Consider the following 144179-nt stretch of genomic DNA (forward strand, 5'->3'; position numbering starts at 1 on the left):
TTTTGAAAATAAAGAGAAAAGAATAAAGAAAAAGAGAAGAATAAACAGAGCTTCAGAACCTGCGAAGTGCTATTATGTATACCAACATACATATAAGGAATACCCCAGAAAGAGAAGACAAATGAAAGGACAAAAAGAATATTTGAAGAAATAATGGCTGACAATGTTCCAAATTCAATAAAAACATTAATCTACCTACTCAAGAAGCTCAGTGAACTCCAAGTAGGAGAAACAAAGAAATCTATCTTTAGACACATTGTAGGTTGTTAAAAGTGAAAGATTGAGAATCTTAAGAGCAGTGAAAGAAACATGATTCATAGTATACAAGGCTATTTACTTGATTAACTGTTAAATCCTTGGTAGCTACCATAGAGACCAGAAGGTAGTGGGAGGATATATTTAAAGTGCTATAAAAAAATGACTGCCAACCAATTATTTTATATCGAAAAAAGCTATCCATTAAATATGAAAATTATAGTTAGACATTACTAGATTAAAAAAAAACAGAGAATTCATCCTTAGAAGACATATCCTATAATAAATACCAAAGGCTAAAATGAAATGACAATAGATAATTAAAAAGTACACAGAAAGAAATAAAGAGTACTTGTAAAATAGCTTAATAGGTAAGTATAAAACCAACTTTTTGTAATCCTTTTTTGTTTGTAAACCTTTTTTTTGTTCTATATGATTTACAAGACAGCTTCATAAAGCAATAATTAAAAATATGTATTGCTGGGCATACAATGTATAAAGATTTAATTTGTATGACAATAACACAAAGGAGTGGGGAGAAAATGGATATACAAGAGCAAAGTTGTTGTATATTATTATAAGCAATTGGTTTTAATTGGAATTATACTTTTATAAATTATGATGTTACTTGCAATGACTAGGGCAACCACTAAAAAAATGCATAAAAATAAAGTAAAAAATGACAATAGAATTGAAAGTCTTAACAATTGTAAACGTATCTACACACCTAACAAAAGAGCCCCAAACTTCATGAGGCAAACACTGCTAGAATTGAAGGGAGAACTAGACAGTGTAACAAAAATTCTTAGGAAAGTCAATACTCCACTTTTAATAATGGATACAACAATTAGGCAAATGATCATCAAGGAGACAGAACACTCACATAACACTATAAACAAACTATATGTAACAGACATCTCTATAACACTCCACCCAATAACAGTAGAATACAAATTCTTCATAGGTTTCCATGGAATTTTGTCTATCATAGACCATATATGAGGCCTTAAAATAGCTTGAATACATTTTAACAAATTAAAATTATGTCAAGTATTTTCTCCAACCACAATGAAATTAAATTTGAAATCAATGACAATGAAATTTTAAAAATTCATAAGTATATAAAATTTAGACAACACACTTCTAAATAACTATGGGGTTGAAAAGATCCATGAGAAAAATTAGAAGACACTTTGAGACAAATTAAAATGAAAACATAATAGACCAAAACTTATGGGTCACAGCTAAAGAGGTACTTATAGAATTACAAAAATAGTGGTAAATGACTATTTTAAAAGATAAAAAGATTTCAAATCAGTAACCTAAACGTTTGACCAAGAAACATGAAAAAGAAGAGAAAACTGAACTCCAAGTAAAAAGGAAGACAGAAATAATAAAGATTAAGGTATAAATAAATGAAAAAAGCGATAGAAAAACAATAGAGAAAACTTTTGGAAAAGTTGGTTCTTGGAAAAGATCAACAAAATCGAGAAACATTTAGCTAGAGTGATCTGATAAGGCAAAAAGAGAGGACTTAAATTACTAAAATCAAGAATGATAGGGCATTACTACTGCTTTTACAAAAAATAAAAAGGATTAGAAGGAAATACTCTGAACAATTTTATGCAAAAAGTTAATATATATGAAATGGAAATATTTCTAGAATGACATAGACTCTTGAAACTGACTCAAGAAGAAACAGATCATCTGAATAGACTTACAAATAAGGAGGTTATATTAGTGATTAAAAAACTTTACACATACACACAAATACTGTCCCAGATGGCTTCACTAGTAAATTATACCAAACATTCAAAAAGAATTATCATCAATCTTTCACAAATGCTTACAAAAGAAAGAAGAGGTGAGAGCATTTATCTACTAATTCTATAAGGTCAGAATTATTCAGATACTAAAACTATAAAAAGATTTCACTTGAAAATAAAAGACCAGTATAGACCAATATCCCTTTTAAATACAGATACATAAATCCTCACAATACTAGGCAACCAAATCCAGCAACATATGTTAATAAAAAGGATTACCTACAATAATTCAGTGGGATTTATCCAAGAAATAAAATGTTGGATAACACCCAAACACCAATCATTATGATACATCCTATTATTAGAATAAAAGATAAACATGACATGACCATCCAAGTAGATGTAGAAAAATCATTTTACAAAAGCCAACACCCTTTTATGATAAAACACTTACCACACTGCAAATAGAAGAGAGTATCCTCCCTTGTGGGCAATAATCAAGATTCCAGGTCCTTCCTGTGTCTGTATGATGGCCAAGATGCCTCTTCCCCATCAGACATAGCAGAACTTCACTTTAGTAATTAAGGACATTATTTAATGCAGAATTGAATAAAAGCAGGTTCCACCTTCTCTCTCCCTTTGCCATTCCAATGGCTTTTATGGACCTCAGTTTCCTTATGTGCTTTTTGAAAGGGTCGAAGGAAGGACAGAAGAATCTGATAACATCTGAGGTAGCTTCCACATATGTCTTACTCTAAGACACCTTGCTCTTTAGACTACCAGGTCATAAACAAGGCATTACCATGTGGCTGGAGGAAGCAGTCACACGCAAATAGGGAGCTGCTTAGGTGTTGGCCAACCTATGAAAGGACAGAAAGAAGCAGGAACCCTTTCAGTCCCATCTCTTGTCTGAGGCTGAAACCTGGGCTGATGCTGTCTAACTCTGCACCTTTGCTATGACCCATGCCACCCCTTCTTGTCACACTCTGAAGCTTTTCCCAGGGGCTTCTCACCCCACCTGCCATATTCCTCCCAGCTCCCCAACATAATGCAGCCAAGATCTCAGCCCATCCCTCAGTGCTGTTTTGTGAGGCCTGAATGTTCACCATGGCTCCCAGCCACAGCTCACTTTCATGTCTCGGCTCTGCAGTCCAGGGGAGCCAAGGCAGAGCTGGGCCTCCTGAGCCAATACTGGCAAGAACTAGGAGATGCCAGTTTTGTCCCTCAGTTTCCCAACCTTTAGCATTATGTGCTGTTTTTTGAGGACCCACAAGTTCTACCATCCTCAGACTCCCCATTGCCTCTGTCTACACTGCTCTTCCTTTTCCCTCCTACTTCATCACCCTCCTGCATCACCCTCCTGCTTCAGTGGTCCATCAGGCCCATGCTCTGTCCTTGTCAAGGCAGTAACTACCTAAAGGATGAACTCTATGTCCATGCCAGGCAAGGATCAACTGACCTCAATTCCAGAGGGACCATGGGATAACCCTGACTTACCTTCCCCTTTCCCTACTTCATCCCATATTTCTCTTTCTTTCATTCTCCCCACCTCCTGGGGCTTCCAGTTCCTTCTTACCCCATCCCCATATCCAAAATACAGAACACCCTCAACCTGATAAAAAAAAAAAAGTATCTACAAAAACATGCAGTTAAAATCATACTTAACGTGAAAAAATGAATGCTTCCTGCTAAGATGCGCACCAGACAAGGATGTCTCCTCTTACCACTTCTATTCAGCATTATACTGGAGGTCCTAGCTAGAGCAATTAGGAAAGAAAAAGAAAAGGCATGTTGATTGGAAAATGTTTTAGTTTATTCTCACATTGCTATAAGGAAATATCTAAGACTGGGTAATTTATAAAGAAAATAGGTTTAATTGGCTCACAGTTCCATAGGCTGTCCAGGAAGCATGATGCTGGCTGGCAACCTGGGGAGGCCTCAGGAAACTTTTACTCATGGTTAAAGACAAAGCAGAAGCAATTGTCTTCACGTGGCTGGAGCAGGAGGAAGGTGGGGGAAGTGCCACACACTTTTAATCAACTAGATCTCGTGAGAACTCTGTCAGGAGAAGAGCACCAAGGGGGGAAATCTGCCATCATGATCTAATCATCTCCCACGAGGCCCCAGCTCCAACATTGGGGATTACAATTTGACATGAGATTTGGACAGGAACACAAGTGCAAACCATGTCAGAAAAGAGGTAAAATTATTTCTCCTTGCCAATGATATATTTTGTGAATAGAAAATCCTATGGAATCCAAAATAAATTATTAGAGCTTATTAATGATTCAGGAAGTTTTCTGGATAAAAACTAATATATAACAATCAGTATATATTTATACAATAGAAATGAACAATCTAAAAATAAAATTATAGAAATAATTCAATTTACAGTAACACCAAAAAATAAGAAATAAAAGAAGTGTAAGACTCATATACAAAATTCTACAAAATATTGGAGAAAGAAAAAAGAATAATTGAATAAAAGAATTCCTAATTAATGGATTGGAAGACTTAATGTTTGTAAAGATAGCAATACTCCTCAACTTGGTAAACAAATTTAATGCAATCTGTTTCAAAATCATATCTGCTGTATGTACCAAAATTGGGAAGCTGAATCTAAATTAAACTCAAGATGGACTAAAGACCTAAACCTAGGACCTGAAACCAAAAAAAAATTCTAGAAGAAAACATTGGAAAAAACCTTCTAGACATTGGCTTAGGCAAGGATTTCATGACCAAGAACCCAAAAGCAAATGCAATTAAAAACAAAAATAAATTTGTTTAAGCTTATCTTTGTTTTTATTGCATTTGGTTTGGGTTCCTGGTCATAAATCCTTGCCTAAGCCAATGTCTAGAAGAGTTTTTCCAACGTTAAACAACCCCATTAAAAAGTGGGTGAAGGATATGAGCAGACACTTCTCAAAAGAAGACATTTATATGGCCAACAAACATGAAAAAATGCTCATCATCACTGGTCATTAGAAAAATGCAAATCAAAACCATAATGAGTTACCATCTCACATCAGTTAGAATGGCGATAATTGAAAAATCTGGAAACAACAGATGCTGGTGAGGATGCGGAGAAATAGGAATACTTTTACGTTGTTGTGAGTGTAAATTAGTTCAACCATTGTGGAAGACAGTGTGGTGACTCCTCAAGGATCTAGAACCAGAAATACCATTTGACTCAGCAATCCCATTACTGGGTATATATCCAAAGGATTATAAATCATTCTACTATAAAGACACATGCACACGTATGTTTATTGCAGCACTATTAACAATAGCAAAGACTTGGAATGAACCCAAACACATGTCAATGATAGACTGTATAAAGAAAATGTGGCACATATACACCATGGAATACTATGCAGCCATAAAAAAGAATGAGTTCATGTCCTTTGCAGGGACATGGATGAAGCTGGAAACCGTCATCCTCAGCAAACTAACACAGGAACAATAAACCAAACATCACATGTTCTCACTCATAACTGGGAGTTGAACAATGAGCACGCATAGACACATTGAGGGGAACATCACACACCAGGGCCTGTTGCGGGGGTGGGAGGAAACAGAAGGGAGAGCATTAGGACAAATACCTAATGCATGAGGAGCTTAAAACCTAGATACGGGGTTGATAGGTGCAGCAAACCACCATGGCACATGTATTACTATGTAACAAACTTGCATGTTCAGCACATGTATTCCAAAACTTAAAAAGAAAAACAAAGATAAATGCTGGGACCTAATGAAACTAAAGTGCTTTTCCATGGCAAAAGTAACAGTCAGCAGAGTAAACAGTCAAACCACAGAGTGGGAGAAAATCTTCACAATCTATACATCTGACAAAGGACTAATATCCAGAATCTACAATGTACTCAAATCAGGAAGATAAAAACAAACAATCCCATCAAAAAGTGGGCTAAAGACATAAATAGACAATTCTTAAAATAAGATATACAAATGGACAGTAAACATATGAAAAAAATGCTCAACATCACTAATGATCAGGGAAATGCAAATCAAAACCACCATGCAATACCAACTTACTCCTGCAAGAATGGCCATAATCAAAAAAAAAAAAAAAAGTAGATGTTGGCATGGATGCAGCAAACAGGCAACACTTCTACACTGCTGATGGGAATGTAAACTAGTACAGCCACTATAGAAAACAGTGTGGAGATTCCTTAAAGAACTAAAGGTAGAACTACGATTTGATCCAGCAATCCCACTACTGGATATCCACCCAGAAGAAAAGTAGTCATTGTTTGAAGAAGATACTTGCATGTGCATGTTTATAGCAGCACAATTTGCAATTGCAAAATTGTGGAACTGACCCAAATGCCCATCAATCAACAAGTGGATAAACTATGGTATATATGTATGATGGAATACTACGCAGCCATAGAAAGGAATGAATTAACAGCATTTGCAGTGACCTGGATAAGGTTGGAGACTATTATTCTAAGTGAAGTAACTCAGGAATGGAAAACCAAGCATCATATGTTCTCACTGATATGTGGGAGCTAAGCTATGAGGACAGAGAAGCATATGAATGATACAATGGACTGTAGGTACTTGGGGGAAAGAGCGGGAGGGGTAAGGGATAAAAGACTACAGATATGGTGCAGTGTATACTGCTTAGATTATGGGTGCATCAAAATCTCCCAAATCACCACTAAAGAACTTACTCATGTAACCAAATACCGCCTGTACCCCAATAACTTATGGAAAAAAATTAAAATAATAAAACAAAATAAATAGGGAAATGTGGCTGTGCATAGTGGCTCACACCTGTAATCCCAACATTTTAGGAGGCCAAGGTGGGTGGATCACCTGAGGTCAGGAGTTCAAGACCAGCCTGGCCAACATGGTGAAACCCCATGTCTACTAAAATTACAAAAATTAGCTGAGTGTGATGGTGTGTGTCTGTATTCCCAGCTACTCAGGAGGCAGAGGCAGGAGAATCTCTTGAAACCAGGAGGCGGAGTTGCAGTGAGCCGAGATTGTACCACGGTACTCCAGCCTGGGTGATAGAGCATAACCTTGCCTCAAAAAAATTAATTAAAAAATTAATAGGGGAAAGGGAAGGGACCAGAATAGCCTAAGCAATCCTGAAAGAGACCAATGTTAGAAGACTTATACTTCCAGATTTCAAAACTTTCTATAACCATGGTACTATACCATATACTATAACCATGATAATACTGGCCTAAGAATGAACACTTTTCAATGGCTAAGAATTGAGAATCGAAACAAAAACCCTACACTTTTGGTCAAGGATACCAAGGCAATTCAGTGCGTGCAAGAATAGTGTTTTTGCTATCGTGAATAATGCTGCAATAAGCATACATGTGCATGTGTCTTTATAGCAGCATGATTTATAGTCCTTTGGGTATATACCCAGTAATGGGATAGCTGGGTCAAATGGTATTTCTAGTTCTAGATCCCTGAGGAATCACCACACTGACTTCCGCAATGGTTGAACTAGTTTACAGTCCCACCAACAGTGTAAAAGTGTTCCCATTTCTCCACATCCTCTCCAGCACGTGTTGTTTCCTGACTTTTTAATGATAGCCGTTCTAACTGGTGTGAGATGGTATCTCATTGTGGTTTTACCCAAATGTCCAACAATGATAGACTGGATTAAGAAAGTGTGGCACATATACACCATGGAATACTATGCAGCCATAAAAAATGATGAGTTTGTGTCCTTTGTAGGGACATGGATGAAATTGGAAATCATCATTCTCAGTAACCTATCGCAAGAACAAAAAACCAAACACCGCATATTCTCACTCATAGGTGGGAATTGAACAATGAGATCACATGGACACAGGAAGGGGAATATTACACTCTGGGGCCTGTTGTGGGGTGGGGGGAGGGGGGAGGGATAGCATTGGGAGATATACCTAATGCTAGATGACGAGTCAGTGGGTGCAGCGCACCAGCATGGCACATGTATACATATGTAACTAACCTGCACAATGTGCACATGTACCCTAAAACTTAAAAGTATAATAATAAAAAAAAAGAATAGTGTTTTTGACCAATGGTGATTGGACAGCTGAATACCTATACTACAAAGAATGAAGCCGAACACCCACCTCATACTATATAAAAAGTAACTAAAAATGGGGCATAGACCTACATGTAAGAGTTAAAACTATAAAAATCTTATAAGAAATTAGAGGAGTAAATCTTTATGATTTTAGTTTAGGCAATAGTTTCTTAGTTATGAACCACAATTGCCAGTGACACAAAATAAATAAATTGAACTTCATTACAATTATGATTATTATTTTTGCTTTAAAGGGCAACATTAAGAAAAGTTAAAAGGCAATTCAAAGAATGGGAGAAAATGTATGCAATTCTCATAATACTGCAAACAATATTCTCTTGTATTCAGAATGTATCAAGAAATTTTATAACTTCACAATAAGAAGACGAATAATTCACTTAAAAAATGAGTCAAGAATTTGAATAGACATTTTCCAAAGAAGATATACAAATGGAAAACAAGCCTACAGAATGATGTGAACATCATTAGTTAGTAGAAAAATGCAAATCAAAATCACAGTGAGATACTGTTTTGTGCCCATTAGTATGGCTACAATTTTTAAAAGACAATAGCGAAGTATTGGCAAGGATGTGGCGTAACTGGAACCCTCAGACATTGCTGTTGCCAATGTAAAATGATGTATGTTGCCACTTTGGAAAACAGTTTTTCAGGTTCTCTAAATATAAAATGTAGAATAATATTATAATGTAGTTATTCAAATTCTAGGTACATACCAAAGTGAAATGAAACAAATATAAAGAGCTCCTCTCCCCAAAATTGAAGAAATCCAAATGTCCATCAACTGCTAAATGAACAAAGTGTGGTTTATCTATGCAATTGAATATTATTCTGCAATAAAGTAAATGAATGAAGGATACATGCTGCACCATAGAGGAACCTTGAAAACACTGATCTCAGTGAAAGAATCCAGTCACAAAAGACCACATGTTGTATTACTCTACTTATATTAAAGGTCCAGAATAAATAAATCCATCAGACAGAAAGTAGACTTGGATTGTTAGGGGTTGAATGGAGCGTAACTGCTAATGGGGTGATAAAAATAGGAAAATTAGAGTGGTGATGGTTGCACAATTCTGGGAACATTCTAATAACCACTTAATTGTATATTTTTAAATTGTGAGTTTTATGATAGGTAAATTATATCTCATTGCTGTTATTAAAATATTCTAAAATTATCAAATATCTTTTGCCTACATTCTGCAAATTTACCCCATATTTTCCCAATGTGCTTCTTTCTCACATAGATAGATATATAGATACATTCATTACAGGTAATGCCAACTTTGATTACTTGAGGGCAAATTTCCCTACTTTATTATTATTTTTCCCCTTTATGCTTAATAAATATCTTAATAAATATATTTTGGATAGTGTTAATGTCCCATTTTTTGGCATAACAACTTTACTTAGTTTTAGCTTGGGAGTGTGTGTGTGTGTGTGTGTGTGTGTGTGTGTGTGTACCTGTGTGTTAGTAGAAAGGATTGGAGAGTAGTTGTCAAAATATAGGGGATAAAAAAACTAAATGTCCAAACCTATTTTTTTATTCTGATTAAGCCCTTACTAAACTGAATTTCATATGACTTTCAAATCTGGGAAAATGAATTATAGTAACTCTGGATAGTGGTTTTAGCAGTAAAAATGCTAAGAGAAATATAAAATTGAATAATTGATACCATGGAATTAAAAAGCTAAGGCAATATCTTATTTAACAGAGTTCTGCAGCTTTCTTTTTATTAAATTCCATGTTTATGCTTCTTAAATATTGTGTGTTGCTTCTTAGATATCTACACACACTGAGTACTTGGCAAAGATTATATCATGTGACATTTAATTTATGTCCACATGTATTTGCTGAAAGTTTAAAATTTAGTCGCTTCAAAATGTACAGAGATACATTAGTCTGCTTGTTTGATCTTTTAAATGATTGATAAATTAAATATACAGCAAGCCATTGTACCAAATCTGGACCTTAAGATACCTCAATGTTTCCATAGCATTTGAAACATGAGATGAAGAGAGACCAGAAGATGCAGGAAAACTGTTAAATGTACTTTCGTTCTCATATTTCTGATTTGCTCCTCCAGAAGAGACTCTAGTTTCATGTGGACCCAATTTTTAAGGAATTCCAGGAAAAAGAATGTCCTGGTTTTCTGTAATCTGTGAACCAAGTAGGCTAAAATTATGCTATATTTCATAGAAGTTTCTCTATTTTTGAGTGAGGTTCATCCAGGAGAAAGAATTACACAGTTCACTCAAAACTTAATTCAAAAAGCAGAAAACTCCTCAAAGTAAATCCTTAAAAGTGTTTTCTTCAACCTGAGCTTTCTATACACACTCAAAAGAATCAAATGAACAGCTCTTTTTAAAGTGATGTTCTTACCTTGTAGATAATTGCTTTATGTTCAAACTCAGTGTTTCTATGTACACATTTTAATTTTAAGTTCCATTCCTAACAACCTTGCTCTCACATATGTTCATTTTATGATAATGAGAATGTCCGCTTTATATTTACCTGGGTTTACATCTGAACTTGTAGCACATTGTGTATGTCCACCTATATGTCCTTATCCATATTTCACCCTATTTTCCCTACTTTAGAAATTAGGGAACTGTAACTTAATAAAAATATTTCTAATTATGCTTGAAGAGAAATTCAGGTCTTGTGAATTTGATTTACATACTCCTTCTGTTAAATCATACTTTTGTTCAACACTGAATGAATGTGATGATTTTGAACACCCAGGAATATGTGTTGGAGTATTTTCTATGAAAAAAAGTATTTTCTTTTGTAAGCAGTTATAGTGTATGAACCCTCATTTACACAACTCTGAAATCTTCAATCATGTAAATCAAAATTCATAGACATGTTTACTACATTTTAATATATGTTGTCTTTTATATAAAAATGTACTGGAGCTGGCAAGAGAGCCTTATAAAGCAAATGGTTCTTATAAACCACAAATCCAGAGAACTGAACACTAGATAAATGGAGTTGTAAAATATATATCAGTGGCTAGAATTTGTGTGTGATTAGGTTAACATAAATAGGCTAAACCTTGGTGCTATCCTTTGGATTTGTTCTTAATATTTAGCAATTCATGTGTATAAACAGTTAAAACAATAAGACCCAAATTGTCTGCACATTAAACAGCGTAACAGATTTTAAACAAATTGCCATCATCCTGCTTTATTTTGCTTATCTTATTGATGTATTTGTCCCTTTGATGTTTGATTTATGCATTTTATTCAGTCCACCTTTTGTTTTGAGCTAATAGTAAAGCTAGCTTTACTATTTTTAATGTGGACATGTAGAAAAGTTCACATAATTTTTTAGTAGTTGAAATGGCACCTTTGAACTTGAAAAGCATAAGACCAATGGGGATTTGCTTTGGTTTTAAAATTTATGCCCTACAAAATGGAAGACATGACATGCTGAGACTCCAACTCATTTGGTTTTGTTGAATATAATTCTTATACCATTTTTTGTGGATTAATTAAAACTCTACTTTTCATTTGAAAGTATATAAAATATTTTGCCTTCAACATCAAAAATAGAACAATATTCTGGCTGTCTTGTGTGGAAGCTCACGAAGACAAGAGCAATGGACCTATGAATCTCTCATTTATCCACAGGGCCTGATATACAAGAAGTAGTCAGTACTTGATTTCTTAAATGAACAAATGTTTGAGTGAATACAATCTTTCTGGTTTGACACAGACCAAATTTGGGAATGGAGAGTGGAGACTGCACATAGTGGGAATGTGGCTTACTAAATAAGTCATTTTGATGAATTCAATGGAATCCCATGTAACTAGCCAAGTTTGAAGATTTTACTTGATTTTTGCCATTTAATTATTTCTAAACTTCTGCCTGTAATGTACAAATGGCACACATTAATTTCTCACTGTCACATGATTTCGCAGGTTGGTTCCTAGCTCTACTAGTCAATTTTCTATAATACTCTCTAGAGTATCACATTGTCTTTTGACAGACTGGTAATTAACCTAGGTCTTCATTAGAAAGGGAGGACAATGTATTGGTTTTAAGCATTCTTAGTAATGAGATGATTTATTCCTAACCAAATTGAAATGTAATACATTAGTAATGAGTATCACAAAGCTTACTAATTTCATTTACATTCATTCATCCAACAAACATTACTCACAATTTCAGGCATCTTATTATGTGCTAAGTAATGTTTACTAAGTTATTCCATTGACCTTTTAATACATTATTATTTCTAGACCTACTGGAAATAAGGTTGAATTTAGCTGGACATAAATGTATTTACACTTCCTGTTAGCGTAAGTGCAGGCATTTAGAATTTTCCAACATCTATGTTTGTTAGACCATAAGTAATTAATAAATAACTTTTAATTGATACATTGATAGATCCTTTCTATCCGAGGTAGTTAATTGCGTTAGAAAAGATGGACTATGTTATGATGAAGAAACAAACAGTAGGTTATATAGATTATATTAGTATTTCCAATTATTTGCTCTCCTTCAGCTCAGATCATCCTTCCCCATTGGTTTCTGTGTGACTTGTAGTGCCTCCTTGTAGAATAATGTATATTCCTACCCCATTGCCATGGGGCAAAACTCTTTGTTTTGCTTTTGCCAAGGGAACATGAATGGGCATGACGAATATCACATTAAAACAGACACTTTAATGGTCATTGCATGGTTTCACCCTCTTTTCTCGTTAGCATTAGGGCAAAACAGGGGCTGCTTCCTAAGTCTACATCCTTGGATGGAGAGTACTTCTAAAGTAGAGATTCAAAGTTGGGGCTGACCCAAACCATCATGTAACATGAGAGAAAAATAAGCGGTTGTTATTGTAGACCACTAAAAATTTGGGGTTCTTTGTTCTTGCACCCTTATTTAACAAAAGCTGATCAATATAAATAGCAAAGTTATTTCTCACTCATTCTACCTGTCTGTTCTATGTGGTCTATGCTCTGTTCCTCATTGTCCTCCCTCAAGGACCACATTTCATAGAGCTTTTACCACATTGGCAGGTAATGTGGCAGAGGGAAAGTAACATGGCAAACCCTGCTCCAGCAGTTGACGTTTCCTTCAGAAAACGACACACCTCAAGTTTCAAAGACCAACACAAGTCACATAATTTAATTAAAGGGAGTGAAAGGAAGAAAACTGACAAACAGTGAAAGATTACCACAAAAATGAACACTCCACAGTTTACAGTCTTTTTCAGAACTGATTGAGTATATCAATCTTCTTTTGCAAAGAAGGATTCAGGTTTGGCTTTGAACATTCTCACAGAAAAGACCTTTATCCAGTACTAATAAAGAATAAAACAGGACTGAAGACAGCAGAGAAAAAATTCTACGTTTTCATTTGAATGAGTCCCTCATTTATAATTTGGTATTTAAGAACAAAAGCTCAAACAATCCGGTTCATTAATTTGCAATACATTTTCCTGAAGATAGAGTGTTCTATATCTGTGCTGTCCGATATGGTAGCCACTTTCAACAGGGGGCTGCTGAGCCCTCGAAAGGTGGCTAGTGTAAATGTGGATAGCCAAAAGTGTATCCTATCAGAGTTCAGGTTTAGAAGCAAATCTGTTTTCAGAGAAAACAGTTTTCATCTGTTCTCAGCTTTGTCCTAGGAAAGCATCCAACTTGTACTTTTTCCCATTTTAGGTTTTCCTTTCTTGTGGGCAGATTTCCTAAAGATTGGGACTATCTGCCACCATTTTTGGAATAATCAGAAACACACTGAGGTTGTATCTTAAGAGCAATTACTGCCATAGGCTATACTCTGGAGAAACATACTTTAAGGATCCCCATAGATTTCATGATCAAGAGAATGGATATGAGTATCTTCAGAAAATTTCCAGTAATTTCAAATTATAAGGTAGACAATAGGCTTCATCTGTAGACCAAAGATCATTTGCTTTGCTATTTTTCCTAAACTTCTATTGTGCATATACAAGTGTCCATTTCACTTCTTTGTGTTGGATGATTAATAGGCATCTTAAACTTAAGGTATTCTACAATTGAAATCTTTATTTTCTTCCCCAAATTTTAGCTGCCCCCAGCACAATCCATCTCAAAATAATTTTACTCTATTTTAAATGCAAAAAATGGAAGTCATTTCTAATTCCATTGTCTCTCTCATAACCTCATCCCATCCATCATTAGCCCATTCCACTCCTCAAAATATATACAAATCCAAGTCATCATCATTGCCTCCACTGCTACTTCCCTAAGTTACATGACCATCACCTTTGTCCAAAACTGTTGTGTGCTAGCTAATGGACCTCTTACTTCCTAATTGGCTTCCTGTCTCCTTACTGTATTTTGTCCCAGTAAAAACTTAATTTTGTGAAAACATAAGACAAATTTCAACACCCCCCTGCACAAAACCCTTTAAAGGTTTACAAGGCCCTTATTATTTGGTTTCTGGCTACCCACTTACCTTAGCTAAATAAGCTTCTTTCCTCTTCCTTGAACACATCAAACAACTTCCTACCTCAGGCCCTTCGCACTTGCCATTCCTTCTTCCCTAAATGCTTTTTCTCCAGAGATCTGTAGGGCATGCTTTCTCTTTTTATTCAAGATTCTACTAAAAAGCATCTCTTCAGAGAGGCCTTTTCTAACTCCATTATCTAAAATACCATACCCTTATTTTGTATCTTCTCACTTGTTTTTTTTCCACTAATTTCCACCTGAATTTATCTTGTTCATTATTTGTTTAGATTTTTTGTTTTAATCAGTTGGTTTTTTTTCCACAGGAATGTAAGCACCATAAGGTCAGGCATGTTAATTTACTGCTCTATTCATATTTCCTAAAATAAGGTTGGGAACAGAGTAAAGTGCAAATAAACATTTGTTGAATGAACAAATGAGTCTCTAAATAGTTATGCAAACATTAATTATGCTCTTTTGTAAAAGGACTTTGCAATTTGGAACTAGCTTGCCTTAGACGAAGTCCATTAAGAAATCATTAGTTCCCTGCTTGTCTGGTAATTCCAAAGGCAATTAATTATAAATTGAAAACAAATGCATTTTATGTATAATGTATTTTTGAATAATAATTCACTAACACTTCAGAAAAATGAACACAAGCAGTTATGGTTTTGTGACTAAGTCAATTTCCATCAGATTTTTGTGCCATGGGTTTGGTTGTAAAGTGGTCAAGCAATTATATAGCAGTTCATATTTTGTCTGAAAAGTTTGCTTTTAAAAGACATTTACTGATTTTAAGAAATGGCCAATAGTTTGTGGCCAACTAACAAGAAAATTTTCAATTACTTAAATTATTATTTTCTGATCCCAGAATGCTTTACAAGCTTTATCTAATAAAGCTTCAGTAACTGATTTCTAAGGAAAGCATTGGTAACATTCCATACTTTCATTGCTCTTTAGGGCATTTTGTTATTTAAAAAGGGAGAATGATTTCAGAGGCTCATAAAGCCTTTTAAAGACTGCACGGCCTGAGTGCTCACCTGGACTTTTCAAATGATCCAAGGCAGGTGTCCTCCATGTACTTAAATAAACTGGATTCCCCAACATCTTGGTCCATTGACCTACCTCCTTTTCCTTCATCTTGTTTTTCCATTTTCTCATCCTTGACGCCTGTTTCTGAGCCATGACTCTGAGGCTGGTCTTGCCAGATACATACCTCTTTTGTTCAGGTTTCCTCTTCTAACTATCTGAGGGTCTCATGTAAAAATTATATTTCCAGTCTCTCTTCTGACTGCAACTGTTACATATTCTTTTCTCTAAAATTGACCTTCACAATTCATGAGCTTCAGTTTTGTAATGCTCAAATTATACTTTTTACAAAGAAAATTACCTAGTTGTGTCTCTTTATTTTATTAGATTTGCTAGCTGTTGAATCACATAAAAGAAGCTCTATTCTTACCAAGACAAATCTGCAGAGGATATTAATAGAAAACCTTAATTAATCCCCTGAAATTCTAGTATTTCCCATTTCTCAGAAGACAAAAGTGAGGCTCAAAGAAATTAAATGATTTTTCTCCAGTTTTGCTAAGGTAATAACTAATGAATTTGGGGTTCAAAACAAGTCATACATTATTGTAAATTCCCTGCTATTTCTGCTATATTATTGATGCAAAACATATATTTTAAAAAGCAAATTTTAACATGCAATAAATGGTAAAAAGAAAAAAGACTCCACAAACTTAAAAGCCTTGTATCAGACTTTGAAACTTGTTCTAAAGCCTTAAAATTAAATTACACTTTCAATGATCCTGGAAGGAGCCTTTGGCATTACTTCATTATTCTTTCAAAATTTAACTAATTTAAAGGTGACATGAATAAAATATTCATTAAAACTACAGCAGCCATTTATCTATGACCTTTAACAAAGCTGCTATTAACTTTCAATTGACTCACAGTTGTAGATTGAACCTTACCTAATAAAGTATCCATTCCTTTCTAAACCTTCCTGGTAGAGTTTTGATTTACATCCAAAAACTGTCTATAAATATTATACCTTAGCCAGCTCCATGCTTCCTACTTCTTATTTCTTAAATCACTGTAATGCTTCAAGCCAATATTATTCCTAGTATTTTAGTAAAGAACGTCTCCATTAAATACATCTGAAGCTCTCTATTTTAATTACTGGTTTCTTTAATCTAGTTTTCCTTATAGGGAATTGCAATGCCATGTGATTTTTTAAAGATTCAAAAATGTTCCCAGGTGAACTAATTATGCCATTTTATTTCCATAACTATTGGAGTAGAACCTTCTGAGGGATCTTTCTGATGGATCTGTGTCCCTTGACTGTCCCCAAAACCTCATTCCTGATATTTTATATGCACAAGATACAAATGTGTACTTACTGTAGAATTAAATACTCATCATCTATCTGAATGAAATCTGCCTAAATATCCAAAGCCTAATTGATTTGAAATTATATTTTAGTACATAATAATTAAACATGCAGAAGGAGGTAAAGGAGGTAAAGATATGATAGCACACAGAAATTCCAGGTCTTTTTGCTCCAGATAGCTGCCACTCTCCACCTTTCTCTACCTTGCTTTGCTCCTTTCCCAGAGAGATTAACCTGGTATCCACCCAAACAGTGGTTTCCCACATTCTCTGATCTCTGGTTAGGTTTGGTTAATGGGGGCTTAGAAAGAAGAAAGGGGATTCATGTCAGGGTATTCTGGGTATTTATTTTGCTAGCTCTTTCCCTACAGGATTTTCTTGGATTCAGTTGTGATCCTCCAACTAATACTATTGTTCCTTCCAAAGTGATTTTCTGTGTATACCTCTTTTCTTCTAATTCTGGTAATGTTTCCTTTCTCTCTTTGTCTCTTTAGTTCTAAAGAGTTACAGCAGCCTCACAGCTACTCATGTCAGATTACTGCACTATTCCTTTTGGTTCTCCTTTACTCACACAGAGTGTCTTTGTAAATAACTCATTCTTGGTTTACTATAATTTAAGTGTACCGTTTCTTTCCTTTTGGGATCCTGACTGTTACATACACTTTTGAAGCCTAGAATTTTTTTCTTAATTGTATGAGTTATATTCGCCTGAAAGTCAAGAGCCATGACTTGGTCACTAAGCATGATACTAAATTTGTTCCACATTTAATTAACATCAAGTGACTTCTTTTTTGCGTAATAATATACTTCCAAATTTATATTTCTTATGTCACTGTGATGCTTCAAGTCAGTCTTATTCCTTACATACTTGTATATGTCAGAAAAAAGATATCTTTATTAAGTACATTTAAAACTCTCCATTTAATTAAACATTTAAAAAAGTTGTTTTAAATGTTTCTAAAAAATTTTCTAAAACTCAATGAGCAAACATGGTATTTTATTAATTTTATTTTTTCACAAATTTTATATGATCTTTAAGAAATGATAGACATACATTAGTTATGATACAATACAAGGAATTAGAAGTAGTGTGGAAGCCCAGATTGTATCCTCTCTGAGTTGCTGGCTTAGTGTGTATTTCCTGACAATCAAAATATTATACTTAAGTTCCTTAAGGGGCCCATTTTTAAAGTAAGTGAATGGTTACTTTGGAGACTTCCACTTAGGGGCACCCATGCTTGTGGCAGACAATGCTTCTGCCGCAAGTAGCTAGGAAAGATGGATGAAATATGATAACCATCTACTTGGAGATGGTGGAGAGCTATTCAGGTTAAGATCCTAGAGAGGAAAGAATCACAGAGGAAAGATTAGAAACCAGTAAACAATGAAATGACACCTTTAAAGTGCTGAAATAAAGTAATTGTTAATCTATACACATACTATGCCATTCTATACTCAGTGAAAATATGCTTTAAAAGTGATGGTGTAATGAAGACATGTTCACATAAAGAAAAACTGATAGAGATTTTTCATTGGCAAACTCATACTCAAAGAAATAGTAAAGGGAGCTTTTCAGGCTGAGAGTAGGGAATTTAACCCAAAAGTAGGTGAAAGGAAAATAAAGGAACTGATCAGGTGGGAAAAAGAGAAAGCAAATATTAAGATGATGGGATATTAAACTAAATATGTCATTAATTGCATTATAAATAAATGGAGAATAAACCCCAATTAAAAAATTGTCAGGATAGATGAAAAGGTAAAACACAACATATGCTACACATAAAATATAAATATAGAAATGATAAAGAAAAAACAGAAAAAGGTAACAGTTGCTATATAAGAAAGGTAGTATAATTACATTTTTATATAGTAATGCATATTTTAATATTTTTATATGGTTATAGATAAACATATTCAAAATGATAATGGTAGACTTTAACATAACTGTATTAACTGACAGGGCACGTATTTTTCATGTGTATATAAAATATTTACCAATACTCACCAATTTACCGATATGCTGGGTCATAAAACAGGTCCCTAAAATTTCAAAGCAATGAAATAATTTGAAGTATGTTTTTTAAAAAATCTGAAAAGTTAACTAGAAAATTAAAAAATGTTTAGAAATTTAAAATGACATTTCTGCAGTAACACGAAGGTCTAAGACTACATTATAAATTGATAAATATTTAGAGCTGAACAATAGTGAAAAGCAAGCAGATCGAACTTGTAGAATGTAACTAACACTGGGCTTAGGGAGAAATTTATTACTTTAAGCTCATATATTGGAGAGGAAAGGTTAAAATTTATCCAATTATCTCAAGAAAATGGAGACACACAATATTCAAAACTGAGGAAATTAGAATAAAGGAAATCATAAAAATAAGAACAGAAAATAATGAAACACATATCAAACATATAGCAGAGGAAAGCACAAATCCAAAAGCTAGTTCATTAAAAATATTAATAAAATTAATCATCTTCTAATCAATCTGTTCAAGGAAAAAAGAGAAAAGGTACAATTTACCAAAGTAAGAAATGAAAAAGGCTAACCACAATAGATTATACAAACATAAAAATATAATAAGAAAACATTACAAATTTGTAGCAATGAATTTAAAAATGCAGAGCAGTAGACAATTTCCTGAAGGTAGAACACATATTAACAAAACTGACAAAAGAAGAAATAGAAAATTGGAATAGTTGTATCTATAAAAATATTTAATACATTATTAAAAGCCTTCCAATAAAGAAAATGTCAAGCTAAATGTTTTCACTAATGAATTCTTCCAACCGCTTAAAAAAGAAATAGCTCCAATATTGAACAAATGCTTTCAGGATACAAATAAAAGAGAGGCAAAAGTTGTCAATGTTTTAAAAGACCATCATAACCTTTATACCATAACCTGAGTTAAATCAAATCCAGTGATGTAAAGGAAAGATAAAATATTCAAAAGAGATTTTATTCTAGGAATTAAAGACTGAATTAACATTTGAAAATCAATAAATGTAAACCCTACCTTGACGGCATAGAAAGAGATATATCTTAAGATAAACCCAATAAATACTATAAAACTTTTGATAAAATTCAACACCCATGCATTGTAAAAAATGCTAAACAAATTATTAATAGAAGTGAACTTCTTTAATATCATAAGAATATTTGCCAAAACAAACAAATATGCAAGCCCATAAAAACATCTGCCTATTCGTGAGTTGTCAACAAATTTTCCTTGGAGATGTGGAATGAGACAAAGATGCCTATGCTACCAATTCTATTCAATATGGCGGTACAGGTTCTAGTCATTGCAATAAAGCAAGTAAAAGAAAAGCATAAGAATTAGAAAAGGAAGAATTTAACTATCTGGAGATAATATGATTATGCCCATAGAAATATAAAAGTATTTAGAGACAAGCTATTAGAAATAATGTTAAGATCATTAGATAATATATATACACACATACATACATATATATACAAAAATAAATTTTATTTTTATATACCAGCCATAAATAATTGTAAATGAAATAAAATGATACAATTTACTGAAGTATAAAATTTCATATACTAACCTTGACTTATATTTCATACCGTAAAGACATATGATTTCCAACTGGATCAGTGATCTGTGAAAGAGAAACCAATCAACCTTCTATAAAAAAACACAACAGAGTATCATCATGACTTTGAGGTATACAAGGTTTTTTTTAAACAGGACACAAAAATACTAGCTGTAAAGAGGAAAAAAGATTAATTGTGCTACATTTAATATTAAGACTTTCTGTTTATTGAACAACACCATTAAAATAGTGAACGTTTAACTCACAGAGATAGGATAAAGGACTCATGTTTTTAAAATGATGAAAAACTTAAATCAATAAAAAAAGAAAGATCACCCAATAGAAAAATTGTTAAACAACTTAAAATGTCACCTTATACAGGAAGATATCTACATAGCCAATAAATATAGGAAAAATAACTTATTCTTATTTGTCATCAGGGAGATAAAACTTTAAATTGCAAATAAATAACCATTATATATACATCAGAATAGCATTGCAATTAAAGGACTTACAGTACCAAATATCATAAGAATTTGGCACACTGGGATTTTTTTACACCGCAGTGGAGCCCAAATGGCAAAACACTATTGAAATCACTCTTGTAACCAGCTTTAACCTTAGCAATATATACTAAAGTTTATCATGTGTACATTTTGACACACCAGTTCCACTCCTGGATATATGTCCAAAGGAAATATACGTAGTAGTTCATCAAAAAATCTTTAAAAGAATGTTCACAGCTGTATTATTCATAAGAGGTAAATACAGGAAGTAACTTAACAGGATAATTAAATAACTTATTTAAATACAGTATGGAATATTTTTACAGTATATTATTATAAAACAATAAGAATAAAAGATGTTATATTGCTGCACGCGACAACATGATTTTGAACGTTATAAGTTAAGGCAGTGATTACTTTTGGAGGGGTTAGTGACAGAGTGGAAAGTGAGACTTTCTGAGATGCTGCTAATATATGTTTTTTAATTTGAAGCTACTTAGAATGGGTGAATAATTATTGAGCTGGTATGTATGTTATACTTTAGATAAAATGATTACTTAAAAATATATTTTTTCAGAAAAATATTAGCACCTGTTATAATATAAAAACAAAACAAAAAATAGCAAAACATTACATATTCTAAGTTACTCGTTATCACAAGTAGGCTTAGTGTATTTAGCTAGGTGATATAAACAGGGTCCAATAGCTAATAGACTGCTACATTAAACAGACAATCTTTTAATCAAACACCATTTATGCTTGAGGTAGTAGTGCAGGAGGAAGAATTTCTTTGGTTCTTTGGATGGCTTCAATTCTCAGAGGCTTTTTTTGGAAGAAGTTATTTTTCCATAATCATCTCCTTTACACCTTTTTTTCCTCTTTACCTGAAGGAGCAGTTCAGGGAGAAGAACATGAGAATCTTGAAGGCAATTTCAGAAACTAGTCTCCCTCCTTGTTTCCCCCTCTCTTCTAGTCTCCATTTTCAGAAAGTATGAGTGTTTCTTTTTTGAGTTTGGGGACAAAATTTAGCATTGGAGTATATTAACATTTCATCAAGAGCAAACATACATTTAAAGCAATTATTTTGTGACCCAAAGCTTAGCAGTGAGCTAATGTCTCATAGCAATTAACAAATTGACTGTACCAATACCTTAAAATAAGACGTATGAGTTTTCTTAGTCATCTTCGGCCGTAGATTTTTTGGATTCATGCCATTACTATCAGATGCCTACTTTCAGACAACTCTGACCGAAGTCATATAAATCTGCTAAAAGATTCTTCATTTATGAATAACCAGAAGACTGGGAGATTCTGGCTCCACAGAGCTGGGGAATTTTTTAGTGACAACTACAAAAAGCTTTCTAAAGGGATTCTATGTTTCCACTCTTGCTCCCTTCCTGCCTCCCGCCCCCCCCCCCCCCCCGCCACTGTCCTCATGGTCTGCTCTTAATGAAGTAGTCAGAAAAGATATTTTTATTGCCATGCACACAACTGTCTTAATAGTTTCCCATCGAATTTGTAATCTATGTTACTATGCCTATTGATATGGTTTGGCTCTGTGTCCCCACCCAGATCTCACCGTGAATTATAATAATCCCCACATGTTGTGGGAAGGAGCCAGTGGGAGGTAACTGAATAATGAGGGCAGGTTTTTCCCATGCCGTTCTCGTGATAGTCAGTAAGTTTCATGAGATCTGATGGTTTTATAAAGAGGAGTTCCCCTGCACATGCCCTCTTCCTTGCTGTCATGTAAGACGTGTCTTTGCTCTTCCTTTACCTTCCACCATGATTGTGAGGTCTCACCAGCCATGTGGAACTGTGAATCCATTAAACCTCTTTCCTTTATGAATTACTCAGTCTCAGGTATGTCTTTACAAGCAGTGTGAGAACGAACTAATATACCTGTGAAACCCTAGTGCTTTGGGTAGTGATGTGTTGGTAAATGTTTAACAACCCGCTCTCTGGGGGTAGAAGAGTCCTGATTTGTAGCATTTACTGATTTCCATGGTGTAAATGCTCCTACCATGGCTAACTTTAAGATACAAAAGTTCAAAAAGGGGTTCACAAAATTCCTGAAAATTTAACAGTAAGGCTGTGTAACCCTATTCGAACTTGCTCCAGCACACCCCTTGATCTCAGCTACCCCTCTGCCGTAATTTCATTGTGTCTCCCACCTTAATTATCCCATTTCAAACTTTTTGTTTCTCTCCTCTTACTCTTTAGTCTAATTTTTCTTACAATTCTCTACTTTTTTATATTAGAATATAAACTGTGTGGAGGCAGGGATTATATCCCAAAATCTGGAAGGATATCCAGAGTTGTGAGCCAAAGATGTGTCTCCACATACGCTTAGCAAGGATAGAACACTGTTATGCATCAGTTTTTGTAGTCACACATGTCACTCAGAAAATTCCAATACAGTATTAGTGAATAGGGGAGATTAATTTTCCCAAACTTTTTTTTTTTTTTACAGAATAGGTCCTCTATCATTATTCTAAAGAATGAATACCTTTGAAATGTTTCCAACTTCTAACTGAGCTTAATTTGTTACAAATGAATGAGAGAGATAAATGAAAAGAAGGCATACCTGCTGATTAATCAAAATAAAGGAGAAGCATATATTTTAACTTTGTCTTAAGGTAGCTTATCATCTTAGCAAGCAGATTAATAGCTTTTCATGCCATTAGTTATTTTGGCTATGGTGGCTCTAAAATATTGATAAAAGAAAAAGACTGACCTCACAGCCATGAATTGCCCATATAAGTATATATGTGCAGTTAGAGAATGTCCTTCAGCAATGTATTTGTTTTAAACTTATAAAAATATATTTAAGTCACTAGGGAGTAAGGGCACATGTACTGCCTGTCAGAGAGCATGGACAAAAGAGATAAAGACAGAAAGCAGATGAAAGAGAAATAATTTCATCTTACTGCCTTTGGAAGCAGTTTTTACATAGACAAACTTCTATTTATGGATTACGAGTTTAACCCTTTAGAAATAATGTAATTTCTTTAAGAGATACAGGTATTACCCATTTTTAGATTCAACTGAATATGAAATGCTCAGTGGTTTATGACTAAAACACATCATCTCATCTTTTCTTATCTTGGAATGTAAGAACCACTGGTAATTAGTTCCAGAAATGATGCAAAGCAGATATTAGGATAATCAATACATTCAAACATTTCTGTCTTTCCTTGTACATGCTGGTTGCTTTGTGATCCATACAGATTGCCCAACAAGATACCTAGGCTGAAAAGTGGAGTCTTCACCATATCCTCAGTGCTGAGCCTTGAAAATGAGGGATGTATTTTCATGTGCAAAATGAGAGTTTCTAATTTCATTGCCTACTGTTTACAAAAAGCTAAAATGGAAAAACTTATTTGTAGATGTTTATCTGAATATATATATTCAGATATATTCTTTTCTCTCTCTCTTTTTTTTTTTTTTTTTTTTTGAGACGGAGTCTTACTCTGTTGCCCGGGCTAGAGCTAGAGTGCAGTGGTGCAATCTCAGCTTCTCAGCTCACTGCAATCTCTGCCTCCCGGGTTCAAGCAATTCTCCCTCCTCAGCCTTCCAAGTAGCTGGGACTACAGGCATGCGCCATCAAACCCAGCTAATTTTTGTATTTTTAGTAGAGACGGGATTTCACCATGTTGGCCAGGCTGTTCTCGAACTCCTGACCTCAAGTGCTCCTCCTGCCTCGGCCTCTCAAAATGCTGGGATTACAGGCATGAGCCACCATGCCTGGCCATATTCTTCTCTATATTGTATATTTCAAAATAGCTAAAAGAGATTTTAAATGTTCTAACCACAATAAATGATAAATATTTGAGGTGATGGATATGCTAATTATTCTGATTTGATCGTTCCACAATGTACACATGTATCAAAATATTACTCTATACTCCACAAATATATAAAATTATTGTCAATTTAAAATAAAATAAATCTTACCAAAAGCTGTATCTGCCTTTTGATTTATCTGCTTTCTGTTGACGTTCTGGGAGGGTATACAAGGTATAGGTAAATGGCTACTATTCATGCCATCCTACCAATAAAACAAAGGGACAATATCTTATGTGTCCCCAGCCTAGAGAAAACTATTATTTTCCCTCCTTTCTTCTTTTGCTCTCTTATCCTCTATTTTCCTTATAGTCTAAACTGTCTGGTGTCCTGCTAAGAGTGTACTCAAAGTGAATGTTTCTCTTTCCTCTCTTCGCTTTGTGCATTATAAGCAAAAGAGTTGGGGATTAGCTTCCAAGTTGTGTACAACTTGAAAGCAGGTTTTTCACTCTCAGACACACTGATGTTTATAATTTCTATGTCACAATGTCCTATGTAGCTTCTTATGGCAGCCACCTGGGAGTTTATTACCAGGTGAACTTGGCTACATCCAAACTGATTAAACCCTGAAGCAGGGGGCCCACATTGCATCTGATTTCCATCTGATACTGAACAAACAGCTTAGGAGAGAATTATAGATAGAAAGAGGCTCCATAGCCTAGAAGTGGTCCTTTGACTCTTCTGAATATTCACATAATCTCTTCCCCGAGATGCCAGTTTTGTAGAAGGCCTACTATTGGTCTGGTTGGAACCACTAGCACCAGAATGATCAATACTGCCTTGGCTCTTCCAGTGGCCCCTGTGGGACATTTCTTGGTCTTCTATCACTCCCCTAGAAACGGAAAATATGTCTTACCTGTTTCCCATAGTTTATTTTTCTAGCTTCCCCTGATTTCAGAGTCACTTAGTTTACCTTGCCTCTTTGTTCCCCGTGATAACTGGTTTCTAAAAATAAAGGCACCTGGTGGAATGCATGTTCTTTTTGATCTAACTGATTTAAATCAGTCAGCAATTTGCCTAGCTATTTGTTATATTAGCATCTCAGCTCATATTTTAGTCATTTGGGTTGCTATAACAAGCAACAGAAATGTATTACACACAGTTCTCGAGTCTGGGAAGTCCAAGATCAAAGAGTCAGCAGATTCAGTATCTAGAGAGGGCTCTCTCTCTGCATCAAAAATGATGCCATTACCTGAGTCCTCACCGAGTGAAAGGGACAAAAGTTCCGTGTTGATATTGCACTATATCTCATTTATCAGTAAACCATTTTTCCCTATCTCAGTCTATTTTTGAGACCCCTACTAAATATCTATATTCTCTCAGAAAGATAAGAAACTCAAATTTATATAATACAAAAGTAATAGATATGCCTTAACCCTTAACTGGTTACTGACCAATTCCTGGCTCAAATGATCAGTTTTACTGACTTCTTCAGATTTGCTCCAATGACTCCTAACTCCCATGTAAAAATGTGAGGGCAGAAACTATTATAAAGTATCTTAAATAAATCCCTATACATAATATTTTAAATGTTAAAAGAGTAAAATATCATTAAAATATAATACTCTGTGCTGGCAATGTATAATGAAACAGATAAATCTATACCTGGATGCTGCCAGTGAAAATTAATACAAATCCTTATAAAGAGATTTAACAATGTATATCTTAATTTGTAAACATTTAATTTTTCCACCTAACAAGGTAATAGGACTTGCTTGCCTAGTTTATTTACAAGTACTGTTGACAGTTTTGTTTAAATAGCAAAAACTGGAAACAAGTAACAGGTTAGATGCAAAAGCTGTAATACTTTAGCACAATGATATTATATAGCCAATTAAAACAAAATGTTGCTAAAATGTTAATGATGAGGGAGATATGTTTTATGAACATAAGATATGACTCAGTATAAATACATAATCTGTATTCATATGGGTCACCCTGACCCTCAGAAACCCAGTTGAACTTAACCTAAACCTTGTGTCTACGGTCCTATGGGACTCCAGAAGCCAGATAGCATGTTTGCTGTCTTTGAGACTGCACCTTACTTCTTCGTACTTGTTTTCAACCTTTTGCTTTGCATCACCTTGACTCAAATCTCAATGCCTTCACTGGTTTCTACAAGAAACCCATTCACAGAAAATAGTTGTGTTTTCTAAAAGTCTATGTTGAAGACTTAGGTGGGCAGGGGTAGAGGCAATGGCTGTATTACTGGATGTGAAAAATTATAGAGAAGGTTACAAATTGTAATATGATGTTCTGCTATCTCCTGGCTCCACTGTCACCTTCTCTTCCTTCTTCCTTTCTTTTCTGTCCCTCACCCCTCACTTTAAAAAAAAGAAAAGGCAGGTCGCGGTGGCTCACGCCTGTAATCCCAGCACTTTGGGAGGCTGAGGTGGGGGGATCACGAGGTCAGGAGATCGGGACCATCCTGGGTAACACGGTGAAACCCCGTCTCTACTAAAAAAATACAAAAAATTAGCCAGCCGTGGTGGCAGGTGCCTATAGTTCCAGCTACTCGGGAGGCTGAGGCAGGAGAATGGCGTGAACCCAGGAGGCAGAGCTTGCAGTGAGCTGAGATTGCGCCACTGCACTCCAGCCTGGGCGACAGAGTGAGACTCCGTCTCAAAAAAACAAACAAACAAAAAAATAGAAAATCCTTTCTTGGTGTCATGCAGGGTTAATTTAGCCATAGTCAAGCCTTTTTATCCCAATCAGATTGGATAAGGGACTTTCTTCTCAATAAGTATGGTCTGTTCATGACCCCTTTTCAGATTTAAACATTTTCTCCATTAAATTGCTTATCGTTCAATCCCTATTTAGTCCAAACAACAGATATGTTCCTCTATATTTACCTCTTTAGCTGCCTGTCCCTCGTTTCAAGAAACATCTCCTGCTCTTATTTGTTAGCATATTTGTAGCTGATCTTACCTGCTGGGCAAGATCTCACTGTTTCATTTTGTATTCACTCCCTCTAGAAGGATGTTGTCTGTAAAGAATAAAACTGTTCTTTGATTAAGGATATAGAGGTTGTTGTAAACCCATGTGAGCATCTCCAGAATATTTTACAATTCCTTTTGTCAGAGCAAAATAAGCTATCTGTATATAAATAAAATACCATAAGGAAACACATTCAAATTAGTAACAGTGGCTATTGGTGATTGATATAATCATTAATGGTTTTTATGTTTTATTATATGCTCCATATTACATGTATATACACAAACATATATTATCTATTTACTTTCAGTTACAAAGAATACAACTCAACTAACTACATAAGATATAGCATATTTTATTACAGGGTCATACACATACTGTTAAGTTATATTCTGATGGTTATTTAGAGTAATCGTGTATGTTTTTCTAAATTCAGAAGTATGCTTACCCAGAAGTAAGTATTTATTCTCTTGAAATGTAAGAACTTTCAATAAGCATAAGGAATAAAAAACTTAAGCTACAAACACCTTGGCATATTCCAAGATAGAATGCAAATAGCAAATGTTCCAAGGTAATTTTCACATTCTCAAGTAAATGTATTATTTTTCTTGATCTTTCTCTTATGAAATCTTTCTGTAGCTGAATATCTTATGGACTTATGCTAAGCTTTCAGCTGCTCTGCTCCAATGCCATAATATTTGCAAGTCTCTTCCAAGCCAAACCATCTATATTATGCTGTATCACCGCACATTAAGTGTCATTAAATATCTATTTCATTTACTACAAAATTTGACATGTCTGTCTTAAATCGAATACCTGGTTTAAAATTGCTCAATACGGGGCTGTTACTTAGTATTAGACCAAGGAAAAGGCTAAATGCTAGCATGCAAATACCTTAGAAAATAATTTTCATCTGTTGCTGAAAAAGCAAAAGTTGGCTTTCATGTTGTGAATTTTAATGGAAAAAATTATGTGGACTTTGCTTCACAAAGATATTTATGGAACTGGAGAATTCATTTCTACTTTTTCCTACATGCTGTCATTTGTTAACTCTCCATATCAATCTAAAAAGAATTTTGTAAGGTATAGAAATGCTAAAAAAAAAAAAAAAAAACAAGCCTGAATACGTTAGTTTAACTTTTTACTTGCAATAGAAAAAAGGTTGTGTCGTAGGAGAATATAATTAGATGTATCTTGTTTAAATTTTGCACTTGCAACATTGTTTTGTGACAGTGGTTAGAAATGATTAAAAAGATTTGTCTGAATTTTTCTATAGGCATTTTGGCCATCAGGTTGATAACTAGAGGAATGCTATTAACAACTGAAAAGTTTCTTTCTCTTTGATTATCCAATATTAATTTCTATCAGTTATTCTCCATTCACAAAGCCAAAAGGAAAAAACAAATGACATTTGTTCATTATGACCACTACACATTAAGCTAGGAGTTCCCACTGCTTGAAACATTCCCGTCACTGAACTTTATTTAAGAAAACCTCCTTATCTTTCAAGACCTAACTAAAATCCGTTAGTTTCAGGATATCTGCTCCACCTGCAGGTGATGTCCTGAATTATATCCATTACTTTTTTCAAGCCCATTTCATGTGTGTGTGTGTGTAAATGTGTTTTCATTTAAAAAAATTTTAAAGTTTTCAAAGATAGGAAATTATGCCTTATGTTTATTTGGAACTCCTGCAATACACTTTAAAATGGGAATGAGTATTTAAAATCCTTAATCATTGATTCAACATGGGTTCAGGACCATCGAAATGAATGGTGGCTGCCAACAACCAGTATATCCTTACTATGTGCACAAGTTAAATAGCTCTGCTATAAGGTACTTATACATATGTAATTTTTGGTGTAAGAAAATAATAATTAAACAGGGAACAAAGTAGTAAATAATTTCACTAGTATGTGTCATTAGACTATAATTTAATAAAACTTTATGCCTAATAAAATTAGAAAGACATAAAGCAAATCACCATTGTTTCTATTTTCTACAACAAAAGAAGTTATTGTTAAGTTCCATATTATTAGAAGACAGACCATATCCCTACGATATTTTGAAAACTGAGCTGGTATTCCTGTTATTAGCATAAATCAGAGGCAGTCAATATGTATGTATTTGATTGTTAACAACAGACAAGAACTATTAATTGTATGTCCAATTTGTGCCAGGGGCAGTGAGTGCTAAGGGTTAGGAGGGATATGTGATGTGGAATCTATGATTACAAATCTCCACAAGTCCTTTCATACCATTTGAAGCAAGGCAGCCCAAAAGAAAAGCTAGAACCAAGAGGTATTACACTCGAGTAATGAATAACCCTACGAGCCACTTTATTAGCAAACCAAATGATAGTACTATTTGTTTTTGGTATCTTTTGCTTTTCATTATTTTTCATGTAAAAGCTGAACTTGTGCTGTTGGTTTTTTTTTTTTTCCTCTCTCTCTCTCTTTTACTTTGCAGCAGTGACAATTTATGGATTCAATAATTTCTCATATTCTACTTGAAAAATGTTTCTTTATCCAAAGGTTAACTCCTTTAGGAGTACAAACCTCTAAATTTTCTCTTTCGCTGTATTAGTCGGTACAACTAGATTCACTAGACTCATAAATCTATCAATTTTCTAGTCTATAACTGTGTAATCCCTGAAATCTCATAGATATAAATGGAATTGCTAATTTTCAATAAATCTACAGAAACAGGTAATAGTGTCATGGACCCCCAGTTCCAATCATTTTAGCTATAATAAATGATACCACAGGGGACTCACTTTGGGTCATAAAATTTACTGATCAGGATACAGATTTTAACCCCCAAAATATTTTATAACTTTCCCTTCTTTGCTACTTTAAAGTATGGATTCTAAGAATGATTTCTCACTTAAAACTGGTTATAGATAGGAAAGAGAGAAAAATAAATTTACAGTTTTCCAAGTTAGTATTCACTATTGTAAAAAGACAACACCTAAGTAACATTCTTGAAGTTATTTCAAATATAATATGTGTATAGGTAACTTAAAAGTTACACATATTGAAAAATATGAGATTGCTATTTATATTCTTATATTTTTAGATACAAAAATGCACAACAGAAGTGTACTTTTCTAATGGATGATAAGCTTATCCTTTTAAAACCAGTTCTTTAAACATACAATTAAAGATTTTAATTTATTTGAATATGTAAATATTTTAATTTCTTTAAATAATTACAAAATGTTTTCCTACTGTTCTTTAAAAGTGGAGTAATAAACTTTTCACTTGATGTTTTTATACTTTCGTTGTAAGACTTTTACCAATATGTCTAAAACATAATAACTCCGTAATAACTTAGATATAGTTTACCAATATGTTATTAGACAGTTATATTGGTAAAGTATGTCTAAACATGTCCATTTTACCAATATGTCTAAAACTCCATAATAACTATCACAATAACTCCATAATAACTTAAAAATGAATGAAAGATTTTTTTAGATGTATCTCCAAGTATTTTTTCAGCTCTGCAATTGTATGTGGAATGACCTCTAAACAATATTACTAAGAAATCACGTTTCAAACAGACACAAGGAATTGGTAAAAAATAAAATTTTCAATGGTACTCTAAAAGTAACATTTCAACAAAAAATAATTGTGAAAGGTAAAAGTTGAAATTCATCCTAAATGAATGTTTTTCCTCTGTAGTATTGAAACCTTTAAAGTCTTTGAGTTCCAAAGGACAAACTTTGGGATTTCCCTGGTTAAACTCAAAGTGACTGTGTGACAGAAGGGGTGGCTTAGCTATATTCTTTGCTGTATTTTTATAACTAAAGCTAGAATGATTAGGGAAGTTGCAGTGTCAAATCAGTATTCTCTCATTTGTCTACCAGAAAGCAGTCTTACTAGAAATGCACATACATAAGATTTTTGATTTGGTTCCAGTTAACACTTGATGTGTCAAGTACCAGGCAGTAAAATGCAGATCCAGTAACATTTCTTCTTCTTTTGTGGCTAGCTCATGGTAACATTCAGACAGCTTCTCTAGCTTTTTAAATGCAAATTTCCCTCTTTTCTATGGGACAAGTTGAGTTGCTAGTAGATACTAACTAAATAAGTCATATAAAAGAAGTGCAATATATAATTACTTCAAAATAGGTCTTAAATGTGTGTTTCTAATATAAATAAGCAATAAGGGAAACTTAGGATTATCTGAAACAATTGGAAGTATCAAAGAGAACTCTTTTTAAAAGCAACCATGTATTTATTTATCTTCCTAAAAATTTCTGGTAATCTTGACAAAAAGATTGATTTTACTGGCTAGGTCAGCACCCTTATTAAAATTAAACATTCTGTCATACAACAGAAACTATGCTGAGATACAAGATAGATCACAACATCTTGAGAAATATGTGAATATACTTTTATGCCCCCATAAATATTTATTAACAGCACACATGTTTGATAAATATATTCTGAAGAATAACTCAAATATGTCATATTTAAAGCATTTCAGAGAGGTATATGACTTCTTCTGATTAACTCATTGAAAGTAGGATTGAAATTTCTAGGGTCAAAATCATTACTGCTGTTCCTGACTTTGCCACTAATGACTGGGCTCTAGCTATTATAATTTGGCAGACTAAGTAATATCCTATTGACCTTTGGAAAAATAAAACATTATTCACTAGTTCTGGTACTGATACTATTTTTAGATACAGAACTGTCTTTTTCATTTAGCAGTGCCATATGTGTGAATATCACTGCCTAAATCTTTCATGTGCATGAATTAGCCATTTGTTTATTGTTAACCAGTCACTTATCTATTTATGTATTCCTATAACTTTGTTCCACAAGTCATTTCAACAGCATATAGGGAATATGGTTTGAATTCTTTCTTGGAACTTGGTAAAATAATTCCACCAAGCTTTTGGGACGGTCCTGCCATAAGATGCAGTGGAGAAGAGAACAATTTTAGCCATGCACATGTTTTGTTGCAGTGATGCCAAATGCCCACTGGCAAGCTAGACATCTGGATATTTGAATTAACACTTCCTTTCTCCGCAGATTTTTGTTACATGGGCAGACATTGTTTCAATGAAAAGCTTTTGCCTGTTTGTTTGATGTCCTGAAATATATGAATACATATATGTGAGGCCAAATTGATAGACATCTGCTTTAAACCAGTATTCTTGAACTGACCCCTTTTAAAAATGACAAAAAAAAAACTTTCCTCCAAAATCATAAAGAAAATACATTCAACTGGGTGAACCAATATAAAAAGAATTCATTCTAAAGGACCTAATTCTCAGGTTTCTCTTTTTCAGACAGGTTATTTTCTTTGAAATATCATTTTAATTCATGGATTAGTGACAAAAAGAATGTATTACATGAAAAGACAGTCTGGTAATTATAGGTTTCCCAGCAGACTGAAACAGTGTATCACATTGAACACATAAAAACAGGAAAATGCTTGAGATATTTTCATTTTATATTGAGAAACAGTTTAATTATTTAGAGTGTGGTTTTATTTTTTCATATTCAGCCAATCATATTCTATTATTAAAAACTGTTGCCATGGTTTCTGGCTTGGAAAATTATATTTATTGTGTTATGGCAACATATTGGAGATTTTGCTTTCACATTAAAAAAAGATTGAATAAAATTAGTTTTTCCAATAAATTAAATTGTGCTACACAAATGTATTTATAATTAGGACTCATTAAAAATATCCGGTATTGGTCCACTTTGCATTTTGAAAATTCTCAAGTTAGAACAAGAATCGGCCTCTTTTTCTTCGTATTTCTTCAAATTAGCTCCACTTTGTCTTTCTTTTTGAAGTGTTTAGGGTTAATCCAAAAACATCTTGCAGGTGGGATTGCAATGTCCGAAGGGACAGAGGGGGCCTGGCCATGCTTCTGCTCAGAATAAAGGAAGAAAAGTCTAAAAGAGAGAAGTGGATTCTGGGAAGCTTGATCTGTTTAATAAGTCAGAGAACTTTAAATTTCTTCAACATTTGTTTTCTGTGGATGATTAGGCCTTATTGCTTTCGCGTGCACCATCTCTTTGCCTCTTCTTTCAAACAAATTTATAATTATATATTATTTCATTTTACCTGTTACTTAGTGCACATTTGATCCTCAGAACAACCTTGTAAAGCACATTTTATGTACCCATTTCAGAACCTGGGAAAGAACCTCTAAGAATGGCTGAAGCAGTTCGCCTGCCCATCAGTGGCTGGCAGAACCAGTGGAGCTATGTGAATCTTGGTACTGCAGAGCTAGAGTTAGACTATAGGATTGATTTAGAGAGGAGAAAAGAACTTACCTTTTTTGAGTACTTACTACATGCTAGGCACTATGCCAAATGTTTAACAATATATTGGCTCATTCGGTCTACAAAATAATATATAAGTTGGCAGTATGATCTTCATTTTACTGAATAAAAAAAGAGTCTCAAAGACGTTAATGTTATTTTTGGAAATTAATGACAGATAAAACTTTATAAGCATTGACTGCATGCCATATATCATGGTAATATGGATTGATTCATTTACTCTTTCTAATGACTTTAAAAATGAATAAGTATTCATTTTTTCTACTTTTTAGATAAAAAAGCCAAGATTTAAAATTGTTAAGTAATTTTCCCAAACTCAAATAGAAGAAATTGATTATGTCAAATCAACACTATTGTCTTTTACTAAAAACGTCAAAAATAGAAAAGTCAGTATGAAATCATTTACCTTCACAGGGAATGTGAGGGAAGAAGAGACTGGCTGCTAGGTATAACTATGACTCCCACAGAATGGAGCTATCTAGGCCTCTCATTGCACTTTCTTCTCTTTCCAGTGATACAGCTAGCCTTGAGTAATTTGATTCCCCATGATGCCTTGCCAGATACAAAGTGTTTCCTACTTCACTTTCTGAATTATGTCTGTGTTGTTCTAAGAGTTGTGCTAAAATCCTGAAGACATTTCCCAGCCTGATGGTTGTTAGTCAGGCATATGTCTTAGCAATATTTGTATTCTCTGCTATTGCTTTTCAGTGTCTCAAATGAAGAGTAAGTAGAGATATTGAAAGACTCAGATCAGGCAATGTACTATTAAAAATGCATTTTAGAAGAATATTTGCTGGAAAGGAAGTAATACTTCTGAATTACCTATAATTTTGAATTGCCTTTGGAAATTTTACTCATAAATTATTAGTGTATTCAGATTTTCCCTGTACCTTAACGTCTCAACAAATCAAGAGTAAGTTGAAAATTTTTGTTTCAATTTTATTTAGGTCTGCTCTGATCTTGGTTATTTATTTTCTTCTGCAGAGTTTGGGTTTGGTTTGTTCCTGTTTCTCTAGTTCCTTGAGGTGTGACTTCATATTATCTATTTGTGCTCTTTCAGACTTTTTGATGTAGGCATGTAAAGCTATGAACTTTCTTCTTAGCACTGACTTTGCTGTATCCCAGAGGTTTTGATAGGTTGTATCACTATTATCGTTCAGTTCAAATAATTTTTAAATTTTCATCTTGATGTCATTGTTGACCCAATGATCATTCAAGAGTAGGTTTTTAATTTCCATGTACTTGATTGGTTTGAAGGCTCCTTTTGGAGTTGATTTCCAATTTTATTCCACTGTGGTCTGAGAGAGTACTTGATATAATTTCAATTTTCTTAAATTTATTGAGACTTGTTTTGTGGCCTATCGTATGGTCTATCTTGGAGAAAGTTGCATCTGCTGATGAAGAGAAGTGTATATTCTGCAGTTGTTGCATAGAATGTTCTGGAAATACCTGTTAAGTTCATTTGTTCTAGATTATAGTTTAAATCCATTGTTTCTTTGTTGACTTTCTGTCTTGATGACCTGTTTAGTGCTGTCAGTGGAGTATTGAAGTCCCCTACTATTATTGTGTTGTTGTCTATCTCATTTCTAAGGTCTAGTAGTAATTGTTTTATAAATTTGGGAACTCCAGTGTTAGGTGCATATATGTTTATAGTATTATGATATTTTCCTGTTGGACAAGACCTTTGATAATTATATAGTGTCCCTCTTTGTCTTTTTAAACTGCTGTGGCTTTAAAGTTTGTTTTGTCTGATATAAGAATAGCTAGATTTCTCTTTAAATATCAATGTGTTTGAATATGTATAATTAATGTACACAATTTAAAAGATATGTATATTTCCTAGCACACAAATATACTAATTGACAAGCAAGTCATGGATTTTTACAAATAATAAAGTATAATACTTGAAATGCAAATGTATTATGTTGAAGTTATGAATAAAAGGACAACCTTGACTGTTATTCACTGAATAACTGAATGAACTACATTAAATATTAAAACATAAAAGCATACAATAAAAAGAAAATAGATACAACAAAACTCATTAATCCAGCAACATTTTAAAAAATTCATTTTCATTACTAGGAAAGAGAAATAATACAATATAGTCTTTACAACTTACTGTGCTCTCTACAGAAGTATGTTTTCTAGCTATACCAACTCTGTTTGCTTGATGAGTTCAAGAGAGTAAAAGACAATTAGAGCCTGAAATCTGTGTAAACAGGATAAGAGAAGATGAAAATAGTCGTATATTTTCAACAATGTGTTTTAATGAGAGCACCAAAAACCACAACGATGCTGTTGAGCTCAACTGTGAAAATATGCGTTTCTGTCACACCTGTGGTTCCTCAATTTAAAAAAAAAAGTATTTTTCCTTCAGTGATGTCTTCGGGGTATCCAGTGGGTTACATTTTGCAATGTTTTATCTTGATTTGGCTTATTTCAGAAGCCAGTCATTCATGGCTCAGCTGCACTGGGCTCCCATGTTAGAATCCAAGTGCTGTCTCAAAAAGTGGTGTGAAATATAGCCTTAAAGAGTGACTCTGAAATTAAGACTGTCTTCTCGTTTAAAAAAATCCCTGATTCCCATATTCTGAACAGCCAAGAAGTATGATTTATAAAGTGGTTAGAAACATGTGGTGTCTCAAATCCTACTATTTGCAAAGTTTATTTACATAGACCTTGGTTGATTTGAGTTGTGGATTTTCTTTGTTAAATTCATAATTTTGTGTCAATGGGAAAAAAGGTCAAAGAGTTTCGTAACCAAAAAGAAAGTCCTAGATCTCAGAAAATAATTTAAATTCCTTTGAGTCACATGAGGTTTAAATTTCAAGATAAAGTATTCAAGTTTAATGTTAAAAATATAATTTTTAGTGCCTATCTTTTATCCTTCAGAAGGAAATTATTTAAGCATGGATATGGGAAGACATTGTTGTTAAGCAAATGCACGGAGGATTTCAGTGCTGAAATACAGATACAGCTGTTCAAATTGTCAAAGAAAAATGCTCTTTTCAATTGTGCACCTTCACTGTATTCTACTTCCATGTTTGATAATATTTTACACATTGAGTTTCAGTTTTTCAACAGTTGTTATATTTCCTTGATCCTTTTCTCAGTATGATGCCTGACTCAATCTCAAATATAATATCTTTCAGATAGAAATATTTCTCTCACTGATTTCAAATAAATTCCCAATGTGAAAGTGATACCCCAAATTTTAGATAAAGAAGGAAGAACCTGTACTACATAGCATATACAAAAAGAATTGGCACTGGTGTATGACTTTATAAAAAAGAAAAGTCAGTGAATGAGATGTCTCCTTTGGTACATCTGCAAGCAAGACTTTATTTTCATTGGAGCAAGCATGTTAAAAATTGGGGAGAAGAAAACATGCCTTTGCCACTTGTGAATTTTAGCTGCTATTTTTTTCTGCAAGCACCTTGTAGGGAAAGAGTGACCTCAAAGCTCTCTAGAGAGATGAGGTATGAGCAAATTGCACATTGAGATAAATTTGAATAGAGAAATTTTACAAAAATAAAGTGAATTGAAAACCTTAAAAAAAAACTCAATATAATGCTTAATGGTACATGTGAGAAAAAGACAGCTTGAAAATGTGGCATGAAATAAACAGATCACCACTTAGAAACATAACATTCACTAATCCTAGAGACACAATTGAAGTTCATACCAAGTACAGGGCCTGGGAGTTTGGCCAAGAAAATTATCTCACGGGGCCTAGAGCTTGATTTGTATTTCACATAATATGAAGTGGCATTCATTACCTTGTAATTGACATGCAGATAAGAAGAAATTATTTATGGCATAATTAACTGGGAGGGAAAGAGTACCATATATGTACATATGGGAGAACTGAGGGTTTCTGACAGGACCATAAACCATAAAGAGACTTTTGACAATGATCAGACCTATGAGGTAAACTGCTGCCTTGAAAATTCATTCAGCTTTATGTACCTAATATATTTGTAATCATCTTTTAGTGTCATGCTTGAGGTGTGAAGCGGGTATTTATGAAATTTTTCTCCCTGACAAAAAATGGCTAAAGTTGTTCTGATGTTTTGAAACATTAGTATTTCCAAAAGGATCTTAGAACATAATTTTGTTTGGGAGACGCTGGGTTGAAGAAAGAAAATAGGACTCCTCAGAGCTTTTAATATCTAATATATATTGTGACTTTCCAAGAGGAAGTAAATTATATAATACTTCCTAACTTATTTAACTGTAAAACTCTACTCTTTGGAATGCCTTTTTGGAAAACAACTTACAAAAAAAAAAAAAAAAAAAAAGAAAGAAAGAAAAGAAAAAGAAGAAAAAGTAAGCTGAAATAACTGTTATTTAGAACTTCCACTAACAACTTGCATGTGCCTGACTTTTACATAATTAAAACAGGTGATTTTCATGCAAAGCCTTCCCTACTTTATTTCATCTTGATTAGACCATCTCTGAATAAGGTTCTCCAACCTCATCCAGAAACTTTTCAGGTATGGGTGCTCCAGTTTGGTAAGGTAGCCTTTTTAAGAGCTTCCTCCCAGTCAGTCAGTGGTGCTGGCACTGCCCAGACTTGCACACTTCTCGCTAAGAAGCCCAGTTATCCAGTAAACACCAGATCACCAAGGTCGGCCCCGGGGTTGCCAGCCCTCCCAGGGCTGGTTTCACCTGCATACCCAGTAATGGGGAAATCAGGGCTTTATGTTCTGGATCATGAACTGGAAACACAAATAAGTCATAGAAACACTTCCAGCTTGGATGATTGCTACAAAAGACTATTAACATCTCATTAACTCTTGACCTACTCATCTTGAATGTGCCTTTACTCATGTGGTTTTCCACACCTGGAAGGCTCACTCTCTCCACTTTTGCTTTCCAAATACTTTCTTTTTGATAGCATTAACAGAAATGCATGAAAGCTATGAAGTGTTTTTTTGTGTGTGTGTGTTCCCATAAAACTTTATTTATTTATTTATTTTTTCTTTTATTATTATACTTTAAGTTTTAGGGTACATGTGCACATTGTGCAGGTTAGTTACATATGTATACATGTGCCACGCTGGTGCGCTGCACCCACTAACTCGTCATCTAGCATTAGGTATATCTCCCAATGCTATCCCTCCCCCCTCCCCCCACCCCACAACAGGCCCCAGAGTGTGATGTTCCCCTTCCTGTGTCCATGTGATCTCATTGTTCAATTCCCACCTATGAGTGAGAATATGCGGTGTTTGGTTTTCTGTTCTTGCGATAGTTTACTGAGAATGATGATTTCCAATTTCATCCATGTCCCTACAAAGGACATGAACTCATCATTTTCTATGGCTGCATAGTATTCCATGGTGTATATGTGCCACATTTTCTTAATCCAGTCTATCATTGTTGGACATTTGGGTTGGTTCCAAGTCTTTGCTATTGTGAATAGTGCCGCAATAAACATACATGTGCATGTGTCTTTATAGCAGCATGATTTATAGTCCTTTGGGTATATACCCAGTAATGGGATGGCTGGGTCAAATGGTATTTCTATTTCTAGATCCCTGAGGAATCGCCACACTGACTTCCTCAATGGTTGAACTAGTTTACAGTCCCACCAACAGTGTAAAAGTGTTCCTATTTCTCCACATCCTCTCCAGCACCTGTTTTTTCCTGACTTTTTAATGATTGCCATTCTAACTGGTGTGAGATGGTATCTCATTGTGGTTTTGATTTGCATTTCTCTGATGGCCAGTGATGGTGAGCATTTTTTCATGTGTTTTTTGGCTGCATAAATGTCTTCTTTTGAGAAGTGTCTGTTCATGTCCTTTGCCCACTTTTTGATGGGGTTTTTTGTTGTTTTCTTGTCAATTTGTTTGAGTTCATTGTAGATTCTGGATATTAGCCCTTTGACAGATGAGTAGGTTGCAAAAATTTTCTCCCATTTTGTAGGTTGCCTGTTCACTCTGATGGTAGTTTCTTTTGCTGTGCAGAAGCTCTTTAGTTTAATTAGATCCCATTTGTCAATTTTGTCTTTTGTTGCCATTGCTTTTGGTGTTTTAGACATGAAGTCCTTGCCCATGCCTATGTCCTGAATGGTATTGCCTAGGTTTTCTTCTGGGTTTTTATGGTTTTAGGTCTAATGTTTAAGTCTTTAATCCATCTTGAATTGATTTTTGTATAAGGTGTAAGGAAGGGATCCAGTTTCAGCTTTCTACATATGGCTAGCCAGTTTTCCCAGCACCATTTATTAAATAGGGAATCCTTTCCCCATTGCTTGTTTTTCTCAGGTTTGTCAAAGATCAGATAGTTGTAGATATGCGGTGTTATTTCTGAGGGCTCTGTTCTGTTCCATTGATCTATATCTCTGTTTTGGTACCAGTACCATGCTGTTTTAGTTACTGTAGCCTTGTAGTATAGTTTGAAGTCAGGTAGTGTGATGCCTCCAGCTTTGTTCTTTTGGCTTTGGATTGACTTGGTGATGCGGGCTCTTTTTTGGTTCCATATGAACTTTAAAGTAGTTTTTTCCAATTCTGTGAAGAAAGGCATTGGTATCTTGATGGGGATGGCATTGAAACTGTAAATTACCTTGGGCAGTATGGCCATTTTCACGATATTGATTCTTCCTACCCATGAGCATGGAATGTTCTTCCATTTGTTTGTATCCTCTTTTATTTCATTGAGCAGTGGTTTGTATTCTCCTTGTAGAGGTCCTTCACGTCCCTTGTAAGTTGGATTCCTAGGTATTTTATTGTCTTTGAAGCAATTGTGAATGGGAGTTCACTCATGATTTGGCTCTCTGTCTGTTGTTGGTGTATAAGAATGCTTCTGATTTTTGTACATTGATTTTGTATCCTGAGATTTTGCTGAAGTTGCTTATCAGCTTAAGGAGATTTTGGGCTGAGACAATGGGGTTTTCTAGATATACAATCATGTCGTCTGCAAACAGGGACAATTTGACTTCCTCTTTTCCTAATTGAATACCCTTTATTTCCTTCTCCTGCCTAATTGCCCTGGCCAGAACTTCCAACACTATGTTGAATAGGAGTGGTGAGAGAGGGCATCCCTGTCTTGTGCCAGTTTTCAAAGGGAATGCTTCCAGTTTTTGCCCATTCAGTATGATATTGGCTGTGGATTTGTCATAGATAGCTCTTATTATTTTGAAATATGTCCCATCAATACCTAATTTATTGAGAGTTTTTAGCAGGAAGGGTTGTTGAATTTTGTCAAAGGCCTTTTCTGCATCTATTGAGATAATCATGTGGTTTTTGTCTTTGGCTCTGTTTATATGCTGGATTACATTTATTGATTTGTGTATATTGAACCAGCCTTGCATCCCAGGGATGAAGCCCACTTGATCATGGTGGATAAGCTTTTTGATGTGCTGTTGGATTCGGTTTGCCAGTATTTTATTGAGGATTTTTGCATCAATGTTCATCAAGGATATTGGTCTAAAATTCTCTTTTTTTGTTGTGTCTCTGCCCGGCTTTGGTATCAGAATGATGCTGGCCTCATAAAATGAGTTAGGGAGGATTCCCTCTTTTTCTATTGATTGGAATAGTTTCAGAAGGAATGGTACCAGTTCCTCCTTGTACCTCTGGTAGAATTCGGCTGTGAATCCATCTGGTCCTGGACTCTTTTTGGTTGGTAAGCTATTGATTATTGCCACAATTTCAGATCCTGTTATTGGTCTATTCAGAGATTCAACTTCTTCCTGGTTTAGTCTTGGGAGAGTGTATGTGTCGAGGAATTTATCCATTTCTTCTAGATTTTCTAGTTTATTTGCGTAGAGGTGTTTGTAGTATTTTCTGATGGTAGTTTGTATTTCTGTGGGATCGGTGGTGATATCCCCTTTATCATTTTTTATTGCGTCTATTTGATTCTTCTCTCTTTTTTTCTTTATTAGTCTTGTTAGTGGTCTATCTATTTTTTTGATCCTTTCAAAAAACCAGCTCCTGGATTCATTAATTTTTTGAAGGGTTTTTCGTGTCTCTATTTCCTTCAGTTCTGCTCTGATTTTAGTTATTTCTTGTCTTCTGCTAGCTTTTGAATGTGTTTGCTCTTGCTTTTCTAGTTCTTTTAATTGTGATGTTAGGGTGTCAATTTTGGATCTTTCCTGCTTTCTCTTGTGGGCATTTAGTGCTATAAATTTCCCTCTACACACTGCTTTGAATGCATCCCAGAGATTCTGCTATGTTGTGTCTTTGTTCTCGTTGGTTTCAAAGAACATCTGTATTTCTGCCTTCATTTCGTTATGTACCCAGTAGTCATTCAGGAGCAGGTTGTTCAGTTTCCATGTAGTTGAGTGGTTTTGAGTGAGATTCTTAATCCTGAGTTCTAGTTTGATTGCACTGTGGTCTGAGAGATAGTTTGTTATAATTTCTGTTCTTTTACATTTGCTGAGGAGAGCTTTACTTCCAAGTATGTGGTCAATTTTGGAATAGGTGTGGTGTGGTGCTGAAAAAAATGTATATTCTGTTGATTTGGGGTGGAGAGTTCTGTAGATGTCTATTAGGTCCGCTTGGTGCACAACTGAGTTCAATTCCTGGGTATCCTTGTTGACTTTCTGTCTCGTTGATCTGTCTAATGTTGACAGTGGGGTGTTAAAGTCTCCCATTATTAATGTGTGGGAGTCTAAGTCTCTTTGTAGGTCACTCCGGACTTGCTTTATGAATCTGGGTGCTCCTGTATTGGGTGCATATATATTTAGGATAGTTAGCTCTTCTTGTTGAATTGATCCCTTTACCATTATGTAATGGCCTTCTTTGTCTCTTTTGATCTTTATTGGTTTAAAGTCTGTTCTATCAGAGACTAGGATTGCAACCCCTGCCTTTTTTTGTTTTCCATTTGCTTGATAGATCTTCCTCCATCCTTTTATTTTGAGCCTATGTGTGTCTCTGCATGTGAGATGGGTTTCCTGAATACAGCACACTGATGGGTCTTGACTCTTTTTCCAATTTGCCAGTCTATGTCTTTTAATTGGAGCATTTAGTCCATTTACATTTAAAGTTAATATTGTTATGTGTGAATTTGATCCTGTCATTATGATGTTAGCTGGTTATTTTGCTCGTTAGTTGATGCAGTTTCTTCCTAGTCTCGATGGTCTTTACATATTGGCATGATTTTGCAGCGGCTGGTACCGGTTGTTCCTTTCCATGTTTAGTGCTTCCTTCAGGAGCTCTTTTAGGGCAGGCCCGGTGGTGACAAAATCTCTCAGCATTTGCTTGTCCGTAAAGTATTTTATTTCTCCTTCACTTATGAAGCTTAGTTTGGCTGGATATGAAATTCTGGGTTGAAAATTCTTTTAAGTATGTTGAATATTGGCCCCCACTCTCTTCTGGCTTGTAGGGTTTCTGCTGAGAGATCCGCTGTTAGTCTGTTGGGCTTCCCTTTGAGGGTAACCCGACCTTTCTCTCTGGCTGCCCTTAACATTTTTTCCTTCATTTCAACTTTGGTGAATCTGACAATTATGTGTCTTGGAGTTGCTCTTCTCGAGGAGTATCTTTGTGGCGTTCTCTGTATTTCCTGAATCTGAATGTTGGCCTGCCTTGCTAGATTGGGGAAGTTCTCCTGGATAATATCCTACAGAGTGTTTTCCAACTTGGTTCCATTCTCCCCGTCACTTTCAGGTACACCAATCAGACATAAATTTGGTCTTTTCACATAGTCCCATATTTCTTGGAGGCTTTGCTCGTTTCTTTTTATTCTTTTTTCTCTAAACTTCCCTTCTCACTTCATTTCATTCATTTCATCTTCCATCGCTGATACCCTTTCTTCCAGTTGATCGCATCGGCTCCTGAGGCTTCTGCATTCTTCACGTAGTTCTCGAGCCTTGGTTTTCAGCTCCATCAGCTCCTTTAAGCACTTCTCTGTATTGGTTATTCTAGTTATACATTCTTCTAAATTTTTTTCAAAGTTTTCAACTTCTTTGCCTTTGGTTTGAATGTCCTCCCGTAGCTCTGAGTAATTTGATCGTCTGAAGCCTTCTTCTCTCAGCTCGTCAATGTCATTCTCCATCCAGCTTTGTTCCATTGCTGGTGAGGAGCTGCGTTCCTTTGGAGGAGGAGAGGCGCTCTGCGTTTTAGAGTTTCCAGTTTTTCTGTTCTGTTTTTTCCCCATCTTTGTGGTTTTATCTACTTTTGGTCTTTGATGATGGTGATGTCCTTTTGGTGTGGATGTCCTTTCTGTTTGTTAGTTTTCCTTCTAACAGACAGGACCCTCAGCTGCAGGTCTGTTGGAGTACCCTGCCGTGTGAGGTGTCAGTGTGCCCCTGCTAGGGGGTGCCTCCCAGTTAGGCTGCTCGGGGGTCAGGGGTCAGGGACCCACTTGAGGAGGCAGTCTGCCCATTCTCAGATCTCCAGCTGCATACTGGGAGAACCACTGCTCTCTTCAAAGCTGTCAGACAGGGACATTTAATTCTGCAGAGGTTACTGCTGTCTTTTTGTTTGTCTGTGCCCTGCCCCCAGATGTGGAGCCTACAGAGGCAGGCAGGCCTCCTTGAGCTGTGGTGGGCGCCACCCTGTTCGAGCTTCCCGGCTGCTTTGTTCCCCTAAGCAAGCCTGGGCAATGGCGGGCGCCCCTCCCCCAGCCTCGCTGCCGCCTTGCAGTTTGATCTCAGACTGCTGTGCTAGCAATCAGGGAGACTCCGTGGGCGTAGGACCCTCCGAGCCAGGTGTGGGATATAATCTCGTGGTGCGCCGTTTTTTAAGCCCGTTGGAAAAGCACAGTATTCGGGTGGGAGTGACCTGATTTTCCAGGTGCTGTCCGTCACCCCTTTCTTTGACTAGGAAAGGGAACTCCCTGACCCCTTGAGCTTCCCGAGTGAGGCAATGCCTCACCCTGCTTCGGCTCGCGCACGGTGCGCGCACCCACCGACCTGCGCCCACTGTCTGGCATTCCCTAGTGAGATGAACCCGGTACCTCAGATGGAAATGCAGAAATCACCCGTCTTCTGTGTCACTCACACTGGGAGCTGTAGATCGGAGCTGTTCCTATTCGGCCATGTTTCCCCATCTGAAGTGTTTGTTATACAGTCAGTATCTTACCTTGAATTGATTTATACACGTTTATTCAACTTTTATTTTGAGAATTAAAAAAAATTAAACACACAACCACCACTGTACCCATGGCCCAGAATTTATAGTTGTTAAAAATGCCAGCAGTTTTTCCTGTTTTTCTAAAAAAAAGAAATAACATACTGTGCCTAAATATGAAATATTTTATCCATCTTCTCATGTCCTATTCACCTCTCTATTCCCAGCAGCAAAAACTATAGAGGCATAAATTTAGTGTGTCTCCTCACATTTATATTTATAGATTGTTATTCATGAATATGATTTCATGAAAAATATATGATATTTTGTGTGATTTTCATAAAAACTCATACAAGTCATATCATATTGCATACACAGCATTTTGACAGTAGCTGTTTACTCTCACCATTTTTGGTAAAGTTCTATTCTTATCAACATGGTCAGGGGTAGTTAGCCTTTTTTGTACCATAGGACCCTTTGGCAGCGAAGCAAACCCAGTGAATTCCTTCTCAGAGTATATTTTAAATTTTTTGTAATAAAATACATAGGATTCCAAAGGAACTCAATTATATTAAAATATAAATACCAAAAAGGTAAAAACAAATTATAATATAGGAACATTTTAAAAATTAATGCATTAAACAGTAAGATATAGTGGTGAATCCACAGTACTGTAATTTGGAGAAAGTGATGAATGTAAACAATATTTCTAGATATCTGCAACCTACAGATTTGAATCTTGACAGTCTCAGGTATGATTCAAGCCACTCTGGTTTGTTGACTGTATTTATAATAAAAGGAAATGCTAAAATTTCAGGTAGAGCCAGGATAATAATGATGTAATTTTATTTTGATTTAAGTTCATGGGTCTTCTGAGTTATTTATATATTCTTTATAAATTAAATTAACTTTTATTTTACTTTACTTTAGGTTCTGGGATACATGTGCAGAATGTGCAGGTTTGTTACATAGGTATACATGTGCCATGGTGGTTTGCTGCACCTGTTGACCCATCCTCTGTGTTCCCTCTTCACGTCCCCCAGCCTCCAACAGGCCCTGGTATATGTTATTCCCCTCACTGTGTCCATGTGTTCTCATTGTTCAACTCCTACTTATGAGTGAGACCATGTGGTGTTTGGTTTTCTGTTCCTGTGTTAGTTTGCTGAGAATGATGGCTTCTAGCTTCATCCATGTCCCTGAAAAGGACATGTTCTCATTCCTTTTTATGGCTGCATAGTATTCCACGGTGTATATGTACAACATTTTGTTTAACCAGTCTATTGTTGATGGGCATTTGGGTTGGTTCCATGACTTTGTTATTGTAAGTAGTGCTGCAATAAACATACGTGTGCATGTGGCTTTATAGCAGAATGATTTATAATCCTTTGAGTATATACCCAGCAGTGACATTGCTGGGTCAAGTGGTATTTCTGATTCTAGATCCTTGAGGAATTGCCATACTATCTTCCACAATGGTTGAACTAATTTACATTCCCACCAACAGTATAAAAGCATTCCTATTTCTCCACAGCCTGGCCAGCATCTAAATCTTGACTTTTTAATAATCGCCATTCTGACTGACATGAGATGGTATCTCATTGTGGTTTTGATGTGCATTTCTGTAATGATAAGTGATGTTGAGCTTTTTTTCATATGTTTGTTGGCTGCGTAAATGTCTTATTTTGAGAAGTATCTTTTTATATCCTTTGCCTACTTTTTGATTTTTTTTTTCTTGTAAATTTGTTTAGGTTCCTTATAAATTTAGGATATTAGACCTTTGTCAGATGGGTAGATTGCAAAAATTTTCTCCCATTCTGTAGGTTGCCTGCTCACTATGATGATAGTTTCTTTTGCTGTTCAGAAGCTGTTTAGTTTAATTATATCCCATTTGTCAATTTTGGCTTTTGTTGCAATTGCTTTTGGCATTTTTATCATGAAGTCTTTGCCCATACCTACATCCTGAATGGTATTGACTATGTGTTCTTCTAGGGTTTTCATGGTTTTGCGTTTTACATTTAAGTCTTTAATCCATATTGAGTTAATTTTTGTATAACGTGAAGGAAAGGGTCTAGTATCAGTTTTCTGCATATGGCTAGCCAGTTTTCCCAGCACCATTTATTGAGTAGGAGATCCTTTCCCCACTGCTTGTTTTTGTCAGGTTTTTTGAAGATCAGATGGTTGTAGGTGTGTGGTGCTAATTCTGAGGTCTCTGTTCTGTTCCATTGGTCTATATGTCTGTTTTGGTACCAGTATCATGCTGTTTTGCTTACTGTAGCCTTGTAGTATAGTTTGAAATCAGGTAGTGTGACACCTCCAGCTTTGTTCTTTTTGCTAAGAATTGTCTTGGCTATATGGCATCTTCTTTGATTCCATATGAAATTTAAAGTAGGTTTTCCTCGTTCTGCAAAGAATGTCAGTGGTAGTTTGATGGAAATAGCATTGAATCTATAAATTGATGCAAACATCTTTAATAATATACTGGCAGACCAAATTCAGCAGCACATCCAAAATCTTATCAGCCACGCTCAAGTTGGATGCTTCCCCGTGATGCAAGGTTGGTTCAACATACACAAATCAACATATGTAATTCACAACATAAACAGAACTAAAGACAAAAACCATATAATTATCTCAATAGATGCAGAAAAGGCCTTTGATAAAATTCAATATCCCTTTGTGTTAAAAACTCTCAATAAAATAGGTATTGATGGAACATATCATCTCAAAATAGTAAGAGCTATTTATGACAAAGCCACAGCCAATATCATATTGAATGGGCAAAAGCTGGAAGCATTCCCTTTGAAAACTGGTACAAGATGAGGATGACCTCTCTCACCACTCCTGTTCAAGATAGTGTTGGAAGTTCTGGCCAGGGCAATTAGGCAAGAGAAAGAAATAAATGATATTCAAAGAGGAAGAGAGGAAGTCAAGTTGTCTCTGTTTGCAGATGACGTGATTTTATATTTAGAAAACCCCAACATCTCAGCCCAAAAACTCCTTAAGCTGATAAGCAACTTTGGCAAGGTCTTAGGATACAAAATCAATGTGCAAAAATCACAAGCATTTATTTACACCAACAATAGACAAGCAGAGAGCCAAATCATGAATGAACTCCCATTCACAACTGCTACAAAGAGAATAAAATACATGGGAATATAGCTAATAAGGAATGCGAAGGATGTCTTCAAAGAGAACTACAAACCACTGCTCAAGGAAATAAGAGAGGACACAAACAAATGGAAAAACATTCCATGTTCATGGATAGGAAGAATCAGTATCATGAAAATGGCCATACTGCCCAAAGTAATTTATATTCTTGATTCTAAATATTTATTGGCTGGATGCAGTGGCTCATGCCTGTAATCTTGAAAGGCTGAGAGAAGAGGATTGCTTGAGCCCAGGGATTTGAGACCAGCCTAGACAGAATACAAAGACCCCATCTCTACTAAAAATAAAAAAAATTAGCTGGGTGTTGTGGTGCATACCTATAGTCCTGCCTACTTTGGTGGGCTGAGATAGGAGGATCACTTGAGCCTTGGAGGTTGAAGCTGCAGTGAGCCATGATTATGCCACTGCACTCCAGCCTGGGTGAGAGTGAGACCCTGTCTCAAATAAACAAATATCTTTCTTATCCTAATTTTTTGCCTATGTTTTTTTTCCCGGTATGTTATTTGATTTTGTAAGCTATGGTTATGGAATTTTTGGATTCAGACAAATTTAAAGTTTGTGATTTAGTACAATGTATACTTTTTTACTTTTAAGGGCTTTGCCTTTTGTGTCTTATTTAAAGAACACTTTCTTATATTTTATTCATAAAATTAAAATGGTATTTTTTACTCTTAGTTTTTTAGTATATATGCAACTTTTTAAAAAACATGGATTTTTGAAGGAAAGGACTTATTTTTTTCTGCAGTATCTTATTTAATCTTTATGATAAAGCCAACATTTTGGTGTTATTATTGTTATTATTATCCTTTTCAAGAAACAGACTAACTCCAATCTTCCCTATGACATCAGTACTGAGCACTCCCTTTAGCGGATATCTTAATCTTTCTGAATATCTCTTCCTATTTGTATTCATCGTCATATTTTTTCATTTAGTTTTTCTTATTTTTTGTGAGTTCATTTGTTGCTTACAAAGATTGTATGCATTGGGGAATCATGTGCTTAAATTTTCAGTAATGGCTAACAGAGTGTTGGGCACACAAAAACTCTCAGTTAATATTTGCCAAATGATTGAAATTAATATAATGTGTTTTACCTTAAAACATTTTCTAAATTTACCATATATTAATAAAAACAATCTAGTTTATATCAGAGTTAATTCTTGAAATAGAGGAAGTTTTTTTTCTTTTTTTAATTGTTTTTTCAGCATATAGAACATTCTCACTTTCTGTATTCCTTATTCCAATATAAGATATACCTCCAAAATAATGACAATGATTTTCATAATCTACGCCCAAAAATCAAGTCTTCCTCAGTGTACAAGAAAGACAAAACTTCCCTTCTATAGAAAAAGGGAAGGGGAAACCTCGCGACCTTCAAAGTCTAGCCTGTTACCTGCCGCTCGGTCTCCAGGTGGTCTTCAGGTAGTCAGGACATGTGCTGAATATCTGGCTGTGAGGACCCAACAGAACAAGGGCAATCCTGTCTGGCCCTCCTCCTCTTCAACTCAATTAGGATTTCTTCTACTATTCTGAGCTTTTACTATCATAGCTAAAATTCTGTGACTATATGAAAGTCAAGGAAACTACTTTTACCCAGAAACAATTTAACAGCTACAACAATTGTTCTCTTCAGCATCTAGAAATCATGTTATTAACCTATATTTATTAGCTAGGAATATTGTCACTATGAAAGGAAGCACTCTGAGTTTCTATTTTCCTTAATCAGAAAGTTATGCTTTTTCTTTCTAAACCTATTTTTTCAAATATTTTACTTTAAAATAATTTCACTTTTTTGGTAATGATTTCAATTTTTTTTATTTTGAAAGAATTTTAGACTTAGAGAAAATTTGTAAAAAATAGTACAGAGAGTTCCTGCATAAAACCTCATAACCTTTACCTAGTTTATGTAATATTTTATATAACTATAGCATGATGATCAAAAATATGAAATAAACATTGCAACAATATTATCAATTAACTAAACTTTCTATACATATTTTGCCAGTGTTTCCACTATGGCCCCTTTCTCTTACAGGATGTAATACAGGATCCTATATTGAATTTATTTGTGGTGTCTTAGAATTCCCCCATCTGTGACAGTTCTGTCCTTTTTCTTTCATGACCTTGGCATTTTGGAGAGTATTATTTACTTATTTTGTAGACTATCACGTTTGGGGGGTTTGACTAATATTTTCTCATGAGTAGATTTAAGTTGCATTTTTAGCAAGAATACCACAATGGCGATGTGCCTTTCTCAATGTATCATATCAAGGGGGCAATTGATGTTCATGTGTCTTTTTACTGGTGATGTTAACTTTAACCACTTGGTTAAGGTGATGGCCTACTGGATTGCTTTACTCTTATTATTTTTTTCACTTGAAATTGATACATCTTGGGAAAGATACCCTGAGACTCTGCAAATACCTTGTTTCTTCTTAAATTTTCACCCATGAATTTCAGCATTCATTGGTGGATCTTTCCAGCAACAGTCAGTATTATGGTGTTCTAATGGTGATATTCTATTTTCCATGCATGTATTTATTATATATTTATATGAGTTTTAATTTTTTTCTATGGATTATATTCCAATACTGTTGTTGTTTATTTGTTGCCTCAAATTGTTCCAGTTCTGGACATTGAGAGCTCTTTCAGGTCAGTTTCTGTGCCTTTTTGTTGTGCTCACATCCTTTATGGAGCACTTCCTCATTTACTGCCACCATATGACGCTCCAGATTCCTCTTGTATTGTTCCTGCCATAGTCCTTGAGTCAACCATTTCTCCACAATCCCTATTTCCTTTTGTTCATCAATGACATTTAGCCACTGACATTTAAGTAGGCTTTCAAAGGTTAAAATGTGTACCGTAGTGTCTGCCTTGCTCTAGAAAAAGGGTCAGCAAACTATAAATCACCATATTGCAAACAGGCTTTGCAGACTGTACAGTCTCTGTTGCCTCTACCCCACCCTAATGTTGTGGCACAAAAACAGCCACAGACCAGTAGATGAATAGGTGGGGTATGGTTCCAACAGAACTTTATTTACAAAAAGTAGATGGTAGTTTGGATTTGGTTTACGGGGCTGTAGTTTGCCACCCCTTGCTATAGAATGACAAGCCATGTGTTGATTTTCACATATGTTTTAAATGATATTTTACAAACAAAATGGAGGTCAAGGCTGTAGTAAGCCATGATCACACACCACTGCACTCCAGCCTAAGTGACAGAGAGAGACCCTGTCTCTCTAAAAATTAAATAAATAAAAAATGAAGACAAAATTTAATCTGTTTTATTTTTCTCTATTGAGAAAGGGACTGGATTATGTTGATATAAATGGAATTAGCTTAAGGTTTCTTTGTGTTTTCTTTTTTAATACAAAACAATTTTGAATTACATTACTGTGTTCAAAATAGGGAAACAATGACAATTACTATTTCCCAATTGCTTTAAAGCATTGGACATGTAGATGGTAAAGCATTCACTTATTTTCAGATGAACCAGTAAGTAAACAGGTAAAGCAATTTATAGATTATTAAAGTTAACTAAATAAATGGTGTTGAGGAAGTAGGAAAGACAACAGGTTGGAGCATCTGAAAAGTTTCATTGAGGAAGTGAAGATTGAGATTGGCACAAAAGCATGGGCAGAACTTGAATCCCCTAAAGAAGGAGAAATAAAATTGATGATTTAGGAACAATTTAAAAAATAAAGGGATTCAAAAATAGCCTGGGAATATTCAGGAAAATGAGTGGCAAAGAATAGCAATAGCAATTCGAAAAGGAAGGTAGGAGCTAAACCCAATTCTACTAGCATTTCTGCTAATCACACAGTAGTTTGGTTTTAGGATGTGGCTGGCTTTTATGTAATCTTGTATTACCAAAAGCAATTGACACAATGTTTTGTATGTTTCAATGATCCTATAGTATTTAAAAAATCTTTAAATGAATTAAAGATTAAAATATTATTTGTTTGTGTTCATATGTTAAGAATTTTTTTGCCATTATTTGCAAGCTTTTTAGTGTTAATTGTATAATTCATAGGCCTTGTCAAGAAGAAAATTTTGTAAGACACAAGAAGACTTACTTTTGCACTTAGTTTCTATGATAGATTTTCTTTGGCTCTCTAGTAAGTGCACAATGAATCATATAACTCATTCTTAAAAGTCTGAATCTCAACCCACTTTCATGTGGAGTCAAGTAGCTCCCTGCCTTATTTGAATGCATCCTTAAGCTCATAGACAGGTCATTTTATTGCCTTTTGCCCCAGCAGTATCTGTGCTAATTCCTGAGCAAGATGATGATTCACATGGACAAAGAAACTGCCAGAGAGTTTATGTGAGAATGCCTCTGGTTCTGCTATTTTATGTCCCTTTTCTAAGAATTAATTGATCAGTAATAACTGCTAATGAAATACAATTCTGTGAGGTGAGATGATTTTGTAAGTGAAATCAAACGCTTCATTGAAAATATACTGTTGAAATTTTTCTTATTCAATGGCCTTAAAATGTTCTCATTTAGATGCCACTAAATTCATCATTATTTCTGCTGCTAAGTCAATTAATAAAAATGAAATCAAGCTACACCTTGAGCTTCTTGTATAAGAGCTGGTCTTACTGACTTGAATAGATATTTGATTCCTATATTTCTGACAATTAACATTGCTTTGGCAGAAAATAACGTACCATAATAATCAAACATTCCAAAACCAAGCCTTTTTTGATACGGAATTTAGTGGGTGTGAAGACTTTTTGCATGAACTGACATATGTCAAAAAGAGCCAGTGAGCTCCTCAATATGCAGTCTACTCACACTTACATATCTATGATAGGGAAACTTCTTAAGGATCGGGCTTGATGGCTTCTCTCTTAGTCTCTGCTGCCTGCTTTAATATACCTTGCATCACATTCTATGCTGAGCATTGCAGCTCCTTCAGGAAGCAGCTTCAGTCTTCCCAAGCCACAAACACAGACAACATCCCTTTCTTCTAACTCTGTTTGACGCTCTTAAATGAGGCAAACTGTTTGTTTGTTTCTTTGTTTGTTTTAATGTTCTCAGATCCCAAAGACATGTCCTATAGACCATCTCAAGAATAACTCTTCATCATTCCTGGCATTTGGCTGGCACATTCCATTCTCCTGCTTAGCTCAGAATCTGGTCTTAAAATGGCCATTTATTATTTTTATTTTTATTTTTACTCAACCATCTGTCAAAGCCCTATTTTGCTTCAAGACTTAGGTTAAATTCTAGACTCTCTTTGAGTTCTTTATGGACTCCAGCTTCACTTCCAGTTCTGAGTGGCCTCTGTTTCTTATGGTTTCCTGCACCTCTCAAGGGGCTCCTTACAAATGCTGTTTGTCATTGTGATTACCCTTTATGCACATTCCCATCTCCCCCAGAAGATTGTAAGCCTCCCCCGCCCTTAGAAAGGAAACATGTACTGTACCTCACCATACAGTAGTGGAGCATAATGGTATGTCCAGCCAAAGCAGACCTTCAGTAAATGTCTGTGACAAGGAACAATGGCATTTATTAATCCCTAGCTTCATCAAAGAGAAATAGCAAGGAAGCTACTGTACTCTACCAAGTTACCTAAAATAATTTTAGTATTTGCAGAGAGGCAAATCTGTTGGAAACAATATCACTTCAGAGTTTCAAGTATTCATGTGAGGATCTGTAAAAAAAACAGATTATAACAAATTGGTTCTCAATTTTTAGAAGCAATAAATAATTTTGTAATGTAGAGAGACTGTCTTACTCCAGTGTAGAATGTCTGCTCAGAGAGTAACCATGAATCTAGACGAAGTAAACATTTGATTTTAAGCTTACTGAAAAGCCGCAGGAACTGAAGTTCTATTATTCCCTAAATGTTCAGGGACGCTAACAGATTTCTGCATATGAAATATTATTTTATGAGTCCTGTAAAGATTTACCAAGTCTAATAGCATTAGTGTTAAGCATTTGAGACCTCCAATGGCTCATTTCTATACCCTTAAAAAGTGATGTACTGCCATGTACAGTGTAGACAGACACACATATCACCAGGAATGCAGTTCCAAGTTTTATCTTTAAAACTAATGTGTTATATGACTTAAAAAACTATGGCTTATATTATCATCTCTAAAAGGTGAAATATTTTCTTTTTGACTCCTTTTCCAGATGTTCAGCTATTAGCATAATCTGGGAAAACAACCTATTGGGATCAGTTCAGCTCCTGTAAGACTGATAATCTAGGTCCAAATCTGTAAATGCACCAACAAACCAGGGTGGTTTCTGTCTGAACATCATACACATGTGAGCCTGCAGTTTACTTTGTAAAATGTTGAAAGCATATTATATAAACTAATTGTCACAAATAATTTAGACAAATTATCATAAAGCCAAAAGGACATTTCTGTCAACATTTTTGAAGTTTTCTTATGATGCAAAGATTTTTCTAAGACAGCACCCAGATAACTCCCAAATAACAAAGGTCTTGGGTTTTATTCTTAAGATCTTCATTTGTTTGTGTTTGTGATGAAAATTTGTGGACATCTGAGAAGAGAAAGAGAGTCTCATTTTGATTCTTCATTTCATACAATCAGAGTAGACAAGAAAATAAGATATTTATCTAAAACTAGTGAACTTCCTATTAAATACAATGTCAAGTCCCCAGGAATCATGTTCCTGATCTCCTCTGAAAGAATAACTTTGCATTTAAAAATATCCCACTACATATAGCTCCTTTCACCTTCTCCATACCTGTTAAATAAACTTGTCATTTTTACGGTCATTTCAGGAAAAGAGTTCCTCACTCCTCTCCTTGGAGACCTAGACATAACCAGTTTGTCTCTGGGGTTGACCCCCGTCTCCTCTGAAAGGCCAGCTGCATGATTTGATAGTCACAGCTGTCATTATCATCCAGCTTGGCACATGCCCCTAGGGTTTTCCTGTTGAGCAAGGGACTGAACCTTGCTGCCCATGCTTCCTCATACCAATTATAACTTCTGTGCAGTTATCTAAAAGGGAGAAAAATTTATCAACATCCTTTCTAGCCTTGTAATGAGGAAGCAATTTTCCCTTATTATAACTGACTAAATATGTGCCGGCTGACCCTCAAGGCCCCTCATCACCCTCCTCCTGTCCCTCTGGAAATCATGCCCAAGACTCACAATTCATTTTAGATTTCCTTGACTCCCTTATGTGTTTCATTTATTTCTATTAATCTCACACTTGTTCCATCTTCATCTTGCCTGTGCTGAATGCCTTTTCTCACTCTATGCCCCCATTACATCACTTTCTGATGGACTGCTCATTAAGGCCTGACTCCTGTTTCTCATTTCTTGATTTTCTGTCACTGGGCTTTCTCACCAAAACTGTACTTCTTGGGCACAAGAAGAGGAGGATCCTTGTGCCATGCAAATTGTGTAGTAGGTTCCACTCACTTTTTCTTTTGTCAATTTTAAGATGCTTATGTGTCTTAGACTCTCTTTTTGTTCAAAGAATTTTTAGATTTTGTGTGTCTGTTTTAGCCAGAAACAGTGACATCTGTTGGCTGCAAGCAGTGGAAGCATGAGTTACACTGATGAGAAAATAGGAAAGACAATGAATATATCATCATTTTTGTGCCTTTTTACTTCTAGGTAGAGTAGAGGTATTTCAAAGCCATTGTGCGAATAAGCCAGCTCCCCTATATTGAAGAAAAAGGAAATTATCTCTGAAGATTTGATAATAAACTAAGAAAGACATTACAGCAAAACAATTTTGGACACTTAGGTTAATACCCTACCTTTCCAACATGTAACCCTTTGAAACAGCCCAATTCAATAAAAAGGTTCTAGGATGAGAGGATATTTCACTCTGATGAATGCTTATGTACTCAGTACTTTGGTTTAGGCATAGTGAAGTGACTAAGCTAATACCTATTCTTCCTTTTCTTCCTTCAGAATACAACATCTAGTTTTTAGCTGGGCATATGATAAGCTGAATAAAGACCACATTTCTCAGGCTCCTCTTACCAACATGGCACATGTATACATATGTAACAAACCTGCACGTTGTGCACATGTACCCTAAAACTTAAAGTATAGTAATAATAAAAAAAAGAAAAAACCAATAAATAAATAAATAAATAAATAAATAAATAAATAAAGCAGAAATGTTTTGCGTGGGCTTCAAAGACATGTTAAGACTATTACATGCCCACTGCCCCTTCTTCATCCTATTCTCCATTTGATTCCTGGATCATGAAGCAGATGTCAAACTCTCTAACAGTCATGTTGAATTGTAAGGGCAAGGATCGTATCTTAGGAATGAAGAAATAGTGAGTTTGAAAAAGCCTGGGTCTGAAAACTTCATTCCTAGAACCATAATATCAGGCATAAAATTATTTTGCATGTGACAGCATGAGAAATAAACTATATTGTTTGTCATGATTGCTTTTGTTTTTCCCTGTGAGACACAGCCACATGTAATTCTGATTCAGAGAACTCTGTGGTGGCTTCAATAGATGGGACAGAATATTGAGAGATTGTGACTGTACTGTTCGCTCATAAAAGACTGGGAATCAGAAATTATATAACTGAGTTTAGGCTGTGGTCACATACAAATCAGATTTCTATAATTGCCTTATCTATCCCTGAAGACATTTACTAGTTCTCTAAGAAGCCAGCACTTTTATTTAAAGGTAATTTGTCCCAAAGGGAGAATTTGACAGGAAGACAAAGGTTTATATGCATTTATTTCAATGGTGCCATTATATGTGATATAATACATTATATGTAAAAAGAACAATTTTAAATAGTTTATCTGTTAGTACAATTTGTTAAATAATAATTACACATCTACACTTTTGGTATATTTTTGGCCATTAAAGATGATATATTATGCATTCATTAAAGATATTAAAATGAAAGTGTGTTCAGGACATATTATTGAGTGAAAAAAATCTCATATAGATTTCTGGTTATAATAGCATTACAAATTATTTGGGGAATCCTCTCTGCTCTACATATATGACAAATATAGATAAGATGTAGAATGAGGAGATCCAAATGGCTAGGTTCCTAAGATGGAAAGGATACATCTTGATAAAAAAGGGAAAAGAATGGAATTGCTAGATCATATGGTTGTTCTATTTTTAATTTTTAAAGGAACCTCCATACTGTTTTACATAATGGCTGTACTAATTTACATTCCCACCATCTTTTCCTTTCTCCATATCCTTGCCAGAATTTGTTATTTTTTTTTTGTCTCTGATAATAACTCCTTCTAACTGGGGTAAAGTGATATCTCATTGTGGTTTTGATTTGCATTTCCCTGATGATAAGTAATGTTGAGTTTTTTTTCATATATCTGTTGGCCATTTGTATGCATGTTTTCTTTCGATAAATGTCTATTCAGGTTTTTTGCCCATTTTAAATTCAGATTATTTGTTTTTTTTTCTGCTATTGAATTGTATGAGTTCCTTATAAATTCTGGACACTAACCCCTTGTCAGATGCCTAGTTTGCAAATATATTCTTCCATTCTATAAGTTGACTCCTTACTCTATTGATTGTTTCATTTGCTGAGGGGAACCTTTTTAGTTTGATACTACTTAGACATAAAACAATGAAATCTTATTGTTTACAGCAACATGGATGATTGGGAGATCATTATGTTAAGTGAAATGAGCCAGACACAGAAAGACAAACACCACATAATCTCACTCATGTGGAATTTTAAAAGGGTGATATTATATGAGTAGAGAATAGAACAGCAGTTACTGGAAGTTGGGGAGGATGGGGGATGAGGAATAGGAAAAGTTTGGTCAATGGTCAAAATTGCAGTTCCAGTAAGTTCTGGGTGTTTTAGTACATAGCAGGGTGACTACAGCTAATGATAATGTATTCTATCTTTTAAGATGGCTAGAAGAGAGGATTTTGAATGGTATCACCACAAAGAAATGATACATATTTTAAGTGATAGATATGCTAATTACCCTGATTTAATCATTATATAATGTATACATACAGTGAAACAACACACTGTGCTCTATAAATATGTACAACTATTATGCGTCAATTATTTTTAAAATTTAGAAATTAAAAAAACAGAAAAGAACATTAAATAAATGGATAGATATGTTCATGAAAGAGAAAAATCAAAATTATAAAGATATCAATTATAGTCAATTTATCCTAATATCAGTTTTATTCAAAATCTTAGCAAGAATTTTGAGAGCACTCAAAAGCTTATCTTAAAACTTTTATGAAAACAAATATCTAAGAATATTAAAATAAAAATTTTAAGAACAAGGGTACAATAAATATCTTATGTGTTACAAATTTAAATATAAACAGAAATAAGATTGTCTATTAGGGTTAATGGCTCAAAAATATGAAAAATTATAAATATAAAAGATTGCTAGGGTTAGCAACATTAAAATAAATACAAAAAAAGAAAAATTCTACATAAGAAAAAACATCATTCATTTAATTCACAAACTAAGTTTTGGTGAAGAGATGTGTAATGAATTAAAATGAAAAAGATTATATTCCAGGGTATAAAAAGAGTTTATATTCCAGAGTATAAAATGCGCGTGCACACACACACACACACACACACATTCAGGAGCCCACAGATTTGAGAGTGGCACCAGTCATGCAGTATTAACTCAAGTAGGAAAAATAAGAAGAGTTTTTGGTTTTGAGAAACAGATGCTACATTAATTTTTAAAATATATTTGCTTACTCAACAGATATTTTTTGAGTCTCAACATGCAAACAACCATGCTAGGTACTATGGGGTATAAAGAGGTAAAGAAAACCTGGTAAAAAATATAGATACTGAGATAAATATATCTGGTTTCAAGTTCAGATACACCTTTTGCTGTGTGATTTTAAGTAAGTTCTTAGCCTCTCTTTCTATTAGAATTTTCCCATTTGTTAAAGAATAGTAATATTATTTATTTCCTGGATTTTCTGTGATACTAATGAGTTTACATTTAATACATATATGTGTGTATGTGTGTGAGAATCTTTTCCTTCTCCCTCTCCCACACACATCTGTACTTGTGTGTGTATGCCTGATAAATAGTTTGTATTCAGTAAATGAGTTTCAATTTTCTCTCACCTAGTAATGTTGTAGCTGTCATAATGTTTTAGTGTAATGCATTACTCATGTGTATATATTTCAGAATGTATGTATTACTCTAAAAGATGTAGAGAAAAAGGCAGATTGGCTATGGACTTTCATATATGATGATAACATCACCATGTTAATACCACATTTTAAGGTATTCTTTTTTCCTCATATATTCCAGATTTGAAGTTGAAGAAGCAGCAACCTAGAAATACCAACAATGACCAAAATAAAATTCCAATAAAGACCTGCTTTTGGTAGCCAAAAGACCAGGAGAGGGGCAGACTAGCAAGACAGAAACTTTCAGACAATTACTGCTCTACATCCAAACACCACAAAAAAGACTATAGTTCTACTCTACCCATGCCAGCAAAGAATGAGTGGGAAGACATTTCCACTTCTATGGTGTTGTAATGAGGCACTTCAATATCCCTGACACAGAGATGCTAGAAAAGGCCAGTAGGAAGCTGGGACCTTCATCTCCACCAGTAAGTAATAAAGTCCTACTCCCTTTGGTGTCAGTGGAAAAAATGTGGGAAGCTTGGATTTTCACTCTTACCTGGCAGTCATGAGGTGCTTCTCTCCATCCGTCCCGGGAGCTATCCAAAAAGGCCCAGCGGAGAATAGGAACTTTTGCCATTCCGCGGTGGTAATGAGGCCACCAACACTGTAGTGTTGGTAGAGATCATGTGGGTAGCCAGAACTTCCACCCTGGTCCAGTGATAACAGAGACTATATGTGAGGTTTCAGTGGAGGTCAGAAGCCAAGTAGAAAACCTGGACTTCTATCTCTACCTGGTTAGTAAGGCAGCATCACCTGCCTCCTCCGCTTACATCCCCCCACAACTTTCCCTGCCGTGGTAGTGTCACAGAAAGCCAGCTAAAATAGAAGGTTAAAATAAGGTCTAGAGTTTTATAATATAAAAATGTCCAGTTTCAATAAAGTATCACTCAACATACCAGGAAAGAACCAGGAAAAACTCAAGAACAAAAACCTTCAAAACAATTAAAAAGATACAATGAATAGATGTCAAACTCAAGATGACAGAGAAGTTAAAATTATTTGGAAAAAATTTAAAGCAGCCATAGTAAAATTATTCAGTGGACAATTACAAACACACATGAAATAAATGAAAAAATAAAAAATGTCAAAGAGATATACTAGATAGACTTCCCCTAAAAGAATGGTGGAAAAAATTCTCCAAGCAGAAAAGAAACAATAAAAGAAGGAATACTGGAACAGCAGGAAGAAAGTGCATGGCAAGTTAAAATATGGGAAATTATAGTAGGTTTTCTTTCTCACGAGTTTTCTAAATTGGGTTTAATGGTTGAAGCAAAAAGTACAACACTATGCAATTCTAATTTTATGTAAGAAGAAAATAATATTTAATACAATTATAAATTATAAATGGCGAGGACAGAGGAATATGAAAGAAGGTAAACTTTCTAAACTTTCTAAACTTATAATCAAAATATTATAGTGATAACACAATTATGCTATATAAGATATGTGTATGTGTTATATACAGTCTTGCTTAATGATGGGGAAACATTTTGAGAAATCCATTGTTAGGCAATTTTCTCATTGTGTAAATATTATGGAGTGTACTTACACAAAACTAGATGGTATAGCCTGGTACCCACCTAGGATATATGGTATAATCTATTGTTGTTTCTAGGCTACAAATCTGTACAGCTGGTTATTGTACTGAATGTTATAAGCAGTTGGAGCACAATAAGTATCTTTGTTATCTAAACATATCTAAAGACAGAAAATGTACAGTAAAAAATGGTACAAAAGATATAAAATGATATGCCTGTATAGGGTTCTTAGCATGAATGAAGCTTGTGGGACTGAAAATTGCTTTGTAAGTAGGTGGTGAGTGAATGTAAACACCTAGGATATTACTATGGACTTTATAATAAACACTGTGTTCTTAGGGTACAATTCATTTAATTTTTTTTTCTTTTTTAGTAATAAATTAACCACAGCTTACTGTAACATTTTTACTTTACAAACTTTTTAAATTTTTGAAAACTTTTTGAGTCTTTTGTGCTAACAGCTTAAAACACAAATACATTGTATAGCTGTACAAAAATATTTTCTTTCTTATTTTTTTAATTTTAATTTTTATTTATTTATTTTTGTTTTTTTAATTTTTTATTATTGTACTTTAAGTTTTAGGGTACATGTGCACAATGTGCAGGTTACTTACATATGTATACATGTGGCACGCTGGTGCGCTGCACCCGCTAACTCCTCATCTAGCATTAGGTATATCTCCCAATGCTATCCCTCCCCCCTCCCCCCACCCCACAACAGGCCCCAGAGTGTGATGTTCCCCTTCCTGTGTCCATGTGTTCTCATTGTTCAATTCCCACCTATGAGTGAGAATATGCGGTGTTTGGTTTTCTGTTCTTGCGATAGTTTACTGAGAATGATGATTTCCAATTTCATCCATGTCCCTGCAAAGGACATGAACTCATCATTTTTTATGGCTGCATAGTATTCCATGGTGTATATGTGCCACATTTTCTTAATCCAGTCTATCATTGTTGGACATTTGGGTTGGTTCCAAGTCTTTGCTATTGTGAATGGTGCCGCAATAAACATACATGTGCATGTGTCTTTATAGCAGCATGATTTATAGTCCTTTGGGTATATACCCAGTAATGGGATGGCTGGGTCAAATGGTGTTTCTAGTTCTAGATCCCTGAGGAATCGCCACACTGACTTCCACAATGGTTGAACTAGTTTACAGTCCCACCAACAGTGTAAAAGTGTTCCTATTTCTCCACATCCTCTCCGGCACCTGTTGTTTCCTGACTTTTTAATGATTGCCATTCTAACTGGTGTGAGATGGTATCTCATTGTGGTTTTGATTTGCATTTCTCTGATGGCCAGTGATGGTGAGCATTTTTTCATGTGTTTTTTGGCTGCATAAATGTCTTCTTTTGAGAAGTGTCTGTTCATGTCCTTTGCCCACTTTTTGATGGGGTTATTTGTTTTTTTCTTGTCAATTTGTTTGAGTTCATTGTAGATTCTGGATATTAGCCCTTTGTCAAATGAGTAGGTTGCGAAAATTTTCTCCCATTTTGTAGGTTGCCTGCTCACTCTGATGGTAGTTTCTTTTGCTGTGCAGAAGCTCTTTAGTTTAATTAGATCCCATTTGTCAATTTTGTCTTTTGTTGCCATTGCTTTTGGTGTTTTAGACATGAAGTCCTTGCCCATGCCTATGTCCTGAATGGTAATGCCTAGGTTTTCTTCTAGGGTTTTTATGGTTTTAGGTCTAACGTTTAAGTCTTTAATCCATGTTGAATTGATTTTTGTTTAAGGTATAAGGAAGGGATCCAGTTTCAGCTTTCTACATATGGCTAGCCAGTTTTCCCAGCACCATTTATTAAATAGGGAATCCTTTCCCCATTGCTTGTTTTTCTCAGGTTTGTCAAAGATCAGATAGTTGTAGATATGCGGCGTTATTTCTGAGGGCTCTGTTCTGCTCCATTGATCTATATCTCTGTTTTGGTACCAGTACCATGCTGTTTTAGTTACTGTAGCCTTGTAGTACAGTTTGAAGTCAGGTAGTGTGATGCCTCCAGCTTTGTTCTTTTGGCTTAGGATTGACTTTGCAATGCGGGCTCTTTTTTGGTTCCATATGAACTTTAAAGTAGCTTTTTCCAATTCTGTGAAGAAAGTCATTGGTAGCTTGATGGGGATGGCATTGAATCTGTAAATTACCTTGGGCAGTATGGCCATTTTCACGATATTGATTCTTCCTACCCATGAGCATGGAATGTTCTTCCATTTGTTTGTATTCTTTTTTATTTCCTTGAGAAGGGGTTTGTAGTTCTCCTTGAAGAGGTCCTTCACATCCCTTGTAAGTTGTATTCCTAGGTATTTTATTTTCTTTGAAGCAATTGTGAATGGGAGTTCACTCATGATTTGGCTCTCTGTTTGTCTGTTGTTGGTTTATAAGAATGCTTGTGATTTTTGTACATTGATTTGTATCCTGAGATTTTGCTGAAGTTGCTTATCAGCTTAAGGAGATTTTGGGCTGAGACAATGGGGTTTTCTAGATATACAATCATGTCGTCTGCAAACAGGGACAATTTGACTTCCTCTTTTCCTAATTGAATACCCTTTATTTCCTTCTCCTGCCTAATTGCCCTGGCCAGAACTTCCAACACTATGTTGAATAGGAGTGGTGAGAGAGGGCATCCCTGTCTTGTGCCAGTTTTCAAAGGGAATGCTTCCAGTTTTTGCCCATTCAGTATGATATTGGCTGTGGATTTGTCATAGATAGCTCTTATTATTTTGAAATATGTCCCATCAATACCTAATTTATTGAGACTTTTTAGCAGGAAGGGTTGTTGAATTTTGTCAAAGGCCTTTTCTGCATCTATTGAGATAATCATGTGGTTTTTGTCTTTGGCTCTGTTTATATGCTGGATTACATTTATTGATTTGTGTATATTGAACCAGCCTTGCATCCCATGGATGAAGCCCACTTGATCATGGTGGATAAGCTTTTTGATGTGCTGCTGGATTCGGTTTGCCAGTATTTTATTGAGGATTTTTGCATCAATGTTCATCAAGGATATTGGTCTAAAATTCTCTTTTTTTGTTGTGTCTCTGCCTGGCTTTGGTATCAGAATGATGCTGGCCTCATAAAATGAGTTAGGGAGGATTCCCTCTTTTTCTATTGATTGGAATAGTTTCAGAAGGAATGGTACCAGTTCCTCCTTGTACCTCTGGTAGAATTCGGCTGTGAATCCATCTGGTCCTGGACTCTTTTTGGTTGGTAAGCTATTGATTATTGCCACAATTTCAGATCCTGTTACTGGTCTATTCAGAGATTCAACTTCTTCGTGGTTTCGTCTTGGGAGAGTGTATGTGTCGAGGAATTTATCCATTTCTTCTAGATTTTCTAGTTTATTTGCGTAGAGGTGTTTGTAGTATTCTCTGATGGTAGTTTGTATTTCTGTGGGATCGGTGGTGATATCCCCTTTATCATTTTTTATTGCGTCTATTTGATTCTTCTCTCTTTTTTTCTTTAGTCTTGCTAGCGGTTTATCAAGTTTGTTGATCCTTTCAAAAAACCAGCTCCTGGATTCATTAATTTTTTGAAGGGTTTTTTGTGTCTCTATTTCCTCCAGTTCTGCTCTGAATTTAGGTATTTCTTGCCTTCTGCTAGCTTTTGAATGTGTTTGCTCTTGCTTTTCTAGTTCTTTTAATTGTGATGTTAGGGTGTCAATTTTGGATCTTGGTGCAGAGCTTGTTTTCCATTTGCTTGATAGATCTTCCTCCATCCTTTCATTTTGAGCCTATGTGTGTCTCTGCATGTGAGATGGGTTTTCTGAATACAGCACACTGATGGGTCTTGACTCTTTATCCAGTTTGCCAGTCTATGTCTTTTAATTGGAGCATTTAGTCCATTTACATTTAAAGTTAATATTGTTATGTGTGAATTTGATCCTGTCATTATGATATTAGCTGGTTATTTTGCTCGTTAGTTGATGCAGTTTCTTCCTAGCCTCGATGGTCTTTACATTTTGGCATGATTTTGCAGCGGCTGGTACTGGTTGTTCCTTTCCATGTTGAGTGCTTCCTTCAGGAGCTCTTTTAGGGCAGGCCTGGTGGTGACAAAATCTCTCAGCATTTGCTTGTCTGTAAAAGTATTTTATTTCTCCTTCACTTATGAAGCTTAGTTTGGCTGGATATGAAATTCTGGGTTGAAAATTCTTTTCTTTAAGAATGTTGAATATTGGCCCCCACTCTCTTCTGGCTTGTAGAGTTTCTGCTGAGAGATCCGCTTTTAGTCTGATGGGCTTCCCTTTGAGGGTAACCCGACCTTTTTCTCTGGCTGCCCTTAACATTTTTTCCTTCATTTCAACTTTGGTGAATCTGACAATTATGTGTCTTGGAGTTGCTCTTCTCGAGGAGTATCTTTGTGGCGTTCTCTGTATTTCCTGAATCTGAATGTTGGCCTGCCTTGCTAGATTGGGGAAGTTCTCCTGGATAATATCCTGAGGAGTGTTTTCCAACTTGGTTCCATTCTCACTGTCACTTTCAGGTACATCAATCAGACATAGATTTGGTCTTTTCACATAGTCCTATCTTTCTTGGAGGCTTTGCTCATTTCTTTTTATTCTTTTTTCTCTAAACTTCCCTTCTCACTTCATTTCATTCATTTCATCTTCCATCGCTGATACCTTTCTTCCAGTTGATCGCATCGGCTCCTGAGGCTTCTGCATTCTTCACGTAGTTCTCGAGCCTTGGTTTTCAGCTCCATCAGCTCCTTTAAGCACTTCTCTGTATTGGTTATTCTAGTTATACATTCTTCTAAATTTTTTTCAAAGTTTTCAACTTCTTTGCCTTTGGTTTGAATGTCCTCCCGTAGCTCTGAGTAATTTGATCGTCTGAAGCCTTCCTCTCTCCGCTCGTCAAAGTCATTCTCCGTCCAGCTTTGTTCCGTTGCTGGTGAGGAACTGCGTTCCTTTGGAGGAGGAGAGGCGCTCTGCTTTTTTAGAGTTTCCAGTTTTTCTGTTCTGTTTTTTCCCCATCTTTGTGGTTTTATCTACTTTTGGTCTTTGATGATGGTGATGTACAGATGGGTTTTTGGTGTGGATATCCTTTCTGTTTGTTAGTTTTCCTTCTAACAGACAGGACCCTCAGCTGCAGGTCTTTTGGAGTACCCTGCCGTGTGAGGTGTCAGTGTGCACCTGCTAGGGGGTGCCTCCCAGTTAGGCTGCTCGGGGGTCAGGTGTCAGGGACCCACTTGAGAAGGCAGTCTGCCCGTTCTCAGATCTTATTTAATAAGCTATTTTCTATTTAAGAAATTTTCATTTTTAATTGATTTACTTTTACAACTTTTTTGTTAAAAACTAAGACACAAAAACACACATTAGCGTAGGCCTACACAGAGTCAGGATCATCAACATCACTGTCTACCACTTCCACATCTTTTCCCACTAGAAGGTCTTTAGGGGTAATAGCATGCATGAAGCTGCCATTTCCTATGATAACAATGCCTTCTTCAAGAATGCCTGCTCAGGGACCTGCCTGAGTTTGTTTTACAGCTATTTTTTATAAGTAGAATGAGTACACTCTAAAATAATGATAAAAAGTACAGTATAGTAAATACTAGGCAATAGAAATTGTTTAGCTTCATTATAATTTTATGGGACTGTCTTCTTATACATCAGTGGCAAAAATATTATATGGTACATAATTGCATACACACACATGTGTATATACATACACATATATGTACACATAAATAAATTCATGGGGAATATATACATATGTGTGTCTATATGTGTGTGTGTATATACATATAATGCAACAACTAGAACAACCACTAAAAATGCTATACAAAGAGATGCAATCAATAATAATATAGACAAATTGAAATAGAATTCTAACACCCATAGCTAACATAATAGTTAATGGTGAAAGACTAGAAATTGTCCCCTTAAAATCAGGAGCAAAACAAGGATGCTTACATTTGCCACTTTTATTCAGCATTGCCGTGGAAATTCAAGCCAGAGCAACGAAGTATGAAAAAGAAATAAAAATCAAGAAAATTAGAAAAAGGTAAAATTGTTTTTATTTTCAGATGACAATTTTTTGTTTTTTTGAGACAAGGTCTTGCTCTGTCACCCAGGCTGGGGTGCAGTGGTGTGATCACGGCTCACCGCAGCCTTAACCTCCCCAGGCTCAAGTGATTTTTCACCTCAGCCTCCTGATTAGCAGGGACTACAGGTGCACACTACTATGTCCAGCTAATTTTTATATTTTTGTTGAGATGGGGTTTCACCATGTTGCCCAGGCTAGTCTTGAACTCCTGGGCTCAAGTGATCTGCAAACCTCCACCTCCCAAAGTGCTGTGATTATAAGAATGAGCCGTTGTGCCTGGCTAATGATCATTTTATACAGAAATAATTCTAAGGAATCTACACAAAAATCTTTTGGGGCTATTAAACAAACTCAGCAAAATTTCAGGATAAAAATAAACACATAAAAATCAGCTGTGCTTCCATACACTAGTAATAAATAATTTGCAAATCAAATTATGTGAACTGTTCCATTCATAATAGCATAAAAAGAATAAAATACTTAGAAGTGAACTTAATCAAAAGGTATGAGATTTGTACAATGAAAAGTATGAAACACTGCTGAAGAAATAAAACATCTACTTAATTGGAAAGACATGCAGTGTTCATGGATAGAAATGCCTAGTATTGTAAAGATGCTAGTACTTCCCCAAACAATCTATATATTCAAATGTGACCCCTATCAAAATTTGAATGGCCATTTTTGCCAAAATGAAAAAGCTAATCCAAAAAATTCATATGGAATTGCAAGGGACGCTAGCCAAAATGATTTTGAAAAAGAAAAACAAAGTTGGAGGACTCTCACTTTTAAGTTTCAAAATGTATTACAAGGCAGCAGTAATAAAAACTGTGGTGTTACCATAATGGTAGACATATAGACCAATAGAACATAACTGAGAATTCAGAACCCATATATCTATAGTCAACTGATTTTCAACAAAGGTGCCAACACTATTCAGAGGGAAAAGAATAGTGTCTTAAACAAATGGTGATGAGACAACTGGATACCTACATGTAAAAAAGAATGACTTTTGACTCCTACCTTAATACCATATACAAAAATTCACTCAAAAGGAATAAGAAATCTAAATATAAAAATAGAAAGTATAAAACCCTTAGAAGAAAATATAAGAGTAAATCTTGATGATTATGGATTTGGCAATAGATTCTTAGATATGACACATAAAGACACCCAACAAGAGAAAAAGACAATACATTGGACTTTATCAACATTAAAAACTTTTGGAATACTAGGCTTAATATCTGGGTGATGAAATAATCTGTACAACAACCCCCCATGACACATGTTTACCTGTGTAACAAACCTGCACATCCTGCACATGTACCCCTGAACTTAAAATTAAAAAAAGAAAGAAAGACAAATGTCACATGTTCTCACTTATTTGTGAGATCTAAAAATTAATTTAACTCATGGACATAGAGAGTAGAAAGATGGTTACCACAAGCTGGGAAAAGTAGTGGGGATGGTGAGGAGGTGGGGAAGGTTAATGAGTTCCAAAATAGTTAGAATGAATAAGACCTACTATTTGACAGCACAACAGGATGACTATAGTCAATAATAACTTAATTGTACATTTAAAAGTAACTAAAAGAGTATAATTGGACTGTTTGTAACACAGAGGATAAATGCTTGAGGGGATGGATACCCCACTCTACATGATATGATTATTACACATATTACACATTGTATACCTGTATCAAAATATCTCATGTACAAATACTATGTCCCCACAAAAATTAAAAATAAAAATATTTTTTAAATTTGTGTAGCAAATCACATTTTCAAGAAAGTGAAAAGACAATCCAGAGAGTGGGAGAAATATTTTACAAATCAAGTATCTCATAAGGGACTCCTACGCAGAAAATACAAAGAATATTTAAAACCCAATATTACAAAGACAAATAACCAGTTTTGAAAATGAGCAAAGGATCTGAATGGATATTCATCCAAAGTGGATATACAAACAGCCAATAGACACATGAAAATTGTGTCAACATAATTAGTACTTCACAGTCACTAGGATGGCTATAATTCAAACAAAACAAAACAAAAAATAAAAAAAACCAGAAAACATTGTTAAAGAAGACATGAGAAATTGAGTCTTTGAACATTGCTCAAAGATATGTAAAATAGTACAGCTTGAGTGAAAAACAGTTTAGCAATTCCTCAAAAAGTTAAACATAGAATTACCATATGCCACGGCAATTCCAGGCATAGGTATATACCCAAAGAAATTATAAACCAATGTTCAAACAAACATTTGTTTATAAGTCTTAATAGAAGAACTATTCACCACAGCCAAAAGGTAGAAACACCTGAAATGTCCATCAACTGGTAAATGAATAACCAAAATGTGGCATATTTATACAATAAAATATTATTCAGCCATTAAGAGGAATAAAGTGCTGGTACATCCTCTAACATGGATGAGCCTTAAAAACATGATGTGAAGTAAAAGAAGCCAGACAGAATAGGTCATATATTGTATGGTTGCATTTATCAGAAAGCTGATTATTGTTTGCTGTGGGGTAGTGGTAAGGGGAGAATGGGGAATGATTACTTAATGGAAATGAGATTTTTTTAGGATAATAATCATGTTTTGGAAGTAGATAAAACTTACAGTTGTAGAACACTGGAATGTATATGGTATACATTCCACTCCACCCTGCCCTAGCTAGCCACAGTGATCTTTCTCTTTCTTGAACATATCAAGCTAATTGCTGAGTAAAGGCCTTGCTATTCTCTCCTCTTGCAGCACTATTCCAGCTTTATCTGCATGGTCACATATGACTCTATATTCAGTTCAAGTGCTGTTTCTTCTGAGGGGATTCTTTAATCACCCCAGCTATGACAAGTACTCATATTATTGTATCTACCATCTTCACCACTTTGATCACAACTCAAACTTGCCTTGTTTGCTTAGGAATTTAATTGTAGTTTCCTGTCTCAGTCGATTAAAATGTAAATTTTATGAAAGCAAGGGCCTTACTTGTCTTATTCACTCCTGTACCTTCACCAGTTAAGTAATAATTCCTGGCATATACTAGGCTTTCTGTTGATTAAATGAATGAATGACTTTCAAATAATATCTTGGCAAAAAATCATGGAGTGGATGAATTCAGGAATTTTGTACTCCCTAAGAAGCGCCCCAGCGTGTGGACTTGGTATGTTATTTCTTGTTTACAACCCAAGAGCATATTCTGACTTTACCCTTGAATGCATGTCTCAAACTTCCCAAAACTCTTCCCCCAACACTGTCTCTGAGGCGGTTTCAACTGTGCTTTATAAACTCCTCCTCCGCCCTATTAATCTCATTGCAATTTTTAACCACACTATCAGGTTGCCCTGCACAGAACCGGAGCAGTTTAATCTTTGTGGGAAATTTATTCCATTTGGTTAAATTCTAGATTGAATGTTAGCTTATTTGAAGACTTCATCTCTTCTTCTTCTTTATCTTATGTCTGTTAGCCAGCCATGCAAAACCTTTCTTCATATCTTGCTTATTAGAGCAATTTTAGTGTTGAATTTACAGTCATTCATTTATGATTACCTCCTTTTTCTGAAAAACATTTTTTCTAAATATAATTGTATTTTAGAAATCTAGTATAAATGCATGTATAGGTTTCTCTTTGTATTATGTTTTCTACAAATTCCTCTGTTGCTTTAGCAGATCCTATCACTTTAGAAGTAAATAGATACTTTCTTAACATGATTTAAATAACAAAAAACAAGATTTATAAAGTGATAATTGTAAATTTTTAAGAATTTTTTTGTGGGAAGAAATAAATAATGAAAAAATTAATGCCCTTGGAAATATTACTGCAAAAATATTGAACAGGGCTAATTTCATAATATATAGAGAGCATTCAGAAAAATAAACAATAAAAGAACCAACAAACAGGCCGGGCGCAGTGGCTCACGCCTGTAATCCCAGCACTTTAGGAGGCTGAGGCGGGCAAATCACAAGGTCAGGAGTTCGAGACCACGGTGAAACCCCGTCTCTACTAAAAATACAAAAAAAAAAAAAAATTAGCTGGGTGCGGTGGCAGATGCCTGTAGCCCCAGCTACTCAGGAGGCTGAGGCAGGAGAATGGTGTGAACCTGGAAGGCGGAGCTTGCAGTGAGCCGAGATCGTGCCACTGCACTCCAGCCTGGGTGACAGAGCGAGACCCCATCTCAAAAAAAAAAAAAAAAAAAAGAACCAACAAACAAAAGGAGGCGCAACTTTTTAAAAGAGGAATACAACAGAAAACACATTTTAATTTTTAAAAAAAAATTTAAAAAAGCAAAATAACAGATTAATTATAAACATGGAAATATGTCAGTATCACTCATAATTTAAAACATGCTTATAAAACATAATGAAATAGATGTTTAATTCTATAAGTAAGATTGGAAAAACTGAAACAGAAATATACAACATTGATGCAGTCTAAGAAAATGCATAATTTCATACATTGTTGGTTAGAAAAGAGAATGACACACTTCCTTCTAAGACAGTTTAATGTTATCTATCAAATTTATTATGTCTATATCCCTTCACTTTACAATTCTGTTTTCAGAAGTTTATCCTGAATGAAGTGTATAAAATGTATGAAAAGAAGTATTTATAGGAATAATCATTACAGCATTAATTTCAGTATTTATAAAATACTCAGTAGTGGGCTAGAATTGGTTAAACCCATTATGCAACTAGGTCTGCCTTTAACACTTTCAGAGCCTGGAACAAAGGTGATGGAGGTTATATAGGAAAGATGAGATACACATTTTACATATTCTCTTATTTGCCAGTTTTAAAAAATGCTTTGTTTTGGCAGAAGAGATTGGGAAGATGTTAGCTAAAAGATACAAAATTTCAGTTAAGATGAATAAGTTCAACAGATCTATTGTAAAACATGGTGACTATAATTAATAACAATATATTGTTGAGAAAAAGTTTTAAAGTTCTCACTAAAAAAATGCTAAGTATATAAAGTAATGTATATGTTAAATAGCTTGATTTAGCCATTCCATAATACACACATATTTCAAAACAGCATGTTGTACTTGATAAATATATACAATTTTATGTATTAATTAAAATAATAATATTAAAAATAAATTCAAAGAAATGATTTGTTTATTTAGAATCTTCTAAAGATGATGACTATTTTTCCAAATGAATGGCTGATATTTTAATATATTTGATACATTTCAAAATATTGCAGTTGGTATGTTTATTCATGCTTACATTATTTGATTTTTATCCAGTAAAAAGCTCTTTAAGCTTTCTCCTGGATCCTATTGACATGCCACTGATAGTCTTTGTTAGTTTCCATACTGTCTAGTATGAAATAATTTTTCAGACTCACAAATGTCTGGTGCCATACCTGCCTTTCAAAAAGCCCTTCCATTTTGTGGGATAGGGTATTTAGAGGTTATAATTTGAGCACTAGGATTGTTTGTTTCTCATGGATTCGTTTTTATTTCTGGGACTAGTATTCAGGCCTAAGGAGTATTTATTTATTCTGTAAAGATGAAATATACCATAAGATATACTTATATAATGAGTAATTAATTAATTCAAATAATTATTATATTTTATATAAATAATTTAAACTCAGTTCTATAGGGCAATTACTTAACTGCTTTGATCTTGTCTTTTCATTTGTATTTCATTGTTACTAAAATAATTATTCATTCACTTTTTTCCATAAAACACACACCACAAATTCAGTATAATAATATTAATATTCTCACCAACAGTTTAAGTACTAAAAGCAATTTCAGATTTTAAGATAACATTATATTTGTGCTTCAGAAATACCTCATTAAAGGTATTCAGTTAAAGTACTGTGTTTTATAGTCACCTGGAAATTTCCTCTCTGCATGATTACACTACCAAGTTAGTATGAAGTTAAGCTTATATGAATTATTTTACTTCAGATATTTAGAAATTGCTTCTCTGAAAATTAATTTTGTATTATAACTGTATAACACATTTATATAGATTAAAATATATCAAATGTGGTATATTCAGAGCAGTATAATTTTTGTTCCTTTTCTTCCAATGCAATTCTTCTCTACCCCTATATGTAAGAATATTATACATACGCAGACCCATATATAGTTTATCTTTTTAGATAAACACATGTACACACACATATTTAATATTCAACAATGCAAATGAGAATTGAATGGAAATTACTACCACTTGCGGGAAACTAAATTTTTACATTAGCAAATTAATATAAATTATTTTAAAGTATGAAATGTAATATATCAATTAGGTTTTATCATATTTTCCTATACAGGTTGAGTGTTCCTTATCTGAAATGCTTGGGACAAGAAATATTTTGGATTTTTAATTTTTTAGGATCTCAGAATATTTGCATTACTTATCAGTTGAGCATCTCAAATCTGAAACTCTGAAATCTAAAATCCTCCAATGAGGATTTCCTTTGAGCATCATATCAGCACTGAAAAAGTTTTGAATTTTGGAGCATTTGGGATTTCAGATTTCAGGACTTGGGTTAGTCAATCTGTATTTTCTGAACTCTGTTTTCTGTGAACAAAATGGCATTGGCAACAGAGTATGTGCCATCGTAATTTTCCTTTAAAGAAGTGCTATTGCCACAGAATTATTAATACAATGCACTTACACCTTTACCCATTTATGGATATTCACTGAGCATTCACTCTCTGATATTTAGTCCCCTTGTGAACAATTACAAGAAAGGATAACAAGAGTTAATCTATAATTTCTATTTTGCATAACATTTCTCAGCATGATGCTATTTTTTTAAAGATTCAATTTCATGCAACACCAGTAGCTTAATGCTTTAACCAACATAGCTAAACAGAATTTGTGCTTTAAGTTCCATTACAGTGGCCTGTAATGGAAGCACCTTTACAAACCCTTTGTATCAGTAAAACTCTTTGTATCACTTTGAATTATGTTTGAGTAGATGTACCAGAAACCCAACTAAAATAGCTTCAGTAAATAGGGGCTCATTTTTCTCACATTATGAGAAAGCCAGAGGAAATTAGTTCTTAGGGAAAGTCCAAGACCCTTTAAAATTTCTACAACATTATCCTTTTCATATGATATTTATTTTTTTATGGTTTCGAAACGGCTTATCTGCCTTTAGATATTGTTCATATTCTAAGGCAGGAAAAAAGAGGTACTAGCAAAGGTACCTGCCAGCTGAGCCTACTCTTTTTATAGTATTAAAAAACAACAACAACACAACAACAAAAGAAACCTTCCTGTAGGATACACCCAGTAGATTTACTCTTTAGTCTCATTTGTCCAAACTGGATCACATGTTCATTAATAGCTACAACAGAGTTATACTACTTCTCTGGGAACAATTGGGGTTCTATGTAAAGAAGGCAGAAAGCATGGTCACTGGTAAGAAACCAAGAATTTCTGCCTTATGCCTCAAATCGGTCTCAGTGATATATTTTAGGGTAGTTTTTCCTAAAATGAAAGCATTATATATCTTGTCTTACTGAGGTATCTGAATATAAACAAAATCTATTTTCCAGAAAACCAAAATTTTGATTTAAGATTTTTAAGGACTATCATGAAAAATATGTTTCACAAATGTTTGTATTAGTTTCCTACATTTGCCATAACAAAGTACCACAGACTGGATGGCTTCAACAATGAGTATTTTATTCACAATTCTGAAATCTAGAAGTGTAAGATCAAGGTGATGGGAAGGTTGGTGTCTTCTAAAGTGTCTCTCCTTGGCTTGTAGGTAGTTGTTTTCTCCCCGTGTTTTTACATTGTTCTCCCTCTGTGTGCATCTGCATTTTGATCTCTTCTTATAAAGACACCAATCTTATGTGATTAGGGCCCATGCATGTGACCTCATGTTAACTGAATTTCCTTTTTGAAGACCAAATTTCTAAACACAGCCGCATTCTGGAGTACCGGAGATTAAGACTCCAAGATATAAAAATTTTGGAGGGTACTTCAGCCAAGAACACTGCGGAAGCATAGCAAACATAGAAATAAAAAAAAAATAAAAAAATAAACTACCATAGCAGGGTGATAAGAGACTATTTCTGGATCATCCATTTCAATGTTTAAACTGTATCCCAATTTCTAGTTTCACTTCATCAGTAACAATTGAAAATGGTAACCAAAAAATCTTTACTAGGTCAAGTATAAAACTAACATTGCCAGATGATTTCTAGTTCATATGATCTATATATTCTAATAGCTTAATTAATTAATTTGCTTAGCTGGCATAAGTAGCATCATATGTGATTGAAGTTATTCAGGCATTAAACTGTGAGGAAGTAGCAAACCCAATTAGATTAAGTCCAAGCATATCTCTCTGGGATTTGTGGAAGACATTTAAACAGAAACATGTCATTTTCATGGTCCAATTTACTTGTACCTTTCTACTTAGATTTATTGTGATTTGTCTTTTCTTTCTGTGTGATTATTGGCAGATTACAATTAGCTGCAGATGCAACAGGAAAGATTATAATTTTGGAATATTTTTGTTAATTAACTTGGGTTTCTATTTTAATAACATGCATGACTTATTCCTAAGATGCTAATGAAGTATGGAAAATAAAGGCAGTTACTGTTACTTGGTTTATTTTTCTGCTATTTTATATTATATAAAGTGTCTTCTAAGCTGTGGAAAGCAAAACAAATATGGACAATGGTGATATTCAATGTGAGTTATTAAAACAAATAGAATTCAATCCAAGCACATATGAATTAATATTGATTTTAGTTAATGATTGAGAGTCAATCAATGTTAAAATATCTCATTCATTAAATAATTATAGTTATTATAGTTTGCAACATAGAAAGAGAGCGATCTTAGAAGGTGGGACAGATAGAGTTGGTTTGTCAGCTGGAACTCAAGGTTATTATTGCTAACGGTGAAGGATTTCCCTCACACCATTAAGCGGAACTATCTAGGAAGGGTCTTCAAAGTTGAGGTATCAAATCTGAAAAAGGAGACCAGTTTAATGCCAGTGAAATAATCACTGCATGAGATGATTCTGATTAATTTGATCCTGATGATGTAATGCTCAATGCCTGTTTCTGCTTCTACCTCTTCTACAGGGTACTCTGTCCAATGTGAAGATGTAATGGGCAACAAATCCATGATTCAATGTTTGCATAAGCATTTATCTAAAATAGGACCATCTATCTCAAATATTCTCTCTAGTTTAATTCAATTAATTAAATGAACTTAAATTAATCATATAAACATAGAGATTTTATTAGATGCCTTGCCCAGCTTATATACCTGAGATACAATGATAATTAATTGTGTATAAGGTTAGAAGATGATAAGTATTAGGAAAAAAAAAGTAGCTCAGGACATATGTTGACAAGACCTTTTTGTTGTATAACAATAAACATTCATTTAACTGATATGTCTATGAATCAGTGATCTATATTGGGAAGTTCTTTTGGTCAGTCACATTAGGGTCTCTGCCACATTCTATCAACCTAAACAAATCACAAAGCCAACCCACATTCAAAGCATAAGGAAATCGACTGTACCTTTTTAGTTAGAAAACCTACAAAGTTACTTGGTAAACATGTGCATACAGAGATGGAGAGAAGTGGAGTTACTAATAAAATCAACCTATCATGGTCTGCCCTCATGGAGTGTATAATTATTCACATCCCTTCCACATAAAAAATATGTTCTTCCCATCTGATGATGATATGATATGAATGTTTGTGTTCCCACCAAAATTCATATGTTGAAATCCTAACCTCCAAGATGATAGTATTAGGAGGTGGGGCCTTTTGAGAGATGGTTAGTGCCGCACTCATGAATGGCACCAGTGCCCACATAAAATAGGCCCAAAGGAGCTCTTGCACCCCTTCCACAATGTGAAGACATATCTAGAAGGTGCTATCTGTGAACCAGAAGGTGGACCCTCACCAGACACTAAATCCACTGACTCCTTGATCTTGGACGTTCTAGCTTTCAGGACTGTGAGAAATAAATTTCTGTTGTTAATAAGCTACACAGTATATAGTATTTTGTTACAACAGCCCAAACAGACTAAGATACATGACTATCAACAACCACATCCAATCGCAGCATCAAATTCAGAGTCTAAGATTTTGTGATTTCTATTGGTCTGGATGTGGCCCCTCTTGTTCCAGAAACCTGCACGGTAGTTCCTCCTCATCTGTTGCTTTGCTTTCTACAGTTTCAGCTTCTCATGGTCAACTGTGATCCGAAAATATTAAATGAAAATTTACAAAAATAAACAATGCATGAGTTTTAAATCATACTATGTTCTAAGTAGTGTGATGAAATCTCTCACCAGCCCACTGTGTTCCACCTGGGACATGAATCATCACTTTGTCTAGCATATTCATAAGGTACACTCTGCTTGCCTATAGGTCACTTAGTAGCTGCTTTTGTTATCAAACTGAAAAATCACAATATGTATAGGATTTGGTTCTATTCATGGTTTTAGGCATTCATTTGGGGTCTTGGGACATATCTTCCATGGATAAGGAAGTATGACTGTAACAACAAGAAAAAGATGTGTGCCTCTGAAGCGCTCAACATACAATGATAAAACAGGGAAAATTATTTATGAAAAGGAAAAGAACGAGAAGCACATAGCAGTCCCTGGTCCACAGAAATTCTGAAATTTTATTGAGGTGAAGTTCCAGGTTCTCCCCTGATTTGGGGGAATATTATTTTATTTGAGTCTTGTTCTGCTCCTTAGAAATGAATTATCTGTTTGTTGTTCTCAGTGACTTTTGGCTTTTCCTTCTGAGATGTCCTTTCTTTTCCACCCATGCTGGGCACTTTTTAAGAAATTGTCCTGATACTGAACATCTGTTTCAGCCTATAGAAAGTTGGGGGTCCAGGGTCTCTTTCTTTCTCAGTCTCACAACATTTTTGTGCACACTGGCAGTGCTTTTGCCAATATGGCTGTCTTAAAACGTTCTGGATTTTTTATGTACTGTATTTGAAATTATTCTTTTCCATGTTTCAAATGCTATGCTCACATTTCTTTCAAATAATTTCTCTTGTCTGAATCATTTCTAGTTGGGCTGTAAGAAAATGCCCTTATAACAACCGGAAGTTGTTTTATCTGGTTGAAAGGCTTCCTGTAATACCTCTTATTCTTTTAGAGGTATTACAAAGGAAACTATAGCTACACGTTTGATTTTGTCTGTGCCCTGAAGTCATGTCTTACTTAAATAATTTTTCTTGGCTGAAGAGGTTCAAATTAAGAAGTGCAGTTATGTGTTCCATAATGTTTCAATCAACAATGGACCACATATACAATGGTAGTCTCACAAGATTATAATATCATAGTTTTACTGTATTTTTCTATGTTCACATATGTTTAGATAAAGAAATACCTACGATTGTGTCATAATTGCCTACAGTATTTGGTACAGTAACATGCTGTACAGGTTTGTAGCCTAGGAGCAATAGGCTATTTCACATAGCATAGGTGTGTAGTAGGCAATATCTAGGTTTCTGGAAGTAGGATGTTCCTACCATGATAAAATCCCCTGATGACAAATTTCTGAGATGTGCTTGTGTCGTTAAGCACTGTGTGACTATAGTTTAGTTTCCCAGCTCAGGAAGTTCTGGCCTCCCTATTATCTCCATACTTTTCTCTGCAAATTGATCAGTTATTGTCTGAGTTCATCTGTTTCATATGATACCTTAACTTTTGCTGTAGAAAAAAATCTCAGCACATGCTTCCAAAATTATGCCTGGATACAACTTTGGACAAGTATGAAAGTTCATTAGGTACATTTTCTATATTTCAAGTTATTGACTTTGATAATTTTGAAATTGTTTTGGCAGTGTAAGACCTGGGTTACTACTTTTTCAGCCTTCTATAACAGTATTCTTGTCATATCTTCAGCTTCTTTATCATTTCCTAGCTCTGTCCTCTGACTGGTACCAAAGTCAATAACATATATTTTATTTTTTTTTATAGTAGCACCACAAGTAGAGGTACTAAGTTATCTATTGCTATGATGATACTGAGAACAAACAACCACCAACTTCACTAACATACACCAATAAAAGTTTATTTAACTTACTGTGTAGGTCAAAAATTTAGGCTGGGTTTGTCTAGGCACTCTTTCTTGTCCTAATGAGGCTCTCTCACCCGTGTAATATTTGATTGTGGATTGGCATATCTTGATGCCCTTGGTTGGAACTCATGAAATGTTTTCACTCTGCTCCATGTATTTCACCTTCAGCAAGCTAGTTATGGTGTATTCTTCTAGTGAAGGCACAGGATAGTGAGGGAGCAAGGGGAAACACAAGCAATCTTGAGATCTAGGCTGGCAACCAGAACATCATCATTCTGCCACATTTTATTGGGCAAAAAAAGTCACAAGGTGAATTCAAATTTGAAGGTTAGAGAAATAAACTATCTTGTTAGAGGAACTAAAAAGTCACAAAGCAGAGAGTGTGGATACACAAAGGGACAAAACATTGGGGGCCATTTATGTAAGTATTTTACCACAGTGATATTTGAGAAAATATTTAAAGGAGATAAATGAATCAAGCAAATGAATATCTAAAATATATACTTTCCATGAAAAGAAAACAGCCAGTGCAAAGTCTCCAAGGCAAGAATAGGCCTAGGTCATTAGAGCAAGCCACAATGCTAGAGTAGACTGGAAATTGGTAAGAATGAGGTCAGAGAGGAAATGGGGCAGATCATACAGGCTTGTAATATATTAAAGGTCTTTGCTTTTACTCAGAGTGAAATGGAGAGCCATGAAGGGTTTTGAACAATGGCATAATCTTACTTCTGTCTTATAAGGACATATCTGCCTACTATGCTGAGGGTAGATTAATAAAAAAAAGTGGAAAGCAAGGAGACTAGTAGGAGGCTCTTTCAGAAATCCATGTTCTCAGACTAAGGTATAATAGTCAATGTCTTAATCCATTTGTGTTGCTATAAAAGAATACCCAAGGCTGGGTAATTTATAAAGCAAAGAGGTTTATTTGACTTACGTTTCTTCAGGCTGTACAAAAAGTTTGTCTCCAACATCTGGTCCTGATGAGGGCTTCAGGCTGCTTCTACTCATTGTAGAAGGTGAAGGGGAGGTGGCAAGTACAGGGATCACATTGTGAGATAGAAAGCAAGAAAGAGAGGAAAGGGAGATGCTGGGCATTTTTTTTTTTTTTTTTTTTTTTTTTTTTAACAATGCAGCTCTTGCTAGGACTATCAGAGTAAGAACTCACTCACCACCCCTAACCAGGTAGATCATTAATCTATTCGTGAGGGATCCACCCCAGGACCTGAAGACTGCCCCACCACCCAGTGCGGCCACATTGGGGATTAACTTTCAACGTGAGATCTGGAGAGATAAAACATCCAAACTACTGCAGTCGAAGAGATAAAATGTAGTCAGAATTTTGCTATATCTTGAAGGTAGAATCAGTGGGATTTACTGATTAATAGGCTATGGAATGAAGAAAAGGGATCAGTGATAACACTGAGGCTTTTGGTTGTGTACCTGGAAAGATGAAGTCATCAATGAAGATAATGGAAATAGTGGGAGAAATATATTGGAGAGAAGATTGAGTGTTTAGTTTTGAAAATGTTACATTTGATATTTTTATTAAACATCTATATGGAGATGTTGAGTAGACAAAATTGTGAAGAGAGATCTGAATTGAAAATATGAATTTGGGGGACATACAGATGATATTTAAAGCCATGAGACTGAATGAGACTACCATGGGAATGACTGAAGACAGAGACAAGAAGAATAACCAAGAGCTGAGCCTCTAGGTACATGAACGCCAAAAACAAAATAGAATAAAACACACATACATTAAAAATGCTCAATTTTATGAATAACAATAAAAACAAAATTAAGAAAATCATAAAATACCAGTTGGTTATAAAAATGACTATGATTATTAAAAATCATAATAACTCCCAGTTTTATAGTTTTATGCAGTTTCTATAGGACCTTGTAGAAAACAACATCCCAGTTTATTCACTTTTAAGCATTTACCAAATGGAATTACATATGAATTGCAGAAATTATATAAACATATTTATTGCATGATTATATTGAAAAGTGAAAACTTGCATACATTATTTCTGCAAGGTATTAGTTGTATTGTTTTAACAAAGTATTTTGGCAAAATATTTCTTACGATCCATTGATTCCTCTGCTAAGTTTTCACCTAGTTGGATATGTGGAGGTAGATGGGTAAACATTTACATATAACCATATTAACTGAGAGTAATATAAAATATTGAAAGATTAAAAACAACCCAATAGCATATGCTATATTGTGTAAGTTTCCAAATTTTCTATTTTATATATAGTTAATTTACTTAAGTAATTTATTTTGGAAAAAATATTAACTTTTAAAATATGAAACGTAAGTATATTGCTTTCTTTATCTGTTGACTAACATGTAGGGTAATTTGTATTAGAAATGCTCCTCAACTTACAATGGGGTTCTTTCCTAGTTCCACATGGTAGAATCAACTTATGGATGGTGTCATTACCTAAAATAAGAAAGTAGAGAAGAAATCATTTGATTTTGAACATGTTCTATGCCTTCAAAACCTCCATGGAAAAAAGTCCAGAAAATACATGGAAAGACATATCAGGTGCTACAAAAATAGTTCAGATGTAGAACACGTAGACATGTTCAGGAGTTAGAATTCTGGAAAGTAATTGGTGCTCTAAGTGAAAAACATATTTAGAGACAAGCAGTCTAAGGACAGAAACTTGGTAAATGTCAACATTTAAGGTTGGGAGAAGTGAAAGGACAGAATAAAAAAGGCCTACAAGGTGTAATTACAGATGTAGAGAATTAAGGCAACACTGGGCCACAGAAGTCAAGAGAGGAGCATTTCAGGGGAGTGAGCAGAAGTCAGACACTGCCAGCAAAAGTCCACTAGAATGCATCCATCTTTAAAAAATAGCATTGCATTTAGTAATGAGATAGGTGATGAAAATTTCCAAATAAGTGGGAAGTTGAAAGTAGAAGTATTATTGCAGACAGTTTAGGAGTATGTAGGTGAAAGAAAGTGAAAGTTAAAACATGTCTTGAGGTGAACCTACTTACAAAACTAGGGCAATGATGCAGGTAGTGTGACAGAACTCTTAGCAGTTACCCAGGTCTGGTGCCCACTTCTACACCAAGACTGCATGATATAAGGAGAGAGTCCGCAGAAGTTTATCTTTAACCCTTTTCAATGACAGAAAAATCTTTTTATTCTATGGGTGAAGCTTTGGAAGACATATATGAAAGAAAGCCCCAGTTTCTGTGTTCTGAAATCCGTCACTATTCCTAGGCTTCTTCCCACAGTTACTGAGCATGGTGAGTATACTAAGGCAGGCACATTCTTGGGACAGAACACTGGCTCCAGGTCTCCCCAAGAGGCCTGCTGAACTCCAGGTCTCCCTAAGAGGCCTGCTGAACTCCCTTAGCCTATAGATTCTGAGGTGCTTCCTTCCATTCTGTCCCCTATCTGTCCTTCACTGCAGGACAGACCTGCACTGTGGTCTGACTGCTTACCCAGCCTTTCTGACTCCTGCCCAATTTTTCTCTCACATAGGCATCTGTTCTCATAAAATCCTTGCACATTTAACCCCATCTGGGTATCTGCTTCTCAGAGGACCTGGGTTAACACCCACATATAGTAGAAAGTATCAGATGTTGTTTGAAACTGTGACCCTCTTAAGCCATGTGCTATTTGTTGAAGACAGTGACGTACATTTACAAAATTGTCTGTCTTAATGTTCAAAAAGTAGGTAACGGTTAGGCTTTACTAATTTTACAGTTGAGTCAGTCCATCTTTGTCCATATCCCCCTTTTGATGGTCCCCCTGTACAGTGTTCCTTAAATTTTGAATATCCTGCATATTGAAAGTCATAAACAGTATCATCTAGTGATATTTGGCTTTCTTTCTATTCTTGAGTACGTTCATAGTTTCCTCCAGTGAGCATGGTGAAACTGGAAGGTAGTGCAAGGATTCTTTACTTTTTCTCTACTTCATGTGTAGTATTCATGTTGATACTTATCTAATTTGTAAAGTGATAGATGCTGGTTGTTGAGGAAGAGATAGTATAAATCATACTAATAATCTTACTACCAGGGTGAAGGGATTGCCAGGATACTTCCAGTGTTCATTAGCATGTGCTTTGCGTCACAAGATAGGAAAACAAAGAAGAAAATATCATTGGGTGAGAAAGCCCCAGAGAAATGCACCTCTAAATTATGGGTAAAACTTGCTCCATCAATCTTTTTTCTTCATAATATTTCTCTCAAGGAATAAAGGCTACTCCAATGATCGGTTTAGAAATATGGATGCTGTTGTATGAGGATGAGTTAACTGGATTTGGCCTGAATTTTATTCATTAACTTTTCAGTAAGACTCCAAAGAATCAGGCAAGTATACTAGTCTCCGCTGTGTTCATGTCACTGTGGGATCATAGGAGGGAGAGGAGTCCTGTAGTGCTAACATATATCCCAGTATTTCAAAATAGAGGCCTTCACATCTATACAAACACTCCCTCTATAAAAGATGCTGAGCTCATCCAGTTTGAAGGAAAGGGAGACTCTTGAGAATGCAGCTTTATACTAAGGGTTCTTATTAAATGATACTTGATCCTATTCAAGTGAAGGCATGTGAAATGTGCCCAGTGGGTATAATTATTTTGATTAGTGGACTCTAATGCAGATACCATCACATTTCCATACCACAGTTAACATTTAACAGAATAGGCAGTTTCAGATTATTAACAACAGGCCATAAGCAATCCTGGCATTTCCTAGGAAACATCTAATTGGAAACTATGACTTGGGAAGAGACATCTATTTCCTCAAAATTGATTACTTTGTTCTATTCAGAGAAAATAAAAGTATAGAATAGGCCATGACAAATTGTCATTTACTCGTGTATTCTACTGAGAAACTAGGATATGGCTCTGGGAAATACTGCCAGGAGATAGGAAATCAGAAAGTTTACAAGTAAGGCAAAACACAAAAATTACAAATCCAACTCCCCCACCCCAATAGACTAAGGACTCATCAACATTAAAAAGACACAACATCTTTTAAAAATTTAATAAAAGCACTGGAGTAGACATTTTTCCTTTTTCTTGACAGATCAGCATCTGAACTCACTTCTCATTTTGGAGGAATACCTCATTGTATCTAAGTAGAAAGTAAGACCCTCATCCTCACTGTGAAGGTGAAGGGAGACAAATTGTTTCTCTCTCTTTCTATCCCTTAATGCTTAAACTCTGGAGAAAGTGATGCAAAGAGGAAGGGATAGATTGTCTTTGCGAGGGCTTCACAGAATCTTGCAAGATGTGCATCAAAAAAAGGATTGACGTATGGTCTTGGTTTTAAGTATTCAGTCACAGCTGTGTTCAGCAGCATAGATGGCCATGGTACCAAACAGCATTCTAATCAGTCTAGTCCTTTAGCCTGGACTTAGCTATCGTTGTCATTGCCTAGGCTTCTTATTCACCCATTTCCCCAAATTTATCTCGCCTGATTCTAATCTATGAGCCACTAAATAACTAATTTTTTTATGTTATCTAAAATTGTAGCTGTTACTTATGGCCAAGAGCCCTGAATGATATGTTACCTCATTTAAAAATATATAAGTGATTTCAAATAATCCTGTCAGATAATATTTTTCATTCATCATTTTCTTGGAATTATAGCCCCTGAGTATTAACAGTAACACCAGAGGGCATACTTTAAACAATCCTCTTAACACATGATATACTCTATAACATTACTGGTTAGTGGCTATCTGGCCTTTGTTCAAATGCTTTCAGTGACAGAAAGCTACCAATTTCTCAAGGCTGATTACTCCATTTTAAGGCAACTGTAATTTTTAGTTATTTATTCCATCTAGCTTTCTTTAACTGTAAGATATGTGGTGATTTATTTGGCAGTCTCATCTAAGTTTCAGCTCAACTTGAGATTGCAGTGAAGTGTATATCTCTGTTATGAAAGGCTGTGGTCATAAATTTAGTTTCATTAAAGTTTAATTAAAAGTATTTTGGGCCAGGCATGGTGGCTCACACCTGTAATCCCAGCATTTTGGGAGGTCAAGATGGGTAGATCACTTGGGATGAGGAGTTCAAGACCAGCCTGGCCAACATGGTGAAACCCCATCTCCACTAAAAATACAAAAAATTAGCCAGGCATGGTGGTGCGTGCTTGTAATCCCAGTTACTTGTGAGGCTGAGGAAGGAGAATCGCTTGAACCTGGGAGGCAGAGGTTGCAGTGAGCTTGATCATGTCAGCACTCCAGCCTGGGTGACAGAGTGAGACTCTGTCTCAAAAAAAAAATTATATATATATATATATATGAATATGGCACAAATATGGGCTCCAGAGAACCCCCCTTGGGAAAATTTATTTCTAGTTCAGATTTGGGTCTGGCTTCGTAAATTTAGTACAAGTGTTAAGTCTCGTTAGCTCACCCCTATTGGAAAATGCTTCCACAATCAGGTTGTCATCCCCAAACTGCTTTATTTAGAATCAGATATGGGTTCAGTAACAAGTGTTGGGGTGGAGGAGGGAGACTAGGATCAATGTGAGTGTTGGATTGGCTCCTTTGACAAAGAGAAGCAATAGTGCTTATGTATATGAATATTGTGACAAATGTTTTCTAAAAAAAAAAAAAAAGCCTGCCAAAGTGGGTGAATAAAATGCAGCTAATTCAAAGTTTAAAAACTCTCAGAGTGAGTGATGTCCTCACTTGGCCTAAAACATGTGGCTGATTGCTGTTTATTAGCAATATGCTTTCCTCCTTTGCAATGGCTGTAATAAATCTACAATTAGAATTCCGTCAATTAGCTAATTCATGGGCCAGAGCCAAGATTTAAATTTCTGCTGCTGAAAATATCATTTCATTGATCGAAATCACCCAGGTGAAGAATAAAGATGCAGCTGCTTATGTAAACTTCAGAATTTATATCAGGAGTGAAGACCCATAAAAATACTTGCTAAAAATGATACCTAATTAAAACAATTCCTCATATCTCTAGAGACTTTATGCTTTTTTGTTTAGTTTTATCAATGGAAGAATCCAGGGTAATAGAATATGCTGGCAAACAATATATTAATGTGCATTAATGTGTGAATTTTCTTATTTTTAAAAGTCCGTGTATTTTGTATTATCTTGTAAACACAGTTTAAATGGCTTGTAGTGAGGTAGTTATTACTGAAGGCAGCCCCCAAAAATAATATATAATGAATTTATATAACTAATACATACAGTAGTTTAGCCCTTGGAAGAGTGTGTCATTGGAAATTAATCCTTGAGGGTCCTTTAGTGCATTTCCCATTAAAACTCACCCTATTCCTCTTCCCATGCTTACATTTCTTTGAACAATTTGGGAGGTAGAAGTGCAGACACAAAGATGAAATTTCCAGATAAGCAGTTCTCTTTCCATAGTCCGGGCAACATAAGCATCCATTCACCCCCCGGTAAAGTGAGTTTGTAAGGTATACAGAATTCAAAGTTCAAAAATTCTCAACATTTTTGAAGTACCACACTGTCCCAAAGGCCACTCCCCTGTCTGGCATATCCTTCCTATCATTTCTTTCTAAATGACTCTGTTTACTCTTCAACTATTGACTCAATCACATCTTCCTTTCACTGATCTCTGTGATTAAGTATTTTATGCACTCGCTTGGAAAAATGTACTTCTCTTCTTAGTACTGCTCATTCCTATTATATGATAATGAATATGTGGTTATTTGATTAATGCTTGTCTCACCTCCTGCAAACCCTGAGCAACTTGAGGGAAGGAGCCGTATCTAGTTTTGCTCACTATTGTATTCCCAGCACCTGCCATAGTGGCTGCTAATCAGTAGGCACTTGATAAATATTGATAAAACAGATTAAATCTTCACACTCATTTTCAGAAGCCTTTTCCAAATCTGTACAGTTTTCCTGCTTCTCTACCATAAAGAGAAAGAAAATACCTCCTCTTGATGAGGAAAATTATTTCCCTGTGCTTTAGACTCCATCCACTCCAGTTTTCTCCAGTAACTCACCCCAGCAATCCCTAATTTTGCTTGTATCTTCAATCTTTTTCTCTGTTCCTTCAGAATAAATGTATCATCCAGAATCTTCTATTTTACAAACAAATATAAACACAAAAAGGAGCAAAAATAAAAATAAAACATTCCTAAACCTCCATTCAATTATTTCTTTTATTGGACCTAAATTGTAGAACATCTACAATTTTTGTAGTCATCTACCATTTGTCAGCCATATTTCAGGCTAAATAGTGAAGAACATAGATGTAGATTCTGTAAAAAAAACAAAAAACAAAAAACAAAAACAAAAACAAAAACTGAGAGTCAGCTGCCATCCCTTCTCTGTCCTTCAAAGCCAAACTTCTTGTTTCTTTACAATATTATTTTCCCTTGAGTTTACCTTCTCACTTTCTATTCACCCCTCCACCTCCAGAAGTTCCATACCAAATAGCTAACCAATAAGTGGTTAAACCTTATCAAATTTGACATTTGATCAAATTTGATCCTTATCAAATTTGACATTTGATCAAATTTGATCCTTATCAAATTTGACATTCTTTTAGCATTTGGACTGATTACTCTCTCCTGGATCCTCTTTCCTCTCTTGGTTGCATGAAACTTACCTTTTTTGGTTCATGGAAGATTTTTCTTGCTTTCATAAATAAACTATTATTTCTCTATTTATATTACATGTTGGTATTCCTTGTGGTTCCATTTTTAGTACCCTTCTTAGGCATTTTCCAGGTGATCTCATTTAATCTGCTGTCTTAAACTATAATATATAAGTCTCAACATATCCTGCCAAAGTTTCTAGTTTGATTTTCAAATCTATAGGCACAATTACTGTTCTTCTTCATCTGGATAGCCCGCAGATTATTTCCAAAACAAATTCATTGGCATGTCCTTCCAGAACAATTTGTTCTCTTTTCTCTGTCTTGAAAGGTACCCTTCACTTAGTTGCTTGAGCCAGAGCCATGATGTTCACCTTTGATTTCTGACTACATCTTCTCCTCATTTGCTGTGATAGTCAATCATCAAGTAACATTGATTTTACTTGCTTAAAATTCTTTAGCTTCCATTCTCTTTCCTCTACGTTCACTACTCCTACTTCCTTTTGGAATGTATCTTCTCGTATGCAGATTATTATAATAGTCTCTTAAGTGGTTTCCCTTATAAATCTAGTTTCGACATTCCTGCCAGCACAATTTTATAATATGCAAATACGGCCATGTTGTTCTAGTGCTAAACGTTCTTCACTAGATCACTTGAACTGTCAAGTCAGCATCAGCCCCTAAGCACGTGCCTAGCCATTCTTATTTCACATCTCTTGTGCATGCTTCTTTCAAATTTTATGTTCAGTCAACTTCAACTTCCCCAAGGGACCATATTTCCTCTCGTTTCCAGAATTAGTGCACAGTTCTTTATTGTGTCTTCCTTGATCTTCCCAATATAATTAAGGAGTCTTTGTTCTTTGATAATAGAATCCCACGGTTATCTTTATTATATATTTATCCAGTGTAGAGGATAAAATGTACTCAAAATCCCTTAACTAGACATACTCTTTTTTAACTATCACCTCCCCTTCCCACATAAACACACACACACACACACACACACACACACACACACACACCCCTATCATGGAAAGAGGGTGTTGATAATCTGACTTGTTTTCTTGATGGGAACTCAGATTAAAAGATCATACCATGAGGTTGGTACTTTCTGTGAAGTAGATCATATGTGTCCTCTGCTTGAAATATATCCCCATTAAACTGAGAATAAAAGATAAGCACCTTCAAATAGTTTAACAGATTTTACTGTCATTTACCTCTTGAAACTCACATTGCTCTCCACCTGTTTAAAACTTTCCAGCCACATGGCCTTATTTCAGTGCTTTGACTATGCAAAACCCCATTGCCCGTGGTCTTTTCTTTCTGAATGCTACTCCCCAACCCCCACTTCACTATTTTTTATCTGGATATTCCCAACCATCATTTAGGTCTCATCTTAAATGTCAATATCTCAGATAAACCTTCCTTGATTTCTCATTTTGTAATGAGCACTTTCTGTCATTCTCACAATGTATCTTGTTATGTTACGTGATTGAATTATTATAATTTATCATTGTCATCTACTTCTTCCATTTTACCATGAGGCCCATGAGTCTCATGGAGTATAAGAAGATTAGATCATGTCTGTTTTGTTCACCACTGTATAAGCTGTTGGGCATCTTTAGGTGTTCAGAATCCTTTTAATAAGTATAATGTTTTGGGGACAAAGACCATAATGTGCTTTCATTGCTTGCCTGGGAGGGAGTAGAGATGGAAGCTAACATTGCTGACATTTTACACATGCTTAGGACCTCATTATGTAACCCCCTATAGTTTTCAATCCTTCACCCATATCCTTTTGGACCCCTTTAATCTTTTGGAACATTTCAGTTCCCTGAGTGCTTTCTCTCTCAGCAGCCAGTGTTGGCATCTCTGTGCAGAGGCTGCCCTTAGGCTGGTAGAGAGTGCCTGGAAATTTATTATCTCCTGAGGTCCAAGCTCTTATCAAAGGTCTGAAAAGTTTCAGGGGAGGAAGTATAAATACTCCATCTCCCTTAGCCCGGATTAAGACCACAATTTCCTCTGTCTCCAAAAGTTCCATGTGGAATTGAGCTATGCTCTCTGTGGTTTTCCTTAGTTCCGTATCCTTGCTTGGCTTGTATCCATCCCTTTTTTAATCCCAATTCCTCACTCGTCTATTGTTTTTTCCTAATAAGTCATTTTCACACAAATCCTTGGCTCAGAGTCTGTTTCTGGGGAACTCTAACAGACATCAAATTTCAAAGAAGAGGCTTTGAATGCTTTTCATGTCCTTGAGTACAAACTTTTGACCTATGTTGTCAGTCAAATTCTAAATTATTTTTTGTTTAAACAGGCACAGATGGAGAATGTGCTGGAAAGGACTTAGTGATCTGCCTGTCCAATGGCCTTGTTTTATTGATGAGGGACTGAGCAGCAGAAGGGCGGGTGCTTGCTTGAGGTCACAGCCTTCGTGACTGGGGGATGGCCACCAGGACTAGAATCCTGATATTTCTGACATCAAGAAGCTTTCATAAATTTAAATTGAGTGATTTAAAAAGGTTGGAAAGAAACCAAACACTATTAAAATAAAAGAAATTGGCCTTCAGATAAAAATAATTCATAGGAGCATTAAAGTCATTAAAATACATCCTGAGGATAAGCTGAACTGATAGCAATTTAGTGTCCCTTACTATGTTTTATACAGCAATTTTATAAAGTCATTTCTTCTAATGCCTCCTACAGAGAAAACATCTGGTAATTATGTAGCTTTAGGATACATATATGTGGGTATGTATATATAGGTGCCTGTGTGTGTATAACAAAGCATTGAGTTTTCTTAAAAATAAAAATTTGAAATGTTTACAAAATTGCTGTTAAAAGCCACAGTATGGCTGCTTCACAGATTGTGATGAGTAATAGCATCATATGTCTTACCTGAGAGCCCTCAAAGTGCTTTAAATGTATTGTACTTGTGACTTATGAGGTTCCCAGACAAGATATAAACCTATAATTTTCTGCCATCATCATTACTCAAGATGACAGGCTCAACCTGGAATGGAATTGATTTATTAGACTTTTTTTATTCACATGAAGCTAACACATAACTATAAATTCTCTGATTAATGAAAAGATTCTAATACCAGAGCTAACACATCTTCATGATTTGGCCTCTAAAGCTAATTTAAGCAAAATTGTGAATACCACTCCATAAAAAACACCCATTGCTGCGTGTGTGTGTGTGTATGTGCTTGTGTGAGGGCTCGTGCATTCAGTGATAGGCCCAAGAAATTTTATGAGAGGTGAAAGGGATTCTTTTGGTGACATCAATTTTATTGGTAGTAAAATGTTACAGAGCTTTTGTGATAGTTTTTCTAGAAAGAGGAGTAGGATATGAAATTTAAATGTATTGCCTTGAAGTCAATTTCTGATAGCTTAACATTATTTTAACTAAAATGAAAACAAACAGTGCAACGTTTTTCAATAAGTAGACTGAGAAATGATTGATTTAGTAATCACCCAAACTTCCACACTATGCAGGAATGCTCTAAATACCATTTCCTAGAAGTCATGTTTGAGTACTATAGGGGATAGAGAATTTAGTATTTACAGTTTTAGACAATAATACATTTTAGAAAAATTTAACTTATATTCATAAGAAGTATATCTTTCCATAAATCCGAGGCCCTTGTCAGAATTCTGCCCTCTGCTGATGCACAGACTTATGCAAGAAAGATTAGAATAGGTTATTTTTTCACAGCCACCATATGCACAATGCTCTTTGCTTATCTAGTTGGAAAGTAGACCTCTCTTTTTCATTTCTCATGCAACATGGTTTCCAAATTTCTCATAATCCTGTCATGGTTGAATTGGTGAAATTCTCTTCTAATGTGGCATTCCACTGAGAGGAAAATAACAGTACTTTTGCTGCTCCTAATTTATTTCTGCAACAAATAGTTATTTAGTGTCTATTTTGTGTCAGCACTACTCTAGGCATTGATTGAGGGATACAATGGGAAGAAAAAAACTCTCTGTCTTCACAGCATTTTATTATTATTATTATTATTATACTTTAAGTTTTAGGTTACATGTGCACATTGCGCAGGTTAGTTACATATGTATACATGTGCCATGCTGGTGCGCTGCACCCACTAACTCATCATCTAGCATTAGGTATATCTCCCAGTGCTATCCTTCCCCACTCCCCCCACCCCACAACAGTCCCCAGAGTGTGATGTTCCCCTACCTGTGTCCATGTGTTCTCATTGTTCAATTCGCACCTATGAGTGAGAATATGCGGTGTTTGGTTTTTTGTTCTTGCGATAGTTTACTGAGAATGATGATTTCCAATTTCATCCATGTCCCTACAAAGGACATGAACTCATCATTTTTTATGGCTGCATAGTATTCCACGGTGTATATGTGCCACATTTTCTTAATCAAGTCTATCATTGTTGGACATTTGGGTTGGTTCCAAGTCTTTGCTATTGTGAATAATGCCGCAGTAAACATACATGTGCATGTGTCTTTATAGCAGCATGATTTATAGTCCTTTGGGTATATACCCAGTAATGGGGTGGCTGGGTCAAATGGTATTTCTAGTTCTAGATCCCTGAGGAATCGCCACACTGACTTCCTCAATGGTTGAACTAGTTTACAGTCCCACCAACAGTGTAAAAGTGTTCCTATTTCTCCACATCCTCTCCAGCACCTGTTTTTTCCTGACTTTTTAATGATTGCCATTCTAACTGGTGTGAGATGGTATCTCATTGAGGTTTTGATTTGCATTTCTCTGATGGCCAGTGATGGTGAGCATTTTTTCATGTGTTTTTTGGCTGCATAAATGTCTTCTTTTGAGAAGTGTCTGTTCATGTCCTTCGCCCACTTTTTGATGGGGTTGTTTGTTGTTTTCTTGTCAATTTGTTTGAGTTCATTGTAGATTCTGGATATTAGCCCTTTGTCAGATGAGTAGGTTGCGAAAATTTTCTCCCATTTTGTAGGTTGCCTGTTCACTCTGATGGTAGTTTCTTTTGCTGTGCAGAAGCTCTTTAGTTTAATTGGATCCCATTTGTCAATTTTGTCTTTTGCTGCCATTGCTTTTGGTGTTTTAGACATGAAGTCCTTGCCCATGCCTATGTCCTGAATGGTAATGCCTAGGTTTTCTTCTAGTGTTTTTATGGTTTTAGGTCTAACGTTTAAGTCTTTAATCCGTCTTGAATTGATTTTTTTATAAGGTGTAAGGAAGGGATCCAGTTTCAGCTTTCTACATATGGCTAGCCAGTTTTCCCAGCACCATTTATTAAATAGGGAATCCTTTCCCCATTGCTTGTTTTTCTCAGGTTTGTCAAAGATCAGATAGTTGTGGATATGCGGCATTATTTCTGAGGGCTCTGTTCTGTTCCATTGATCTATATCTCTGTTTTGGTACCAGTACCATGCTGTTTTGGTTACTGTAGCCTTGTAGTATAGTTTGAAGTCAGGTAGCGTGATGCCTCCAGCTTTGTTCTTTTGGCTTAGGATTGACTTTGCAATGCGGGCTCTTTTTTGGTTCCATATGAACTTTAAAGTAGTTTTTTCCAATTCTGTGAAGAAAGGCATGGGTAGCTTGATGGGGATGGCATTGAATCTGTAAATTACCTTGGGCAGTATGGCCATTTTCACGATATTGATTCTTCCTACCCATGAGCGTGGAATGTTCTTCCATTTGTTTGTATCCTCTTTTATTTCCTCGAGCAGTGGTTTGTAGTTCTCCTTGAAGAGGTCCTTCACATCCCTTGTAAGTTGGATTCCTAGGTATTTTATTCTCTTTGAAGCAATTGTGAATGGGAGTTCACTCATGATTTGGCTCTCTGTTTGTCTGTTGTTGGTGTATAAGAATGCTTGTGATTTTTGTACATTGATTTTGTATCCTGAGACTTTGCTGAAGTTGCTTATCAGCTTAAGGAGATTTTGGGCTGAGACAATGGGGTTTTCTAGATATACAATCATGTCGTCTGCAAACAGGGACAATTTGACTTCCTCTTTTCCTAATTGAATACCCTTTATTTCCTTCTCCTGCCTAATTGCCCTGGCCAGAACTTCCAACACTATGTTGAATAGGAGTGGTGAGAGAGGGCATCCCTGTCTTGTGCCAGTTTTCAAAGGGAATGCTTCCAGTTTTTGCCCATTCAGTATGATATTGGCTGTGGGTTTGTCATAGATAGCTCTTATTATTTTGAAATGCATCCCATGAATACCTAATTTATTGAGAGTTTTCAGCATGAAGCATTGTTGAATTTTGTCAAAGGCCTTTTCTGCATCTATTGAGATAATCATGTGGTTTTTGTCTTTGGCTCTGTTTATATGCTGGATTACACTTATTGATTTGCGTATATTGAACCAGCCTTGCATCCCAGGGATGAAGCCCACTTGATCATGGTGGATAAGCTTTTTGATGTGCTGCTGGATTCGGTTTGCCAGTATTTTATTGAGGATTTTTGCATCAATGTTCATCAAGGATATTGGTCTAAAATTCTCTTTTTTTGTTGTGTCTCTGCCTGGCTTTGGTATCAGAATGATGCTGGCCTCATAAAATGAGTTAGGGAGGATTCCCTCTTTTTCTATTGATTGGAATAGTTTCAGAAGGAATGGTACCAGTTCCTCCTTGTACCTCCTTCACAGCATTTTTAAGTATGTTCAGCAGTGCATATTTTAAAAGGTAACCTATCTCCCTAAATCCAAACTCTCTTTTCTTTGTAATGTAGTCTAAACTATGTTAAACATTTTAATTCAGCAAATAAATCATATTTGCTCATATTTAACAAATCATAAATTAAAATATTTAGGGTTTATATATGAGCATTGGACAATCTCCCATTCTAACTTTTACCTTGAATAATTTCTGAAATGAACACATTTCTTGTCTTTTAAAAATATTTTATCTCGTCATCCAACTTGAAATAATTTTTATAATTTAATCTTGTGTGTGAAAGACCCTTTCTGGTTTTGAGTCAACCAAAAGTTAATAAAAACATTTTTTGGGACTTTACTAAGTTGTGGTTAAAAGTGTTACTTAGGCAAGGAGTCAAGTACAGAATCTTGAAATCTCGTCGTTTCAAGACGGTAATAGAATGTGAAGCAAACATTATGGCTAATAACAAAAATACTTCAGTGAAACTGAAAGTAACAGAAATTCTACTTCCACAGGTAACCATCATTACCAAGTTATTGTTTGTCTCTACAGAATTTTAAAGGATATGTTTTTATACAAATTGTATTATATTTTACACGTCTGCATTTTAACTAACATACGTATCATATATCCATTCCCATTTTAAAATGTAAAAAAATTCCTTTTCCTTTGGAATATATGCAATTTCCCCCCACTGTACACATATACTCATACTCCAATTTATTTAATCTATTCATTATTCATTGACATTTAGGCTGTTTCCAGAATTTTTTCATTATAAGCAACATGGAGCATACATAGTGGGATATACATTTTTGTACACTTGCACTATTCTTAGCCTAAGATAAACTTTCAGAAGTGGATCAAATTATATTCAAACTTAAATTTTGGAATACATTACCAGATTGCCCACTGGAAAGCATGAAACATTTTACACAACCATCTCTATAAATTGAATTTTTATCTTCTTTAACCCTTCCTAACAAGAAGTATTATAAATCTTCCTAATCGTTTTCCATTTAATATTTTGTTTTAATTTGCATTTGCATGTCTAACGGCAATTTGTGTTATATACTAACTTGCTACCTGCCCAATTTTCTATTTGGATGATTTTATTTTTCTTTTTGATTTGCTAGAATATACTGACTTTTCTGGTCATATGTTGCACAAATTTCTTTTAAAATATATCTTTTGTGTGTAGTGTATATAAAATGTGTATGCTGTCAAATCTCAAAAAAACTTTCGGTACTATTAATTTGATCTTTAATCAACTATTTAGATTTGATTGAACAACAGATGATTGTAACAGCATTCCAATATCAAAATGGAACTTGGAGAGGGTTGGGGAGTTGTAACGAAAACAGTCCTGGAAGATAGTATTGTTTAATCTTGTGTAAAATACTTCAACCTCTCTAAATCTCAATTTCTGTATTTGTAAAAAAAAAAAAACCAAAAACCAAAAAAAAAAAAAAACCTGAAACAAAAATCGAGAAGAATAATGTCTACCTGTGTAAAGGGATATTCTGATGATAAAGTGTGCTAATCTATATGTTAGAAATTTTTTTACTATGTGAGACAATATTTAATGATCTCTTTAATTTTATTTTTTATTTTTTATTTTATTTTTATTATACTTTAAGTTTTAGGGTACATGTGCACAACGTGCAGGTTAGTTACATATGTATACATGTGCCATGCTGGTGTGCTGCATCCATTAACTCGTCATTTAGTATTAGATATATCTCCTAGTGCTATCCCTCCCCCCTCCCCCCACCCCACAACAGTCCCCAGAGTGTGATAGTCCCCTTCCTGTGTCCATGTGATCTCATTGTTCAATTCCCACCTATGAGTGAGAACATGTGGTGTTTGGTTTTTTGTCCTTGCGATAGTTTACTGAGAATGATGATTTCCAATTTCATCCATGTCCCTACAAAGGACGTGAACTCATCATTTTTTATGGCTGCATAGTATTCCATGGTGTATATGTGCCACATTTTCTTAATCCAGTCTATCATTGTTGGACATTTGGGTTGGTTGCAAGTCTTTGCTATTGTGAATAGTGCCACAATAAACATACATGTGCATGTGTCTTTATAGCAGCATAATTTTTAGTCCTTTGGGTATATACCCAGTAATGGGATGGCTGGGTCAAATGGTATTTCTATTTCTAGATCCCTGAGGAATCGCCACACTGACTTCCACAATGGTTGAACTAGTTTACAGTCCCACCAACAGTGTAAAAGTGTTCCCATTTCTCCACATCCTCCCCAGCACCTGTTGTTTCCTGACTTTTTAATGATTGCCATTCTAACTGGTGTGAGATGGTATCTCTTTGTGGTTTTGATTTGCATTTCTCTGATGGCCAGTGATAGTGAGCATTTTTTCATGTGTTTTTTGGCTGCATAAATGTCTTCTTTTGAGAAGTGTCTGTTCATGTCCTTCGCCCACTTTTTGATGGGGTTGTTTGTTGTTTTCTTGTCAATTTGTTTGAGTTCATTGTAGATTCTGGATATTAGCCCTTTGTCAAATGAGTAGGTTGCGAAAATTTTCTCCCATTTTGTAGGTTGCCTGTTCACTCTGATGGTAGTTTCTTTTGCTGTGCAGAAGCTCTTTAATTAGATCCCATTTGTCAATTTTGGCTTTTGTTGCCATTGCTTTTGGTGTTTTAGACATGAAGTCCTTGCCCATGCCTATGTCCTGAATGGTAATGCCTAGGTTAACTACTCTGTTTATATAAATCTAACAGGTTATGGCACCTAGCTATCTAAGCAGTAGTTTGAAGAACCATTATCTTTATTTCTCGTCTAAATGAGGTTCTTGTGATCTTTTAGGACTTCTGTGGTTTCCCATGATTCTTAAATATCACTGGCATCACAACTATAAGTTATCTGAATACTTAGGATACAATTCATCTCCATATAAAGAGAAAAATTTTCATAAGGCTGCTGGGAGCTCTCACTACCTCCTCATCTTTTCTGAGTTTCAATTTTCCCCTAAAGACATTTATTCTCTCCTTTACAGTTTGGTCATTATTCTCTTTGAAAAGGCAAAATAATTTCATTTGCCTTTTGTTATTTGTTTACCCTGCTTTCCAGCAGTATGATTATCTACTACTGTTTTTTCTTGCTTTGGACATAGTTTCAGGCACCCTGTGGTTATAGCTGATAATTTTTTCTGGCTTCCCCTAATGTGGGGATTTAGCTTTCTGAAATGAATTCTTATGACTTTTTTTTTTAATTTCTCTCTCTATCTTGCTCTTCTATATTCATTTTAGGTTATGTCCCACTTCCCATCTGCCTTAGTCCATTCGGGCTGCTATAAAAAATCCCATAAACTGGGTGTCAACAGAAATGTATTTTTTATAGTTCCAGAGGCTGAGAAGTCATGATAAAGGCACCTACAGCTTTGGTATCTGGTGAGGGTCTACTTCCTGGTTACTTTCTGTGCCCTCACCTCACATGATGGAAGAGACAAATGAGCTCCCCTGGTTCTTTTTTACAAGGGTACCAATCCCTTCATGAGAGCTCCACCTTTATGCTCTCATCACTTGCCATAGATCCAGCTTTCTAATATCATCACATTGATGATTAGTTTCAACATATGAATTTGGGAGAGATATAAGTATTCAAATCATGGCAACATCTATCCAGATTTAGTGTTTCAAGAGATTGGACAGCCAAGATAGATTTTACTAGTATCAGAGACCACAGAGAGAATTTTCTCACTCAAGACAATGGGAAATACCAAAGCTAAGGAAGAAACTATGGGAAGAAGGGAGCCAGAAAGAAGATGTGGAGTTGTATAACCAGTGAGGTGAAAGACTTGGTGAAGTCAGCAACCAAGGATGTTAGAGTAAACACAATAAGGATAAAACAAATCAATTATGAGCAGGCCGGGCTTGGTGGCTCATGCCTGTAATCCTAACACTTTGGGAGGCTAAGGCAGGAAGATTGCTTGAGGCCAGGAGTTTCAGACCATCCTGGGCAACATAGCAAGACCCCTTCTCTAAAAAAAAAAATCATAAAGGGCTTAATGGAGGTCAAGAAAAATTGTATTTGTTGCCTGCTTTTAAAGACTGGCTGAAGCGTGGTTGGAAAATGAATAAATCTTACATTCTTGTTCAGATTCTGACCTAGGATTCCCCTAGATTCCCTTTGGAATTCAGTGGTTTCACTTCTGGATTTCATTTATCGTCTTCTCAATATGGGCAGGGCTGTTAACAGATCAATAATTCAGCTTCGTGAAAATCTAGGTTTTGTATATTTGAGTCATGAGGTTAAGTATTAACAGAAAGTTAATAATCCCTTTGAATTTCTATGTATTAGCTCTTTCATAGGTCATTGTGAGTGTATAAAGAGATGTTCTATTTAAAGAGCTCTGGTCTTTTGCTGGGAAGATGGAAGGGAATTTAATGAGCCCTTGCTGTATGTTGGTATCAGGGCAATGGTGAAAGAACTCAGCTGCAGGCTAGAAAAATCAAATATGCCCAAGTGACAAGTCATAGGGAATTACTACATGGACAGATATAATCTGACTCCTATACACCAATATAGAAGGAATTAGCATCTTAATAATAGTTAGTCCTCCAATCCATGAACATGTCCATTTACTTAGATCTTTTAACATTTCTCTCAGTAATGTTTATATAGCTTTTGCATGTTTTTCAGTAGATTTATACCTAGGTATTTGATATTTCGATGCTATTGTAAATTATGGCTTTTAAAATTTTATTTTCTAATTATATCCAACAAATAGAAACAAATTATCCAATGACCTTCATAAACCCACCTATTAATTCTATGGATTTTTCTGTAGATTTAAAAAATTTTATGTATATTAAATTGTCAACTATATAAAGTAGAGTTTTAGCATTTTTTTAGAACTTATATTTTTTGTGGATAAATATTTTGGGAGATAATTTGCATTAAATTTAGAAAAAGACATAGAGCATGAGGGTCCTGGAATAGCGCTGGCAATAACTAGAACTCCTAGTAAAGTGTTTCAAAACTCCTAGTAGAACCCTAGTAAAGTGTTTTTCTCCTTGCTAAAGACCATAGGAAAATGTGGGTGGTGTATGAGAAATCATACAGTCGTCTCAGAAATGTCACCGTGTGGATATTGATGGTGGTGTTTCATAGATCCGTGGGCCTCCACCTGTATAGTAATACATTTGATTCAGCCAGGTTACAATAGCTAATATTTCTAAGGAGTTGTTATGTTCCAGACATAATGTGCTTTAAATTTTAATTCATATCATCAAAACAATCCAGTGAGATATAAATGATTATACTTTCCATTTTACAGATGAGAAAGCATAGGCACAGGGAAGTTAAATAACTTTCCTAGGATTACACAATAAGAGAGTGAACCATTCTTTTTTAACAAATTGAGATGCTGTTTTTCTAAAACTTGAGTTCTTAACCATTGTGTTTACTATTTCCTATTGGTCTTCTAGGTCATAGCATATTCACAAAGCTATTGCATATCCCTTAATCTACTCTGAAGTGGGTATATCCAATAAATGATCAAATAAAATTCACAATACCACTAAATGGCAAAATCCAAGGTACAGTGGGTACGTAAGACAAACCCCAGTGCTTGTCTCACTATTGATAGGCTACTTACTTTTCCTAGTTATCATGTTACTTGGACCAACACAATGCACGTGACTTGCCTCATTGCAATAAAGACAAGGCTAACAGTATACCCAATAACGGGCATAATCAACCAGCATGTTTAGAGAGGTAGCTTCATGAATATTCCACCATACCACCCTAGTGGTATGTCCAACATGCATGTCCAACATGCATTATGTTGGACAATGCATTTGCCAAAGTGGCAACAGCATGACCAGGTCAGATTTATTGCATTGCACAGCCCAGGAGCCACCAGTAGATGTCTTCAAACTCACATAAACCAAATATTTCTTAGAGAATAATTCACTTAACTATGAGAGCTACTTCATCACTCAGTGGCTTCCAAGATTGCCCTCTGAGTTAAATCTATTCTTCTGAATCAATCTAATTTAGCTTGTTCCACGTTATCTTATTAGACCTAACCGGTAACCCTGGAGGCCTCAAAATTAGAGGTTTGCAGCATCCTAGTTGGTGAGGTTGTCAAACATAGCAGAAGTCATGTGTGACTCTAAACATTTTGCCTGCCAAAACCTGTAGTTTTTCACTCTGGAAAGATTGTACCAATTCTAAAAGGAAGATTGTTAATTTTGTAAAAATATTAGCCATTTTTATATAGCATTAATATTTCCCACTTTCAACTATTTAGTATCTTGATGACAAGTGGTCCATGTTTTAGCTGTGAATAGTCATAGATGAACAAGCCAAAGTACCAATAGCCAGTCCACAATTTTCAAATTTGATGTACTAAATTTTTTTGTTAAAGCTCAAGGTTCTTCTCATAGCCCATTAAAATGGTATATAAGGCAATAGCTAGGTAATGGTCTATGAGGATTTAGAGAAGAAAGTGAAAAATAAAATACCTCCTTTTTCTTTACAGTGTGTGAGTAAAACACCTTACCGTAAGGTGTTTATTTGCCAATAAATTGATTAACTGCAAGCTGTACATGGCTGTTTTAAACAGATATTTCAAAAGTAGACTCCAGAAAGTAAATGAGTTGAAAGAGATAATGGCAACTTACCCTGATTACACATTTTGAAAAGATTAACCTACACTGCACTGACATGCTCCACTGTTGAGAAAAAAAGGTATGATAAATGATGGCAATGAGCCTTCTACTATCATGTATATATATATATGATATGATATATATGATAGTATTATATGTAATATATAAGAATTATATATTATATATTATAATATATAATTATAATATAGATAATATAAGAAATATATATTACACACAATATATAAGAATTATATATAATATATGTAATATTTATATCACATAGGAGCAATTACTGTAAAAAGAAACAGCTGTGAGCATTACCCCTTTTCTACCTACAAAAACAAAAAAGCAAAAGGAAAAAGGTGACTGATATAGTTTGGCTGCATCCCTACCCAAATCTCATCTTGAATTGTCGTTTCCATAATCCCCATGTGTCGTGGGAAAGACCTGATGAGAGGTAATTTAATCACAGTGGTGGTTCCCCTCATGTTGTTTTCCTAATAGTGAGTGAGTTCTCATGAGATCTGATGGTTTTATAAGGAGCTTTTCCCTCTTTTGCTTGGCAGTTCTTGCTATGGCCATGTGAAGAAGGAAGTGTTTGCTTTACCTTCCACCATGACTGTAAGTTTCCTGAGGCCTCCCCAGTCATGCTGAACTGTGAGTCAATTAAACCTCTTTCCTTTATAAAACTACCCACTCTTGGGTATGTCTTTATTAGCAGTGTGAGAATAGACTAATACAGTGACTATTTACTTTGAAATAGTGTAGTTGTCTGACAGGTTTTTCCTGCCCACTGCGCAGACAAAACCAATTTACTGAGACCATGGTCTTGCAGTAAAGAAAGAGTTTGATTAACACTAGGCTAACCACAGAGAAGATGGGGGAGTTATTATTCAAATCAGTCTCTCCAAGAAGTCTGAAGATAGAGTTTTAATGGATAATTTGGTGGGCAGGGGCTAGAGAATGGGTACTGCTGATTGGTTGGGGATAAAATCATAGAGGTTCTCATGCACTAAGTCTGTCTCTGGGTGGGGGCCACAGGACCAGTTCAGTCATGAGTCATGGATTCAGGTGGGATTGGTCAGTTGCCAGAATGCAAAAAAGCATGAAAAACTTATCAAAAGACCAATCTTAGGTTCTACAATATTGATGATATCTATAGGAGCAATTGGCGAAGTCATAAATCTTGTGACCCCTGGTCACGTGACTCCTAAGCAGTAAGGGATTAAAGAAATTATGCCTCCATTTTAGCAGAGTTCCAATTCCTCCCATAATCCTAATCTCATTGCCTTTCATAAATTTTCAGTGCCTGAGAAAAAAGAATGTTAGTTTTATGGAAGCAGTGCTGTCATTCATGCTTCAAAAGTAAACCACAAAATAAGTTCCTCCATGGTTAGCTTGGCCCATACCAGGAATGCATCAGGATAGCCAGCCTATGAGGCTAGACGCAAGATGAAGTCAGCCATGCTAGATTCTCCTCACTGTCATAATCTGCAAAGGTGGTTTTAATCACTAATAGAGATAGAACATCAGCCTAGATTGACAGGGTTGGGCTACATCCAGGACACACTGCTTCCCCCAAGTGCTAGTTCTGGGAGAACATGGTACACTTGTTTAGCATCAAGCAATTGTGATTTAAATTATTGCCTCTTCTTTCTCCTGGAAAGTGGCAATTAATGCAAAGTGAGAAGTGGTATGCTCTACTGCAAATTAAAGGAACAGAAAATTTGAGGATAGTAGAGGGGGAAAAAATCTCTGGTTCTTAAGTTTGAAGGGAGGAGACAAGTATGGGAGTTGAGAAAGCACTTGAGTCAGGAAGGGAAGAGAAGAAGAAATTAGTTTTTGTTGTGGTTTTTCCTTTGCATTTGCAATGTTTTAGTAGTGGGCCTATGACTCACTGTGTTAAAGACCATTCATATGTATTCTCAATTAATATCAAGACAGCTTTGGGGGTCACACATTAATATTCCTATTTTACAAATCAGTAAACAGATGTTTGGTGATGTTAAATTCCTTGCTGGAGATAAACAATTAGTTGATGAAGGAGTCAGAACCCAACCTATGTCTCTCTGGCTCCAAGTGCAGACTGCTTCCATTAAGTATATTTATTGCAGGAAGTAGAAAGGATCACTTCACTGCCTAAGTCTTGGTTTCCTCATCTATACAGTTGGGTAATAAGATGGATCTGATTGTGTTGTGAGAAGTATTTTGGAATGGTCCATGGGAAAGACTCAGGACAGGGCATATCACAAAGCTTAGTGCATGACAGTTGAAAGTTTGCAGTGATTGATTGCAGCAGAAGATTGTGGTTAAACCTGTGGCAGGTGCTTTGTCAGGAAGTAAGACACCTTCTGGAGCATTGCATCTTCTCTTTGTCAGAACCACAGACAATAACCCTGTTTGCAGGCAGTCATCTTGAAACCATGTTCGGAATTACTCCGAAGAGGAAGAATACGAGAGAATATGAATGAAATAGAGGAAACCCATTCCACTACTGGAAAACCAGTTTAAACCACTTCCTGATTTGGCTCAGTGCTGTCACTCTAGAGGAAGGATTTTAGTGGAGCACGTATTCTAAAACCGGATTATTTATAGCTACTATTCAGCACCGCCTACTGGTAAGCTGACAGAAAACAGAACTCAAACTATGCAAGGCTAAAAAAAATTGAGCACATTAGTTTGAAAAAGTCAAATTGCAGTAGGGAAATGGTTACAAGAGACACTGTGCATCAACATAATAGAACAACACATAGACCCTATAAGATAGAATCCACAGAAACATGGAGTTTGAAATAGTGAATATAAAGTTAGATTACAATATTATAAACAAATATGCCAAACATGTTTTCATGGAATTAAGAAGGGAGAGAAAGAAAAAATACACCCATATTGATGAATTTAATTTTTTTCTTTCAAATTTGCTATTTTGTACATTAGTCACAAGCGTATTCTTCAAAAATAATCTGTAATAGAGGACAATTGTACTGAAATGTATTCAATAGATAAATAGACAAAAATAGAAGTGATCATATATCTTATGTACATTACATTATTTTTTCTCTCCAACTTTCTATAACCTTATTTTTTAAAAGTAGAGACTTGTTTAGATTAAAAAGCTAAAATATGCACACAGTAAACAACAAATCCAAACTTTACTGAAGTTATGTAATATAGTATGTCTCCCTGAGCCCTAGGATCTAAATCTAACGCGCAGAAATGTATCAGGCTTAGAAGTTCTTGCTGATACTTCTAAAATGTTTCTATGAATATACAAATGTGTGTGTGCATGCAAGCAAGCACGTGTTTGTGTGTGTAATATATCAATTTTTTTCTCTCACATGTGGGACCATATTAAACAGGTTGTTGTGTATTTGTCATTTTGCTGAAAATTGTGTATTAAAAAGGCTGTCTTGTAGCTGTGTCTTGTTCAGGTGTCTCTAAGACTTCCGTAAGGCCATTGAAGCATTTCAACCTTATATAAAAGGTTGGCTAGTACAAAAAGATGATGAATTTAGGCAACAGAGCTATATTTAATAAATGCCATTTTTAGGATTCATGTCGAAAGAATTGGCGAGTTCTTTAAATTTGGTTTTGTTTTTATCAAAGAAATACTTGCATGGAGTATCACTGATCAAATAGTTCTGCAAGGCTCATAGCCAAAATAAGTAGTCCTTTTACTGTACTTTGCGAGTCATACAAACTCCCATTCCTCAGAGGAGGTAATTTTTATCATTTTAAAAACTTTTCTAGATTACATACTTTCTTATTTCTATGTAGGATGCTTGTGGGCAAATTTTACATTTAGTGAATTTTATGGAATATCTGTTTCTTTTCTACTGTGCAAAATGAAGACTCGTGAAGCATCTTTCAGCCCTCTTTCCAAACACACAGGCACATATTCTCTAATACAATCAATAGAGTTACATCAAATATGGCTTGATCAATATTCAGTGTGTGGACCCATTTGATCGTATATATATTATCTGCAGATGGGACTTTTTATGACTTGAGAAAATCTGGATTTACACTATTTTATGTAGAAAAGAGTACTTTATTTCTTGCTTTCCTGGAGTTAATAATTACCTCTTTTTAACCTTTGCTTAGGTTTCTATCTACCTATTAGTAATTTCTTTCTAAATTCTCAAACATTTGAAAATCTTCTCTCTATATATTCAAACACATCAGTTCCTTCCTTCCTCTTTTTTCCCTTCCTTCCTTCTTTCTTTCTTCCCTCCCTCCCTCCCTCTCTTCCTTCCTTCCTGCTTTCATTTCTTCCTTGATTTCTTTTTTCTTTTCCTTTCTTCCTTTCTTTTTCTTTTTCTTTCTTTCTTTCTTTTTCTTTCTTTCTCTCTCTCTCTCTCCTTCCTTTCTTCCTTCCTTCCTCCTTTCCTTTCCTTTTCTTTTCTTTCTCTTTATTTTTTCTCCTTCACTCCTCCCTTCCTTCCTTCCTCCCTCCCTCCCTCCTTTCCTTCTCTCCTCTCCTTCCCTCTCCCTTTCCCTTCCCTCCCCCTCCCCTCCCTTCCACTCCCCTCCCCTCCTCTCCCTTCCCCTCCCATCCTGTCCTCTCCTCAGCTTTGTTCTCTTCTCTCCTGTTGCCCTACTCTAATTTGAATGGGCCTGTGGCACAACTGTCATTCTGCAAACTTTCTACAGATTTTCCCGTGCTAGAGCACCTGGATTCTGTGTCTTACACTTTTTTGACTTATGCTTTCATTTGGGGAATAAATTGTTTAGGAACTTCCAAAGAAAAGGTGCTTGAGTGTTTTTGTTTTTGTTTGAAATTTGATAACCTGGCTGAAAGGAACTTCTAGATCATAAATCATTTTTCTCAAAACTTTGAAAGCAATGTACTCTTGTTTTCTAGTTTCTAGTGTTTTCATTTTTACTTGTTTTTGTTTTGTTTAGAGATTTCTGAAGCACTTTTGACTTCTTACCTTGTGCATGTGACCTCCTATTTCCTCTTGAAGTGTTTAGGATCTTCTTTTTGTATTCAAGGTTCAGAACTTTCGTATTTATGTGTCTCAGTGTGGTTCACTCTTTATTCTTTTTTGCAAACAATATGGTGGGTCTTTTCTTGAAATATTTCTCCAACAATTGTACTTATTCAATTTTGTTTATCTTTTCTCTTTCTAGAATTCTCTTCTTTTTAAATTAGATCGCCTGAACCAACTTTAGAATTTTCTTCTCTCCTTGCAGTTTCTTCTTTTCTTTCTTCTTTCCTTTCTTGCTTGTTTTTTGTTTTTGTTTTTATTTTTTTCTTTTGAGACAGAGTCTTGCTCTGCCACCCAGGCTGGAGCGTAATGGCATAATCACTACACTATTTGTAAACCTGAACTCCTGTGTTCAAGCAATTCTTCTGCCTCAGCCTCCTGAGTAGCTCGGACTACAGGCACACACTACTGTGCCTGACTAATTATTTAAAATTTGTTTGTGGTCTCACTATGTTGCCCAAGCTGGTCTCAAACTCCTAGTCTTAAGCAATCCTCCTGCCTCAGCCTCCCAAATCTCTGGGATTACTGACATGGGCCACAGTGTCTAGCTTCTTTCTTCTTTCTTTTACTTTTTTTCTCTTTATTTTCTTCCTTCCTCCATCCCTCCCTCCTTTCTCTCTCTTTCTTTCTTTTTTTCTTCCTTTCCTTTCCTTTCCTCTCCTTTCCTTTGCTTTCCTTTCTCTTCCTTTCCTTTCTTTTTTGTATTTTGGGTCTTTTTTTGAGATTTGGTCAATTTTCTAAAATTTCTACTGAATTTTTATTTTCCTTTGGCATGTTTGTATTTTATTTCAAGAGCACTCCTTTGTTTTCTAAATGTTCTCTTTTGTGTAATCATCTCTTCTTTCATGGAAGCAGCAACCTCAATTATTTCTCTGAGCATAACATGGCTGGGTTATTTTTCCCCTGCTAATTGTATTCAGCCTTCCACACTGTCTCTATTTTCCAAGTTTCTTTGTGATTTTTCCTATCTTTTTTTTTATTTTGATCTCTGTTATCTTAGGGACTTTTCTCAAATGTGTGGTAATCCATGACTTTAGTAGTGAGCCACTAAACTTGATTAAAGGGGGGTGTATGTGTAAGAGAGAGAGGAAAATATGTTTGTTGAGATTCATTATGGGTAGGTTTGTTTGTGCAGCTTATTTAGGAATTTCTGTCAGTATCTGTGGATCTCTCCTCTTAAAATTGTTTTCCCAGAGAATAAACCTGTAGTATTCTCTGGGGCAAACAGAGAGGGATAGTTCTCATACTTTAGGGTACAGAAACAAATTTTATCTTTACCTTCACCGTCTGCTGTATCTGATATTTCTAAACCCAGAGCCCTTCTGTTCTATCTCTTCAGTAATTAAACTTACAGTCCTATAAAGTGGTGGGGGTCTAGCTGTTCTTTACAAAGACTTGAATTTATTAATTCATTTCTTCAACAAATATTTACCAAGTGCTTACAATATGCCAAACACTGTTTTAGACAAAATGGAAATGTCTGTTTTCAAAACAAAATACTTTGCTCTTGTGATTTTCATCCCCAAGGGAACCCTGACTTTCAGAACTCGCCAGTGTCTGCAAATTCTAAACTTTGTGTTCTGTAATGTGAATTGGCTTGCTTTATTTATTTATTTTTTGCTTCTTTGCATATTCTGTTTTCATTTTTCTATTTGGTTTGTTCAATGAGAAACCACTTGCTCATTTGCTTTTCAGGTCTAAAATTGGGTTGCTGCCATCTCCTATTCAATTCTTTTGTCTTTTGGGTTTATTTCACACATTTTTGGTCATTTCATGGGATTTAGGGAGGATATAGAGGTAAATGTGTATGTTCAATCTGCCACCTTTGTTAGAAGCACCTGTGAGTAATTTAGCCCAAATAAGCCCCAGCATCCTAATTCCTTTGTACCTGTGATGTGCTTGGGTAGCCCAGTATGTCAACACAATTGGGAATCTGGACTGTCCTGTATTAAAAGCCATTTCTGTAACAGGCTGACCCTGTCTGAAAAGGTCTTCTGGCATCAGAATATGCACCTAGTCTGTGCTACTCTTCTTGCAGTTACTGTGTCCTCTGACAGAACTGCTATTCCTTTTCTGGCCAGACCTCAAAGGACCCAGATTTCTGAGAATATGTGACTATTAGTATAATACTTACCTCCAACCCTACCCCAGCATCACTATGTATCAGCCCAACACCAGCATCATATATTACCTGAATGTAAGATAATCTGTATAGCCTCAGTAAGTCTTTTGGCTAAGCCCCCTCACAATTTTTTTCCTCTTTTGGTCTTTGGAAGTTTCAATAGGAGACAGCATACAAGTTTGTATTTTTATCACTATTCTGTGCATCTGTGGTTTGGGGGGAAGAAATAGTCACTTGTCTAGAAGAGAAAGGGCATTATTTGTTCTCATCTGGAATGAGAAAATTCCTCTTGAGCAGTTTACCAGGGTTGCAAGCAAAAGACGACAAACATATTCTACCACCCTCTGGAAACTTTTCATGGTGGTAGAATTTGTGGAGCTGAGTGACACAGGCTCTCTATTGTAACTCACCAAACTCAAGATGCTGTGACTAAAACTCATGCTACTCCTCAGTGGTTGGCATGTCTTAGTTCAATGTCAATTTTGTTCCAAGAGATCAAAACCATACATTCTTACGTGAAATCCTTACCATCAGAGTATTGTTTAATGTCTTCTCATTTTATGATAAGCTTTTATTCTTCAGTATTAAATTGGTCTATATAATCATTTCAGGTCAGATATTTGAGCAACATCATTACAGAGAAACTTTGATTTTCCATAATTTTCAAAATAGAGCCTGGTTCCAGAGCTCACAGAGAATGAGGGTTCCTAGGAGTTCAGCCCTGAGTTGCTAATTTCTATTTTGACATTAAACCTGGGAAATGCTTTTTAGACTGTCTTGAGAAGATTTCGAGGAAGGAGAAGAAAGAGAATTCAATCTTTTATTAAGCCGTTAAGCTGGTTTGTGAATTCTAAACATGTGGTAGGAAAGGAATGAAGAAAGTTAGTGCTTCTGACCTTCTTATTCCTAAAAATAGTTATTATGTGAATAAAAAGTTTACCATCCTGAAAATAAATATTTCAAAGGGAAGAAAATGTCAGAAGATTTCGAGACTATGAAAATTAGTTATGTGAATACTAACATTAGAACTCTTAACATTGGCATAGCACAACATTACCTGACCAACTCTTTGGCATCTCTTTAGATTTCTATCACACTGTATTGTAAATTGTCTGCCCCTATAGACTTTATTCTCAATAAAGTAATAAACCCTCATGTATACTTCCTTGAAAATGTCATGCTACCTAGAACATATTTGAAGTATAGTAAATATTCATGACTATTTACAAAATGACTGCTTAATTATTTTTACCAAAGATAAATAATGAAGACATCTGCTGTGAAAGGCACAAGGAAATGTTGAAATGAACATATTAATTAATTATTTATTTAGGATGTACTTGTTGAATGCCCACCGTGTGTCATGTATTTTGATAAGCTCCTAAGAGTATTTAATTCGGGAGATAGAGGTGGCAATGCATTCGCCAGATTACAATCGATTGGTGAAGACAAATGATTAAATAAATAAACACAAAAGTGTGTTAAATGCTATAGTGGCAGAATTATAAACAATTTAGATGGCATTATGACTGGGACTTCTAATCCAGATGTGGGAAAAGAGTCCCAGGTAAAGCTGCTACCTTGAATGATGAATACGAGCTGTCCACAACTTCTAGTTCCAGTATTGTTAAAGGAGCTAGTATTAGATCTAACTGATTATCTAAGCAACTATAAAACTAGACCAATTATGTGAAGCAAATATTTATAGCTATTGGATAGCAGCCATTGTAAGGCTGAAATCCTCTTGGGAGTGTAGGGGAAGCGTTCTATTTGTCATGGCTTTCTGCCTAGGGCAATGTCCGATGCTTGAAAGTAGGAAGAACTCTCACTGGGTAGAGTAAAACAAGAGTTTGGTGTTTGGGGGCTGCTAACATGGTTGGAATTTGTGGAGCATGTTGGCAGGTGGAAGGTAGCCATAGGCCTCACTACCTATAAATCTGAAGAGGAGTTATCCTCTGATTCTTGGGGTGCAAAGTGAAATTCCATTAAGGCATAATAGCAGGATGAAGGGCCGACAGCTCAGCAGAGATTTCTCAGCAGACATTTCCACAAAGATCATGCCCGAAAAGTTGTGTAGATGACAAAGTTTTGACTCGAGTCCAGACTCCTCAGTAGCTAAGCCAGGCATTCAGTTGAAACCCTCAAACAGGCATGCATTTAAAGTAAAGATCTAATGCTGACGGCTTTATGCTATCTTTGGCAAGTTCTTTACTCTAGAACTAAGGGCAAAACTGAAACAAACTCATACTTAAAAAGACAAAAAACAAGGCTGAAGAAAATAAAACAATCCACCTGTAATCAAATGCCTCCAAAGCAAAAAGATAGCATAATCCACAGTCTATAATATATCATCCATAATGTCCAGCATACAAAAACAGAAAGTACTAGACAAGCAAAAAGGTAGGAAAGCATTGCCCATTTTCAAGAAATAAAAGAGCTTATAGGAGCCAAGCCACAATTGAACTAGATGTTTTAATTATTGAACAATGATTCTAAATACCTATTAGAAACCTGTACATGAACTTGGAGATGAACAGCTAAGCACCTGGATGGGAAAGATGTCAGCAGAAATAGGAAGCTACCCCTAAAAAGAATTTTTTTAAAAAGAAAATGCCAATCTTATATATTTCAGAAAATAGAAGAGAAGATATATTCACATTTACTTCATAAACCAGTACAATCTTGACAAAGGTGTTAAAAGGAAAAAAAAATATGCATCTGATATGGTTTGCCTCTGTGTCCCTACTCAAATCTCATCTAGAATTGTACTCCCCATGTGTTGAGGTAGGGACCTGGTAGGAGGTGATTCAATCATGAGGGCAGTTTCCCCCATGCTATTCTCCTGATAGTAGGGAAGTTCTCATGAGATCTGGTTGTTTGATAAGTGTCTGGGATTTCCCCTTATGGCACACTCTCTCCTGCTACCGTGTAAGAGGGTGCCTGTTTCTCCTTTGCCTTCTGCCATGATCGTAAGTTTCCTGAGGCTTCTCCAGCCATGCAGAACTGTGAGTCAATTAAACCTCTTTTGTTTATAAATGACTCAGTTTCAGTCAGTGTGAAAACTGACTAATGCATCATCATTCCAAAATTCCTTTATCAATATTAGCAAATTAAATTTATCAATATACTTGAAATCATGATTAAATGAGTTTTATCCTAAGAGAGAAAGACTAGGTTAACATTCATAAATCAATCATCACCATCTATCAATACACATAATAAAGAAGAAAACACAATCGTCTCAATTAAGAAAAGTTATTCAATTAAAATTCAAAATCAATTAGCTATAGAAATGATATTAGCAAACTAGAAATAGAAAGAAACTTCCTTAAAATGACAAAGGTATTTATGGAAAACCTATAGGGAATACAGGTAATAGTATATTTAATGATGACAAAACAGATGACAAAAACTTTCCCTCCTATATTTGGGAAGAAAAAAGTTCCAATTTTACCATCAATGTTTTAAAAATACTGTTCTGCAGGTCCTAGCTAGTACTAGGAAAAGTAATAAGAAAAGAGGAAAAAAGAAAGAAAGAATGAATGAAAGACGAAAGAAAGAGCATATACAAATAAAATGAAAAAACTATATTCCTATAATGACATAATTGTGTGTATCAAAAATGTAAATCAATGCCGTCTATAAAGAAACTGCTAGAAAGGATAAATTAACTTGGCAATATTGCTGGATATAAAGGATATAAAGTAAATGTAAAAACATCAATGCATGTCCATAGAATAGTCCCCCAAAAACAAACAAAATCTGGAAACCCAAATTTAGAAAATTATTATTTATAATAGTTTCAAAAATTAAAAATGCAGGAAGATATTAACAAATACGTAAAAACTCCATACAACAAAGTATAAAAACTTGTTTGATAGTTTGAAATTAAAGATGTTCAAAAAACCCCAGAAAAATATGTTAATTTAAAGATTGGCAAACTTGATTTTATTGAGATGTCATTTCTCCTAAATTTATCTATAATTTCAAGACAATTCCAACAAAAATTACAGCAGAATTTTCTGCAGAAATTGACATGTAGATTGAAGAAACTTATTTAAAAATGAAAACTTCATTATGTGGCTCTTGACTAGCCAACACAATCTTGAAGGAGAAACACAAAATTGGAGGATTTTAGTACCAGATTTTGGTACATATTGTAAAACTAGAATAAGTAAGACATGATGCTGTTGGAGTTAGGATAAAAAAAAATACCAATAGCACAAAATAGATATTCTAGGCCTAGATCTCCACACATGTAATCGGCTGATTTTTGTCAAACTTAATCTGAGAAAGGAGATTATTTTCAGTAACTAATAGTGGAACAACTAGATAATTATATGGAAAAACTTGAAGTTTTCTTATATCACACACAAAACAGTAATTTGAGATGGTTCACAGGCCTAAATGTAAAAGTTAAATCTATAAATATTCTATAATAAAATATGTTCATAAGTTTTGGGTTGGAAAACATTTCTTAGGTGAGATCAAGCGTCACTAATAATAAACAGAAAAAGTTAATCGGACTTAGCTAAAATGTAAATATTTTGCTTATCAAAAAACAATATTGCAAAAGTGAAAGTCAAGCCACAGATTTGGAAAAGGTATTTTTAAAACATGTATCTGGCTCTTAGCTTTTATTAAGGTTATATGAAGAACACCTATAACTTAATTATGAAAAGAAAAACAACACAATTAAAACATGGACGAAAGACTCTAACATTTTACCAAATCTTTATATAAGAATTCCCACAGCACATATGAAAAGTTGTTTGGTGCCACTGAATCACTGGAAAAATGCAAACTGAAACCACAGTGTGATGCGACAACACCCTCATTTGAATGCTTGAAATGAAAAATACTAAAATATCAAATATTGGTGAGGATATGGAACAACTAGAACCCCGTGTATTATTGGTGTCCATGTAAAATAGAATAACTGTTATGGAAACCAGCAGTTTCTTAAAAGTTAAATATCCCAAACAAGAGAGCTGGAGATGAGATTGGAAGAAGCCACAAGTGGAAGGAAAAGTTGGAGGTCACAGTAGGACCGAAGATCCTCTTGCACCCCAGCCTACATTCTTCTCTGTTAGAATGGATGCAGGTCCCTGTCGTCTTTGCATATCTGCAGTAGCTTTTTGGTGAGGTATAGGATTCTGTCTTTTAACAGGCTTCTGACATTTTCTCTTAAGCCTTGCTTACTCCCTCCACCAAGTGGAAAATAGATGTACTGTCTTCTTCTTCTCAGTTTCTGCCGTGTCCAGCAAACTTGTCTTGCTTGAATAAAGAAAGGATGAAGCTACTTTATTGAACAGGGAGGTCTCACATCATTGGCAAACTGACAGATGAGGCTGTTTTCTTCATGTACTGAGAAGGGGAGGCTTTTGGGACCCCTTGCAGAAAACGCAACCATGTACACATGTACTTTTTGGAAACTTTGTCTCTTCAAACTAGTTTGTTCTTAGTCGTATGAGAGAAAGTGATGTCTTGCCTCAGTTGTAAATGATTATTGTGCTTTTAGTAATTTAGAAAATCCTCTTTATAAATTATGCAACCTTTAGATTTTAATAAAATCATTTGAGGATTCATCAGTTTAAATCTTATGCCCACCCCCTTCTATACTCTTTACAGGATGTTCCTGTAAGATTCTTTACTCCTTTTTGTGTGTGGCCTCATAAATAAGTTAAAGAAAAATAACAATTGTCTAATGACTGATTGTCTGATTGCTACATTGCCAAACTTTTTCTGGCTGTGTTTCAGGTATAAGTTAAGAATCTGCTATGGTGTTTTTAGAAGATTAACTTTAAAATAGATTCTTCATTAAAATGCACAGTATTGATTTTTAAATTTGATTATCTAAATGGGAAAAAAATCCTAGGATAAGAATACAGTGACTGTTCATGCCAATCAAACTTATTTTTAGTACGGAAGAGCACCAGAACTAATGACAAGCATCATTAGGTATTGAGGCGTCACAGAAACTGAAATTCTTCATACATATAAAATAAAAGTCTTCACAATAAAGCGAATAATATGACATCTTACACAGAAAATAACACTTGCAAATTGTAATGAAGATTCCTGAAATGTAAAATAAGTGCCTGTATGCATAAGATCTTGGCTAACTATGAGCCATGAGGAGATATTAAAATAAGAAAATTCTCATATACTTGGCAAGTTTTTGTTAGTCAATGTATCAATCATTGTGACAATCTTTTTCACCAGCCAAATTCTTCTTATTTCTATCCCCTTCATTATCCTTGGTGGAGAATCTAATGAGCAGTGAAATGTCCAAAATATAGGAATCTGGAAGAAGTGAAGATCCTTAATAAGTCAGCATGAGAAAGTCAGTTCCTGCTAATGTTTCCTGAAACAAACCAAAGGAGTCAATCATCAGGTATACAAAGATGCCATATTCATCACAATTACTTACAAAAATTCACTATAATTTAATGTACAACTCTTTTTTTAGAAATAGCCCTTGAGTAAATAATAATCACTTAACCTGAAGCTAAATTGACCTTAAGATAAATCATTAGACAATTTCCAAGAAACTTGGCAAATAGCATTTGCATTATTACTGCTATTAGAGTATGGGAGGTTTGGATAATTTATAAACAAATAAACCAAACAGCTGGATGATGCAGAATTCATCAGGCTGAAAACCACCTCTGGGGATTTAAGAACAGACCCCTTGCCATTAGTCTTAGGCAGTGTCACAGCTTTTCTGATGCAGACGTAAAATCTTTTATTGTTACTTTAAAACCCCAAGTGTAATAACAACACAGATTTTCTCTCCAGCTGAGTCCAACTTCCACACTGACAATTCATATAATTAAAAGGAGCAGGAGGGGACATTCCTTACACTGTCTTGTGAATGAACACCTCTTTCTTTTGTTGGGCCCTGACGAGAAAACTCTTTGTTCTATGCCATATATTCCAATTGCTAAAGCATATGTTACACGTATCAGATAGGGGATCCGATAACCCTAACCTTTTTTCAATATGCACTTCTACTTGCAAACCTTTTCACTGGTCCTAACCAAATTGTTTCCAGGCTTCAAGGGAAATGTTCTAAAGAAAATCTCTAGGAAAATAGAAAGATTAAAAATACAGCAAAGTCATTACGCAAATGTAAGATCATTCAAAGCTATCCTGAATGAACAAGGTAAGGTGTAAAAATGGAAGAAAGAAGTTGTAGCACAACTTTTCTAGCACATCTCAGATTATTTCAAATTCTTTTTCAGTGAGACCACTGTATGATTATTAATAAAGCCACATATAATGTTCAACCATGCACCCTCTTTTACTAAACCACAAAAGGCTTCAATTTTTTTATTTCATGGTTATACTTTCATTTATTCATGTTTAGAGTCATATGTAACCTAAAGATGCAATTACTATTTTTAAGGGCATTCCTGCTTTAAAATACAGCAAAGGGCCTGTCTTAAAGGCACTGGGGACTCTTCTACAAAATGCCTCCTAGCCTGCTGGTTTACTCCACATTCAGGAAATACAACATTTCAAAATACTTAGGGACATAATTTTGTGGAGCAAATTTAAATTCCATCCAGTAAAATTAGAAAATGAACAGAAGTTCTGGGCAGTTTAAAATGACATGGTGCATACCTTATTAAATTTTAAAGAATAGAGTATAAATTGTACGAAGTATGTTCTTGGACCATAATGGAATTAAATAAGAAATCACAGTAATATAGTTAGAAAATCCTAAAATATTTAGAGATCAAACAACACACTTCTAAGTAACACATGGGCCTAAGAAAAAGTCTCAAAAGAAATTTTAACATATTTTGAATTAAATGAAAATGAAAACATAAGGTATCAAAATTTGTGAGCAGTAGCAGTGATTACAGGGAAATTTATGTATTTAATGCATTCATTAGAAAAAAATAAAGACCTAACATTAAAAATGTAAGTTTCAACCTTAGGAAACTAAAAAAAGAAGAGAAAATTATATTCCAAAAAGAAATAATAAAAGAGCAGAAATTGATAAATTAAAAGCAAGAAGTTTATAGTGAAAAACAAGGAAACCAAAAGCTGGTTCTTTGAAAGTATCAGTAAAATTGTGAAACTTTTCATTATGCTAACCAAGAACAAAAAGTGAAAAGTCACAAATTACTAATATTAGAAATGAAAAAAGGTCACACCACTACTGATCCCACAGACATGAAGAAAGTGATAAAGGAATATTATGAAGAAGTCTATTCCCATAGATCTATAACTTAGATGAAATAGAATGATTCCTTGAAAGCAAAAATCTTCCAAAACTCAAGCAAGGAGAAATACATAATTTGGCCTGTATGTATTAAATGTATTGATTCAACAATTACAAACATTTCAAAATAGAAGTCACCAGATGCAGATGGTTTCACTAGTGAATGCTACTAGACATTTCAAGAAGAAAATAGTATCAATTCTGTCCAATCTTTTCCAGAAATAGAAGCAGAGGAAGCAGTAACTCATTCTATGAGGCCAGCATTACACAAATATGAAAACTAAACAAAGACATTGAAAGAAGAAAACTATAGAACACTATCACTCATGAACACAGATCCAAAATTCCTCAACAAAATATCAGCAAATGGACTCCAACACTGTATAAAAATAATTATATACCATGACCAAGTACAATTTGTTCAAGGTATGTATGCAAGGCTGGGTTAATATGAATAATCAATTAATGTAGTTGATCATATCAACTGGCTAAAGAATACATATCATATGATTATATAAATAAATGTGATGCAGAGAAAGCACTTGACAAAATCCAACACTACATACATGATGAGAAATTTTCAGCCAATTAGAAAGAGAGAGGGACTTTTTTTTATCTTAGTAAATAATATCTACAAAAACTCTAAGCTAACATCATTAATGAGGAGAAGCTAAATGCTTTCCTCCTAAGATTGGGAGCAAGACAAGGGTATCTCTTCTTTGATTCCTATTCAACAGTGTGCTGGGAGTTCTAGTTAATGTAATAAGATAAAAAATGGAAATAAAATCTATACAGATTATGAAGAAACAAGTAAAACTGTCTTTGTTTGCAAATGATATAATTATCTGTAAAAACATTCCAAAATTCTAGAAGAAAAAACCTTCTGGAGCTAATATTAATTGATTATATCAAGGTTGGAAGACACAAGGTTGATCTAAAAAGTCAGTTGCCTTGGAATGCACCAGCAATGAAACACTAGAATTTGAAATCCGAAACATAATGCCATTTACTGTAGCACCAACACATGAAATATAGTCCCCCCTTGGTATCTGTGGGGATTGGTTCCAGGATTCCCAGATCAAATTAAATATACATATATTTTATCTGCAGTTGGTTGAATGCATGGATGCAGAAGGCCTAACTGTACTTAGATATAAATCTAACCAAGTAAAATGAAGTCTTTTTCAAAAATAAAAAGTAATGAGCTTTTCAGCCAAAAAATAACATGAAGAGAACATAAATGCATATTGCTAAGTGAAAGAAGCCAGACTGATAAGGTTGCATATTGTATGATTACAACTATATGACATTCTGGAAAAGGCAAAATTATGGAGGCATGAAAAATTGCTGTTGCAAGGGGGTGGGGAAGAAGAGATGAATAGGTGGAGCACAGTAGATCATTAGGGCACTGAATATTGTGTATGATACTGTAATGCTGGATACATGACCCTAAGTGTTTGTCAAACCCGTAAAGCTATACAAAACAAAGAAAGAGCCCTAGTGTGAATATTGGAGATTAGTTAATAATAATGTATTGAGGGAGAAAAAGAATTTGTAGGAATGCAAGAACCGAGGAATGCAAGTCCTTTAATTATTAGGCCCAGAGAGACATTAAAATGAGACCGCAATCACACTCTACTCTCCCCTTTGAGCTACCTGTTTCTCTCTTGAAACTGCTTGCTGTTGCCGCAAGTAGCTGTAAATTAACCTAATAATGCCACACCGGACACTATAACCTATATCCTGTAGCTTACAAATGTAAAGCCAGTCTCTAATCAATGTTATTCTGTAAACCGATGAGAATTTCTGACAACTTTTTATCAGCCCATTCCTGGTCCCCGTTTTTTGCCTTTAAAAATCTGCTTCTTGCTAATTGGAGTGTATGACCCAAAGAAACTCTCTACTTTCACTTATTTATTTATCTATTTATTATTTATTAATTTAGACAGAGTCTCGCTCTGTCATCCAGGCAGGCTAGAGTGCAGAGGTGTGATCTCGGCTCACTGCAACCTCCGCCTTCCAGGTTCAAGTGATTTTCCTGCCTCAGTCTCCCAAGTACCTGGGATTACAGGTGCATGCCACCATGCCTGGCTAATTTTTGTATTTTTAGTAGTTATGTGGTTTCACCATGTTGGCCAGGCTAGTGTCCAACTCCTGACCTCAGGTGATCCGCCCACCTCTGCCTCCCAAAGTGCTGGGATTACAGGCATGAGCCACCCACTGCTCCCAGCCTATACACTCTCTAATTTTGCCTCAGATTCTTCCTTTTAGGTCAACAGTATCAGTAATGGTTCAACAATGGTGCCAAGGGTACCACACCAGTGCAAGAAGTTAATAATACTAGAAACAATGTGAGAGGGGCAAGTAATGTAACCTGACAATGGATTCTTTTTGCCTGCTGCCCAGATGGAGCTGATTTATTAAGACAGGGGAATCACAATAGAGAAAGAGCTTAATTCATGCAGAGCTGGCTGAAGAGGAGATCGGAGTTTTAATATTACTGAAATCAGTCTCCCACAAAATTTGGAGGCTATGGTTTTTCAAGGATAGTTTGGGGGAAGAGGTGGCACGCTGAGGAGGTTGAGGGGCTGGGGGAGTGAGGGAGGTGAAGGGATGGGTAGACAGTGCGTGCTTGCTGCTGACTGGTTGAGGATGCAGTACAGGTGTAGGAAATGCTCTTCATGTGCACTGACTCACTTCTGGGTAAAGGTACAGAAGGAATTGGCAGGCACAGGTGGAGCCATTGGGTGTCAGACATGCAGAAGAACCTGAAAAGACATGTCAAAATACCAATCATAGGTTCTAGAATAGTGCTGTTATCTGCAGGAGTAATTGGGGAAGTTACATATCTTGTGACCTCTGGAATAATAGCGGGTAATCATTTATGTCTACACCTTAGTAGAATTCAGGGAAAAAGGAAATCATAGGACACCAGATCAGGCTTAGATATTAGGAGTCTGAGCACATCACAGAAGTAATTGGACTTACCCCAAAACAAAACAACAAAAACTAAAAGAGTTTTTTAAAATAGCATTCAAAAATTAAGAATGAAGAAGAATCCAAAATTCAGAGCAAAAAGAAAGGAACAATATATGGCAAGATATAAGACTGTGGATAAAACACTAGATGTAGTCACTATCTTATTTTTATTTTAGTCATTTTAGCAGGTAGGCAGTGAGAAGTATCTCACTGTGATTTTAATTTGTGTTTCTCAAATAACTAATTATGCCAAACATTTCTTGTGTTTTATTGCCATTTGTATATCTTCTTTGATAAACTTCTTATTGAAATCTTTTGCCCATTTTCCCTCTCATTTTTATTGTAAATGCTATGAATTTATTGTAGAAGCTGCGTTAGTTGTAAATGTCCCACATTGTGAATTTGTTTGCGTCACACCATTTAACATATCCTTTTGTTCCCTATATTTTCCATAAAGAGAAGTTATCCCAGAAGGTTTGATTAGTTTTAGGCCCAACTTTTTGGTCAAGAACACGTTACTGCTAGTGCTGTGTGCTTCACATAGCATTGCATCAGAAGATTGTCACATTTTAAACAATAATGCCATTGATCAGGGATCCCTCTATTGTAAAATTCCTCATCAATCTTTTAATGAATGATTGCTGCCTGAATCAATTATTTCATTAAATGCTGCAATATTTTTTTTACTTTTTTCTATATTTACTACGGGAAATTTTTCTATAAAGATTTTTTCTCTTTTATCAATTCATAAAAGGAAAGATAGGATAAATGCTTATTTCATTTTAATTTATAATTTTCATACAGAGTTGTTGATGCCTTAGTTATTTCCAATATTCTTAGTTGCTGTCATTGTTGATTATTGGATTTCTCTTATTTAAAAAAATTGAGTATCATCAAAAACATAATTTTAAAATATATATGTAGTGGATTTCAGTTAAATGCATTCATTGTTTTCTGTTATTCAAATTGTCTCATCTTTCCCACAGGAGCATCCTTCGTGCTGATTAGTCTGTTGATAATTTTGTCAAGCAAATGACACCTGTTATCACCTCCAAGGAAGGAGTCCCACTTCAGCTGAAGCAGTAGTGCCAAGTTTTAACCCACTCCATCTTTCAGGGTGGCCAAGAAAGATAGGACTCTATTTAGTCTGGCAAACCCTCTGCAGGAGTCTCCCCAAAAGTAGAGTGCCCCAAACCATTCTGAGATGGGGCCAGCTGGGATTCAAAAGAAGCACCAAATATTAAGTTGATTAGTTTGAAGCATACATTAGGAGAACCTTACTTACAGAATGCTGCAGCATATCCTCAGGCAGAAAGGGAAAGAAAGGAATGTTTTACCTGAATATGACTTCAGTGACGAGGTCAAGGTAGGAAGCTTATATAAGAGTTTAATGAAGTTGGCTCACGGAGAGGACTAGTTTCTTTTTTCCTTTTTGATTTTTTTAAATCAACTTTTATTTTAAGTTCCAGGGTACATGTGCAGGATGTGCACATTTGTTACATAGGTAAGTGTGTGCCACGGTGTTTTGCTGCACGGAACAACCTATCACTTACGTACTAAGGCCAGCACCATTAGCTGTTCTCCGTGATGCTCTCCCTCCACACCACCCCTCTGACAGGCCCCAGTATAGGTTGTTCCCCAGCATGTATCCATGTGTTCTCATCATTCAGCACCCACTTATAGGTGAGAACATGCAGTGTTTGGTTTTCTGTGTTAGTTTGCTGAGGATAATGGCTTCCAGCTCCGTCCATGTCCCTGCAAAGGACATGATCTCATTCCTTTTTGTGGCTACACAGTATTCCATGGTGCATATGTACCACGTTTCCTTTATTCAGTTTGTCATTGATGGCCATTTGGGTTAAATGCATGTCTTTGCTATTGTGAATAGTACTGCAATGAACATACATGTGCATGTATCTTTATAATAGGAAGATTTATATTCCTTTGGGTATGTACCTATTAATGGGATCTCTCGGTCCAATGGTATTTCTGCTTCTAGATCTTTGAGAAATCACCACAATGTCTTCCACAATGGTTGAACTAATTTACATTTCCACTAATGGTGTAAAAGTGCTCCTTTTTCTTCACAGCCTTGCCAGCATCTTTTGTTTCTTGACTTTTTATTTTATTTATTTACTTATTTATTTTTTTTTTTTGAGACAGAGTCTCGCTCTGTTGCCCAGGCTGGAGTACAGTGGCACAACTTTGACTTACTGCAACCCATGCCTCCCAGGTTCAAGCAATCCTCCTGCTTCAGCCCCCCTAGTAGCTGGGATTACAGTCACGTGCCAACATGCCTGGCTAATTTTTGTGTTTTTAGTAGAGACAGGGTTTCGCCATGTTGGCCAGGCTGGTCTCAAACTCATGACCTCAAGTGATCCACCCACCTCAGCCTCCTAAAGTTCTGGGATTACAGCCATGAGCCACTGTGCCAGGCCTCTTGACTTTTTAATAATCACATTATGACTGGCATAAGATGGTATCTCATTGTGGTTTTGATATGCATTTCTGTAATGATCAGTGATGTTGAGCACTTTTTCATATGTTTCTTGGATGCATGAATGTCTTCTTTGGAGAAATGTCTGTTCATGTCCTTTGCCCACTTTGTAATGGAGTTGTTTGGTTTTTTTCTTCTAAGTTTGTTTAAGTTCCTTGCAAACTTTGAATATTAAACCTTTGTCAGATGGATAGATTTCAAAGATTTTCTCCCATTCTGTAGGTTGTCTGTTCACTCTGACGATAGTTTATTTAGCTGTGCAAAAGCTCTTTAATTAGATCCCATTTGTCAATTTTTGCTTTTGTTGCAATTCCTTTGAGTGTTTTCATTATGAAATCTTTGCCCATGACTATATCCTGAGTGGTAGTGCCTAGATTTTCTTCTAGTGTTTCTAGTTTTCAGTTTTACATTTAAGTTTTTAATCCATCTTGAGATAATTTTTGTATAAGGTATAAGTAAGCGGTCCAGTTTCAGTTTTCTGCATATGTCTAGCCAGTTCTCCCAGCACCGTTTATTAAATCGGGAATTTTTTCCCCATTGCTTGTTTTTGTCAGATTTGTCAAAGATCAGATGGTTGTAGGTGTGCAGTCTTGTTTAAAAGTTTTCTATTCTGTTCTGTTGGTCTATACATCTTTTTTATTTTTTTTTCTTTTCTTTTTCTTTTTTTATTTTTATTTTTTTACCAGTACCATGCTGTTTCAGTTACTGTAGACTTATAGTATAGCTTGAAGTTGAGTAGTGTGATGCCTCCAGATTTGTTCTTTTTGCTTAAGATTGTCTTGGCTATATGAGCTCTTTTTTGGTTCCATATGAATTAAAAAAATTTTCCTAATTCTGTGAAGAATGTCAATGGTAGTTTAATGGGAATAGCATTAAATCTATAAATTAGTTTGGGTAGTATCACCATTTTTACAAAATTGATTTTTCACATCCATGGGCATGAAACGTTTTTCCATTTGTTTGTGTCCTCTCTGAGTTCCTTGAGTAGTGGTTTGTAGTTCTCATTGAAGAGATGCTTCACTTGCCTTGTTAACTGTATTCCTAGATATTTTATTCTCTTTGTAGCAATTATGAATAGGAATTCATTCATGATTTGGCTCTCTGTATGCCTGTTGTTGGTGTATAGGAATGCTAGCAATTTTTGCATGTTGATTTGTATCCTGAAACTTTGCTGAAGTTGCTTATCAGCTTAAAAAGCTTTGGGGCTGAGATGGTGGGGTTTTCTTGATGTAGGATTATATCATCTGTAAACAAAGATAATGTGACTTCTCCCCTTTCTATCTGAATATCCTTTATTTCTTTCTCTTGCTTGATTGCCCTGGCCAGAACTTCCAATACTATGTTGAATAGGAGTATTGAGAGACGGCATACTTTTCTTGTACCAGTTTTCAAAGGGAATGCTTCCAGCTTTTGCCCATTCAATATGATATTGGCTGTGGGTTTGTCATAAATAGCTCTTATTATTTTGAGATGATATGTTCCATCAACACCTAGTTTATTGAGAGTTTTTAACATGAAGCAATGTTGAATTTTATCAGATGCCTTTTCTGCATATATATAACCTCTGTCCTTTATAAATTACCCAGTCTTAGGTAGTGATTATAGCTGTGTGAAAATGGACTAATTCGGATATATATCTATATACAACATAAAACCCAGAGAGAGACATTGATATGGTTAGGCTTTGTGTCCCCTCCCAAATCTCATCTTGAATTGTAATCCCCATAATCTTCATGTGTCATGGGAGAGACCAGGTTGAGGTAATTGAATCATGGAAGCTGTTTCCCTCCTGCCGTTCTTATGATAGTGAGTGAGTTCTCATGACATCTGGTGGTTTTATAAGGGACTCTTTCCCCTTCACTCAGCACTTCTTCCCCCTGCCACCTTGTGTTGAAGGTGCCTTGCTTCCCCTTCACCTTCTGCCATGATTGTAAGTTTCCTGAGGCCTCCCCAGCCATGCTAAACTGTGAGTCAATTAAACCTTTTTCCTTTACCCAGTCTTGGGCCGGTTATTTATACCCAGCCCTTTACCCAGTTATTTATAGCATTGTGAAAATGGACTAATACAAATATAGATATATCTCTCCAGATTCCAGTTATTGTTCCCTCTACCTGCTCTTTCTTTCAGGATAAAGAGCTAAACGTTACACTAATCTTTCTTGCTGAACTCTTACAGTTTCCATGTTCTGTCAAAATTTGCAAATTGTCTCTTTTTAAATGAACCTAAAATTTCTATATTTGCTTGTGCTGTAATTTTCCTACTAGCATCCTGTATAATACAGAAGTAAAAAAGGAAATCATCAGTATAAGCTTTAAGATGAGTATTAAGAAATTTTAGTCAGTATTGGGAGGAGGTAGAGCAGGTAGAGTAAGATAGCTGAATAGAACCCTCCAGGGATCAGTGATCATACCCCCTGTGGGAACACCAAATTTTACAACTATGCACAAAAGAAAGCACCTTCATAAAGACCAAAAACCAGGTGAAAAATCACAGTACCTGGTTTTAACATTATATCAAGGAAAGAGACACTGAAGAGAGTAGGAAAGACAGTGTTGTATTGCCTCACTACCCCTCCCTTATTCCTTGACAGCACAGCTTGCCTTGTGGAGAGAGAATCTATGTGCTTGTATGAGGGAGAGTTAAGTGATTGTGGTACTTTTCATTGGAGCTCAGTGCCGCCCTGTCACAGTGGAACACAATGTAGGGCAGAATTCGGCTGGACCCCATGGAGGGAGCATTTAGAGCATCTTTAGCCAGAGGGGAATCCTCTGCCCCAGCAGTAGGAACCTGAGTTCCAGCAAGCCCCGCTGCTAGTGGACTGAAGTGCCCCGCGGTACTGAATAAATTTGAAAGGCAGTCTAGGCCACAAAGACTGCAGTCCTTGGGCAAGTCCTGGTGCTATACTGGGCTCAGAACCTGTGGACTTTGGCTGCATGCAACCCAGTGAGACACCAGCTGGGGCAGCCAACAAAGTACTTGTGCCATCCCTCCCCTAACCATGGGTAATGCAGCTTAGAGAGAGACTCCTTCCACTTGCAGAAAGGAGAAGGAGGAGTAAAGAGAACTTTGTTTTGAAACTTGAACACTAGCTACGCCACTGTATAATAAAGCACCAAGCAGAGTCCTGAAGCCCCTGATTCCAGGCCCTAGTTCCTGGCTGACATTTATAGACCCACCCTGGGCCAAAAGGAAACCTGCCTCTCTGAAGGGAAGGACTCAGCCCTGGAGGGCTTCATCACCTGCTGACTAAGGTGCCATTGGTCCTGGAATAAACATCAGCAGTAGCCAGGCAGTAGTTGCCATGAACCTTGGGTAAGACCTAGTACTGTGACCCAGTGCAGTCCTGGCTGTGGTGGCCCAGGGTGTGCTTGCATTGACTCTCCTCCACTTCCAGACAGCCAAGCATGGAAAGACAGACTCTGGTTGCTTGGCAAAAGTAAGGAAATAGAACAAGAGACTCTGTCTCATATCCATAGAATTCTCCCAGATCTTACCAAAGCACACCAAGGTGGTACTTTTATGAGTCTGCAAGAGTTGCAGTGTTACTGGGCTTGTGGTGCCCCCTAGCACAGATATGGCTATAGTAACCAGAGACTCCAATCTCAACATTCAATTCCCGTTGAATACCTGGAAAGCTTTCTCAAGTAGATGGGTACAAGCAAACCTGGAATGAGAAGATTAAAACAAATACCTAATTCTTCAGTGCCCAGATGTTGATGAACATCCAAAACCATCAAGAACATCCAAGAAAACATGACCTCATCATCGAATGAACTAAATAAAACACCAGTGAGCAATCCCAGAGAGAAAAAGATATGTGACCTTTCAGACAGAGAATTAAAAATAACTGTTTTGAGGAAGCTCAACAAAATTCAGGATAACCCATGGCAGAAGTTTACCTATGTAATAAATCTGCACTTGTACCCCTGACCTTAAAATAAAAGTTAAAATAATGAAAAAAAAACAAGAAAGGAATTCAGAGTCCTATCAGAGAAATTTAACAAAGAGATTAATAAAATAATTTTTAAAATCAAGCAGGAATGGAGCTAAAAAATCATTTGACAAAATGAAAAATACATCGAAGTCTCTCAACAGCAGAACTGATCAAACAATAAAATAATTAGTGATCTTGATGACAAGCTATATAAAAAGTACATAATCAGAGGAGAAAAACATGAGATAAAAAATAATAAAGCACATCTACAAGACTTAGAAAATAGTTTCCAAATGACAAATCTAAGAGTTATTGGCCCTAATGAGGAGGTAGAGAGAGAGAGAGAGATCAGAGTAGAAAGTTTGTTTAATAAAATAATAACAGAAAATGTTCAAAACCTAGAGAAAGATGCCAATAATTAAGTACAAAAAGGTCATAGAACACCAAGCAGATTTAATTCAAACTTTCAAAGTTCTGGAATAAAGAAAGTATCCTAAAAGCAGCAAGAGAAAAGAAACAACATATAAAGGAACTCCAATACATCTGGCAGCAGACTTCTCAGTGGAAACCTTACAGGCGAGGAGAGAGTGGCATGACACATATCAAAGTGCTAAAAGAAAAAAAATTATCTTAGAATAGTATATCCAGTGAAAGTATCATTCAAACATAAAGGAAAATAAACACTTTCCCAGACAAACAAAAACGGAGAAACTTCGTCAATACCAGACCTGTCCTATAAGAAATGCTAAAGGGAGTTTTTCAATCTGAAAGAAAATGACATTACCAAGCAATAAGAAATCACCTGATGGCACAAGACTCACTAGTAACAGTAAGTACAAAGAGAAATACATAATGCTCTAACGCTATGATTGTCATGTGTAAACCACTCATGTTATCTTGAGTAGGAAGATTAAAATACAATCCTATCAACAATAATAACTGTAACAACTTTTTAAGAGATAGTCTAAAAAGGTATACATGGAAACAATAAAAAGTGGTCAGGGATGGAGTTTTAATGTAGAGTTCTTATTAGTATTTTCTTTGCTTGATTGTTGTTGTTTATGAAACCAGAGTTAAGTTGTCATCAGAATATTTGGATAAAAGCAATCCTAAGCAAAACAACAACAAAAACACCCAGAGCTGGAAGCATCACCTTACATAACTTCAAATTATACTACAAGGCTATAGTAACCAAAATATCTTAGTACTGGTATAAAAATAGACTGATAGATCAATAGAACAAAATTGAGAACCCAGAAATAAAGCCACATGTCTACAACCAACAGATCTACACAGTCAACAAAAATATACACTGGGAAAATGACACCCTATTCAATAAACGGTGCCGGGAAAATTGGAAAGCCATATGCAGAAGAGTGAACTGGACCAATATCTCTCAACACATTCAAAAATTAACTCAAGATAGGTTAAAAACCTAAATGTAAGACCAGAAACCATAAAAACCCTGGAAGAATATTTAGAAAATACACTTCTGGACATTGGCCTAGGCAAAGGATTTATGAGCAAGCTCTCAAAAGCAAATGCGACAAAAACAAAGACAAATGGTACTTAATTAAATTAAAAAGGTCTGCACGCCAAAAAACAAAAAACAAAACAATCAACAGAATAGATAGACAACCTACAGAATAGGAGAAAATATTTGTAAACCATTTATCTGACAAAAGGCTAATATCCAGAATTTACAAGGAATGAAAACATTCAACAACAAAAAAGCCAAATAACCTCCTTAAAAAGTGGTCAAAGGACACAAAGACACAGTTTTCAAAAGAAGGTATGCAAGTGCCAAAAAATATGAAAAAATGCTCAATATCACTAATCACCAGAGGAAAGCAAATTGAAATCACAATGAGATACCATTTTACACCAGTCAAAATGGGCATTATTTAAAAGTCTAAACACAGCAGATATTGGTCAGGATGCAGAGAAAATGGAATTATACACTGTTGGTGAGAACGTAAATCAGTACAACCTCTATGGAAAACAGTATGGTGATTTTTCAACAAAGTTAAAAATAAATACCAGATAATCCAGCAATCCCACTTCTAGGTGTCTATTAAAAAGAAAATAAATCATTATATCAAAAAGGCGCTTATGCTCGTATGTGTACTACAGTACTCTTCACAATAGTGAAGATATAGGATCAACCTAAGTGTCCATCAATGGAGGACTGGATTTAAAAAATGTGATATCAATACACTATGGAATTCTACTTAGCCATAAAAATAATGAAATCATGTCTTTTCAACAACTTGGATGGAACTGGAGGCCATTATCCTAAGTAACATAGCTCAGAAACAGAAAGCCAAATACTGCATGCTGTCACCTACATGTGGGGGCCAAAACAAGAGGTACACATTGACATACAGAGTGGAATGATGTACATTGGAGACTACAAAAGGTGGGATAGTGTAGGGGGCGAGGGTTGGAAAAGTACCTACTGGGTGCAATGTACACTATTTGGATAATGGGTACACTAGAAGCCCAGACTTCACCACTATGCAATATATGCATATAAGAAACCTACACTTGTATCCCTTAAATATATTTAAATAAACAAATAAGTCAGAAAGTAACAAGTGACAAGAAAAAAAAGATAGGTGTGATAATTATGCAGCAGCCAAATGAAACAGCTGCCAATGTCCAAAGCTTGAACAGTTTGAAAAATAAACAATGCTGTATTGGAATATCATACAGAGTATAAAATATATTTATGTTTTGTTGGAGTAGGAGAACAAATATACAAACTATTTTATTCTGCCCCTGGCCCTCACCAAATGTCAAATTCTTCTCACAATGCAAAATACATTCATGCTGTTGCAGGACTTTTCCTTAGTTCAGCTAAAGACAGGATCCTTGTCAGTCCTGTGACCATGAAAATTTAGGCTCACATGGTTTGAATGGTGAGTAAGACACAGTTTATTGGGTAGAAAGGAAGAAAAGGGTGAAACAGGGACTCTTACAAGGCCAGAGTCCCTGCTACAGCACTTCCCGTCCTGCCATTTGAATCCCAGGTTCCACGCAGGAAGCGGAGGGGCCAGATTCCTCCCTGCTGAAAACTGTGCAAACTTCCCAAGGCTCTACCCCAGTGGGCAGGCCGGTTGAAATTTCTCCAGGAACCCCTCCCATGTGGCTGTCTCAGTGCTTTCCCAATAGTCTCCCAAAGTCTTAACTCATTCCAGCATTAACTGAAAAGTCCCAAGTCCCAAGCCCAAAGTCTCATCTGGAGATTAATTCCTTCCACCTATGAGCCTGTGAAATCAAAGTAAGTTATTTACTTCCAAGATACAACGTGGGTACAGATATTGGGTGAACATTCCCATTCCAAAAGGGAGAAATCAGCCAAAAGAAGGGCTACAGGCTCCACACAAGTTTGAAATTCTGCGGGGCAGTAATTAAGTCTTGAAGTTCCAAAATAATCTCCTTTAACCTACAGGACACACTCATGCAAAGGTGGGCTTCCAAGGCTTTGGGGAACTCCATCCCTGTGGCTTTGCAGGGTTCAGCCCCTGTGTCTTCTCGCATGGTTTGGAGTTGAATGCCTGCAGCTTTTCCAGGTGCAGTATGCAAGATTCCAGTTGAATCAACGATTCTGGGGTCTGGAGGATGTTGGCCCTCCTCCTACAGTTCCACTAGGTAGTGCCCTAGTGGGGATTCCTTGTAGGGCCTCCAACCCTACACTTCTTCTTTATACTGCCCTAATAGAGGTTGTCTGTGTGGGTCCCATCCCTGCAGCAGTCTTCTGCCTTGGCACCTGGGATTTCTCATACATCCTCTGAAATCTAGGCAAAGGGTGCTGAGCCTTCTTCACTTTTACACTCTGTGTGCCTACAGGCTTTACACTCCATAAAAGCTTCCAAGGTTTATGGCTTGCATCCTCCAGAATGGTGGCCCAAGCTGTTCCTTGGGCCCTTTGAGCTGAGGCTGGAGCCCACGTGGACACAATTTGAGAGGCAGCCTCCTGGAATGGTACAGGGCAGTGTTTCCCTAGGCCTGGGCCAGGAAACCATTCAGTCCTTCTAAAAGGCCTCAGGGCCTGTGATGCAAGAAGCTGGCTCAGAGACCTCTGAAATGCTTTCAAGCCCTTTTTCCTATTTTGTTTGCACTTGGTTCTTTGTTAATTATGCAAATCTCACTAGCAAGTGGTTTCTCCACAGCCTGCTTGAATCCTTCTCCAGAAAATGGGATTTTCTTTCCTACCACGTAGCCAGGCTACAAATTTTTCAAACTTTTACCCTCTGCTTTTCTCTTTAAATATAACTTCCAAATTTAAGTCATTTCTTTGTCCCCACATCTGAGTGTAAGTTGTTAGAAGCAGCCAGGCCATGTCGTGAATGCTTTGGTGCTTAGAAATTTCTTCCACCAGATAACCTAGGTTATTACTCTCAAGTTCAAATTTCCAGATTCCTAAGGCATAAACATATTATAGCCAAGTTCTTTGCTAAGGCATAAGAAGAGTGACCTTTGCTCCAGTCTCAAATAAGTTCTACATTTCTAGCTGAGGCCTCATCAGCCTGAACTTCACTATTCATCTTGATAGACAAGCATCTGGTCACAACCATTTAATCAGTCTATAAGAAACTCCACACTTTGTCTCATCTTCATGTTTCCTTCTGAGCCCCCTAAATTCTTCCAACCTTTGACCATTACCCAGTTACGAAGCTGCTTCCACTTTTTCAGATATATTTATAACAACACTCTACTCTTTGTACCAATTTTCTATGTTAGATGGTTATTATATTGCTATAAATAAATACCTGAGGCTGAGTAAATTTATAAGAAAAAGGAATATAATTGGTTCTGCAGCCTGTATGGGAAGCATGGCACTGGCATCTGCTTGGCTTCTGGAGAGGCCCCAGGAAGATTTTACTAATGCTGGAAGGTGAAACAGGAGCAGACACATCATATGGTTAAAGCAGGAACAAGAGAGATGGGAGAGGGCTTTTGGACAACCAGATCTTCTGAGAACTCACTATTATGGGAACAACACCAAGCCATGCAGAATCTGTCCCCATGAGCCAAACAACTCCTATAAGGCCACACCTCCAACATTGGTGATTACATTTCAACATGAGATTTGGCTGGGGACAACTATCCAAACTACATTAATTATCCTGATACAAAAACCTGACAAAGGCACAACAAAAAAGAGAAAACTATAGGTAAATATCTCTGATGAATGTTGATGCAAAAATCTTCAACAAAATACAAATACACTGAATTCAACAACACATTAAAAAGATCATTCATCACGAACAAGCAGGATTTATCTTATGCATGCAAGGATGGCTTGACATATGCAAATAAATCATGTGATACATTATATCAATAGAATGAATGACAATACCATATAATCATTACAATTGATGCTGAAAAGCATTCAATAACATGCATCATCTTCTTGTGAGTAAAAAAGATCATACCAACCACAGTTGGTATCATACTGAATGGGGAAAAAGTAAAAGCCTTTCCTCTGAGATTTGGGATAAGACAGAATGCCCACTTTCACCACTGTCATTCAACATAGCACTGGAAGACATAGCTAGAGCAATTAAACAAAGAAAGAAATAAACAGCATTCAAATTGAAACAGAGGAAGTGAAATTATCCTTCTGTGTAGACATTATGATCTCATATTTAGAAAAATCTAAAGACTACACCAAAAATCTATTAGAACTGATAAATTCAGTAAAGTTGTAAGATACAAAATCAACACACAAAAATCAGTATCATTTCTATATGGCAATAGCAAACAATCTGAAAAATAAATCAAGAAAGTAATCCCATTTATGAATGAATAGCTACAAATAAAACAAAATGCCTAGGAATAAAGTTAAAAATAAGTGAATGATCTCTTCAATGAAAACTATAAAACAATGTTGCAAGAAATTGAAGAGGACACCAAAAAAATGGAAAAAATATTTTATGTTTATGAATTGGAAGAATCAGTATTGTTAAAATGTCCATACTATCCAACACAATCTACAGATTCAATGCAGTTTCTATCAAAATACTGATATCATACTTCACGGAAATAGAATAAAACATTTTTAAATATGTATGGAAACACAAAAGACCCAGTATACCCAAAGTCATCCTGAGGAAAAAGAACAAAACTAGAAAACTCACATTACCTGATTTCAAATTACACAACAGTGTTATAGTAACCTACAGATTGCTAATGGCAAAGAAAACACAACAAAACAACAACAACAAAAGAAAAACAGTCACATGGACCAATAGGTAAGAACAGAAAACCCAAAAATAAATCCATACATATACCATGAATTCATTTTTGACAATGGTGCCAAGAACATGCATTTGGAAAGGACAGTTTATTTAATACTTGATACTGAGAAAACTGGATATTTATATGGGAAGAATGAAACTATGTCTCTATCTCTTGCTATATTCAAAATTCAAATCAAAATGGATTAAAGACTTAAATCTAAGACCTAAAACTATGAAACTACTAAAAGAAAACATTGAGGAAACTAGCCAGGACATTGGTCTGGGCAAAGATTGCTTGAGTAATATCTCAAAACCACAGGCAACCAAAGCAAAAATGAACAAATGGGAGTTTGTCCCATTGTGTTATAAAGCTTCTGCACAGCAACAGAAGCAATCAAAAGAGTGAAGAGGCAATCTACAGAATGAGAGGAAATATTTGCAAATTAACCATCTGATAAGGATTAATAACTAGAATATATAAGGAGCTCAAACAAATCAATTAAAAATATCTAATAATTCAATTAAAAAATGGGCAAAAGATCTGAATAGACATTTCTCAAGACACACAAATGGCAAACAGGTGTGTGAAAACTAGGTACCATTATTTATCAGAGAAATGCAAATCAAAACTACAAGGAGAGATCATCTCACCCCAGTTAAAATGGCCTTTGACCAAAAGACAAATAACAACAAATGCTGATGAGGAGGTGGAGAAAAAGGAACCCTGATATACTGTTGTTGGTGGGAGTGTAAATTAGTACAACCACTGTGGAGAACTACCATATGATCCAGCAATCCCACTGCTAGGTATAAATTTAAAAGAAAGGAAATCAGTATATTGAAGAAATGTCTGCCCCCCCATGTTTATTGCAGAACTATTCACAGTGGCCAAGATTTGAAATCAACCTAAGTGTTTCTCAACAGATGAATGAATAAAGATATGGCACATATACAGAGTGAAATAGTATTCAGCTTTAAGAAAGCATGAAATCCTGTCATTTGCAACAACATGGATGGAACTGGAGGACATTATATTAAGTGAAATAAGCCAGGAACAGAAAGACAAATTTCACAGGTTCTCACTCATAGATGTGAACTAACAATTAAAACAATTGAACTCATGAATAGCTAGAGTAGAATGATTGTTAACAGAGGCCAGCAAGGAAGGGTAGCAGGGAAGAGGAGAAAATATGGAGACAGTTAATGAGTGCAAAAACATTCTTAGATAGCATAAGATCTACTATTTGATAGCAGAACAAGGTGACTACAGCCAAATTTTTTTTTGTATATTTTAAAATAACGAAGAGTGGAACTGAAATGTTCCTAACACAAAGAAATGACAAATGATGGTTAAACACTTGATAATGATAAATGATACCTCAATTACCCTGATGTGGTTATCACATATTGTATGACTATATCAAAACATCACATGCATCCCAGAATATATATACCTACTATGTACTCATAAAATTAAAAATTAAAAAAATTAGAATATCCATCAAAGTATTAGGCAATATAACACTTTTGCCTCCAAAAATATTAATTTATTGATATTTGGTAATTTGCCTTATACCTTTTTAAAAATATATTATTATTATGGTATAGATACTGTGCTGCTCAATAAATATGTAGATACTGTACTGCTCAATAAATATGAATAAATTTAAAACCCCTGTTTAACCCAAAGAAACAACTTTTAAAAACAGCACTCTTTAATACTTAGGAATACATTAGGCACCCAAAAAATTATGCCTGTAGAAAGTATGTGTTACTATGAATCTGGTCAAAGAGCAAGAAATACAGCTTAATGGATATAGCAGTAATTTCAGTGTCAGCCATTACTAGTGATATTTTCTATATATCATTGACTTTAAAGCAATTACAGAATTAAAATCTTCTGCAAAAACAAAAGTGCTTCTCCAAAAGGGTAACATTGCCTATTTGTCTATTTGACTATTGCTTTCCTTCTCTCCCTCCCTTCCTTCCTTCCTTCCTTCCTTCCTTCCTTCCTTCCTTCCTTCCTTCCTTCCTTCTCTCTCTCTCTCTGTTTCTTTCTTTCTTTTGACAGGGTCTCTCACACTGTCACTCAGGCTTCAGTGCAGTGGCACCATCATAGCTCACTGCAACCTCTAACTGCTGGGCTCACACAACCCTCCCACTTCAGCCTCCTAATAGCTAGGACTACAGGTGCACTCCACTGTGCCCAGCTAACTTTTTTATTTTTATTTTTGTAGAGACACTGTGTCACTTTGTTGGCCAGGCTCATCTCTAACTCTTGACTTCAAGTGATCCTCCTGCCTTGGCCTCTCAAAGTGCTAGGATTACAGGTGTGAGCCACCCTGCCCAGCCTACATTGCCTATTTTCTACCAGCTAGATCAATCTGATAACTCTGGTCCGCAGACATAATATAAATACAAATATCTATGTCTATTTGTACTGAACTTTCTGAATTCTAGAAATTTCCTCTTCCTTACTTTCATAAAAAAATGTGGTCTTTTCTCTTTAGGATTCTATAATAGCAATTTCAAACATTTACCAAAAGCTTATTTTACTCAGATCATCTTTTGACCTCACTCCAGAAAAGATAACCAGTCCAGTTACTCTTATGAATCTATCATTACTATTATAATACTTTTAACTTGTACAGTGCTTCGACGTTTTCAAAATGCTTTCATATATTTCAGTTTATTTATTCCATAATGGTTTATAGAGAGTTTAAAATGATTATTTTTTTCAGAATTACAGATGAGGAAATAAAAATTTAGCTAAATTAATTTAATTTTCCAAGAACAAACAGTTCAGGGAGATATTACATTTGGATAAAATCTGAGTCTTCTAATTTCAATTCTAGTGCTCTTTTCAGTAGATCCTGTTTATAAAACATAGCATTAAGCATATCAAGTCAAAATAAAATACTTTATAAAATCTAAAATTGCCTAATTAGAACTAAACAAATATACAAACAAACAACTTCTATTTTAAAAGTCTGGGTTTATATTATATATATTTGCTACATATGCTGATAAATGGAGAATGAGCTATGTTTCTAATCTGCACTATTACTATTATCTCAGAGGTACTAGCCTTATGACCTTAGGTGGGTTAGACCTTCCTTTTATCACAGATGCTTCTTCTAGTTCTATTACTGAGGATAATAATTTCTTAGAGTCTGCCAAATAGTAGACACTCCATAATTGAGAGTGATGGCAGTTGTTACCACTATAATTCCCACTACTCTTATTCCATCTAAATCTGGGTGGTCTTTTAATGCAGGGAGCCAGCATTGTGCCATTTATTTCTTTGCCCTGGCATGTCAATAGGGCAGGGTGAAGGGTTAGTTGGAAGATGGCCCATTTACCAGGTTTCATTGACTCTCTTATCCAGGAAGCTTTTGTTGCCTTAGTTTATTTACTTAAATATTTAAATATTTTCTTTACTTTGCTATAAAATTAGAGTGATGTTAATATACAATGATGATAATTTAATAATTTGTAAATAATCTGTAGACTGCAAAGTGTCAAACATATTACAGTAACCCCTGCCTTCATCCATGGTGGATGTGTTCCAAGGCCTCCAGCAGATGCCTATAAGTGTGGATAGTACTGAACCCAATATATACTGTTTTTTTCCTTTACATACACATCTATGATACAGTTTATAAATTAGGCACAGTAAGAGATTAACAACAAGAACTAATAATAACATAGAATAATTATAACACTATACCATAATAAAAGTTATATGCACGTGGTCTCTCTCAAAATATCTTACTGTACTGTAACTAAAACTGCTAAAAGCAAAACTCTGGAAAAAGGGGGCCTATTATCTTGTTCCATATAGTAGGTTTAATGAATCATAATATGAGCTAAATAGTCACTATTCCTTTAAGGGTTCACGTCATTACTTTAATTCATAATTAATATATGTGTTAGACAAATACATTGGGAATCAAATGGAAAACAAATATAGGACAAATATTTATGATTGACAAACACTTTATATCGATATGGGAAGCAAATGTTAAAAGTAATCTGTTTCTATAATACACACAGGATACATTTCTGCTAACCAGGCTCAGAATCTATAATTGTTTAACCACCCGCAAGGGTAAACTGATAACATTTCCTTTTATTCTGCACTGTATTTGGCTTTCAAATTAATAGTCACATTCTGTCTAGAATGTTACTGGCAGTTAAACAGATGTCTGAAAGTGGCTGAGGACATTTCAGTTACTATAAAATCCTCTTGATTTTCTGTGTCGATACAATTGACTTTACTTGCAGTTGCAGTTGAATTTTGACACAAAGGTACCCATGGTATTAATACCTTATAACCACTAGATGTCACTATTCTCAAAGCAATAAATTAGAATTGTGCTATGATGTAATCTAAAGCATACAACATTTGCAGTTTGCATCTCTCTCTCTCTCATCTCTCTCTCTCTCTCTCTGTCTCTCTCATTCTTTTCCCCTTTAAATTTGTGAATTTGGTTTAAAGATAAAATTAGATTCCTAAAAACCGTTCTGAAAGTAAAGCAGGTTGATATGCCCAAATATACACTTTATTCATTGATACTGATTACTATCAAACTGAAATTTTCTGTATTGTAAGAAAAAATGATAAGAAAATACAGAATTAAGGCAAAAGAAATGGGGTTTTCCCAGGGGTTTTTAGCCTCTCCTAAATACCCATAATCCATTTGCAAAGAGAAGGACTGAGAGACAAAGGAAGTTGTGTTAGCATGAAAGAAAATCATCATGTCACTTTTCTTTGTTTAGTAATGTAGAGAAAATGCATCCCCTGTATTTGTATAAATAACACAATTCACAGATATGATTCTACTCTATGAGAGACCCAATTAATAGAACCAGTCAACATTACATGAGAACTCATAAAATGCTACCCTGAAGAAGTGGCAAAGAACTGTCTGTAGCAGTTCCTTGGCTAGAAAAAATAACATTTTTCAATTACAATTTTCAAGGAAAAAAAGCTTGGAAAAGCATTATATATTTAAAATAGTTAATATATAATGAAAGGTATACTTTGTGTAATATTTATAGTCTTATTTCTAATTCTCTATATTTTACAAAGAGCAAGTATTACTTTCTTGTTTAAAAATAGATAAAATGCACAATATGCCATTAATACCACACACATCCTCCATCCTTTTTCTGAATATCGATAGCTGATAACTCCAAATGCTGCATAATGGGGATCTGGATCTGAGGAACTTACCATCCATTAACCTGTTAAGAAAATGAATGACCTATAATATCAGAAAAAAACATCAAACATGTTTTACTCACCTCACTTTTCTCTAGACTGTGCCTGTTTCTACTTTTACACCTAGGAGATATCTGGCAAACTGTATTCTATTAACCTGAAAGACAAGCCCCTGGCAACAAACTTAGATGATTTATCAAAGACCCTACTTTTCAGTAAGAAAGAGAAACAGACATGAAGTAATATTAACAAAAAGCAATAAAGGATTCAGAGACATCATCTAGGTAATTAATAGAGCCACTGAATGGAGCTTACCAAGTATGGCAATGGCTGTAGCTTATTGAATAATTGAAGGTAGTAATTTTCTTCGAGTATATTAACAAAACAAATGTCTTTGAATAGCCATTCATTCATTGACTCATTTTTTCATTCAACAAATATTTACTGAGTGACTTACTAGTCCAGGTACTATTCTATCTACCTGATCAACAGCAGTAAATGAAAGAAAACAAAAATCTGTGCCCTCCGGGCATGTATGTTGCAGTAGAGAAAATGACAGGAAATAGTATAATTGTCTTGTTCATTTTTTAATGAAATCTAAATTGTTATGATACTTTTAAGAAATACACCTAATAATAACCAAATATTTATTCTTTAACCATCTTCAAATTCTGTAACTAGCATTTCTGTAAAACTTGCAACATACTAATATGAAATTATAACATATTTAATAGGTTTTTGTACTAAATAGCATTTTCCTATCCAACAGCAGTTATTTTCCATTTTGCTCAAGAGCCATAATATCACCAAAAAAGAGTATGTATATATTCAAAGGAGAATATATACATATCACACACATGATAGAAAAGCAAAACTATTTTATCTCTTCATGATTTTGTCATTGGTAAATTATCTAGGAAACTTTCTCTGTATCAATATATTTTGATATATACAGGGATGATTTCGTATTGTTAGTATGTTTTCAAAGTAGGCATATCATTTTTTCTCTTCTAAAGGATGTTACTAATATGCTAACATCAAAAGGATGTATGTTTTGTCCACTGAAATTGAGGGTTTGCTCTAATTAACAAATTCAGTGGTCTTTTCTCAGTTTTCTCCCCCTTGACATTTTATGATGGTGTTAGTGATGAATGCATTGTATCTTTATTAGTAACATATATCTTTAAATGTGCTTACAAAATCAAGGCATAGATATAAAAATTGAAGAAGAGTATTTCTTAGAGGAAAGCAATTATCCATGTCAAAGGAAATTTTCGAATACATATAGTCTACATGGATTTAATCACCATTTCTTACATAGAGATTAATGCAAAACTCACTAAAAAGGATGATAATTCTTAGTCAATTTATAATTTTTCATTTATTAGTTTTTTTCTTTGTTGTTGTTGTTGTTGGTTTTTTTTTTTAGATGGAGTCTCTCTCTGTTGCCCAGGCTGGAGCACAGTCATGCGATCTCAGCTCACTACAATCTCTGCCTCCCGGGTTCAAGCAATTCTTCTGCCTCAGCCTCCTCTAAGTAGCTGGGAATACAGGCTTGCACCACCATGCCTGGCTAATTTTTGTATTTTTAGTAGAGACGGGGTTTGACCATATTGGCCAGGCTGGTCGCGAACTCCTGACCTCGTGATCCACTCACCTCGGCCTCTCAAAGTGCTGGGATTACAAGCGTGAGCCACCATGCCTGGCCTGTTTATTAGTTTTTAATCTTATATATTTGCTGCTGCCTTATTTGGTAAATAATATTTAACATTTTAGTTTCGAAATCCTTAGAAATAGCTAGGTTAATTTCTTTTGCTTTTCCTTTTTTCATCATCTTTTTCTCCTCATATTCCAATAAACAATCACTTTTTCCAGAAGGCAGGTGAAGTTTATAGTCACTTCTCTGCTGCTGCTGAGATGGTGCCCATCCTTCTGATTTTTTGCCATTGGGATCTACATCCATAGCCACTTTCTTCTTTCCTTTTATTGCCTCTTCATTTCTTTTATTTGATAAACATTGGATTTCCTGGATTGAGCTTCTGTGTCTCTGTGTCTTAAACCCCATCTTTCTTTTTTTTTGTCTATATTTTGGAATAGTTTCTCAACTTGAACTTATAAATTCCTAATGCTGTATTCCACTATAGCCATTTAATATTAAAATCAGTACTTTATCTTTTATAAATTAAAATTTTGATTTCTGTATACTTTTTCCTGTTTTATGACTATTTCACATCATCTCTTCGATTTATGGGTGGACTCTTCTTTAATATATCTAGGAGAATATTAACTAGAGCTTCTTTTTACATGTTCTTCTACTGCCCACATTACCAAGGCCAGTAATTGTTTTCTTTCTTATTATGGCCTATTTTGCCTTTCCTCAAATGTTGGCAATTTTTGTTTGGTTATTTGCATTTATCGAGGAATGGCTGGCTGACCAGGTAGCTGGTGAGGGTTTTCTTTGCATTGGATAGGTTTCTTGACTATAGCTCCTCACCTATGAATATGAGGGCTAAGTGAGATTTCTGGTAAATTCATATTTTTGTCATCAAGCAGGCTTTCCTCTAAGGTGAGGGGAAGGGATCTCTACATATGTTGTGTTTTTGGGTTTAGCAAATAAAAATGCAAGATGCCTAGTTAAGTGTGAATTTCAGATAAATAATAAATAATATTTTAGAATGAGTGTGTCCCATGTAATATTTTGGAAATATTTTAATTATTTTTGTATATCTGAAGTTCATACATCCTGTTTTTTTTGTTTTTGTATTTTATCTAGTAAACCTATTATCAGGTAAAAGTTTATGGAAGCTCAGCTATATCTTAGATTCTGCCTTTGGTCTTTCTACATTCCAGTTATCCATTTCATTTTACAGAGCTTCTTAGATAAATTGACCACAGTGATTAGTGAATGGGGTTGGGGACACCAGCCATATATGTATGCAATCTTTTTCACCTAATTTACAACCCCTGAATGCTCTTCTGCTTTGAGCCAGTCATGGGCACTTTTGCTCATAGTTACACTGTGAAGAACAGCACTCCTGTGATGCAGTTGTCATCTGTGCTTTGCTTAAGTTATCAATGAATCTGCATTCTATCTCCAGAAATTTTTCAAAACATCCAACCTGAAAATGGCATAGTTTTATATTTTTAGCACTGTTGTGCATCTATTTGTTTTGTTTTACAGTCTTTACCATGGGATCTTGGAGGGGAAGAAAGACTACATGGATGACAGGAGCCGTTGTCTTCCAATGTGTATCCACACCTCTCATTCGGAATTAATCATTCATCCTATGCTCAGAAAAGTAGAGACTATTTGATAAATTATGTTAAAGATTTCATAAATTCTGAACTGCATTTCTTCCAGCTGCTACTATATTTCTTTGCTGCAGTTTACACTAAAAGTCTTCACAATAATTTACATTTTTTTTGTCTCCAAACCTTGCTAACTATTCTATTGAAAACTCACTTGAGTCAGGCTTTCATCACAACCATTCTATCTTAAAACTGAAGAATAAGAGAGCCATTTTCACAGTTTGTAGACTATCTCACTTCTCAGTGATAATTTTAGGCATTATTCAAACCTGTTTTGGCTTCAAATATAGTATTAATTCAATAGCTAGGTATATGACAAAAATAGTGAATATGGATCCCTGCTTCACAATTTTTCTCAAATACATTCAAGATGGATTAACTACATTAAAAAATTTCACCTAAAAAACTACTAGAAGAAAACATTGCTAAATATTTAAAAAGTTTTGGAGCAAAGAAAATTAAACATAATACGAAAGACATCATTCATTGAGGAAAATAGTGATAGATTTAACAAAAATAATTTAACAAATTATTTAACAAAAATAATACTTTTGTGAATTGAGAGAGTGTAAAAGTAAACAAATAAAAATGTTAGATAAATATTTGCAAGAATTATTGATAAAAAATATGACACTCAATATGTAAGTAATCTCTTAAGAATCAATGGAAAAAACACCCAATACCAAAATGGGCACAGGACGTAATCAGACATGCTAGAAAGAATGATGTGCTAAAGGCTGGTGAAAAGATCATTCTAAAATGCTCAGTCTAATTATAATTCAAGAATTGTGAATTAAACAGCAACTTGCTGCATTTTCTTGCCTATTAGGAGTATAATCTTTGAAGAATGTCAATTCTCTGGGAGAGAAGAAAGTAACAGCCTCTTTTATGCATGGCTGGCAGATATTTAAATTGACAAAAAAAAAAAACCCACAAAACTTTCTAGGGAACAAAATGACAATATTCAAAAATAAAAAAAAAAGGCTTACAATCTACATATACTTTTACTCAGCTTGGGAATTTATTCTGAGGAAATAATGAAATAGAGAATGTACAAACATGGTATACATATGTATGTGTGTGTGTATATATATATACATATATATATGTATGTATTCCAGAGCATTGACTACAATAATATTTATAAGAAATAAATATTTTAAAACTGACAAAAACAGGATTGGTTATACAAACCATGGCTAATTTCTGTGATGGTATATTATTCAGTTATTAAATGATTTTGTGCAAGTGTTTTAAGTCTTTTATTTATGCTCACAATTATATCGCTAGGTGAGCATATTGGCTTAAAAATAATACATATAATAGTTATAAAATAGTACACATAATACGAATATAAGTTTTTCCTGCCTTCTTTGATTTCATATACAATCAAGCCCAAGGTCTGTCCATTTATTTATTTATTTATTTAAATATTTATTTATTTATTTCTCATATCCTTTCCCTGTTTTCTGTCCCTGCAACCACTGAACTTGTTTAGATGTTTCCCAGTGGAACTATTAAGATAGCTTCTTTATCAGTCCTTCTATCTTTTATATCTATCCTACCAAAGAACAGTTTTTCTATATTAGTGTGTTCTCATGCTGCTAATAAAGACATACCCAAGACTGGGTAATTTATGAAGGAAAGAGGTTTAATTGACTCACAGTGCAGCATGGCTGGGGAGGCCTCAGGAATTTACAATCATGGCAGAAGGGGGAGCAAACATGTCCTTCTTTATAAGGCAGCAGGAAGGAGAAGTGCTGAGCAAAGGGGGAAAAACCCCTGTAACACCATCGGATCTCATGGGAACTCACTCACTATCACAAGAATAGCACGGGGCTAACCACCCCCATAATTCAATTACCTCCCACTGGGTCCCTCCCAAGACATGTGGTGATTATGGGAACTACAATTCAAGATTTCAATGGGGACACAGCCAAACCATATCACTTTCTAATACTCAAATTTAGTCTCCTTCTTAAAATTCTTCAATGGTTTCTATAGCATGCCAGAAAATGTCCAATCTGCTGAGCACATATCATCCCAAAATATTTTTGATCTGAAGCCTAGCTACCTGTCCCTAGCTGTGTGTCCCATCACTGTGCTTCTTAATTTCCTTCTGTATCGGTTTCCTAGGGCTGCCATAACAAATTACTACAAATGTGGTGGCATCAAACAACAGAAATTTATTCTCTCACTGTTCTGGAGGCCAGAAGTTCAAAATTAAGGTGATTTACTCTGGAGGCTCTGAAGAAGAGTTCAGTCCATGCTTCTCTCCTGGCTTCTGATGACTGCCAGCAACTTTGGCTTTCCTCTGCTTGAGGCTGCGTAACTCCAGTCTCTGAGTCCGACGTCACTTGGCTTTCCTTTTTCTTCTTCTGTTTGTCAAATCTCCCCTAACTTTCTCTTATAAGGACACCAGTCATTGGATTTAGGGCCCACCCTAAATCTAGAATGATCTTATCTTGAGAACCTTAATTATGTGTGCAAAGGCCATATTTCTAAATCAGGTCACACTCAAAGTACTAGTGGTTGGACTTGGGTATATCTTTTTGAGAATGCTATTCAACCCATTGTACCTTCACTTCTTATTCTTTAGTACTGGAATCTGTATGATCCCCAAAACCATCCTCCTTCTTTACACATATTGCAGATGAGATACTTCCTGCCTGGAATGTTATTTTCCATGTGTATCAACAAAGTTTTTCCTATTTTTCTAGTTGTATCTCAAGGTCTAGTTTGTACAAGACTTTTCTAGCTGTTACATAAGACCTAGCTTCTCTCATACCTCTAAATGACCAATGGCCAGTACATCAGTGTACCACTGCAATGGGAAGTTTTCTTCCATGATTCTCTATACTGAACTGTGACTCCTTATACACAGAAATAATGCATTTTCATCTTGGCACTCCTAGGATTCCTTAGGTCAATACATTTCTTCACAAATGCTTTATCAGACACTGCACTGTAGGATACTGAAATGTACGTAAACAGATATTCTTGAGCATAAATGTCTCCGCATGACATGGTACTGGAGACTGAAGGAGCTGCCAGGGAAATAAATAGAATACATAGCTCTTGACCTCAAGCATTTTGTTATAGAGTGAAAACAAACTTTAAAAGATTAAATATATATTTGGGACATGCATTTAATTAAATTACAAAGGAAAGGAAACACACCCTAATTTCTATCTGTGTTAAGGAGAGTATATAATCACTGCAATGGCACAGATGCAGGCTTCACAAGAAAATGCAAATTAAAGGGGACCTTACAGAAAGAGTGGGGTTTGGAGGGCATGCAAGAGGGCACGCAAGATGTCCTTTAAATACATAATCAGATGATGAGGAGGAAATAGTTTATGCAAGTCATTGAATCTTCAATTAGCTCAGTTCACTTGAGAGCTCCATCCGTGAAGGCCATGTATTTAGAAAGAGCAATGTCATATCCTACAGAGAAATAGAGTTTGGAGCCTGACAGATCTGGCTTTGAATTGCCCTGTGCTATTTCCTAGCTATGTGACCTCAGGTAAATTATGTAACACTCTGAATCAGCATTCTAATTCATAAATTGTTGAGAAGAAATCTTACCTTCCTTTATAGTCATGTGAATTCAAACGACAATACATATGTATAGGTTCTATTTTATAGGTATTAGTCAATGAAGGTGAAATTCCTTTGGAGTTGTATTTTTATTTTATTATTCTTAATTTGTTTCCCTTT

General features: G+C 35.4%; 1 non-coding gene across 1 annotated transcript; it reads right to left on the minus strand.

Moving 5' to 3' along the window:
- Positions 1-108602: 108602 nt before the first annotated feature.
- LOC112438993 (small nucleolar RNA SNORD78) lies at positions 108603-108667 on the minus strand. Its single transcript, XR_003027301.3, has one exon. It is a non-coding gene; the product is annotated as a small nucleolar RNA SNORD78 (small nucleolar RNA).
- Positions 108668-144179: the final 35512 nt, after the last annotated feature.

This window comes from Pan paniscus, chromosome 12 (genome assembly GCF_029289425.2).
Source record: "Pan paniscus chromosome 12, NHGRI_mPanPan1-v2.0_pri, whole genome shotgun sequence".
Lineage (NCBI taxonomy): Eukaryota > Metazoa > Chordata > Mammalia > Primates > Hominidae > Pan > Pan paniscus.